The 126,940-nt window shown below is 36.5% G+C and overlaps 20 protein-coding genes and 1 pseudogene across 24 annotated transcripts; 12 read left to right on the top strand and 9 right to left on the bottom strand.

The window, feature by feature from the left end:
• Positions 1-2,395: 2,395 nt before the first annotated feature.
• Positions 2,396-5,712, bottom strand: LOC120003363 (4-hydroxy-tetrahydrodipicolinate synthase, chloroplastic). 2 transcript variants are annotated; one of them, XM_038852322.1, is made up of 3 exons: positions 5,248-5,712; positions 4,078-4,161; positions 2,396-3,646 (listed from the first exon to the last, which is right to left on the bottom strand). In XM_038852322.1, the coding sequence occupies exons 1-3, from the start codon at positions 5,331-5,333 to the stop codon at positions 2,719-2,721; spliced, it is 1,098 nt and encodes a 365-aa protein (XP_038708250.1). In that variant the 5' UTR covers positions 5,334-5,712; the 3' UTR covers positions 2,396-2,718. The 2 variants fall into 2 exon arrangements, with proteins under 2 accessions (XP_038708250.1, XP_038708251.1); XM_038852323.1 differs by lacking the exon at positions 5,248-5,712 and adding an exon at positions 4,260-5,220.
• A 5,196-nt stretch (positions 5,713-10,908) lies between these two features.
• On the bottom strand, positions 10,909-12,569 carry LOC120003365 (AT-hook motif nuclear-localized protein 22). The gene has a single exon (XM_038852324.1). It carries the CDS (start codon positions 12,163-12,165, stop codon positions 11,242-11,244), a length of 924 nt encoding a protein of 307 aa, XP_038708252.1. The 5' UTR covers positions 12,166-12,569; the 3' UTR covers positions 10,909-11,241.
• Positions 12,570-22,280: 9,711 nt separating this feature from the next.
• Positions 22,281-33,719, bottom strand: LOC120004281 (brefeldin A-inhibited guanine nucleotide-exchange protein 2-like). The gene is made up of 11 exons (XM_038853583.1): positions 32,533-33,719; positions 31,298-31,615; positions 30,452-30,797; positions 29,933-30,355; positions 28,779-29,071; positions 28,194-28,467; positions 26,069-26,574; positions 25,593-25,914; positions 25,051-25,432; positions 24,212-24,897; positions 22,281-23,227 (listed from the first exon to the last, which is right to left on the bottom strand). The coding sequence occupies exons 1-11, from the start codon at positions 33,717-33,719 to the stop codon at positions 22,616-22,618; spliced, it is 5,349 nt and encodes a 1,782-aa protein (XP_038709511.1). The 3' UTR covers positions 22,281-22,615.
• A 1,168-nt stretch (positions 33,720-34,887) lies between these two features.
• Positions 34,888-39,123, top strand: LOC120003933 (pentatricopeptide repeat-containing protein At1g01970-like). Its single transcript, XM_038853089.1, has 3 exons — positions 34,888-35,883; positions 37,700-38,539; positions 38,729-39,123. The coding sequence occupies exons 1-2, from the start codon at positions 35,413-35,415 to the stop codon at positions 38,474-38,476; spliced, it is 1,248 nt and encodes a 415-aa protein (XP_038709017.1). The 5' UTR covers positions 34,888-35,412; the 3' UTR covers positions 38,477-38,539; positions 38,729-39,123.
• A 237-nt stretch (positions 39,124-39,360) lies between these two features.
• On the bottom strand, positions 39,361-41,970 carry LOC120003931 (annotated as a pseudogene).
• Positions 41,971-47,696: 5,726 nt separating this feature from the next.
• Positions 47,697-48,383, top strand: LOC120003256. The gene has a single exon (XM_038852159.1). It carries the CDS (start codon positions 47,706-47,708, stop codon positions 48,270-48,272), a length of 567 nt encoding a protein of 188 aa, XP_038708087.1. The 5' UTR covers positions 47,697-47,705; the 3' UTR covers positions 48,273-48,383.
• Positions 48,384-49,164: 781 nt separating this feature from the next.
• LOC120003575 (proteasome subunit beta type-1) lies at positions 49,165-52,412 on the top strand. The gene is made up of 7 exons (XM_038852596.1): positions 49,165-49,308; positions 49,413-49,520; positions 50,446-50,527; positions 51,162-51,291; positions 51,366-51,508; positions 51,591-51,677; positions 52,045-52,412. Exons 1-7 carry the CDS (start codon positions 49,262-49,264, stop codon positions 52,117-52,119), a joined length of 672 nt encoding a protein of 223 aa, XP_038708524.1. The 5' UTR covers positions 49,165-49,261; the 3' UTR covers positions 52,120-52,412.
• A 1,559-nt stretch (positions 52,413-53,971) lies between these two features.
• On the top strand, positions 53,972-60,889 carry LOC120004327 (ATP-dependent DNA helicase 2 subunit KU80). The gene is made up of 12 exons (XM_038853642.1): positions 53,972-54,051; positions 54,718-54,810; positions 55,040-55,091; positions 55,579-55,710; positions 56,425-56,828; positions 58,191-58,477; positions 58,598-58,793; positions 58,915-59,121; positions 59,320-59,487; positions 59,574-59,900; positions 60,455-60,585; positions 60,690-60,889. The coding sequence occupies exons 1-12, from the start codon at positions 54,037-54,039 to the stop codon at positions 60,754-60,756; spliced, it is 2,079 nt and encodes a 692-aa protein (XP_038709570.1). The 5' UTR covers positions 53,972-54,036; the 3' UTR covers positions 60,757-60,889.
• An 83-nt stretch (positions 60,890-60,972) lies between these two features.
• LOC120004328 (vestitone reductase-like) lies at positions 60,973-63,791 on the bottom strand. The gene is made up of 4 exons (XM_038853643.1): positions 63,605-63,791; positions 62,298-62,822; positions 61,401-61,596; positions 60,973-61,303 (listed from the first exon to the last, which is right to left on the bottom strand). Exons 1-4 carry the CDS (start codon positions 63,723-63,725, stop codon positions 61,162-61,164), a joined length of 984 nt encoding a protein of 327 aa, XP_038709571.1. The 5' UTR covers positions 63,726-63,791; the 3' UTR covers positions 60,973-61,161.
• A 3,549-nt stretch (positions 63,792-67,340) lies between these two features.
• On the bottom strand, positions 67,341-70,122 carry LOC120004330 (vestitone reductase-like). The gene is made up of 4 exons (XM_038853644.1): positions 69,876-70,122; positions 68,629-69,153; positions 67,872-68,067; positions 67,341-67,775 (listed from the first exon to the last, which is right to left on the bottom strand). The coding sequence occupies exons 1-4, from the start codon at positions 69,994-69,996 to the stop codon at positions 67,634-67,636; spliced, it is 984 nt and encodes a 327-aa protein (XP_038709572.1). The 5' UTR covers positions 69,997-70,122; the 3' UTR covers positions 67,341-67,633.
• A 3,083-nt stretch (positions 70,123-73,205) lies between these two features.
• LOC120003327 lies at positions 73,206-78,437 on the top strand. Of its 4 annotated transcripts, none has more exons than XM_038852271.1 (7): positions 73,206-73,312; positions 75,903-76,306; positions 76,399-76,577; positions 76,674-76,754; positions 77,192-77,267; positions 77,346-77,432; positions 77,965-78,437. In XM_038852271.1, exons 2-7 carry the CDS (start codon positions 75,922-75,924, stop codon positions 78,108-78,110), a joined length of 954 nt encoding a protein of 317 aa, XP_038708199.1. In that variant the 5' UTR covers positions 73,206-73,312; positions 75,903-75,921; the 3' UTR covers positions 78,111-78,437. The 4 variants fall into 4 exon arrangements, with proteins under 4 accessions (XP_038708199.1, XP_038708197.1, XP_038708200.1 ...); XM_038852269.1 differs by lacking the exon at positions 73,206-73,312 and adding an exon at positions 74,639-74,794; XM_038852272.1 differs by lacking the exon at positions 73,206-73,312 and adding an exon at positions 74,640-74,794 and having other exon boundaries at positions 76,414-76,577.
• A 1,835-nt stretch (positions 78,438-80,272) lies between these two features.
• On the top strand, positions 80,273-81,174 carry LOC120003658. Its single transcript, XM_038852673.1, has 2 exons — positions 80,273-80,332; positions 80,524-81,174. Exons 1-2 carry the CDS (start codon positions 80,273-80,275, stop codon positions 81,172-81,174), a joined length of 711 nt encoding a protein of 236 aa, XP_038708601.1.
• Positions 81,175-81,395: 221 nt separating this feature from the next.
• Positions 81,396-82,618, bottom strand: LOC120004441. Its single transcript, XM_038853792.1, has 2 exons — positions 82,443-82,618; positions 81,396-82,178 (listed from the first exon to the last, which is right to left on the bottom strand). Exons 1-2 carry the CDS (start codon positions 82,506-82,508, stop codon positions 81,597-81,599), a joined length of 648 nt encoding a protein of 215 aa, XP_038709720.1. The 5' UTR covers positions 82,509-82,618; the 3' UTR covers positions 81,396-81,596.
• Positions 82,619-84,757: 2,139 nt separating this feature from the next.
• LOC120003840 (pentatricopeptide repeat-containing protein At2g45350, chloroplastic) lies at positions 84,758-86,991 on the top strand. The gene has a single exon (XM_038852961.1). It carries the CDS (start codon positions 84,825-84,827, stop codon positions 86,691-86,693), a length of 1,869 nt encoding a protein of 622 aa, XP_038708889.1. The 5' UTR covers positions 84,758-84,824; the 3' UTR covers positions 86,694-86,991.
• Positions 86,992-87,870: 879 nt separating this feature from the next.
• LOC120003520 (LRR receptor-like serine/threonine-protein kinase GSO2) lies at positions 87,871-91,242 on the bottom strand. The gene is made up of 4 exons (XM_038852536.1): positions 90,720-91,242; positions 90,364-90,624; positions 89,382-90,251; positions 87,871-89,311 (listed from the first exon to the last, which is right to left on the bottom strand). The coding sequence occupies exons 1-4, from the start codon at positions 91,135-91,137 to the stop codon at positions 88,830-88,832; spliced, it is 2,031 nt and encodes a 676-aa protein (XP_038708464.1). The 5' UTR covers positions 91,138-91,242; the 3' UTR covers positions 87,871-88,829.
• Positions 91,243-94,308: 3,066 nt separating this feature from the next.
• Positions 94,309-98,085, top strand: LOC120003704 (tRNA 2'-phosphotransferase 1-like). The gene is made up of 8 exons (XM_038852750.1): positions 94,309-94,541; positions 94,766-94,870; positions 95,568-95,715; positions 96,341-96,430; positions 97,188-97,242; positions 97,366-97,488; positions 97,640-97,696; positions 97,797-98,085. The coding sequence occupies exons 1-8, from the start codon at positions 94,357-94,359 to the stop codon at positions 97,919-97,921; spliced, it is 888 nt and encodes a 295-aa protein (XP_038708678.1). The 5' UTR covers positions 94,309-94,356; the 3' UTR covers positions 97,922-98,085.
• A 1,795-nt stretch (positions 98,086-99,880) lies between these two features.
• Positions 99,881-102,042, bottom strand: LOC120004334 (UDP-glucuronate 4-epimerase 3-like). Its single transcript, XM_038853663.1, has one exon. The coding sequence runs from the start codon at positions 101,709-101,711 to the stop codon at positions 100,386-100,388; it is 1,326 nt and encodes a 441-aa protein (XP_038709591.1). The 5' UTR covers positions 101,712-102,042; the 3' UTR covers positions 99,881-100,385.
• Positions 102,043-109,213: 7,171 nt separating this feature from the next.
• LOC120004367 (probable glutathione S-transferase) lies at positions 109,214-112,209 on the top strand. Its single transcript, XM_038853702.1, has 2 exons — positions 109,214-109,609; positions 111,608-112,209. Exons 1-2 carry the CDS (start codon positions 109,295-109,297, stop codon positions 111,950-111,952), a joined length of 660 nt encoding a protein of 219 aa, XP_038709630.1. The 5' UTR covers positions 109,214-109,294; the 3' UTR covers positions 111,953-112,209.
• Positions 112,210-113,273: 1,064 nt separating this feature from the next.
• Positions 113,274-115,482, top strand: LOC120004366 (probable glutathione S-transferase). Its single transcript, XM_038853701.1, has 2 exons — positions 113,274-113,650; positions 114,943-115,482. Exons 1-2 carry the CDS (start codon positions 113,336-113,338, stop codon positions 115,285-115,287), a joined length of 660 nt encoding a protein of 219 aa, XP_038709629.1. The 5' UTR covers positions 113,274-113,335; the 3' UTR covers positions 115,288-115,482.
• Positions 115,483-118,074: 2,592 nt separating this feature from the next.
• LOC120004368 (probable glutathione S-transferase) lies at positions 118,075-120,049 on the top strand. Its single transcript, XM_038853703.1, has one exon. It carries the CDS (start codon positions 118,365-118,367, stop codon positions 118,713-118,715), a length of 351 nt encoding a protein of 116 aa, XP_038709631.1. The 5' UTR covers positions 118,075-118,364; the 3' UTR covers positions 118,716-120,049.
• A 713-nt stretch (positions 120,050-120,762) lies between these two features.
• Positions 120,763-122,820, top strand: LOC120004365 (glutathione S-transferase 3-like). The gene is made up of 2 exons (XM_038853700.1): positions 120,763-121,142; positions 122,279-122,820. Exons 1-2 carry the CDS (start codon positions 120,828-120,830, stop codon positions 122,624-122,626), a joined length of 663 nt encoding a protein of 220 aa, XP_038709628.1. The 5' UTR covers positions 120,763-120,827; the 3' UTR covers positions 122,627-122,820.
• Positions 122,821-126,940: the final 4,120 nt, after the last annotated feature.

Below are 126,940 nucleotides of genomic sequence, written 5' to 3'. Positions count from 1 at the left end.
TGTGAAGCCAAAGAAAGTCCAACAAATAGCATAACCTAAAAGGGTCAAAAAACTCACAAGGTCTCATGATGTTTTTTTTTAATGGCTTTTAATATATCTAAGCATACAATATGCATATAGACCTAAAGGAGAGGATGTTTGATAGAAACAGCCACGTTTAGCAAATTAGTAAAAACAAGCTTTGTTTCTTCTTATCAAACCTTGATCCCATCCTCCCAAAGTACACCCTTACCAAATGTAATCCCACCACCTAATCCCATTCAAAGACTTACTCTTAATGATGTTTGTGATATATATATATATATATATATATAAATCCCACCACCAAATCCCATTCAAAGACTTACTCTTAATGATGTTTGTGATATATATATATATGCCTGTTAATTAGCTATTATCAATGTTAAAGAGTCTAAAACATGATTATTAATCAATGTTCTCTTTGGACCATGTATTTGTCAAATCAACAAACACATGGTCCAAAGAGATGATTCACAAAAGGTTTTACAAATAATTGTTTGAAGACTTTGAAAAGTATACGCAAATTGATAACGGTTTTGCTTTTTCTATGAGAATATCTATCCCTTACTTCTTCAACCCTCCAAGTTGAAGGTGTGTAAATCTAAAACTCTTAAATTAAAATTAATGATTTTCTAATTTGACTTCACTGAATTGTTCGTGGTCAAAAGCAAATCTCATCAGAAGACCATACTCGAGACTGGCCTAGAATATATACTGAATTGCACTGTTTTTTTTATAAAAAAAAAAAAAAGTCATAAAACGAATTGTATTAAGTTATCTAGTAAGTTAGATAATGGAGACCCGTAAACACTTGTGTCATCATAAAAATGAAGTACAATAAAAAATGACTAAAAGAACAAGAAAAGACTGAAAAACACGAACACAAAGATGGTCATCCCCAAACACTCTCAGATGATACTGTATTACACTGAACATCGTCGACAACTCCCGAATAATTCCGTACTCAAAAAACATAAAAAAAAAAATTAAACAAATCTAAATTGAGAAAGGGAGTATCAAACCTATGGGAGGGGGAGGAGGAAGAGGTGGGGATGAGGAGAAGAGTAAGATATGTCATCCTCCCCAATCGACTTTTGAAGATAAGATGAGAGTTGAGAGGTTTTTTTCTATGTTGATTGTTATTGAAATGCACTGTTATTCTTGAACTTTTTGCATAAGACAACAAGAGAGATCTTATGGTTTATGGTATTTTGGAACAGTCCTTAATAAATTTTTTTTTTTTAATTACTAATTAGAGCAATCATTATTGGATTATAGTGAAAAACACACAAGAACATGAAGGGACTAGGAGTAATGATATTTATTCATATGGAGAACGTGCGAGTCACGTGTGGATTGGGGGGGGGGGGGTGAGGACATGTGTGTGTGCGCGCTTGTTTTGTCAATTTTGGAAAATGAAACCCCATTTTCGATTCATCTTCTTCTTTCTTCTCCACCCATCATCACCACCTCTCTCTGGACAAATATTCTTGTGATCAAACATTGGATTTTGAGCCACAATTTATCTTATCGGTAGATGAAAAAATTTGTTTACGTATGGATTTAATAGTCAAGTTTAAGTTCATATTATGTCTTCAAAATATAAATTTGTATGATGTCGTTTTCCATTTAAAAAAAAATTTAACTCCTCTCTACCCGACTCTCTCTTCCCTAAGATGATGGTATGTGATGATGATGGAATTTCTTGTCCAATTTAACATTTAGTTTGCCAGCCCATAATGTTCTGGATGGTATTCAATAATTCATTGAAATCAAATCATGTAAAATAGCATAAGATTGAGAATCTATTGACTTTTGTGGGTAAGTCTTGTATTTTACTTTCTTTTTAATAACTTGTGCAACTCAGACTCTATCCTTGTACATCATGATATTTTGAACATATATATATATATATATATATCTGTTGATGTATTTGATGAGGACAAGGACTACAACAGATGGGACTGACTGTATTTCTTCTTGTTTTATCACCACACATTATTGTGAAGTTAGTCAATAACGAAATCATACTCTCTTTCAAGATGATAGTGATATAAATTGCACCATCTCTGAATTCTATGGAGGTTTTTTTTTTCTATGGAGGTTTTTTTTTTTTTTTTTGCAAACTCAGGTTATTGTTCCTTAAAAGCAATATTTTTATGGTCACGCGCCGAATTTTGACTCGACTTAGTCTGTCGTCTGCACGTGCAAGTCTAAAAGCCTGAGTTTAAGCTTAGATGAGATGTCAAGGTTTCAAAAGACAAACTTGTATCGTGTCGTTCTCGATTACTAAAAAAAAACATAATTTGTTATCCCAATTCTCACATATTTGGATTGAGTTGCAATACAACCAAATAAAACGAGAATCCACTACTGTCTCACAACAAAAATTGAAGTGAAAAATCAGAGCCAGTAGTTCTCTAAATATTCAAACCGGCCAATCCAATCAAGATACATTGCTACGAACAGATAATCCTATGATTCCTATTAAAACATCCATGGGCACAACACTCACGGAGTGCCTGCAAGCGGTTAAACAAGCTTTATTTCTCACTTAACTGAAAACAGAAGAGACTTACTCAACGAACATTTTTTGAAACAGAAGTAACAAAGGCAAGTTCAAAACTGGACAGTAGACTTTAGTTCATAAACATGAAGTCTGACTAATATCCACCAATCAAGACGAACTTATCATCATCAATATCGACCGATCAAGACGAACTTATCATCATCGAGGACCTGGACATCTTTTTCTCCAACAAAATGCTCCCGCCCAATTTGCTTCACTAAATTCACAAACTCCACTCTCTTTGCCAAAGGAAGAGGTACATATGGTAATCTGAAAACTGGCCTTACAACACCAAGTTGAGCGAGAGCGGTATTCACCCCAATGGGATTTGGCTCCCGGAAAAGCCATTCAATAAGAGGCAGAAGCTTTGCATTAAGGGAAGGGTTCTTCCCTGCAAACATGAGTTCTCGAATTAAACCTGGAACTATGTTACTAGTGACAGAAATCACACCAGTCGCTCCATAATCCCATCTTGCATCATGGCACTGATCATCATTTCCACTCCACACCGCATACCCCTTGTTTGTGTACTCTTCCACCCTATCATTTCCAACACATTCCTTAATGCCTGCCAAGTTGGGACTTTGTGCTACAGTATGAATCACCCGTGGAGGGATATCTTGGGCAGTTCGTGACGGCACATTGTAAATGATAGTAGGGCCCATCGGCAGCACACTATTAAAGTGAGATATCAAGCCTTCCAAAGAGGTTTTGCCATAGTATGGATTGACGTGAAGGGCAGCATGCATTCCAACAGCAAAACCTTGTTCGGTGGCATGAATGGCTTCTCTTGTGGAGTTGCTTCCTGTGTTCCCAATAACCTTGATTGATCCCCCAAAACAATTAACAGTGTGGCCAATAAGCATTATATGTTCATCCCAACTCATCAGTTGGCCTTCACCAGTTGTGCCACCAACAATAACACCTTCAGCACCATGATCAATCTGTTTATTCACCAGGTCATCATATGCTTCCAAATCAAACCTCCCATCAGGTAAATATGGGGTTTTGATGGCAGTTATCAGCCTGATGGACTTGATATCCTCTGTTGATGTCCTACAAGCACAGGAGGAGACATAATCATAATGAGTATACAAGGCAGTAAAGTGGTCTGCTAAAAAAATGTTAAAAGAGTCCCAAATCTATCATCATTCAAATGGCAAGCATAGGTCTGATTAGCAAGCAATGTAGACACAGAAAAAATAGCAGATGTGCATGATTCACCAAAAAAAAAAAAAAGGTTTCAATTGCTTGTCCATCTGAAGTGTAAGTAACTTACACTATCAAAATCTGTTCTAATCGTTCAAAGGTATCGATATACATAGAACCACACAGGGTTAAAGACTTAAAGTAGTAGTATTTTCATGTGCACTCATGCTTCCCCACAATTGCAAAATAATGGGAACTCAAAATGTTATTGATGTGATGTAAAAATCCATCCAACGAAACAAGCATCTAAAGCAGATCTATATAATACATTAACTTACCTATTTTTTACCTCGAAACTACGCATTGGGAGATGGAAATTAGGTATAACAGCTGCTTGAGGAGATCTCCATTTAACATTTGTCCTGTTTCACACAAAGAGTATTGGCATTAGCAAATACAGCAGTTCAAGCAGAAAAGGACGTTGAGAAAAAAATTTAGCATCCTTTTCTCATATGCTTACCAAAACTTGAAGTCAACTTAGATTGAAGTGCAGGACTTCACAACACAATCCCTCATTCCATGAGAACTTAATATCGATTTTCTTAGAAGAAAATATATGTAAGACTTAATGCTTCAAAGTTCAAACGTAAATAAAGAAACCAAAAAATTCTTCAGAATGTAGCCTCGGTATAAAATGTTCAGGAAAAATGCAATAGTAGGCAAAAATACTAATATGAATACCGCATTTACAGAGATCATCAATCTAGACACATATATCATGACCCATTTCACTTAAATAAATCAAATTCAAAAAGAAGATCTGCATCTTCAGAGAAAATACAAAATACAAAAATTTACATGAATGTAAGAAATCAACTCTCTGATGTCTTGCGAAATCAAGTCCCATTACCTTTGTTGCTAGCAATTAAAAAGCACTGGAATTGTGTAAGAATATTTTACCTTTCAAGTAAAAAAGGTCCAGAGGGATGCATCAGCCTGCCTATACCTTGATGGGGAAAAAACCTCCTATATTGAACAACACTAACAAAGTAAGGTAAAGCATACTTCATCATAACGTCAATTTAGACATTAACTTAGTTTCCATTATCACCTAAGCTAGAAAAAAAATTTATCAAGAACATAAAAATCATTTCTTTCTTTACAAAGTCATTCTCAAACTATCCCAAACAAAAACTATTGGAATAATTAGGCAATAATCAAAAACAAAATGCTTCACAAAAATAAAAAAAAATATGCGCAAACTACTAATTACATCCAGGACATACAAATAACAGATGTAAGATAAAGTAATTGAGTTAAAATCAAAGAAACCCAGGATATAAGTATATGTCACGAACCTATTCTCAACATTCAGCAGCAGATACATAAAGAGAACAAAAGTAAAGAATGATGTAATCAATTGCAACTTCAAATAACATAAAAAAATATATTATTCAGTTTAAAATAATGTTAATCAATAAATTAGTTGAGAAGAGAATCAAAGTAACCTCTTGTTATTGTCTCCGCAATTAGGACGCGGAAAATGGGGAGCGGATTCCCTCAAGCACGCACCATAGCTCCTTAGCGTTACCATCTTTTAGCTTCAATAAATCCGAAATCGCAAACCTAACCAAATTATACTTTCGATACCAGTTGCACTATACTACTATGTCTTCAGAACAGTAGCTCAAAGTTCAAACGTATAAGCAAAATCGAGAATTTTCAGTGAATGGTCCCGGTGATAATCGTCATAATACTGGTAGTAGTAATAATCGTAGTGAAGGCGATTGGGAGAGGGAAGAAGACGACAGAGCTGCAGCGGCTATGGCTGGCCATAACGTCAGACTCCAGCGAAGAAAATCGAAGACTTAAAACGTAAAGGAGTCTCCGGAGCTAGAAGGCTAGATGAGGTGGCTGTAGTGTTTTAGGGTTCCAATATATTCAAATGTAGCCGAGTGTTCATCGCCGTTAGATTTGCGTTTCTCAATAACTCATCCATAAATTTCTACTGAATGTTATTTGCACCCCATTATTTATTGAGTACGACACATTCTAAATAACCTTAGTTAAAAGTATTAGTTCATCCCATTTATTCTTTTTTAACATTTTATAAATTACATCTCATATTCTCAGCCGTTGGATCTCATCAACGACTGAGATTAAAGAAAATTAAAAAATTAAAGGAAGGAAGGGTGAGATGGCGGCATCTGCAAGTGCAGGTGGTGTTGTTGTAGATAGAGAGGCATGGAGAGCGCATGTTGGCATGGCAATGGTGCAGCTGTTCAACGGAGGGTATCACGTTATCACCAAAGTGGCCCTCAACGTTGGTGTCAACCAGATCGGGGTTAATACCTGGAATCAATTTCATCCCCTGCTTGTCTTATTTCGTTATGGAAGGTATGAACAAAACCAAAACAACCATAGTCAGCACTACAACCACAATCGTTTACAAAGTCGTCAAACAACAAAACTTCCCTCTCCAAAAGCTCTCTTTCTGGTTCGCCCCCACCACCCGTCCTCCCGGAGTCCTCTCCACCACGTTGGATCCATTTTCGCACGATTTGGGGGTTTTAACTAGGTTTTGCAAGGTGGGTCGTCGATGGGTTCTCAGTCATTGGTGTATCAGATACGGGTTGGGGAGAGAAGCTCGAGATGCTGTTAGCTAGTAGAAAAGCCATGGTTATGGCTGCAAATAGAGGCTGAGAAATGAAAGGAGGAGATGCTCGGTTAAGAAGGGTTGAGAAGGAGATGATGGCGGTAGGGTCAGGAGAGGGTGTGTATAGATGATGGTTTTTTTTGTGTTTTTTAGGGTGTACTTAGTGAAAACTGTGGTGCAAATAAGGTTCATCTATATTTATCAATAGATTTATTTTCTGCTTCAAAAATTAATTTTCACTTTTCTATAAAAAAATAATTTTCCCATAATTTTATTTTTTTATCAAACAATCAACTTGAAATATGACCTCAAAGTTTATGGGGTGCCAAAATGTGCAAATACAATAAAGGGTTAATTATACTTCATAGCATCAAAAGATAGGACGTATTATGAATTAGTAACATAAGTCTATTTGTTCTAGATATATCACCCAATGTTTTTAATGGGACAAAATAGTCATCCAAACACATTTCATACGACTCTGATCCGGCTTTTCGCTAATGTGGTATTTAGTCAACTGGTGTGTTTGTGTACTTATTATTATTTGTTTATATTAAAATTGAATATATTTTTTAAGGCATTAGTATCTAATGAAATTATGATGATAATAAAATTGTCATGTGTGTTGTAATTTTGACTGGACTATTCAAATTAATTAATAGAAGCGCTTGATGATTAATGGTCAATCTTGATTAAGATGAACGGTCTTGATTCAGATGAACGGTCCAGATGGTCAAGATATTACTGTGGTACAAATAGTCAAAGACATGGGCTTCGAGATGTTGGGCCAATCCAAGCGAGGGCTGGATTAGAAATACTATAAACATATTTAACATATTTAAAAGCAAAGCAAGTCATGCTCGCAAGGCCCCCAGTGGGCCGGGTCAGAATTCGGAAAGGAAAATGTATGCAGCCTTCTCTTTAATCTTTATAATAAATAGGCAGAGAGATTGTTTGCGGTGACTTTTAAATTATACATCTATAACTTAATCATTAGGCTACGTATTCGCTCAAATACTAGCAAATGACAAGGCCCAAATACCCTCTTCTTCATACCAGAGTTACTATAACCTTTTCTTCGTACCATATTTACTACTATTATTCTTCGATCACTTTGGTTTCTCTTTCTTGTTTCTTTTTCATGACCTTCTACATCAAGTCAGAGTGGAGAGTGCGTGGAACCCTATATATTAGACCTCTGGGCTTTGAGTTTAAAATCACTAGTCAGGAATCCAGGCAATGTGTGAAAAGTCTCAATATAATTTAATTGAATTATGATTAAAAAATTTAAAAAAAATATCCTCAATAAAAAACATAAAATAATGTCGATGTAGCTCAACGAATGAGCACTAAATTATTTTGTTTTGAAATAATAGTTTAGATTGGATTGCTGAAAATTTGGTATTTTTACTTATTTTAGTACAAAACGTTTTACTGAGCATATATTAGAAAGTTAGAAATATAATAATAATAAATAGAGTAAAATAGTCTCCTTTAATGGTTTGAAATTGTTCAACTCTCTCCATAAATGAATTACCTTGTTACGATTTCATTCCAATCACTAGCCATGCCTTCAGCACCCCCCCCTTGCGTTAAAGTAACGATAGTCTACTCGAGGTTAATTCCAAACTCAAACATGGCAACTAAGTACAAGGGTTACGCTCGTTGTGGAACTTAACCCAACACCTTACGGCACGAGCTAAAGAAAAGTCATGTACCACCTTTGTTCATGTTCCCAAAGGCACCCCTTCTTTCAAGAGGATTCACAACAACATAGGAAATGACACATTTCATATTTGGAGGGTGTAATTGACTACTATTCATACATTAATTGGTGATGATATAAAAATGCAATGCCACATTTTTAGCAATGTCACCATCATTTCTTTGGCATGGATATGGAGAGAATTAACAACTCGTTTAGAGATTATAAATCCTACAAATCTCGGAACTTATAACATATATAATGTGAGAGAACAAACAATATTATAGAAAGCTTGTAATCCTGTTCTTTATTTTAGTAACTTGTAATTCTCAACCAAAGACTACTACTTTCTTCATCAAGCTTATAACACAATCTGTTTTATTCTTTTAACCAATGTCTATGAGAAATAGCTAATTAATTTGTTGAAAACCATATTTTAAATTTTGTTTGCTAGAATTAACCATAGTATGAAAATTTTCGTAACTTTTGTTGGTTTGTATACATATATCATCATCAAAACCTCTGTCTCTATCCACATCCAGTTATTTTTTTCTGAAAGCAATTCTCCTATATATTGTAGCTAATAAATATAAGCTATTTAACAAAAATGATTTAAGATAGAACACAAGACTTAGTGGCGTACCTTAGTCTTCGGGGGGTCCTGGGCAAATTCTAAGAAATGTGTCATCTTAAAAAATTAATTGTCGTATGCTGCTACTTAAAAGAATTTGGGGCTAGTATAACACTGATATTTTTTTCGAAAATATGGGGCTCTAGGGATTTAGGGACCCTGGGTGGCGGCCCGCGTTACCCGCCCTCAGAAAGCCACACAACAATATATTCATAGGTTTACAGTGCCCACGAGTGTGGACATATATGAAGAAAAATATAGATAGTGATGATAGCTAACAGGGCTACTTTCGAGCCATACCTAACAAGAATCTAAACAATCAAGTACAACCATAAAGGAAGAAAAAGATGATGAAGTCGAGGGAAAAAAAAAGAGTGAAGAGGGTTTTGTTTCCCAGTTATGATATGCAGCACCAAGTGTGAAGGTGGGGTTCCTAAGCTAGAAAGTGACCATTAATTTGATATGAAGCACTAGATATCATAAGATGTGCAAACTACCAACATATCATTGGTCTTACACGGATCCCAATGTCCTACCTAAATGTTGATATGAATGCAAACGATTTCATATGGATCATATGGGGCATATGAGACTCATAATTTCACATAAATCATGTGTGTCCATCTCAATATTTGGAATAACATGCAAGGAAAAAAAACATTGAGACCTTAGCAACTGTACCAAACGAAAGATAGACAAGATGGGCCACACACAATAATAATTGAAGTGAAGTTCAAAGAATGAGGAGAGGTGTTGATCATGAAAGAATCAGAATGGCATATTTCTATCAAAGTACAAAAGATATGGTCCACCTAAAATCACTTCCAAATTTAAAGTTGTGCATAGCCTAGGTGACATGCATGATGTTACTATATAAAAAGCCTATTCACAGGATTAGAAACTTACTTGTAAAGGAAACCGACCAAATGTAAAGTGAAAGCATGATATGATTGTATCACAAGCTCTATATCCAAAAACAAAAAAACACAAAAACTAGGTAATCACAAAATATGGACAAGCAAAACGGCTCTAATGAAATTTAATCAAATAGGCAATTAATTTTCTAATTCACTGTCGCTAGAAGTGCATGTTGATTTTTTTCTCAGTTAGAACCGATAGCAAATAATTTAGGATAAGACTCGAATGATGATGTTAATGGCCATGTCTAGAAGGGATGGATGAATATGAATTGTGTTTCCAACTTTATTGTGTTATACAACTTGAATGAGTAGATCCGATACCAAAAACAATCTATGCAGATACATGCACAAAACTAGTATAAGGCTTGGAAGAAGTATTAAGATCAGGAAGCCATACAATCCAAGAATAATGCATTGAAGTAATAATATTGTGTCTATATATATATATCAGCCCAACAAGAAATGGGAAATTCAATTTTAGTCACAAAATCCTACACAAGCTAGGATTAAAGAAAATTTTCCTACTAGCTAGAATGTTGCTCTTGAAACTCTAGCTGGAGAGAAGAAGGAAAGAAAGGAAGGAAGGTATATTGCACTTGAAAGAAAAGTACATCTAGGGTTTCAACTGTGAGCATCAAAACAAACTGTTTTTATAGTAATAATAACTTGCCTTTGCTTTGCCAGTTGATTTACTGCTTCAACCTCTCTACTTTCTCTGGTAACAGTTTTGAAAGACAACTTTAACGCTTGAGGTCTGTTTGTCTGGCCTGGTTTGGTGCAGTTTGGAGTCACCTTTATATGCAAGTGAAGTTGTTTTTTTTGCCTCGAGAAGGAACTTTCTGCAGGAGGAGCTGGTGCACGTGCATGCAACCCAGTACCACCCAATCTCTCTTCATTCATTCATCTCTGCAGGCAGTGCCAGTGCTTTCCACAATTCACTGGCTGGTGGAGGCATCAGCACACGTTAGGAGCCTCCTGCTTGCGTTGAGTTACCGCAGTCAAGTTCACCCTCTCAGTCAATGACCCGTTGTTGCCCATTACCTCCCCATATCATACACATACTTGTTTTGAGTTTCAATTCATCATCCTTCACACCCTCCCCCACCAACATTAGAAGCAGAAGCAGCTCACTTGAACCAGTACAAAACATAAGACTTAACAATAAAATTTTAAATTCAAAGTTCAAAAGAAAATAAGGAAATAAATGATTGCTGCGCCTCATTCCACACCCACCCACCCCCCCCCCCCCCTCCCCCCAAACTCCTTCAGTAAATCAACAAATATATAATACTGTGAGACATAAGTAGTTTACCGGAACAGCAACAAACAAATAGCTACTCCATCTTTCATTCCTAGCTAAATCAAAGCAAAACAAGAATACCCAACCAATTCAATCAAACTCAATCTGTGATCAACACCGATCTTGGATATGGAATATTGAACATCAAATATTTAAGCTACCTTATAGAAGAAGAAGAATGAAGAGGCCAGTGATTGATAAATAAAGAAGAAGAAGTGATAGTGATGAAGTCGTAACTATTAAGGGAAATTAAAAAAAGAAAAAAAGAAGAAGCATAGTTTACGTTTAAATTAATAAGGAGGGCGACCTGTGCCGCCCCAATAAGCCTCAGACGGCAATTGCACAGAGTTTAGAAGATTTGGTGGCAACCCATGAAGTAAAGAACCGCTATTTGGATCTTGTAATAGTTGTTGCTGTTGCTGCTGATGTTGTCCGGCGATTCCCGGAGACCCTAACGGCCCACTACTCCCAGGAATCTGCACAGCCGACCCCTCATCTTCCTCCAGCGGCAGCCTCTCATAGGCGGCATTAGCAAACGAAGCAGCCATAACAACGACCGGGCCGGATGCCACTAACGGCCCAACCACACTCCCTCCCACAACCTGTCCTTGCCCACCAGCCAAATAAATAGTCAATCCGGAGGCGGCTGGTGGAGCCGGAGGAGGCAAGAAGGATCCAGAAAGTGATAGAATCTCAAATCTACCATGGAGATTCACAACAGCACCGGGTGAAGCTGGTTGTCTTAGAGTGACATTAGTGACAGTTCCATTGCCACTCAAAATACAAACCCCTCTCTGTCTCCGCCTCGCGAAAGTTGAAACACTCTCCATTACATCGCATCCGTTGGTGATCTCCATGACGTGGGATCTTAGAGCGTTGGCGCTGTCTCTTGTGATTATGATTGGTGGTTTTGGTTTGTTCTTGGACCCGGCCGGCCTGCCTCGTGGTCTTCGCGACATTTTTCCTCCTCCTTCTCCTCCTCCTTCGCCGCTCCCTGAAGGGACCAATTCTTTGGCTTGATCAAAGATGCTTGTGTTGCTGGTGGTGGCGGCCATGTCTTCGCGATCTCGTTTCTGGCCACGGTTCAAGCTACCATTGCCAATTTGGTCTTCTTCGGAATTTTGTTGTTGGAATTGATGGTGATGGTGTAGATGGAGATCTCTAGCATGGAAAGGAGGTGGAAGAGGACGACCACGTGCTGTAACTGGATCCATCTTTTACTCTAATGGTTAATATCTCCTCTAGTTAGTGAATTGAACAACTGAGAGAGTGGTAGAGAAGAGAGAGAGAGATTTGGGGTGATTGTTCTATGGGTGGATTATAGTAGCTAGATATCAAGTAAAAAAGGGTGGGCCTTTTAAGCACCAGTCACCAAATTTTCAGCTGAAAGACATGAATCAAGTGATCATCTTTCCTTTCTCCCTACTATTACTACTACTACAAACTCATGTGATGAGTGAAGAAATTAAGTTGGTTTTTGTCTATGGAGATGATAAGTTTGGTTGTTGAGAGTTTGGGAGAGAAGAAGTGCAAGAAGAGAGAGGGAGAGAGGCTAAAACTGGAAGAGGTGATCATGTGGGGTTGGGGTTTGGATTTTGGGTTAGGGTTAGGGTTAGGGTTAGGTCAAAGTGCTTAATGGGTTTAATTTTTGGTAACAACTATAAAACACAGAGTGTGCGCATGACGGCATGAATGGTGAAAAGTGAGCTGGAACAAACTTCAATTATTAGTCACAATTTTCTTTCAAAAATCATGTTAAATCATAAATTTTTAGATGACATATTTATTTTTAGAAGTTGAGATTTAAAATTTAAAGTTTAAGATTTAGATTTTGTCTTTAAATTTATTATATTATAACATTATAAACACCAAATTATTCAATAATACATTTTAATTTACAATTTAACATAATTTTGAAGGTGAATTATAGTTACAATTTTATAGTTAATAATGGAAACCCCTATATATCCATGAAAAGCGAGTCCTACCTTTTCCTTTCTTTTCTTTTTTTGTCTCTCAAACAACACCACCACCACCCCATGTTTTTCCCCTCTTTCTCACTTCTTCGTCTTCCTCACTATAATTCCTACTGCTACTTCTGTTTCTCTTTTTCTCTTCTTCCACTCACTCTGAGCTTAACTTCAAAAGGGACATCACCAAATAAACCATTAAATGGAGAACCTTAAAATTCCTTCCTTTTGTGCTTTGGGTCTTCTCCAATCAATGCTCGTTAATTTACCTAGTATATGGTTAGGGTAGTTGAGTTCGATCAGTGCATATGTAGAGCGTTATTTTGAACTTATGGAGGACAAGGAAAAAAAAAACAAAACTGATGTCTGAGAGAAGACCGTGCGTTACAAACATGGTTGTTTTGCTTTGAAGTTGCTGTGATGTGGGTCGGGTAAACGATTATGGAGGCAAGTGGCATTTCCGTTATTAAGAGAGGAAACATGGACATTTAATGAGGTGGAGTGGGTGCATGTGTAGGTCATGGGAAATACAAGTGGACCCACCCGAACAAATAGGGTCAGGAGAGCCGGGCGTGTCTTAAGGGCGACTCTGGATTCTCGGAAAACGAAAGCGACCTTCCCCCCCTCTCTCTCTCTGTCCCCCATTCTCATCAAGGTTAAAGTATGTGAGTGATGTTGATGTTTACCTTTCCTGGTCCCACTCTTTCCTTATCATAAATTACACGTGTCACTCACCCAGCTCGCTGCTATTTCCTGCTCATCAAAGGTTTTTTTAATTGGGATCATATTCACCGTCTTTTTTACGCCCGATCATACTTTGGAGGATTAGTCATGGACTTGGCTGGGGAAAACCAAAAAAAAGTTGTTTAATTGGGATCGTATTTATGATTTATCATCACAGAAAATTGTAAAATTATTGACAAATATTTAGGTTTGAAACGACAAAAAAAAAGTTTAATTTGTTTTAATAAGCTTATTATATGCAAACCGTTGATTATATATACTGACCAGGAGCGAAGTTAGGACATAATATGAGAGGAGTCACCATGGGCGGAGACATGATTTTATATAACGATAGGCAAGGCTAAGCGGGGTTCGATGGCAGCAATCCATAATTTTTTTAGTTATCTATTAATTATACCTATGAAAATATAAAAAAAAAATAATACTAAAAATAAAAGGTTTACAAAATAGATAAATAATAATTGTAACATGTTTTCTTGTTTTAACTATTTTTCGCAAGATTGAAAATACCCTCGAGCTTGACTCATATTCAGTGGAGGGTCAACTTAGACTCTAGAGAAATCGGGTTCGAAGACGAGAAAACTAAACGCCGACAACAGATTGTATATAATTCGAGACTTGAGAGATGCATATGTGAATGTGAGATTGTGAGTCGAGAGAGTTGTCGTTTCTGTCTCATATATATAATATACACACTTTTTTTTCGTACATAGGAGGGGGAAAGGAATAGAAAGTCTCGAACTCGAGATTTTTATGATATGTCACATATATGAGTATCATCTAAATTACTTGCGATTCTCTACAAGTTATTAATTAATGTCAAAACGAATACTTATTAATTTCTCACAAACAAGTTAATCTTGCAATTAAATCCTACGGTGAGAGAATGAACTGCCTGTTTGGCACAGCAGAAACCGGAGCGGATCCGCTAACGGAGCCGCTTCCGGCTTCCGTTGTGCCAAACGACACAGCGGATCCGTTGGAGTTTTTATAAGCTCCCAATGGGAGCTTATAAAACGGTTTCCACTTTGTATTTTTTTTTTCAAAAAGTAAACGTGGGGCCCACACTGGCCCCACATATCTTTATACTTTATTATTATTTTTTATTAAAAACAATTGGGGTCCACAGTTATATTAATATATTACTCAAATAAATTCTTTATTAATATATTATAACAGTTTATTCATTTTTCTTTAAAATTTAAGTAATAAATCATATTTATTAAATTAAATTTAAGATTAAATTATTAACAACATTATTTTAAAATATAAATTTTAAAAAATTAATTATTTTATTAATAAAATAAATTGTAATAAAATTATATTTATTATATTCATCTAATATTAAATTTAATAACAAATTTTAATATAAAAATCAAAAAATATAATATTATAATACTTTTATTCCACAATTTTTCTGCAAAGGCCAACTTTTAATTCACCAAACACTTCACAGTATATTTCACAGCTTTAAACTTAACTTTTTTTCTACAATATTTCCGCTAGCATTGAAAATTAAATTTTCCGTTCTAGCAAACGGAGCGGAAAATCTATAAACAAAAGAAAATCCATGGAATAAATAGTAGCTAGTGAGACCCTAGATATGAGGCAATAATTATTATTTACTATCAATCAATCATGAATTGATAGAGACGCGACACCACCAAAATGGACACTAATAATATTTCCATAAGTGGTACTGTCCAATTAAAGAAAATGCAGAGAATATATATAACCCACACACGGGATGGGAGGGACTCCAATTTTGACTCCAATTCTCTTCCAAAACTCATATTAAATCATGAATTTTCTTTTTGAAAATGACATATTAGAGTTTAGGAGTTAGGAATTAGTGTTTGGAGTTTAGAATTTAGGGACTTACCAAAAAAAAACTTAGAATTTAGGGTTTAGGGTTTAATTTTTAATTTTTAGGGTTTAGAACCTAGGATTTAGGGTTTATAGTTTAAATTTTAGTTTCTAGAATTTTTTTCAAAATCTATTATATTATAACATTATAAATATCAAAATACTCAATCACACATTTTAATTCATGATTTAACATGATTTTAATAGAGAATTGGAGTTCCCCTTATCCCCACCCACACACGTAGATAGTAAATAAATGATGTGGCATGACTATATTTTGCCTAGCTAGCCAATTTTCTTGAGAATATCGTATGGGCAAAACGAAAACAAAATAAGAAATAAAAAAGAAAAAACCAATATTAATAAGGGAAATGTTATCGATTGCCTTTAAGACATTGAATAAATGATATAAAATATTTAGCAGATTGAAAAAACTCTCTTCGAAAAGATATTTTAAATTTAAAAATTTAGATGAGAGAGTGTTAAGTAATCACACATATATGACAAACCGTGGTGAATCGTTAATTATTGTCTTAAGTGATGAATCTTTAACCATTGCTCTTAGGATATTAGTTAACAAGACTCTATTAATAAAGTAAGGGGTCTTTTTTTTGGGAGAAATAAATCATAATAAAGTGAGGTTTGACTACATAGTGAATGGTGCTGTATGTTGTTGAATGGCAAACCAATGCGTGTGGGCATGCACACGCATGTGTGTGTGTATATATATATATATATATATGACAGAGAAGAAGGAGTAGGAAGCGAAGGAGAAGGAAATGTAAGGAAGGCAGGCGTGGGTAGCGCGCTGACAAAGACAAACTCTGACTAATAAATTGATGAGGCAGAAAAAGAGGCAGCTAGCACCAGCATCAGCACGAGTGCTCTTTCAAAAGCTGGAGAAGCTAATTAGATGTAGTATAAGTGAAGACTGAAGAATAGAGTGAGGCGATGTCTATTATTTATGTATAGTATTGGAGGAGGAAACGTCTGTGTGTGTGTATATATATATATATATGATAATGAGTGTCTTAACACACAAAATAATAATGAAAAATATGCATTACAATCTGAAAAATATATGTATTTCAAGTTTAAAACAAATTAGATGAGCGAGTGTTCATAACACATCTCATACTGTGATATACTGTAGTCAATCTTTAATAAGTGTCCTTAAGACATCTGTTATCGATACCTATATATATGCACACAGGCCTTAGCTTCTGGATCCACTTGTGTGGAGGCGTGTGTGCGCGCTGTGCACTTTCTGTATGCATTCTTCTGCCCTGAATTCCATGAAACCCCCCGCCATTTGCTGCTCTGTCTATGCCCCACACCAGCTATATATGTACACATCTTCTTTTGGTCTCAAAATTTTAAAATACAAAAGCTTTTAAATTTTGCATGAAATTAATAAGGGGTGTTTTTTTCTATAATAAAATACTCATTTTCTTTTATTCTCTTGTCATCCCCCCTCTATATAAATTTGAATTAATCCACTTCCTCCTTTTTCAGAAATAGAATTATCTTACTTACAAGATTCATTGTGATGAGAAATCTCCGCTCACATACCCGAGTTTAAGTTCATATCGGATATCCAAAGAAGAAACTTATACAATGTTGTTCTCGATTAAAAAAAGTTTGTCTTACAAGATTTACCCACCTCATCATTTTAACGTGACGAGTGTCAAACTTATATTCTTTCTTAAGGTGAAAACAATTGCGGCTGCCAAATCTATCACCCATATCATATTTTTAATTCATGGCATAATTAGTTTTAAGACCAAAATGTCTTCTATATATAATCTATATCCCTCCTCTTAGTAAATTAATGTAGTTGAATATTAAGTTGTATTTGAAAAAACAATTAAAGTTGGTGATTGGATGAAGAAGAATCAAAGGAGTAGGGGGGTGGGGCAATCATGTCTCTCTCTCTCTAACAAAGACAACCACCATGATATTTTGCTATAAACTAATATTGATAGTGCAATTGCATATATAAGAAACCAAAATAAGGTAGAAAGTATTGTCTATTGAATAATAACATCAATACAAAAGTCATGGTTATGACTTACATATGAATCCACAAACCACATCATTTTCTATAACGTTGTAAAATGTTGCCCCCACTACTTGTCTTCTAAATTAAATACTAAAGTCGTCTTAATCAGTCATCACCAAATGATTTCCCTATAGTTTTTCCTTGTATATATTTTGTAATATCATTCATATGTATAATACAGGTCCCAATTGGGTATTGACTTCCATAAACTAGTTGCTCATGTTTTATAATTACAAAACAAGATTTATCTAAAGGAGAAAAAACTCTGAAAAACTATCAATATTAAAGCCGTCATGGGCTTTACTCTATGATTTTTCTTGACTCAGTAACAGTAAAACGTGTTTTAAAATCGTGAATCCTAGCTAGAAGCTCCTTGGAGCCTATGATGAGTTGGGCTTAAACTTGAAAAAGCAGACAATATCTTACAATAGTTTGAGAAAGTGAGTTCATTGGTGTTTCCTAACAGTGGTATCAGATGGAGGTTGTTTAGCTGGAATGTGGGTTTTACATGTGTGGCACCTTATTTCACTTGGTGTCTGGTGGGCTTGACCCCAACCCACAAGTGAGGGAGAGATTTGTTGAGAAAATTCTCACACTATTAAAATAAAGATATAATGAAAATGTATAAGAACATGAGTTTTCTTGACACGCGTTTTGAAGTAGTAAGCCCCTGAAGATCTTGAAAAGCCCTGTGATGGGTTGGGCTTAGACTTGGGATATCGGATAGTATCTTACAATGATAGTCAAGTTTGGACGAGAGTCGATTTATGTTTCTTAACATAAAGGAAATAATTGGCCCAATTTTTATTGGATAATTGACATATAGCATTTGTGTTCAAATGAACCAAAATAGGAAAACTCTGAATTAATCATGATATCATGTATTGCAAGGATTTTTTAAAAAAGCATTTGAGCTTCTTGAGGGATTGGCATTATCAATGTTTGATCAATTAAAACATTTTTTTTAAACGTTGAATGTGGTGAAAGCTAATAATTAGTTGGATTTTCAACAGAAGCATAGTCTTCCCTTTAGAGAGAAGAAAACTAGACCAAAAGCTTGCTTTAGGAAACACCCTTGCAGCTTTGGTGCTAATGCTACAACAATTAACTAATATACTAATTAATAGCTTTATCTTACTAATCAACACTCTCCATTTTCAATAAACAAAACAATGAATCAGTCCGATTATACTTTTGAAATTAACAATTTGTTTAAATTACTAAAGTTTTTTCAGTAATCGAGAACGACACCTTACAAGTCGTCATGCTCGTACGTAAAGAAATTTCTCATCTGACGACAGGATAATTAGTTGGATCAAAATCCAATGCATGACCATAAAGATATTATTCCCAATAAGAATCAAACTCAAGACCTCCCGAGTTATTACGATATAAGAAACACTAACATACACTTCAAAGTGGTTTGAGATTGTTGTACCCATTTTCATGTCTTCCATGGCAGGCCAATCCAAAGCTCTACTTCATTAGTAAAAAAAGATCAACGATAATATTTAAATGTAATGAGTAATAATCGATCTGCCGACCAAGATGGGGTTACCATGTGAACGATAGTGATCGATTTGGAATCATTTTAGTCATCACTCCACCTGCTTAGCTAATTAATCAATTAATTAATTCGATTAAGTAAAATTTTTATACCAAAAGCTAGTGTGAATTGGTTAGCACAATGTCAACCATTTCTTTTTCCCATTTGATAAAAAATACTATTCGATAGATGCTTCTCTTCATTGTCTGTAAACCCTTATTTTTTGCCTCGAATGTTGTCGTGAATCCATTAACCATTTGGGTGATAGTTTAGCAATGAATATTTATTTCTAGAGCCAAATCCACATAAGACACGGATTTTGATTCCCATTGAAAGCAAATTATATGATGTCATGATTCTTGCTTACCAAAAAAATGGATTTAAAACCCTTATTTTTTTGCTTTAACTGTTGTCGTGAATCCATTAACCATTTGAATGATAGTTTAGCAGTGAATATCTTAGGGGTCAAATTCACAAAAGACACAGAGTTTTATTCCCACTAAAACAAATTATGTGGTGTAATTCTTGGTTATCAAAAAAAAGTATTAAATCCATTTATGAACACTTTCCGCCTTATTTTCTTGGTCTAATATTCATGGAAGAACCTTTGTCATTAAGGGCAAACAAGTTTCAAACCGACCCATTAGACTGATTTCCCTAAAGTAAATATGCAATTAAGCATCATATGAAATCTATGGGGTTTAATTATTGAAAGACTTGGATTAAATTCTGTTTGACCATATTTTTTGAGATATTAAATTATTTCACATTATCCAACCAAAATAAGGTATTATATGGGGCAAAGTACAGCTGATATTCATGGATAACTTAAATTAGAAATTGTGTTCCTACATATTTGGGAGTGCTCATAAATAATTTATTATTTTCTTTTGGCATCTACAACAATTTTATGAATTTGGTAGCAACATTAAATTTTATAATTAATGAACAGTAGTTAGTATAAAATATTGTGGTTATTAATACTCAGTACTACTTTTATGTCTTGCGCATACCAAGGATTGTTCATTTCCATGGACAATGTCAAGAATCTTGTAAACGTGATAGGCTTTGAAACACTTTTTTTTTTTTTTTTCCCGTGCAACCCACCTAGTTATCCATGATAAACTCTGAGTCACATGAAAGCTCCTCCAACCTCCACAGGTCAAGTGAAACCTGGGATGAGTCCCAATGCAGAAAGATAACGCAATGTGACATTCGCAAACATAGAGAGAGCTAGACAATCCCGACTAACATAACCAATCAACTTAAGCCGGCCATAGTTTAGTGAGACAAATGATCGAACACCTTGTTCCTCTTTTGGAAAATCTACGCACTCAGTCTACGGCCCGTAATGGAGAGGAAGCTCAACCCAAGTTTTGACTGAAGGAGCGAGAGAGGACTCGGAAAGAAATAGTGGTGGAACTGGAAATGGCGGTTGTTTAAAGGGGTAACAAGAGCAGAAATTATTGATGGTATTATTTATGCGCTACTCTTTTTCATGTAATATTACTCTGGTATAGGCTTTGGATTCTCTTCTTTGAACTAGTAAATGTTAGTGCCCGTTTGCTATGGCGTGTGGTTACTCTCCACGCCATGTCGAATTGGGACGGAGAGTATTCTAACCCTTTCCTTCCTCCTAACTTCTACTATTTCCTCCAAACACCTAACCAACGTATTTTGCTGCCTATACTCTAGTATAAATCAACAGCGTATACCATGTACCAAACAGATCCTCATAATACATACATAGCGAGAGAGAGGTCAATAGTTCAATAGACGATAATATAGTATATATTACCATAGAATTTGATCAAGTCATGTTTGTCAAATACCAGATGAATTGATAAACAGTGTAAAAGTGCCGGCATACCATATCTTACTTAGTAAGCCTTGTGTTCTTCAGTTCTTCCGCAACCAGAGAAATGATTGAATGAGTTTCTTCTTCTTGGAAAAACAAGTTGTTGAATTCTCATGCTACAAACCCATTGTGTATGATCATTTCAAACTCAAGTCAGGTAGACAGGTACCCTTGCTTCCCATGTGAAACACAAGGAGACAAATCCAAAATAATATATGTATATTATCATAAACAAAAGAAATAGCCAGGGCCAGAATTTCAACCTCATATCTCCAGTCAAAAAGAAAAGAAAACCCTCATATCAGTCCTACATCAGTTTCATAGCATTTCTGCGGCATTATATAGAGCAGAGACTAGAGTTCACAATGCATGGTTGCAGAAAATCATAAAACTTCAAGGCTTGATAAACTGATAAAAAACAAACCAATAATTCACCAGTAAATATAACTAAGTGATCAAACAGTTAAGTGGTACAACAAAAAGGGAGATCAAGACACATTGCCTTGAAATGGGTCAAACAATGGTATACAGCAATAAAAAAAAACTATGGAAACGCATTTCTACCCATTTGTCATATTTCCTGAGATCCTACCACTTGAACATACAATCTGACCTTATTTATATGTAGAGAATAAATCCTGCGAACATCAAGATGCACTAAATTATAAAGATAGAAAGAAAAAGAAACAGAAAAGATGCAATCAATCATGATTTCCAAGTTCAAAGCACAAATAATTAAAGAACTGAAAGAACATTAAAAGAGTTTGAAATCAAGATGCAAATATGGGGAAATCAGAAAGCAACAATCACAATGAATATTTAACAGAGTTTTAATGTAATCCTTCATACACCAAGACCTACCTTTTCTTGATCTACCAATCCCGAACCATTTGTATGAGACACCAGATAAACAAGAAGTTGTTTGCCTATTGGTAGCTCCTTAGAAGTTCAAACAGCTTGAAGGTTTGAATCTTCCTACACACTAAAAACAACCAATATTAAAATTAAAATTATTCATCAAAAAGAAAAGGAAAGACCACTAGATCAACAAAATTAACCAGAACTCACTGTCATATTTGACTACAAAGAAAAAGACAGACCATGGCGAGGAAGAAACTCTCTATATTGCTGTATCTTCAATTCAATATCTAAAGGATATACAAATACCTGTCAATATGGATATCCCCCAAGTTACCCATTCATCGAATAAAGCATCAGGTGACAACTGCAGAAGAGTCGGTCAAGGGCATAGATTTGGACATTACGAGTGCGAACAAGCAACACCAATTAACAGAAGTACATAACCAGGAAAAGCTTATAGCCCTGCACATGTAGCAGAATCAATTCTTTACAGGAAAGTACTTCTATGAAATTCATTTGTTGAAAAAAAAAAATTCACTCGCATACAACATCAGAAATCCCGCAGAAATCTGTGAACTGTGCTTCTAAACAAACTACACAAGGATCAGAAGCAATATCCAAAACCATCATAACCCTCAATACTATGAAACTAAGCTGCAAAAACAATTACTATAAAGAAGACTGGATAAAATGGTAACTACAGACTTCGACACGAATATCATACATCTCCATATACCAAAGTCTGAGCTCAACAACGTTAACATGAACGAAGCAAAACAGGCCCCACTGTTAAGCTGAGCATATCACTCAGAGCCACCTGGACCTCATTGGAACCATGTTCACAACTTATCAAGCTTGAAAGAAGGGGAAAGAAGCAAGTCAGGTTCTTTTCAAATGAATTCTCTCCTAAACTACAGATGGCCTGGAGAGTTGCCACAATAAGAGGTGCGCGGGCCGCCAATTCTCTTCGTTTTCCAGATCCCAATGGTATCAACCAACGGGGATGCCCACTGACAGATGATTCAGCTGATGTCCCAGAGGAAGCAATTTCAATGTAAAACTGCAACACCTCCCTGCATAGGTCAATAAGGCAGGACTCCACCTCGCCCTCATCATACCTCAGAGGCCTATCAAGCATAAGGTTCTGTAGAAACGTGAGGCAAAACTGATACGACTCATTCTCAAGGCGTAATAGGGGAGGGTCTTGCATTTGAGTCATGGAACCAAACTCCTGTAGCTTTGAACGTAGAAGAGTATCATCATTGATCTTGTTAGCGTGGGATGCAACAACATGTAAAGCATCAAAAAGAACTAAAGCGCTTTTTGAAGAAAGATGATATCGATACATGTTGTATATCTCCATAACCGCCTGCCACATTGAACAAGAAGATATTCAAAACCAGTGCCCTAAGAAACACAAACAAAAACAAAAACAAAAAAAACCACACAAACACAAAGGGCATCATTCATGTTGATTGTGTATACATAAATTAAAGATGGAGGTGTCAAAATCCTTTAATTAAAGCCATGCTTCAGAAGTTAAAATTGTAAATCTCAGTTTCTATTACATGTAAAGGCATATAAAGCATCCGCTGTTCCTACATTTCAACAAAAATATCAATCAATTTCAGAAACTATAACTGAGTGCACTCAATTTCAGCAACTCCTACTATTATTGAAAAAAATGTTCAACTCCTGATGATTTACAAACATCGGTGGTTTTATTTACTTTTTTAATAAGGCTCGCAACTAGGCAGGCAAAAGGGGAATCAAACTTGTGACCTCGTGTATGATGTGATAGGGAAGTTGCCAGTTGAGCCACTGGCTATCCTACCTTATTAGATGCATCACTCTTCCATTGCATAGAGTAATAGGAACCAAGGCCGGGAAAGAACAAAGACATAAACAAATTGAAACCTTACCAAGCTCATGAATTCAACAATTACATTATGCGAACCATGTAACTCACTTGACAAGAACACAATGGTGATGCAGAGCGTGTCATGCATATAGTTGTATATTTTGTATATACAGAAAATTTTGATGAAGGAAATAATGTGAAGAAATGGATATATTCATTTGCAGTAAGTATAACTTCAAGTGAACATGGTATGAGCAAAGATGGCAATGCTATGCTATGAATGAAAGCAAAGAATATGATATAGATGTAAAAGGATAAGCACAGCATGCAAAGTAAGAAAAATTGAGTGGCAAAGACGACACAACATTATGAAGCCTCGAGTAGATATATACAAAACATTTATGCGGTCGATGACAATGTTTTGGTTAAGGCCAACTGTTGTTTTGATAAGGTGTTCGACAGTTTCATGGCACTAAAGCATAAGGAAGATACCTGAATCAATAAAAGTTGAACCGCAGCACGACATTTTGCGTCTGATATAGAAGCATAAAGATGTTTTGTCCTCAGGCTCTCCAAATCATCATTAGGCATGCCTGACTGAGTAGAGTCTCCGTTACTTTGTCCAGTCAAATCATGTTGAGAGCTTTTAACTATAGTCTCTCCATTAACAAGGTAAGAGAAATCAGGAAGTGTTGCATTAGCAGCTTCTTTTAATGACAAAACCACTTCTAGCCACTCATCCTCAGAAAATAGTTCGCCAGCATTGTTCATTAAACGAACAAATGCAGCAATACCAATGCCAGCAAGACTCTGGTGCGGACGCCTGATAAAGCTCACCAAGAGCATCAGCACCTTCCGAAGTAGAGGACTGACAGTACTATAAAATTTGACAAAAAGATCAACTACTAATTGAAGGGCCAATGTGCATGTCTCATATAGCCATGCGTCTTGATCAAGGTCACCCACATCAGTATCAATCCCCTGTCCAGTTGAAACCTCACCAGATGGATCTATAGCATGCCGCACATAGTCAAATATCGGGAACAGAACAGATTCAAACACACGTTCCCATAGTGGAAGTGAGAAAAGATGACCATGGTTACGCAAAGTATCAAACAGCACCTGTAAGGCACTCTTCCTGATTTCTGGTCTAGGGTCAAAGCTCAGTTCTGATAAGCCTGCATATGCAAGAGAGCTAATTTCAATAGTTACAGAAAAAAACTTAGAATTCAAAAACAGAAGGCAAAAAACACACAACCAAGCCTAGAAAGTTGAGCAAACTCAAATGTGTTTTACAACATGAAAAGTACCAACTCAAGTTGTTTCCTTACCAGCCAACAATGGGAACCAGAAATATAAATGATCCTCCTTGTATGTCATCTCTCCATTCTCTAGTTTTCCATCTTCTCCTGTATGAGGCGATGATGGACTGATCTTTCCCAACCCATCTCTGTCCTTATTTTTTGATGAGGAGTCAAGATCTCCTTCCGCTAGTTTTGTGGCACAAAACTTTAGAAAAGCAATGGCGTTGAGGCTAATGTCTTTATTAAATCTATTATTGGTAAATGCAATTAAGCAATTCACACAATCTGTAAAGGTGGTGGTTTCAGTCTCGGTGATGTATGGGAAGTAATCTCGTATAATCTTCTCAATAATTTCAAAAGCAAGGAGTACAATGTTTTTATGGCCATCATAGGCAGCTGTTGTGAAAACCTGGAAAAACATTTCACAGAAATAACTATTATATATAATGTGTCAAAAATGAGTTGCGACAAATAACACAACAAGCAATACAATCTAAAATTAAAACGATGATCACTTGAATAAATCAAGTGTTTTAAATAAAAAGTAGAGTTTTTGAATATTCCAATACCATGAACATACTCTTCCATCCTGATTTTACATTGTTGACACGAGATAAAACCATTTGGGAGACGCATCTGATAATCAATTCTCTGATTTCAACTGCACCACTTTTCCGCATTACAATGACAAAAGGCTTCATAAACTCATTCTGAAAATTATAATTAGCCAACTCTTCTCGCTCTAAGAATTTCATTGACAACTGTCGTAAAGAATCCATTGCAAATATCGCAATTGAAAGGTTTTCAGAACAGCCAATGGACACAAAGAATTCAGAGAGAACATGCCATATGCTTGACCAAACAAGCCTAATTCTGTTCATGTTATAATGCCTGTAAAAAGGACAAAAATGTTTGTTATAGAACTCCAAATGGCTTGGGATAGAAATAAATCAAGAAGACAAAAACAAGATGATGTACAAGAAGGGAAAACAAATACGTAGAATGAAATTTTTCCAATGAAAAATAAAAGTAGAATGATTCTTACGCAATCTCAACAATCTTTGTTAGGCTGAAAATCCGTGGATCAGATGCAGAGCGCAGCTCCTCCATCGAAACCTTACAGAGAGCTTTGACAAAGTCTATAATAGCCTCACTATTCAATTTTTTACTCTGGGTAAATATGCGATTCATTTCAGAGCTTCCAACTTGTTCTAACATGTTTAAATTCGAGACCAAGTTGTTCATTTGTTCAGATGTGACTGTTCCAGCAACATTGCCATTGATACCAGCACTATCGTATGAACCTCTCATCACAGCAGCAGCAGCATATTGCATCCTCCCAGGCCCCTTCTTTTTTAGAACAGGAAGGACGGTTGACTTGGTTTGTTTAGACTTTTCTGACCCATTCTGAGGGAAACCAAAAAATGTGGCATCTGGAGGAGCACCCTCTCCCAAGAGATGCAAATGCTCAAACCGTGAAACACACATCAAAATATGCTCCCAAGCTTCTTGTAAGTAATTCCCATCTTCTTCAGCGATCGTAAGAATAGCCTAGAAAGCATAAATACCAGCTTATTGAGGAAAATGGTTAATCATTTGAAATATCAGATTTTTTGAAAGCATATATATATATAAATTATAAACACCACATAATATTATATGGAACCATTTCAAAATAATTTCTTTACTCTCTTAACAGACACAGTCAATTCAAAAATATCAACAGTTACCCTCTTAAGTCTTACCGGATACAATGAACTCACAGCAGAGTTGATCATGAGATGCTCAAGTAACAAATGCACAAACTATCAACTATGGCACATCATGAGTAAAATATTTGGTAGGAAGAGCAATGAACTCCCTTTCTCTTACTGCTTTCCCTATTCCCTATATAAATACTCTTCTACGAACTAGTATCTAAAGCTCTGCAACAAAGAACAATTTTCAGGTCAGGGAATGGTATAGTCGCTCTCTAGCCATGAATGGAGTAACTGTCAGCACTTTCTTTTCTCAATTACGAATTCTCTGCAAACACAAGCTTCTTCTTTTTTTCTCAAGGTGATCATGATATACAGGTAGCCACGGGATGGGTCCAGGTTGAGAACAGCTTTGAGACCCTGCTTGGATATCACAGCAGTCAAGCTAAACATTCCGAGCAGAAGCCACCAACAGGCAGGGAGGAGAGAATGGAGCAGGTAACTTTTTTACTTATTACCAGGTGAAAGTTTGATCATCCAGGGGAGAAAATGTGCAAGACTTTTTTTAAAGTTTTTTGGTTAAAATAAAAAGATTAAAAATGACAAGCTTCCCATTCTGCATAAAAGCATATCACCTCCTACTTTGCGACAAGCTTTTAACATCTTAAATCTTATTTTTGAAGTACCTCCATAAATTTACCAAACACATCCTCAGTGTTTTATTGCTCTATAAAGCGTTTCATCGTCAGCCCACAGCAGTACCAAAAAAGCACCAAGGTGAAAATTTTGGATGATGGCTAACTGCATGTTTCAAACCATATGGACAGAAAGGAACGGAAAATGCTTGGAAGATTTGAAATTTAGCGTGTGAAATATAAAATAATTGGCAATGGACCCTCCATTTTTTGCTCTAGGAGAAACTAGATAAAAGATGTAGAAACTGCAATAGAAGCCTTAAAAAAGTTCCTGCAGTAGACTTCTTCCTGCTCTGCTTTAACTTTACTACAATTCCCTTTATCTTGTATGCTTCTGGTCTAGCTGGGCTGCGCAGCCTTTTTTTCCCACTACCAAAATTGCTTATGAACCAAAAATTTTTGTTCTTTCTTTTATTCTCATATGCATCACATATTATGTATTGCACTAAAACCAGCTGCAGGAAGAATACGTAGAACCACCCTTCAAAAAATATAGAAGTTCGCAAGAGAAGCAAGAGAGCTATGTTATAATAACAATGACATGACTAAAACCAAATATTCAAATGATTTATGACAATAAATTACTAAAAATAAAAATGACAGTATAATTTTATGACTTTGCACATTGGAAAATGACAGTATACTCCCAACAAAGAAAAGTAGACGTCACCAAAGAAAGAAGGAAGCACATCTTTCCATAAACAGGACATCCCAAAATTATCCTAAAAGTAAAACCAGATGAAATTTCAGGTTCAAAAGACGAAAGAAAAATACAAACCTCAATGGCATAAATGTTTCTCTGCTTGATATCACTAGGAGTGTGGAGAGATGTAAACTTCCCTAGTGAAGTCACAAAAGCATCCCTATGTGTCTTCATGGACATAACAGCAGTGACGTGGATTGCAGAACGAAAACCCTCAAGACACTGGGCTATAACTACTTCATCATCACTCTGGTCAAGGGGCACACTGAAGGCAGCCAGCATTGGAGCCCAGCATACCTCAATCATGAATCTGAGAATAACCACATCTGTTGCGGCATAATAAACTGACCTACAAATTCCCAGGCAAATTTATATCAAAACAAGTATTATAAAATAGGGGTTCCTTCAATAGAAGAAAATACCACAAAAGCTAAAATTAAAACTCCTGTAAGATTAATACAGTGCCATATTACTTTAGTCATTCCCCAATTAAGTTCTATCATGAACCTTTTCCCGTAACCTTCGATAAATTGGAATAACTGGTTTCGATTATACCCATGCAAGTCTTACAAGTATAGGGCAATGAATCAAAGTTTTAAGGCACAGAAGCAACTGTTTATGTATCGGACAGTAAAAACGTAAAAGTTTTGGAGCCCTTACTCAGACTTGCGAGCTTTTTCTTTGAACTGTTCTTGCACGTGTCTAATAAGATCATCACTTGTCCCCATATTATTTTCTTCACCTCGCTTACGAATCACAATATTCAAGATACTGTCCAAGCCTAGCAATCTGTTTGAGTTCACTGACTGCTTCTGCTGGAGTGGTAAATCATCATCTTTCATTTTGATCTCATTTCTTGATATCCTATCAAACAGTGATCTCAAATACTCCTCTGCTAGATCTTTTCCATCATCAATGCCACGATTATTTCTTATAAAAGCATCCACTGACATCTAGATATCAACAGAAAGAGCCAATAAATTTTAAAAAAAATTTAAAAAAATAGCACCTTAAAACTAGGAGTGTCTATTCGGATTTCGGTTATTTTTTAACCGAAACCAAAATGTCCGAATTGATTCGGTTATCATATTTTACAATCCGTAAACGGAAAATATATGTATGATAACCAAACTGAAAAAACCGTATTTTTTCGGATCAAATCGGATCGGATTTCTGTTTTGCAACTAGCAAAATGATCATTTGACGGGGAAGCATCATAAGTTCACAACATATACATTTTTTCCTGACAGTTTTTAAAATAACAGAAATTTATTTAACGGGAAATTGCACTGTTTTATTTCATTTCAAACTGTTCAGTGTGGTAGATTTAAAGACCCCACAGATTCTCCTAGAAGTTGACCCCACTCTGTTCTTACAACGAGAAAGTGCAAATCTTCAAGAAGGTGATACTGCATCAAGGGTGTCAACCACTAGATGTGCTGAATGGGCGCATATGTACATGCACAGAGAATCCAGTGCATCAAAAACACTAACTATGAAAATAGTCACTATGACAATATAACATAGAATTATTTGAATAACTGAACCTTAAGTATTTGGGCCTTAAATTATTTGAATAACTAAAACTATAAAACATAACATCTTATTTGGTATTGGTTTTTTTTTTTTCGGTTATATTTGACATCGAATCTAAAAAAATATCTGAAAAAATCTACATTAATAACCGAATCCGAAACTGTTAACCGAAAAACCAAATAACCACTTCGGATCAGTGTATCGGTTGCGAATCATATTTGGACACCCTTACTTGAAACATTCTTCCCCAATTCAATAAAATGAGAATTTGAGCTCACCTTGTTCTTCACCATAGGATTATGAGCATCAGTGTTGAGCAGTATGACAGAGAAAGCAAGGACATAAGCAGTGTCAGCACTTGTAAAAGCCTTTCGGTTACATTTACAGTAACACTCAGCAAACTTCTCCATTATTCGATCAATTTTTTGAGCCTCACCAGGCAATCTAAATCCCTGTAAGAATGTTCTGATTGCCTCATCAAACTCCATGCCTTGGAAGTCAAAGGAATCCACATAGGCATGCATTACTTTTAGTGATAAATCTTCCCTTTCTCCAAGAAAATCACCTATCAAAGTCTTGTTCAAACCAGTTGCATTTTTCAGAAAAGCTACTATCTCCTCTGGTGTGTTCCCAACCTTATTTGCATTAATAAGAAATTCGATTCCCTTCTTAGGCTTCCTATTAAAAAGAGAGATACCTTCCTGCCACAAATTTTAAATTAGATTCCTCCTGAAACAGCAAGCTACGGATAACAAGGAGATCAAACTGCTTACTTCCCAAACAGTGAAATCACTTACCTGAAGTTCAAGCTTGTAAGCCCGCCGTTGCTCTATTGTTGAGACATCATTAGCTTCACTGGAGGCTTCGGAATGAGAATCTGAACCATCAACATGCTCATCACTATTTCCATTCTCCATGGGAAGAGTTCCAGATTCAGGAATGTTCTCAGATGTGCCTAGTTTCTTGGTAGAATGAGGGTTTGGAATGCGCAACTGTTTGTTCATCCAGTCCCCCATTGACTTCAGAATGGCGACTAAGCACTTCAAAGCTTCAAGTTTCATGGTCGCCTCCTGTGGTGGCAAAAGTGTTGATGCTGCACCAGGTGGAACACCTTGAGCTGTTTTAAAGAGTCCATTCACCATTCTAGAAGAATTCAAATTAAATGTGTGAGGTTAAGGTAATCACGCTCCGACCAATTAAAGATGTATAAACAAACACCAAGTAAGCTGCACGTGAGACAAGCAACTAAGGCAGCTCGGCTCGAGTGTGCACTCCTCTTTTCTTATCTTGTATGCTTAAAACAAATTCAAGCTCAATCAAAAGCTCTTGTTTCACATTTATTCCAAGACAATACATTAAGGAAAACATATGGTTTTTTTTTGTAAAATGTGAGACCGTTAGGTGTGATTTTTCCCACAGTGCTGAAGTAAGCTTGAGAGACTGACAAGCTGTAAGATAAAGCCCAATGACGCTTTTACTTTGCTACATTTTCTGCAGCGAAGCTCTAAGCATCCTCTCAACCTAGAGCCTCGTATTGCATTTATAAAGCTAAACTATATAGGGGCTAATAGCATTTCCAACCAAATTGTTGAGCTGTTGTATGCCGAAGTGCGACATCTAAAGGAAAAAAAAAATTAACATACCTCTCAAATATGTTCGACGAATTGACATAACAATCATAATTTGTAAAGATATCTACCAAGATCTGTGAATCAACACAGAGCTTCTCCAAAAATCGAAGAACAATCATCTTCTGTTGAAAGTTAGGCTGAGCAACATTCTCCAGAACTCTGAGAACAATCATAGGGAAAAATACTCCAATCTCTGCTTTTAATCCAGCTCTGAATCTTGACACAAGACTTATGAAAATGGAGCAAGAAAGCTGGAAAACTATCATAAGAGTTGAAGCACTGTTCTTCAAGAGCGACAGGCACAAATACTGCTTAATAGCACCTATAAACCTGTTTCACCACAAGCAAATTCCATTAACCTAAATTACGAAGAATCCACAAAGCAACATAGAAAAGTAAAGAAAGATGTTGAAAAATTCAACACACACGAAGAGATACTTTATCTTCAGAGTTAATTGACTAAAATGGTCAACATCAAAGTTAAATTATTGGTAGCAAAGTTTGAATTGTCAGCAGCCCCTAAACAGGGATTCCCATAAGAACCCAGTGCTGTCAAATAGGGAGCAATTTAACCCAAAGCCATAAAGACAAGCCAAAATCTTCCTCGCTTTTGATAAGCAATGGGTTCCATATAAAATTGATCCCTATCCAGCGCTGAGAAGAAACAGATTGTAGCTGAAACGAAAACACTTAAAGAGTATCTTAAAAGTTAAAACACTCCCTTCATTATCCTTTCCATGAAATAATATCTAAAGAGACGATAGGTTTATAAAGTACCAAGTCCAGTCAAGTTCTACGAAGTTTCAATAAAAGCAAGGGATCCAAGGAGAGGTGGTAAAAGTGCGAGAATTACCAGGAAAGACATTTGCCTATATCCCAAGTATACCAAAAAAAACTTCACCCAAGTAGAGGAGACTGATAAAACAAAACATTGCTCACACCGCCCAAGAAAATTGTAATCAAACTTCAAGCACGTGATTTAATGATCAAGACTGCACATGCACAGGCACAGGCACAAGAAATTGCTTGCTTCCCCTGTCCTTAATTAATGCATTACCCATATAAAACCATGCAAGGACCATATATCACATAAAAAATAAAGAATTTACTCAACAATTAAAGTAAGTATGGGAGGGAGTAAATTCTAATGAAGAAAAGGGGGCAAAAAAAAAACACAACGTTGAAAACCATAGTCACAGCCCCAGCATTCAATAGTCCCAAACATATTAGCTCACAGATAACAATACCTTTCACTAGTTATAAACACAGCTCCAGCATTCTCTAACAAAATCTTCAACAACTCCAGAGCCACAATCTTCCCCCTCATCAACTGGGGATCCACCAATGCCTCCTTAGGGGGTGTCTTCATAGACAATTTACAAAGCGCTCTAAAAACCAAGAAAGCATCCCTTCTCAACTTATTTCCAATCTGTACCTCCAAATCATCTTCTCCCTCGGGGTCTCCATCCGCCAACTCCCCTTTCCTCCCCTCCAAAGCGGTCTTATACATACTAATCTCCCAATACTTGGCATCCAGCATGTCCTTATCCGTGGAATCTAACAAATCAGCCGGGTTTGTGGTCTCCACGGTGGTAGTCTCAAATGCACCATCATGTCCACCTAAAGAAACCTTACTAGGCGTCCCTGAATTCAAAACCCCATCAATATCCTGCATGATTTTCGTAATAAAACCCTGTACAAACATCGTCATTGACTCGTCTGCGTCTGATTCTTCAATTGGCTCCATTAGTTCAGCAACCACAATAGGCTGAATTGGAACGGTCGAAGAATCCGCCTCCATCCTTCTAAACACAATCACTAACATCTGGATCAGTGACGCTTTTGCTGTTATTTGGTTTACCACATTTTTGCTCCCTAAATAGATATCATAACAAGTCCTCACAATCTGCAACAAGCAATCGCCGTGTATCCTCAACGAAATTGAAGTAACGGCTGATAAAAGCGCCTTCAGAATCGAAGGCTCAATTGCTTCATCACCTAAATCGTGGCATTTACAAACTGATTCAATCAATTTCGACAACAATTTCGCTTCAGCGCCTCCAGTAGGATCAGCCTCACCGCGCAGGTACCCATGGGCGATCAGTTTCTGGATGCAATCCACGGCTGGATCAACGATCTTTACAAATCCAGTGGAGCAAGCATTGATAAGAGGACTGAGAATGGACTCGGATTCAGCAAGTGAGTACTCAACAGGACCGCCGTCACAGAGTGGACCTGGAAGAGAGCTGTCAGGCTCCGAATCTGACGGCGACGTTGGAGACTGCGACTTATTTGGAGAAGCGAGTATCTCAAGGACCGATTTGCATTCGTGAGCTAGTTTCGAGTGCTTGCGCCATGACGCGTTCTTGATGATCTTGTCGAGGGCTGCGGCTACCACTTGTCTCAGGCGGGAATCGGCTTCCGAAGAAGCCATTCCCGATTCAGGACGTGCACTGACTTAGCAAGTGTCAAAGATCTGGAACGACAAAAAAAAATCGATTGAACACGAAATCCAGTGAAACGCTAAGGTTGTTGGCGCGGACGACTTGAACTCGCTTAGTTAATGGCGGCGGGTCTACGCAGTGAGACAACACGCCGATTGGCCTGGTTTCGATCGCATTAAAATCTCAGGCATAGAGGAGGAAGTGTGAGGGGGAAGAGTGCGACTGAGATTTAGATCGCGTTTTGGTTTTGTTTGCTTTCCTGAAAATTGAGTTCTGAAATCAAGATGACTAAACAGCCCTTCAACTCTCTTTGTCAAAACCGCCTCGGAGCGGCGGACGATGAGGGTAGTTTAGGTGTTTCGTAATCATTACTCAATGCTTTTGTGCTAAGCTTTGATCGGCGGAATCGTCGTGGACAATCTTCCCGGCAATTCCTACACCTTGACGTTATTTTTTTGGTTCAGTTTTTAAAAAAATATATATTAAGCTTATCTGGATTAACTGAAGATATACACCAAAATTATGGTTTTTCCCAATCAGTATGAAAATATATAAAATTACACTCTTTTTTTTTAATATCACTAAAAAATATGCTTCACATTAAAATCGAATCACAGGTACACATATGCTTAATTCATTCGATTTCCAACTGAGCTACTTCTCGTCGATAGAATTATACTATTAAGAACCGCATACAAGAGCTCTTATATCACTACCAACTATTCAAATGAAATTATTTGCTTATATTTCAATCATTTGTTTTGTAATCAGGGGTTTCTCAACATCAATAATAAAAAATAATAATTATACTAGGATCATTTTTTCTTTGGGCATACTAGAATTAATTAAATTAAGGGTTTTAGTGTTTTTTTTTCTGAAAAAAAAGATCAAAGACCTGATTATATTAGGTCATCTAATAAATTGAGTAACTAAGACTCGTACTCGGCTATTTAATCCTAATTTTGACAAAAGGTCTTTAATGCTTAAGAAATCTTGGATTACAACTTGGACTTGGCTATTTTTTCTATTTTGTGCCTCAAAATTCAATATGAATTTTCTAATTCAAGTTCTTAATTTTGATAATTTTAAATTTTTTTTTATTATTTAGTCCCTAAGTTTTAAATATTTCTGATAGAGTTCTATGGCCTTCAATTTTCCTTTTTATCTTCTTACGCGATGGAGAAGCTATGTACCAGCTCTCCCCTACATACGCGCCCAAGCACAGCCCTTATCTTCAAAGGCCTCTCACTCCTTCCAAAGTCTCCGCTATTTAACAATCACTGTCCCTCCGAAACTTTGTAATTTAGGGTTTTATACTACGTCTTCAACCTTTCTCTCGCCTGCTGGTAATTTTGTGGTCAATTTTGGTTTGAGATCAATTTTCATCTAAGAAATATCAAATTTTGTTGCCAGTCCTTCGTAATTTTTCGGCGATTGAGTGTAGCGGTTAATAATTTTTTTCTGATTAGTTTAGTTCATATGCATTAATTTAGTTGTATTTTGCTATTTGTGTCAGTGCCCAGTTTGGATGATTTGATCTTTGTTTCTTCATCATATGATATATTTTGTTCGTATTTGATTTTGGTATTGAAAAGTTTATTGATTTTGTTTAATTTTCTAAAGAAAGATGACTCCTGATTCGTTTTTCTAGTGGAAGCCCTTTATGCATTTTGATTTCTGACCATGGTTGTGGCTACCCATGCTTTTAATATTCTCTCTTGTTTACACTCACTATCCCCATCAACCAGTGATAATAGAAGGTTCAGTTGCCATGAGTCTTGGGGGAACTCATTCTTACTTCATGGAAAGTCAAATTTTTTCTCCTGTAAACTCAATTTTGTCCCAGCATTAGCTGTTATGAACAATGTAGAAGATAGAGAGGTGACGGAAATAGAGAAAGATAAACCAAGGTATAGGTGGCTTGAGGTCGGTCCTAGTATTACAGAAGCCCAAAAGCAGACCATATCTCAACTCCCACCAAATATGACCAAGCGATGCCAGGCATTCATGAAACAGATAATTTGTTATGATCCTTGGAAAGGCACTTTTCTGGATTTGTTAGCTGTGTGGGTGAGATATATGAAGCCTAGAAGAGCTGATTGGCTTGTGGTTCTTAAGGAATTAAATAGGTTGGAGCATCCTCGTTATTTTGAGGTATTTCATCTCTTTCCCCATTAGACTATTTGCTGATACTTCTTTCGGTTTATTAGTGGCTTACTTTGATTTCTTGCTCTAGTTTGTGAATTTCATGGACAAAGTTTGGGGGATGGAATTAAGACTGCATGGGAAGAAAATGAGAGGAGATCTCACTTTCTGTAGTTACTTCTTTAATTTAAAGTTATGTTCTTTTCTTTTTTCCTTTTTTTTATTGGTGAGGGTGGGGGGCATATTGTGTATTACTTGAATTCAGTTACTCAGATGCTCAGATACTTTACTCTATTGATGATTCATGATTGGCTTGTTGTCGCTTACCTACTTTGCATCTCAAATATTGTAGGTCTTTTGTCTAAGCACTTCCATAAGAGTTGATTTCCCTAGCTATGGTTATAATTTACAATGTATATCATGTCAACTGTTTTCTTCATTTTCTTTTATTTTGTTTTCTTCTTGTTGAGTTGTACTGAAAATAGGCGAACTTTTTGTTAGTCCTGCACAATACTACGAGAGTTCATAAATATTATTTCCAGAAAATAGCTCCGTAGAGGTATTGAACTATTGAAGATATTCTTAAATTGGATTGTGAAAGTGAAGATGCTAAAAGACTTGGTGAAACAAATTAGCCCAACAGTATTGGACCAGCAACCTCATGTTCCTCATTCATTCCTTTGAGAGGATGAGTTTTGATAAGTTTCGAGGTTGGAGTAACCTGGGTCATGCCACATTCCTTTGGGGATCTTGTAAAATGTTCAATATTGGTGGGTTGTTTCTGATGATTTGCAAGTGATGAAGGGTCGCTTTATAAGCATTCAGTGGCTATCTTCTTCTTTTGTTTTCTGTGCTCACTCAAGCATCTTCCATCTTCTCTTTGGACTTCCGGAAGTTCTAGGTTTTTTCATGAATGTGGGTCTTCATCTTTATTATTTTCTTGATCTTCTGTCAGCCCCATGTGATGAAACTTCACAGTTATCCATTTAGTCAAGTTTTTTTACTTTTTCAAGGGGGGAAAAGTGGTTGAATTTCTCACTGGCGAGTTCCAAGCCAGGATCCAACCACGTTTCCAACTGATCCTCTTTGATGTCCTTGAATATGGGAGCTAAATTAAGCAAGATATCATGCACCCCTTTTCTGTTAGGGATAGCGACTTTAGGTCTTGCCAAATATTGTTTACATGCTACCTTTTCATGATTTTATATGAATATATCGGCAAAGCAACCTCAAAGTGAATTTATATTTTGTGCCTCAACAATAAAGTGACATGTAGGCTCAATAAAGAGATCTTGGTTTGTGCAAACTGGGAAAAGTGTCATGGTTTTAGATCACTTGGCGGAATGTTAAGCATCTATGACTTTACAATACCTCTAGAATGACATTCTCTTCTCCTAAGGATTATCATGTCCGTGTTTTCTGTAGGACTAGGATCTGAGATGCATAGAGTTAGGTTCTATCTGTTTTAAGAAAACATTTTACAGGAAAATGTTTGTGGTTACCAGTGTTACTACTGTCAATCAAAAGTAAATTAATGTAACTTATCTTTGATCTATAAAACCTTCTATTGCCTTTTGCGCTAAAAAAAGGAAAAGAAAATACTTCTGATGCAATAAATGGTCAATTGCTTGTAAAAAAGAATTTGAGTGCTCAGTAACTATTTGGTATCTCAGTAGCCACCATCTGTTGGTTAACTTGGTCATTGACAACATCCACCAACTATCTATTTTGCATGTGTTTCTTTAATCATTGCTAAACACCAAGTTTCAATCGTGTAGATCCTCTTTTTCCAAGTGGAATTCTTAATTATTGCTTCTGATCTTAGGTGGCAGAATGGGCCCTCCAAGAAGAATCTTTTGAAGCTAATATTCGTGACTATACCAAGTTAATCCATGGATATGGGAAGCAAGGTCGAGTTCAGGATGCTGAAAGTGTTCTGTTAACCATGAAGAGGAGAGGCTTCATTTGTGACCAGGTGACACTAACTGCCATGATTGACATATACAGCAAGGCTGGCAATCTTAAGCTAGCAGAAGAAACTTTTGAAGAGATGAAGCTCGTTGGCCAACCATTTGATAAAAGATGTTATGGCTCAATGATCATGGCCTACATCAGAGCTAGAATGCCAGAGCAAGGGGAGGTTTTACTCCGAGAAATGGATGCCCAACAAATTTATGCAGGAAGTGAAGTGTACAAGGCATTGTTGAGAGCATATTCCTTGATTGGCAATGCTGAAGGTGCCCAAAGGGTCTTTGATGCTATTCAGTTTGCGAGTATTCCTCCTGATGTTAAGCTGTGTGGGCTTCTTATAAATGCCTATCAAATGGCGGGTCAAAGTCAAAAGGCATATGCTGCATTTCAAAATATGAGGAGGGCAGGCCTAGAACCTAATGATAAATGCTTAGCTTTAGTATTGAGTGCTTATGAAAAGGAGAACAATCTTGGCAGGGCCTTGGACTTTCTAATGGATTTGGAGAGCAGTAGAATTATTGTAGGAAAAGAATCTTCACAAGTGCTGGCTAGATGGTTTGGCAGACTCGGAGTGGTGAAGGAGGTAGAGTTTGTTTTGAGAGACTATGCCATGGGGAAAAATTTTTGTTGAGCTCCTGATTCTCGTTGCCATCTGCTTACTTTGTCTCGTTGCCTCACGGTAATCACAACCCATGTAAGTGAATACTAATACTCTCATATTCACACCCTTATCTCAATTGCCCTAGAATGCCAATAATGCAGAAGGATGGTCCTATATTGTTTTCAATATGCACTTATTCTAGATCATCTATTTAATCTTGGATGTACACCTATTCTATGTAGTCTACTTATTTGTTATCTTTGGTGTTTGCCATCGATACAGGATACATCTGTTGTCACTCGTAACGGCCAAGATTTCTGGAGGTAAATCTATCCCTTACCTGTCATAGTATTTATGAGCCTCGACGTTTGTAGATAGCGGGATCCATTCTGTCATACACCTGTAAAAGGTGTTCCTTTGTGCTGGAAACTCGTGTGAGAATGGTGCCATGTTGCTGCTTATGAAACATGCAAAGGCCATTGGAGTCGGATTGGTCACTATATTCTGTTGAGTCTCACTTCCCAGATTCAGAGGGGCTTCCGTATTAGCCTTGTGATGGAATTGTGAACAGGCACTTGTATGCTAGATTGAGTTGAATCCAGTTGGACTTTGTTTCTGAAGGCCAGTCATATGTAATACGACGTATCTGTGCTAATAAAATCATTGAATTATTTGTATTTGAGATTGCTTCCTGCAAAACTTTTCAGCCTTACACTAGAGAACCAAAAGAGAATTTGGAGAAGAGATCAACTACAGTCCTGGAGAATATGTCTATCAAGACAATCATGAGTAAATTCGATAAACTGTTTGTTACACAGTAGACAGCCCTGTAAGATGCAAGAAATTCACCGCCAAGACAACATGGGGGAAAAAACTGCAAAATAACTACTGATGCAAAATTGAGGATACAAATATGTTCCCGAGAATAAGTCCCATGCATCTCATTATACATCAATAGGAGCAGAAAAGCAAGATTGCTTTCCTAGTACATACAACAATCCCACAGTACACGGAAATAGCTATGTTCTGCACTGACTGCGTAAGCCCTCTAAGAATTACCAATTATGGAGCACAGAACAATGTCGACAAATAGTCACAAATGAAGTATGTGCAGAGAAGCCAAATAAATTACACTTTACAGAACCAAATGCAGCAAACATAACAAGTAGCATGTGAGAAATTCCAATCTTCAGTATAAATTAATATACAGTGCATTTCTTGTTGTGAGGCATGACAAATGGGCAAAATACAAACTCAATACCAAGTTAGACTGGGTTAACCAGGCTGCTAGGACTCCACACAATTTCCCCGCGTCTGTATCCACTCTCTCCACATTACGCATTGGAATCCAATCCACAAGGAGAGTCATACCATTTAGGGTTATCTTGGTAGAAACTATCAACCTGTATGCCAACAAGACCTACATCATGTCTCAAGGGCTTTGTTAGTTTAGTATCTTCACATTCAAGAATGCTCTTCTCGTCAAAATCACTGCATTTAAACCACTTTTCCGGCTTACATGACTCGCAAATCAGGTGTTTCTGACTTCCACACTCTGCTCTCATCTGCTCCCAAGGAACAACATCCGCAAGTGACTGGCCAAAGCTGTCTTCATCATCTTCGACTAATTCTGCCTCCTTCCCATCCACATATATCTTACCATTATGTTGATCGCTCCAATTCACCAAATCATTTGCTCCCACGAGCACATCATCAGGATGGGGCTTGTCAGAAAGCAATCCAGCACTCTTCGAACCATCTTCCCCTAAACTCCCAACTTTATTTACAACATCAAACAAATCCCGAGATACAGAACCCAACGACTCACGTGGGATTTTACCAATTCTGCCTTCTAACAACCCAATTTCCATCCTCAAGTCCTGCAACTGCTGCAAAATGGAAAATTTCAAATCCCCATCATCTGTCCCCAAATACCCAAACCCATTATTCTCCCCATCCTCACGTACCCCATAGACCATTTCTTGGTCTATCATAAATCCACCTTTGTGCCCCACAACCCGATGCATAATCCTAGCATTACCATCCAACGGCCCTGGCTCATGCCCGGAATGCACTGCATACAACTTAAACACAGCCATCCCCTCCTCTTGATAAACAAAAGTCTTGTCCTTCTCATTATAATTTGCGATGGGTACTATTGCCCTAATCCTAAATCCACATCCACACCTCTTTGATACATAGGGATCCCTCTTCAAAATCCTCGACTTCTTTGCTGCAGGTTCACCTGCCCTGTGACAGGCATAATCCTTAACCTCTGCCATAAATGGCTTATACCTAATGTACTTCTGCCTAATGCAAAGTACTACCTTATGCTTAGCTGCCAATTGTTGCAATCTATTTGGTACCTCTTTAGCTGGTACATCCAAAGACTCAGTGTACTCAAACCTACGTCTCTTACTTCTCGAAGTTGATCCTGAGGAGGCTGAGCAAACAGGACAAGAAGCAACACAAACCCTAATGTAACTCTCTGGTATGCCATAAAATTTTGCTCCTACAGTCCACACTTGTTTAATTCTCTCAATAGTTTCTTTAAGCCCTAAGTGCTTCAAGTCCGCGTCGCCATGAAAACTCATCACAATGTCTTGCCATTGGTTAATGTGAGAAACAAATTGTTGAGAATTGTTCTTGAAGCAGAGAAATTCGTTACCAGATTCAGCGTCCACGTGAGCCGTAAGCTTGTCCTGGATACGCTTCCACGCCGTCAGATACGCGGTGTCCTCAATCCTGTCCTTCCACACGGAGCGCCACGATTTCAGGACAGACCTCGGCGTCGCGGCTCTGATCTCGGCCGGTGTCGCGAGTCTTTGTTCAAGGATGCAGCGAATCATGAGCGAGTGTGACTCGGTGTTGAAAGTATAGAATTGGGAAGATATGTGCGGCTCGGGGCTACTGTACGCCGGAGGGTGAGGGTTAACGTAAGAGTTACTTTTACTGCCGGGATTATAATCCCCCAGGGAATCGGGATGATTGGGGTGACTCTGTGATTCGTCGTTGTCATCGGAGGAGTGACTCGGTGAGTCGGAGGAAGACGAGCGAAAGACGACGATTTCAGGGAGGGAAGAGAAGGGCGGGTCCCGGTCCGAGTCCGCGGGGTTGTTGTCTTGAATGGAAGGCTGTGATTGGGTGACCTGGGGAACCGGTGGTGGCCCCAGACCATGTTGATCGTGATGAATGTAGAGGTTATCTTCAATTTTCTGGGAATTCATGGGAGAAGAGGGGGCTTCGAAGAGGGGAGGTGAAAAGAACGGTGAAAGGGAGAGTAGAAGGGCTTCTAGTTGAACTTGTTTTCTTTCCAAGCGTGGTCAGTTTTCTCTGACATTTTCTCGGAATCCAGGGTTTCTCTTTACCTTCTCTCTTCTGTTTTTTTTTTTTAATTGTTTTTTTCCTAATTCTTGTCTTATTTCTTTTTTTGAGTTTTTTTTTTAACATATTCTTCTTCCGCCATTTGTCCTCCTAAGATAACTTTCAAATATACGGAAACTACCTGATATTTTTCTGTTTTATTGACTCTATTATTTGTGATGAGTGATAAAATTATATTAAATTTGTTTAAATAGAAAAAGGATCAAGAGCCCATATATAGACTATAGTTTCGTAAGTAATTCAATCCATCAAAAAGTTATAAATGTATACATGACATTTATCTTGTTCTAAGGTGAATGTACATTTTATATTTATCTTGATTAATGCGATGCATTAAATACATTAATTTTTATGATATATAAATTTGATTTTTATATATGATTGATCACATGCGGACGTCCCTAACTTTATAATTATAAAGACTCGTTGTTCTATGAATCAACGGGCCCCATCTATATGCATTTTGCATTTTAGATGTATTATGTATGCATTTTATCATTATTGGGTCCAATAGGTAATTGTAGGTTCTTATAAACGCATGAAGACTCATTTTAAAAATTGTCAATCTTAAGTATTGGTTGTAGAAAACACCTCAAACCACAACCCATAACCTATGGAAACTCTCAAGCATAGCTTAAAATATAAAATTTATCTTTATAATACATGAATTTGATTATTGACAATTGGTCACATGCGAACGTCCATAACTTTATATATTATGAATGCTTATTGTTTCTGTGAATCAATGGGATCTGTATGCATTTTACATTTTATAAGATGTATTGTGTATGCATTTTGCCATGACTGAGTCCGTGGGCTTTGTGTGTTGGCACGTGTGTACGGCTCCTGAGGGCAGTACAACGTGTGGCATAGGAGGCATGTCCACTATCCCACATAAGACAATGCTTGAGGGGAAGTGTAAAATATAATAGGTCAAACTCTCAAATTAGTAACAACCGATTTTCCTTGGAGTGATGATACCAAATCATATAAAAACTCCGTAGTTAAACGTGCTTCTGCCAGAGTAATATTGGGATGGGTGACCTCCTGCGAAGACAAAGCCGTGAAGGCCAGTTGGGCCCAAAGCGAACAAAGTGTTACCGGACTTGAGGGGGCAGATTGTTACAGAGCCGAATAGGTTGTTGTAGGTTCTTATAAACACATGCTCATTCTAAAAACTATCATTCTCAAGTATAGATTGTAGAAAACACCTCAAACCACAACCTATAACCCATGAAAATTCTCAAGCATAGCCTAATATAGAAAAAATTATTCTTTCTATTCTTGAACTAATAATACTTGCATCATTTGTGTCCTAAAATCTTAATTTGTTAGTTCAAGTGACGGAATGATCCTACATATCTTGAACCTTCCACCAACTATGACATTATTCTGACATGAACCCTACATATAGTTTTCTAAGTGACTCAATCCATCAAAAAGTCATAAAGGTGTACATGACACTTGTCTTGCTCTAAGGCGAATGTGTTTTGTATGTTCATTTTGATTAATGTGATACATAAATACATTAATCTTTAAGATATGTGAATTTGATCAATGAATTTTATTTTTTATAAGACTAATCATTAGCGGACGTCCATAACTTTACATATTATGAACGTCTATTGTTTCTGCAAATCAGTGGAGCTCCCAACTGTATGCATTTTGCATTTTAGATGTATCACGTATGCATTTTGTTATTATTGGGTCCAATAGGTTGTTATAGGTTCTTATAAATGCATGAAAGCTCATTCTAAAAACTCTCAATCTCAAGTATAGGTTGTAGAAAATAACTCAAACCATAACCCAAAAGTCATGAAAACTCTTAAGCATAGTCTAAAATAGAAAAATAATTATTTTTATCCTTGAACTAATAAGACTAGCACCATTTGTGTCCTAAAACCTAAATTTGATAGCAAGTGACGGAATGATCCTACATATCTTGAACCTTCCACCAACTATAACATTACTGTGACATGAACCTTCCACCATTTGTGTCCTATTGTTTTTAACTAATGCAAATTGTTATTCCACTATTTTTAATAATCAAACAGATTGTTATTTCATTGATTTGGATGTTATTACACTGTTTTTTCATTTGATTTAAAATAATGATTTAGTTATGGGTTGAATAACAACAATACTGAGGTGGTTGAACAAATAAACAATATGATTCAAATAAATCTCAATGAATTTTAAGTAAAAAATAATGATGTAGTTATTTCATTGTTTTAATTCAATGAATAAGCCTTGTTCTGGGACAAAATTGGATGTAATTAGTTATTTAACTATTTTAATATAATGAAATCACCATAGATCTAAAGCGAAATTCAATGGAATTCAGTTATTCCACTGTTTTAACTCATAGAATAAACATATGTTTGTTTGAGACGAATTCATTATTGTTTAAAAGTATAGTCCAAAATCTATTTTTTAAAAAAGTAGCTTCTCAACACAAGAACAATAGCTATGTAAAACCCATTTATTGTGGCAATAACAAGCCTCTTTAAGAGATTATGTGGTCATTTTTTATTTGATTGTTTGGACATGACATGAGTTCCTAAACTTTATTTCCTTGCACATAACTAGAAGTGTGTTCTTGATTGCATTTTAGCTTTGAAATAGATATATACTAGTTGCATGCTCGCGCTTCGCGGGGCACATATTTTGATTGAAAAATAGAGATGTGTGGAAGTTTTTTGATGCTTTGTTAACATGAAGAGCAGTAGAGCTTTAATTGTAGAAAATAGAGATGATTGTGAGATGAAGATAAAATATTTACAATACTTTTTTAATTTGCGAAGAAAAAAATTTTCTAATAGGGTGTAAGAAATTTGATGCATAAGGAATAAGTATGCTAAGAGTTTATCAATTTTTATTTGCGTCGCTAGTATTTACAAAGTGTTATAGGTCACCAAAGACATGTTTATGAGACAATATTGTATGGTTAGTACAACAATCTCTACAAAGTGACATTTAATATCGAGAAGTACAATGTAGCATAAGTAGTATTTTTGAAATGATATTTTTGGAATAAAATTCTTAATATTTTTAGAATAAGATTTTTTAATTTATATTTTTGAAATGTTATGTATGACTGGTAGATTTGTGCCTATAATCACTTTGACCTTCAACAACTCATTGAATTCTACCGTGCTTTCCTATCACCACTTACATATTCCAATACCAAATGGGCTGAATTTACTTACACATTAGAACAATATAGCATGAAAAAAGCCTCTCATGTTGTGTATGTTGCAATCTAAACAGACTACTAAACCTGACCAAACTCTAAACATACACAATACATCAACTAAATACTACAAAAACACACAAAATACATCAAAAACACACAAAAATTCCCACAAAATGATGGTAATCAATGCCAAAAACACACAAAATATTTTCAAACTAAATACTACAAATGAATTTCATTAATTGAGTAATATCAAAAGACTCTCATAATTAGCAATACATGACCTTTGAGAAACCAAAACAACATCAAACCACTCCTATGAAACATTAAATTCCCATACAATTCAATATAATTTTAAAATTATTTGAATACTATTAACTGTATGAGTGTGGTTGTGGGTCCTAAAGTGTATGAATGTAGTTGTGGATATTAAAGTTTTGCAATATATTTATGTGTGTGGTTGTGGTTCTTAAAGTTTTCTAATATATTTTAAAATTTTCTTTTGTCTATGTAGACTTTTTTGTAAAGACGTCCACGTGGCACCTTGAATTAAGGAGAAGCCTTGTGGATCCTTAGTTATATATATATAAATTGATGATTCCACTGATTTGAAACAATAGATTTAGTTGTTCCACTTATTCAAAATAATGAATTTAGTTGTTCCACTTGTTCAAACAAATGGATTTAGTTGGTTCACTAGTTCAAAACAATGAATTTAGCTATCCCAACAACATCACTCTTGATTCAATTAGGATGTTTGTTTATTTTGCCCAACAACACCCACTCCTGATTCTACAAGAACTAAATTTTTTGTTCAATAACTATATATCTTACAATAAAATCAACAGGATGACATACAAATCAGTGGAAAGAGTAAATACATTGGTTTATATCAATTGAATAACCAGATGTCTAAAAAAAATAATGGAATAACATACGAAATCAATGGAATAACTATGTCAGCCGTTGAATGGCTAAAATCTGTAGAGCTCAACAAGTCAAGTCCAATGTTGGTGGTTGTTTGCAGAGAGATGGCCTATGGTGGCCAGATCGGGCTCTAAGAGTTTCATTTGGCAGCAGCTTCAAGCTGAGATTTCGACGAAATAGGCGACTATTGGTGGCAAACGAAGCAGGGGGTGGAGTCATAACTCTCCGGCGCTTCATTCAGTTCAGTAGTGAGGGAGGGGGTGAGAAAAGATAGAGAAATAGATAGAACGTGAGAGTGAGGGGGTGATGAGAGAGTTTTTGTATTTGTTTGAAATTTTCAAAATTTAAAATTTGTCTCATATGCCTAATCAACAGCCCAGTCATCCTACTACCTAGATTTGGGTACTTTTGGACTATCCCATTTTTGGATTACCTAACACTATTACAAATATTTATGTAACAAATATCGTCTAACTGACTATTGGCTAGGGCTAACTCACTATCACTAAACGGGCTAAAGCCTAAGATAAAATAAGAAAATGTAAGTGAGCGTAGGTAATTAGGTAAGACCCATTTTATTTGGATTGAATCTTTTAATTTTAGATTTCTTATGATCCAATTAATGTAAACATTAAGAAACATAAAAGATAAAAGATAAGGGCAAAAAGATATTTTTCGTCCCTCAACTATGGGGCGAATTTCATTTTTGTCCCTAAGATTTTTTTTTATCCCGTTTGTGTCCCTCAACTATTGAAAAATATCATTTTCGTCCTTTTAAGTGAGATTGAGGTTGGGAAAAACCTTATCTGACGAACAATATGATGCCACGTAGGACTTTTCAATGGCCGGATTTAATCGAGGGATAAACATGATACTTTCCCATAGTTGGAGGATGAAAAAAGGAAAAAACAGAGTTAAGGGACGAAAATGAAACCCAAACAATAGTTTAGACATAAAAAGTACTCTTTTGTCGAAAGATAAGTGAGATCAAAATTAAATTTTTATATGTATATTTAAAAAAATTAGTGGGGTCAGTTGACCACGTGTGTTGGTCCACCCCTGCACCATTCATGCTTTTAATTATGATATCGCATTGTCTTATATTATTGCTTGGTGGGGCCATATATTGGGCGAAGCACCTTTCACATCGCGCGCTCGCTCTCGGAGTCGCTGGGCTTCGCTCGGAGGATTGAGCGATTAGTGCGAAAGTAGACAACAATTTTGAAGCACTCTCACATATTCTACACTTCAACACTCGCTTAACTTGGACTCCAAAACTTACGCAGCTCAACTTTCTCTATATCAATATACTAATCATATATTTCATTCTCCAAGTAGAAAAAAACACCCCCTTTTGTCCATTTTTATGTAGAAAATTTGCCAATTAGATTGAAAAAAGAAATTCCCTTTGTACTCTCCACCAAAGCTGCAGACATATTTAAAAGTTAATGCAACTGGGAATGGTAATCATATATTTCATTCTCCAAGTAGAAAAAAAACACCCCCTTTTGTCCATTTTTATGTAGAAAATTTGCCAATTAGATTGAAAAGAGAAATTCCCTTTGCACTTCACACCAAAGCTGTCGACATATTTGGAAGTCAATGAAACTTGGAATAGTGTACATGAGTCATTTCAAAACTTTTCCCTTGTTTAATATAATATTGGGTTCTGATATGTAGGCATTGTGTATAAAGGCCTCTAGAGTACACTTCTCTGCCATAAGAAAAGAAGATTAAGGAAGCTCCGGCAGGATGAAGAAAGCTAGAGTGTCAACACTTGCATATCTCCTCTCCTTCCAACCCACTTGTTTGATGCTATTGCTTTTCTTAATGTTTTCATTCTCTGTTTCAAACCATGACAACCTTCTCATCTCTACTTACGACGCGTTCATCGAAGCGAAATCGAGTAATTTAGCCATGTTTTTCTTTCTCAATGTTGTAATGATCTTGATCCTTCTTGGGAGCGCCAAGCCTCCGGCGGAGGAGTTTGATGGTTTGTTTTCTTTTCTTTCATCGGCGTACGGATTCAGTGGCTCAAAAGAAAAGGAGAATGATCATGATAAAGAGCTAAGCTTCGAGACAGATGGAGATCATTATTCATGTAGCGACGAGGGCGAAGCTGGGGACGACGAGAATCATGGTTGCGATGAAGATAGTGACGATGACAACGGTGCAGAAGAGGAAGATGGTGCAGATGATGATTGCAGCGACAGTGATTTGGAGAGGAGAATTGAAGAGTTTATAGCAAAAGTGAACAACACATGGAGAGAGGAAATACTAAGAGAAAGATCTCTTCTCCGTTTTGATAGTACGTACTAGCTTCTCTGTTTTTGAAAGACAGTACTGCTGTTAGTTCATCTGGTTTTACTACCTGAATATGTATTTTGTATAGAAATGGAGATTTGATATAGTTGCTGTATTACAATATTGAAGAACAAAGACATATACATAGAGTTTTGTGTAATCCAATTTTCTCCATGATTTCAAGTACTTCACAGTCATGAAACTGATGACTGTTTCCGAAAGCTGGCCAACAGAGCTGGACATATATAAAGTCAGAAAAATAAAATAAGACCAACGTGTTTAAACAACATACATTCTATCAAAACTTGTAATCCCACGTTGTATTGGCATGGGGCGCCTTTTGAAAGATAAAGCCACGCGAGTCTTATGCCCAGAGCGCACACAATAAGTTAAGTGAGTTGGGTCCAAATATCTCCACATTTTCTTCTTCTCATCACTATCAAATTCTTTAAATGATAACATGGTATCAGAATAAAGACTCGATCAATTTGGACATGATCTCGACCCGTATCCACTAGTTGGGTCTCGCATAACTGAGACCGTAAGGGCGAGGAAGTATCAAAACTTGTAATCTCATATCGGATTGACAATAACTCAACGAGTGGCATATAAACAAAGATCAAAATCCTCTCACACAAAAAAAAAAAGCGTTTTCTAGGCTTAACGCTTAAGTACTATGGAGCAGTTAAGGAGAACAAATCCGTACGGACCTATTGACCTAGATCATATTTATGGATGTTTTTGAACTTAGATTTTTAACATATTCATTCATATGTTCTCCCTGATTCTCGTACTGTAATGCTGTTAGAATCTCCGGGCCTTAATTTTCAAACCCAATTCTTATGGGCCTGTAATCGTTCCTAAGCCTGGCCCAGGTCTAGTTTTTTTTTTCTTGATGGGGAAGACAACCTCAATACTCGAATTAAAAGGCAAAAACCAGTCTTCCTTTAGCACTTCCTTCTCCGTCTATTACTTGTTCATTCCTCGCTCTTGTTCGATTCGCCATGACGAAGCAGCAAGCTAATTGGTCTCCATACGATAACAATGGAGGGTACTCCTTTCCTTTCACCTCTCTCTATTCTGTGTATTGATGCGCTATTATATTGTTAAAAAGGGTTTCGATATTATATTGACATGTGCTTCCTTGCTTTTCAGATCTGTTGTTGCAATTGCTGGGGCTGATTACTGTGTAATCGCTGCCGACACACGAATGTCAACCGGTTATAGTATTCTTACTCGCGAATACTCTAAAATCTGTCAACTGTACGTACCTTCCTATTGTTTGTGCACTTTGATACCTGGAGTAGTTTGATTGGTGTTTTTCCTGACGTATTTAGAGTGGGTTTTTATAATTAATGAAACTGTTGGATAGCTTTATGTGTGATAAGAAATTCGCCTCTTAGCTTATAGAAGTCTGGTTAAAGCAGCTTGATTTCTTTGTTTTTTTTTTAAAGTTGATTTCCAGGATGATCAAGCTCTTACGATAGCGTGTGATTTGAAGTTAATTTTGGAGAAACACGTACTTCTGGGAGATTTTGGATTTTCCATTTTTTTTAAAGTAAAATGTTGCATTTAAATAAATGTGAAAATGCTTCATTTTAGAGATGTGTTTATCCTGGAATGTTTGGTAGATTCTGATGCTTTGCTGGTTAACTTGAAGGAAAGAACATTTGTTGGTATAATAAGATGCCATGAAACTTGAAATTTGTCGAAAGAGAGAAATAATTGCTGATTTGGTCATCTTTAATTTCAAATTAGTAAATGTGGGAGCTTAATGTTTTAATCGTGTAACAATTTCATTGGTTACATAACTTATATTATATACTCAAACATCTGAAATTTCAATACAAGATCTGTATTGAGCTAAACATTTAAAAAGGATTATCTCAGGTTTCGAGAGAATGTCAGTCTTGTTTGTGGTTCTACCTTTAGTAAAGCCTGCAGCACAGTGACTCTGAACTAATGTGGTTACAGATTACTAGGTACAGTATGTTAAATAGCGGTGATAACAACTTAGAAGTAATAGCATTGTGTTTGAAACCATGGAATTATCATTTTAATATAAAATTTGGCGTGTTCAATTCATAGCTGCTTTTTTAAAATGGCTTTCGCATCTGATAGGATGGTCTGATGGTGAGGAAGACAGAGATTGTTTATGATTAGCTATCATGTTCTTACAATCTTGCAGAGCGGACAAGTCCTTTTTGGCTTCTTCAGGATTTCAAGCTGATGTGAGAGCCCTACAAAAACAGCTAGCTGCCAGGCACTTGGTAGGTTCTAGAAGATTTCAACTTATTATTTGATTAGCATGTCTCTTCCATGTAGATTTTAAAGCCACTCCAATCAGTAGCTGGACGTATAATGGCTAATTTATTTTTCTTGTGATTAAATTGAAAGGCTCGAGTTATTTTATTTGTGTATCTTTTATTGGGAGTTTTAGTGACGATGTACACATCAAGATAAGACTCACTTTTTTCTTGTTTTTGGATTTATATTATGGAGGATGCCTCTCATTGAAACTTTTTGTGGCTTTGTTTGGGCTCTTGAATTTAAACTAAAGGAGCTGTGTGACTGTCCACAGTTATATGGAAAACTAAGGCGTATGAGGTGGAGGAAAGTGTTTATTCAGATACTGTTTTTTAGCTGTTTGATTCATATGAGATTTATTTGGGAACTTGTAATTTAAATAGAGACCAAAATCAGAACGACTTACAAATGATAAAAACGTGAGTCACTTTTGGTTGTTTAACAAGATTTAATCTTATCCTCTCTGTTATGCTGTTAATTGGTCCAATTGATTTGATATTGTTTATATGTACTGTTAGAGAATGGAAATATCCTTGACATAGGGTAATTTTACGTCCGGTATTGATGCCGTATCTTTTTGCCCTTCATTGTATACAGATATATCAACATCAACACAACAAGCAAATGAGCTGCCCCGCAATGGGTCAACTGCTCTCGAACACCCTCTACTACAAACGTTTCTTCCCATACTATGCCTTTAACGTGTTAGGTGGTCTTGATAATGAAGGTAAATTTGCCATCCTTTTCTGTTAACGAGGGCCTTATCTGTCAGTGAATTAATTTTTCATTCTGTTACTGCAGGAAAGGGTTGTGTCTTCACTTATGACGCTGTTGGTTCCTATGAGAGGGTTGGATATAGCTCTCAAGGTTCTGGTTCCACACTCATCATGCCCTTTTTGGACAATCAATTGAAGTCTCCTAGCCCACTCCTGTTACCTGCACAGGTGTGTTATTGATGATGCCTATTTAGTAACTTATTTATGTATGATATGCTAGTATCTGTTATAAACTGATGGTCTTTTGCAGGATGCTGTAACTCCTCTTTCAGAAGCTGAAGCAGTAGATTTAGTCAAAACTGTTTTTGCATCTGCAACCGAGAGGGATATATACACGGTAAGTTTATTTTCCTTTGTTTCCTGTTTGTATTCGACAGTTTTTGGCATACATTGCTTATCAAAAAATTTAGAACCATGGGATATTTTATCATCACTTCTTTATATGATTATGTCCTGTGTTATATCTTTATCACCCCATCCCTTTCACATACTTATATCACTCATCCATAATGAAATCCTCTTTCTATCCTTAAATGTAACAGATTCTATACATGCAGTTGTCACTAAATTGTTTTAAAGTGCTGTGTTTTTTGTCCTTGTTGTTTCTTCTCTATTTTGTTGCTACTAAGACAGTTGCTTCCTGCTTCTGCTTAGTGCTTAGTGTCTGTGGTTTAACTATCATTTTTTAAAATTTTGAAATGCAGGGAGACAAGCTGGAAATTGTTATCCTCAATGCTTCTGGTACTCATCGTGAGTATATGGAGCTCCGGAAGGATTGATCTAAACGAGGAAATGTGCTGTGGGTCGTGTGGCAGAATACATTGAATTGCAGTAATTCTATGACTGGTTATTCTGCTTTTCCCATTGAAAGGAAAATGTAGTAGCAATATATGCTTTTCGTATTTAGGGCATGAAGTTAACTTTAATGGTTCTTTTAAACATTTAAAGAAGAGTTTGCCTCTTTGGCATAAGAATGACATCCATTTGTTAGATTTCCTGAATGATGGAAATCCTTTTGCGTTTTTTTAGTTGCCTTGTGACATTAATGATCCAAAACAAGAGTATTTTTGCATTTCATAGTCGAACAAAATGAACTCACATTGCATCAGAACTTGCAACTAAGGTGGTAGTTTTGGCAGAGACTCCAAAAAACAATTCGAAGCTTTCATAGCTAAGCTAATAGTAACGTTCTCATTAGCAGGGTGTATTTATGGCAACCAATGGAGCCATGTTGGTCTTGTTTATTGTCTGCTCATCCTGTACTTGTATGAAAATGTTCATGAAAATACAACTAGTTAGTGGAGGTTGTTTAGATGCCAACGTTACTCGGTTTGCTCAGAAGCTTCAGCATAGCATAGGGTGTAAACGGTCAATTTATTTTTTATTTTTTCCTCATAGGGGTATAAACGGTAAGTTTTTTTCTCTCGATTTTTTTACATGAATTTAATCTATCAATCAATTATTGGCGGTTTTGATTATTCCGATTATCGATTGGTTATATTAAATAAATATGTAAATATATTTTGAAAATATTCGACTAATCGGTTTAGTCCTCCTTGAGCATTTATAAGACACTTATCTTTATTTATACGACTCTTTTTGACGGAAAAACGCGCTTTGTTATTCTTTAGTGAAATTTTATTTACACACCACTAATCTACTATCTTTACACCACTTTTTGAATATGATAAGTTTACACTAAAAAATTATAAGTTCACACAAAATTATAGTGAAAAGACGACTATACCCTTGATTTGTAAAATATTAGAATTTTTATTGTTAAGTTTACACACACATCATCTCTCTAAACCCCAATTCAAACCCATACTCTCTTACCGATATGCAACATGGGTACACTTTCTGGGTTCTTTATGTACCTGAATATTGTGCATTTTTTGTTCTCATTGGTGAATATATCACATGTTCATGAATCGTATGGGTTCCAGGTGAGCTATCTAGCGACTGATGGCTTCATCAATCGATCGCGTGATTGTGGGTCTGGAGACGACTGGGAGATGTAGGCTGGTGGATTGTGAGAGATGAGGTGGCCGACTAAAGTATGGGATAGGGTTGGTGCAGATCAGATATGCAATGAGGATGGTGATGATGTCATTGATGACATCATCAATTTCTTGATGAATTCACAGCGGGTCTTAGACTGGATGGCCTTGCCAAATCCCATCCGATTGAGGTAATTGGTCATTGGTTATAGTTTGTTTGATGTTTCTTATTGAACAATGTCTCTTTTAAATTATCGTCTAGGTCTTAATCAGATTTTTTCTCCAGGTAGAAATAAAATATGTCAGTGAGATTGGTGTGTAAAGCTATAACTTGTTGATTCAATATTAATTACATATTTAATAATTATTTTCAATAAAGGGTATGTTTGTCATTTTAAGCAGGGATCTAAATGTAAAGATAAAAAATATATAAAATGATGTAAACTTAATAGATTTTGTGGTGTAAATAAAATTTCTCTATTCCTTAATATTTCGTACGGTATTATATTTTGGGCTTCAGCCACCCAGTCTTAACTATTGGGTGCCATGGTCAGTGGCCCATGCTGTTGGGCCTTCTTATTGACCCAACGGCGGGAAGATTAAGAACGAACTCACTAATCACAGCACCAAAATCACGCAATTTCTGCTGGGACTGCAAAGCTTCCACTACAAGCCGATAGCTTCCCTACCTCTTCAATGGCTCGAAACCGGGTATACTATCACTAACGCAACAAGTTTAATAATTATTATCTCCGCTTCCCTATCTCTTTTCGATTCCTGTTTGTTTCTGTTACGAAGATATCGATTTGGCGTCATATGCGACGTTTCTGGACTCTCTGCGGATTACTGATAATATCTTGTATTTTTCTTCGTTAAGCGATGCAAATTACGGTCTATGGTGACTTTTGGTCTTGTTAATTTTATTTTCTCAACCAATTAACAGTAAAAACCCTAAACCCAAAAGCAGCACCGATTGATTATAATATTTGAAGTCAATCGGTGCTCCTTTTGGGTTTAGGGTTTTTGCTGTTAATCAGTTCGGGTAATAAAACCTAAAAGTATAAATGCATGTTACCTAATCTAGTAGTTTCTTTTCATATTGAATTTATTGACATAAACTTCTTTTTTTTGCTCAAAAAGTTCGATTAGATTCGTAGTGTATAAATAGAAGTTATATATTCCTTTTGTGTGCATGTATAAAACTACCTGGAATTTAAAAGGGAATTTCATTGGTATTCCATCTTTGAATGACCGGAAATTGAAGGTGTATAGTTTTGAATAACAGATGTGCGACATTGTTCTTTTCTGTCAGAAATGATAGTTTATCCTGTGTGAGTTAGGCTTGTGTGGCCTATAACTACAAATTGTTGGGAACAGGAAGGAATGGTATTGTTGCTCGATGTTGGTCCAACAATGCACAATTTTCTTCCGGAGGTTGAAAAGGTTTGCTCCATGCTAATAGAGAAGAAGGTATGCCATTGGGTTTTTTATTATCTTGTTGTAAAAATGTTGTGGTTTTCCTTCATTTTTGGCTATATGAGAAATGGAATAATTTTCCTCTGTTTTCTTCGAATTACTTCACAAAACTTTTGTGAGACTTGTGCACTTTATAAGAGACTAAATGCTGCTTCTTTGTAATTTATGTACTTTCGCTTTGGCAATGATTGCTCTAATTTCACTTGCCCTTCTGTGGATGCAGCTGATATATAACAAAAATGATGAAGTTGGGGTTATTGTGTTTGGAACTGAAGGTAAGTTTTAGCTTGTGATTTCCAAAGTGGACACAACATGGATTTGTTGATCCATAATTAATTACTTGTAATGTAGGAGGTGACTATTTATCTCATCTTCTGAAAAACTATTTCCGATTGAAAAGGAATGCACTTTTCTGTATTCCATCTTACGTTTATGTTGGCTTGTAATGTGAAAACAAGAAGGGAGAAAGGATATTTGCCTGTTTTGTTTCTCCCTAGGTGAACCTTTGCCAGCAAATGACAAACTTTGTGTACTTAGCCCCTACACTAAGATACCTATATATAATATTCAGTTTTTTTTTTGTTTTTTTCACTTGCTTTGGGCTATTGTGTATATCTCACAGGTATCGTGTTCTCATAGCATTCTCTTATCATCAACATCATCATCTCAAAGCCTTATTCTGAAAATAAGATGCATTACTTTTTAATTGATGGTTCAACTCGGCAATTAAGCATTGCTGATGACTTAATTTGAAATCTTCAGAGACTAAAAATGAATTGACAGAGGAGGTGGGTGGATATCAGCATGTTGTGGTTTTACGAGATATTAAAGTTGTTGACGGAGATCTTATCAAAGCTTTTCAACCTCTCCCACGTGGAACAGTTTCTGGTGATTGTATCCACAAATGCTTGTTGAATTTTTTCTTTTTTGCTGAAAGTTTATACTCCACAATCCACATAGGCTGCCAAACTTCTACATTTAAAGCTTCTTCTTGGTATGCATCTCTTACTTCCTAATAGTATTTTGATAGTTACCTTCTGCTTCCTATCATTGGCATCACTAAGCATGTTGGCCCAATACTCTTGTCACACTCACCGATCCTAGTGAATTTTGCTAGTATGGTAAACTGTACTCATATGCTTTTAGTACTATTTTTTTGCTTGATTCAATAAATATATGATGGATTTATTCCCTTTTTCTTTGGAGCAATTTGATTCACATTACACTCAGTATATTCTTATTCAACAACATAAACATAAACATGCTCATCATAAATATTTATCAAATTATGTATTCTACCTAGTTGTTCATCCCAAAAAGCATAATGAACTACGATTCTTATTTATGACTTTTATTCTTCAGATTTTTTTGTCTAATACAAGGATGTATTGTTTCCAACTTCACTAGGCCCAATTGTATTTTTGGATTGACTCAACACGTTGTTATCATGGGATTTTAATTAGGCCTCGTGATAACCGCATTAGGACTACTAATGAGGGAATATATTGATAGATTTCAAGTCTTTCACTTTTGAATAGTTGTAAATTGTGGCAAGCAATCAATAACAATCCAGTGGTTGCTTAAATTATGATCCTTGACTCCTGGTAGATCTCGATGCTATTGTTGTTGGGATGGATATGCTGATTAAAAAATATGGAGAGACATTCAAAGGAAAGAAACGGCTTTGTCTTATTACCGATGCCCTTTGTCCAATTAAAGATCCATTTGAAGGAACTAAAGAAGATCAAGTGAGTACCATTGCTATACAAATGACTGCACATGGTATGAGAATGGAGAGCATTATTGTGCGGGGGGGATCAAATGCAGAGGCAGATAAGAGAATAATGGATGAGAATGATATTCTGTTAAATGTATTTCCTATGAAAACAAGTGCAAAGACAGTGTACGTTGAGAGTGCAACTTCATTGTTAGGAGCACTTAGAACCCGCAATATATCTCCGGTCACAATATTCAGGGGTGATCTTGAAATCAGTGCCAAATTGAAAATCAAGGTGAGGGTTTAGCGTCTTGCAAAAGTAGCCATTGAGTGTAGGTTTTGACTTATTTATTTGTTAGTGCATACTGTATTCTTTGCCCGCAATGGAGTCTCTTTTCATTATGTGGTGATATGAGAGGGCATTTGTACTGCTAAACAATTAAAATAAAACCTGACAAAAAAATTTCTGCTTTACTTTTCTCTATATGTTATGATGGAATTTTCTTGTCTCTAGGTCCAGCAATGTATAAAGTACTCTTCTGTGCATGTAATAAGCACCAACTTTCACTTTTATTCAATAACCTTCTTGTCCAATCAATAACATATGCATTTTCCTTTATATTGAAAACAAATTAGGGGCAATATAAGGAGAATTTTTTTTTATCCACTCATCTTATTATTTGTCTAAAATGGTGAGCATAGTACAAGTGTATTTGGCTGATATTAAGGCTTTGCGTATAGTTGGAGTTTTATGCTGTGTTACTGGCAAGCTTGATGACTGATAAATTCAGATCAGCAAGTTACACACTTTTAAAATATATGTGCTATTTGATATGTTAGATCTGACATCTGATTGTTTTGGTATGGCACATGGCATCACTTTTTATTTTTCCAACGGTATGGTTTTAGGAGTGGATTAGTTATCAAGTTTGTGGTGGCATATGTAAGAATTTTCATGAGTTTTATAATATACCAACTAACTATGGTATTGTGATTATAGAAACTTAGCTCAGTGCTAGTTGAGAATTGGCAAAGCTGCTAACAGCTGTGGATGATATTGGATGTGGCATGATTTGAAATCAGACCAATGTTCTAGGAGGTCTCCACTTGGGTATTCCCATGGTAGTCCAACATGAGCAAGGTCCAGTACCTACTCAGCTGCTATCGGACACCCTTGGTTTTACCCATCTTCTACTGTGATGAAGCATGTTAACGATCTCGTGGGTATGCACCTTGCATGAAAAGAAATCTATGAATTGCACTTGGAGTCATTGGACTTGGCATCATGAAATTGTTTGCTTGTCAGTTGTCACTGAGTCAAAATCAGAAATTATAGGAGTTGCTTTGCAGCCTCATATAAAATGTTGCATTGTGATTCCGTGGCCCTTCATGTCAAGGATGTGCTGCAGCATTTAAATTTGAGATTATTGGGAGAGCATATGATATAGATGTCGCATTAGTTCCGTTCTATTCATTTTACATTGTTGATTTGTTTACTAATTACTCTCTTCTTTTTTTCGGGTTTTCCTTTTTCTTCCTTTTGTTTTCTTCTCATGTATCAATTTTTGTGCTATTACTGCCTTTGTTTATGTGTTCATTTTGTGTTTATGTTTTGAAATTTCAGATGCATCTTACTTCTTAGCTCTGTTATAAGCAGGTATGGGTCTATAAGAAAACATCAGAGGAGAAGTTTCCTACCCTGAAGAAATATTCTGATAAAGCACCTCCAACTGATAAATTTTCCACGCATGAAGTTAAAGTAGATTATGAGTATAAAAGTGTTGAAGATCCTAGTAAAGTTGTACCTCCAGAACAAAGAATTAAAGGTTACCGTTATGGGCCCCAAGTAGTTCCTATATCAGCCGAAGAATGGGAGGCTGTTAAGTTCAAACCAGAAAAAGGTGTGAAAGTTCTAGGATTCACTGATGCTTCAAACATAATGCGGTGAGTTCTTTGAAGTACATTTATTAAGGCTCGTCTTCCAGTCTTCAACTTTTAATAGTGAATTTGTGTCTCATGGTCTTTTTTTTTTCATTTGTTTGTTCGGAACTGAACATTTATCAGGCACTATTACATGAAAGATGTTAACTTTTTTATTGCTGAACCGGGAAATGCGAGGGCTACTCTTGCAGTTTCAGCATTAGCGAGAGCAATGAAGGGTATGAATAAGGTTGCAATTCTACGATGTGTGTGGAGACAAAATCAGGGGAATGTTGTTCTGGGCATTTTGACACCTAATGTATCTGACAGAGGCAACATTGTAGGTCTACCACACTTTTATTAGTTTCTCTGAATTTGAAATAATATGCATATTTGCGTCTATTTCTTGATTGGATTTGGTTTCCCTTATGAAAATCATCTGTTTGGTGTTTGCTGCACAGCCTGATTCATTTTACTTCAATGTACTTCCCTTCACCGAGGATTTCCGGGAATATCATTTCCCATCTTTCAGCAATTTCCCCCCATCATTGCAGCCAAGTGAGCAACAACAGGAGGCAGCTGATAACTTAGTACAGATGCTTGACCTTGCACCACCTGAGAGACAGGAAGCTTTGTTGCCTGACTTTACACCAAATCCTGTTTTGGAGGTACCTATGCAATAGCAACTTCATATTTCATTTCAAAAGAGTAATTCTTGTTTGTAATTCCTTGACAAGAATTCCATGACCCTTATCCAGACTTTCTCTGGGTTTTGAGGTTTAACTTTCATTGTTAGTTATATTGGAAAGAAATGCACGTCTCATTGATTTCGGAGTGAAAATAATTGCATATGTAATACCTCACAGCGGTTTTACCGTCATCTTGAGTTAAAGTCAAAGCATCCAGATGCAGCTGTGCCTCCTCTTGATGGAACTCTCAAGAAGATAACAGAACCTGATCCTGTACTTTTTTCTGAGAATAAACCCAAGATTGATTCATTTTGTCGAAGCTTTGAACTCAAGGAAAATCCAAAGGTAATTTCTGTTTGACACATTTTAGCAAAGTAACTTGAAACATGCTGCCAGTTTTATATATTGCTGGTTTTTTATGTGGTTTGCAGCTTAAAAAATCAAATAGGAGAATATTGCGAGAGAGACCATCTTTGTCTGATGAGGGAGATGGCTATGGAAATGTTTCTGATGCTCAAGATGTGACCTCTATTGAAAGCAAACCTGTTATTAAAGTTGAAAAGGTGGGGGATTTGACCCCTGTACAAGATTTTGAGGCCTTGATGTCCCGTAGAGACAGTCCACACTGGGTTGGTAAAGCAATTAAGGAAATGAGAAATAAAATATTTAACCTAGTGGAGGACTCTTACGAAGGGGATAATTACGCTAAAGCACTGGAATATTTAGTTGCTCTTCGCAAGGGTTGCTCCCTTGAGCAGGTGTGTTTGTCTGCTTGAATCATTGCAACTGTATCCTTTATCCATCATAGATAGAAATTACCTAACAATGCCACATATACATATATAGATGCATAATCTGTATGCTTCTTTCTGTGTATGTATCTTATATTTATGACTCGTCCCCTTATTTCCATCTTACTGGGGACATTGACTTGCCATAGTTCTTACTTGAGAGGAATATTCCTTTTTAAAGATGTTAATTTATGGACTGTGGAGATGCCAATACAACTTTCCAAGGCACTTGCAGTTAAGCTAGATCTAGATGTACAATTCATTTTTGCTGATTAAAGCTTGATTTGTAGTCCGTCTAATGCTAAAATTAATAGGCACACCAGGATTAGAAAAAGGCAGTTGATACAATCTACAGCAAAACCTCTTAAACTAGTTTTTCGTCTATTGTCTATGACTATACCCTATAAGTGAATGCCATTATCCTAGGCTAAAACTTAGACCTGTGACTGTTGTCGGCGCCATGAAAATTGGTGATTGTTAGGAAATTTTATATGAAATTAACGAAAGTTCTACTTGTACAGGAACCAAAACAGTTCAATGATTTCATGCTTCATCTGCACAAATTCTGCAAGGAGAAATACCTCAGCAGTTTCTTAGAATTTCTTGCCTCCAAAGAAGTGACATTGATATCCAAGGCAGAAGCCATTGACAGGTTTCATATTCATACACATTACTTTTTAGTTCCATTTCTATGAGCCGTCAGATTAAATATGGTGGCTGTATAGTGTTAATTCTCTTTGTTTTCTCTTTAAGCAGTGATTTTACAGAAGAAGCAGCTAAAAACTTCCTGGTGGAAGCGGAGCCACACAAGAACGAGGGCTGAGGACACGGTAATGAAGTTTGATTTCTTGTAGCTGTTTTGTTAATCGCATGCGTGTATATACATGAATTTTCGATGAATGGATGGAATGAATTTTGGGTTACTGAAAAATGATGAACTTGCACAGATTTATGAATGCCCATTGTTTTATCTGTGATAGCAGGGACTTACTGTCACAATTTGAACACACCCCCGTAATATAGAAATGAAAGAAATGCAAAAACTAATTAGGGTTTGATTCTAAACCCTATACCAATTTCTTAATGGTTATATCATTCATATATGAGTTGATTAATTACTAAAATTTAAACACTCAAGATGTCATTTAGTTCCCTTGAATCATACAACAAGTGGACAGTTTAATGTGTGCACCTCAAACTTTTTCAACCACACAGCTTCTTATATGAACTAGAGATAACCCTTTTCTTTGCAGCATTGGATTGCTCCCTCGAACATTTCATCCAGCCCATACTCGAACGTAAAACCAGAACCCAACAGTTTCTTTGACGACAGACCCGGCGTTTTAAAGCTTTTGAACTTCTTCAGAGATCTGTGAAATGAATTAACATGGCCATGGACATGTTACGTTAGTATGGAGAAAATATTTGACAAAAGAAACGAGTAAAAAGAAGACATTAAACACTCACTCTATTGTTGGTATTGGGAACTCTGGATATTTGGCAGAAAGGAATTCAGCTATCTCCACAATAGTTAACATTTGTGAGGAACAATTGTACCTTCCTTTGGCATCAAGGTTTTCAAAAAGGAAGATGTGTGCCCTAACTGCGTCATCTATGTGAACCATAGATGCGTTGAAAATAATATCATACAGATTCTCATCACCTGAAACAATATATATTTGTCAAAATCTGGTAAAAAAAATGCAGAAAATATCAGAAATCTACACCCTATATAACAAATTATTTTGTCTTATTTGAGTGTAACGATTTTCGTGAATATATCGGGCCTGTACGACTTTATTTATTTCTAGGCTATCTCATTTATTAGTATTTAAGCATAAGGGAAAATGTCTAGTTGAATGTTAAGGGTGAGTTTTACCCATATATGGTTATATACCCATGGGTTGGGATTTGCCCAACTAATATGGGATACATGTAGTCTTAACACTCCCCTGCACTTGTAGGTTGGATTATGCCAGACCCAACAAGTGGAGTAGAGACTACATCTAATAGGACCGAATCACTCGGATAACATATCAGAAATCCACACCTCCATACAATCAACTATATTGCCCACTTAGGGTATATCAGTTTCCATGGATGCATTGGGCATGCACGACTTTGTTTATCCTTGAGTTGTCTCACTTAATAGTGAGTCTAAGGGAAAATGTGGTAAGCTTTACCCATATATATCCATCGATTGGGACTTACTCAACACATGTGGGATATATGGAGTCATAATAGAAAACACTTGGCGCGAAAGCTAGAAACTCGTCCGTGACCCCTCTCTCTGATACCATGTTAATGTTAAACAACTATTCAACCAAAAAGATTAAACTGCTAGCGATTTGAAATGAAACTTACCCGAGACCAAAGCCAGCATCATCCGCACTGAAGCAGGGAATTGAGGACAGATAAAGGGACCGGCGACTAAAGAAAGGGTTACAGTCACAAGATCCAATCCATGTTCTTCAGCAAATTCAATGGCTGCTTTCTCAGTTGATGTCTTAGAAATGGCATAAGAGCTTCCAGTTTGTATATTGGCCTTAATGAAATCTACATCAGACCAATAAGTCTCGTCCATTATGTCTTCTTCCTTGCCGTTGAAAGCCACAGCAGCTTGACTAGAAGTGTACACAACCCGCTTCACTGTTGTTGATTTCAAGCATGCCTTTAAAATCCCTAATGCTCCATTGATAGCTCTTCTGGTCACTACTTCTGCTGGTTCTACACCTTCAAGTTCAAGAGATGCTGCAACATGGAACACTCCAATGCATCCTTCAATGGCAGTATTGAAAGTCTCTGGATGGTCAAGATCTGCTTCGAAGAGATGGAGTTTCTCCAGTGCTCCTGGTAGACTTTTGAGGAAGCTAATGTCTCTCTTGCGTTCTGGTCATATATATGTCATTGACTTGTTGGTTGTCAAACTAAAATAACTCTCAGAATGCTAACTTGTTAAGAATCCTTTACAATTAAACCGCAACAATAACAAAAAAAGCCAATCTCAAAATTACTAAGCTGAGACCCAATTCGAGAAGATAACGTAGGGTAGCATTAGCACATGCGCGCTAGGCTGAGTAAGGGTCCATATCGTAAATTGCGATAAATGGAAACACCCATGGGACTTGAAAGCCAATCTCAAAATTACTAAGCAGAGACTCAGTTCGAGAAGATAACGTAGGGTGACATTAGTACACGCACGCTAGGCTGAGTGAGAGTCCATATCGCAAATTGCGATAAATGGAAACGCCAATGGGACTTGAAAATCAATCTCAAAATTACTAAGCCAAGACCCAGTTCGAGAAGATAACGTAGGATGACATTAACACACGCGCGCTAGGCTGAGTAAGAGTCCATATCACAAATTGTGATAAATGGAAATACCCATGTGATTTGAACTCACAACATCTTGTTTGTGTTAAGAGTTATAGCAATCAAATTCACCATTTCAGCCAACGACCCGTTGTTTGATATGACAGACAAACAAGGCTATGAAAAATGAAATAGAATTCATAGAGGATAAGACCTGAAAATTAATAACAAGCTCAATGAAAAATCTTTAAAGAGTGAAAGAGAAACAAGAAGAAAGCAACTATCAAACTTTCTTTTAATCCCATAAGGCAAGTTAATTAATTCCTAATCATAACCTCTGTAAGTGAGAAAAAGCTGACCTGGGTTGGCTCTAATGGTTGCGTTGACAGAGTAACCATGCTGAAGAAGCCTCATTATCAACCATGAAGCTATGTACCCTGTACCACCTGTTACACAAACTGTGCCTTTGTTTCCTTCCATTACTCTCTCCTCCCCTCCTTGATTCTTAATTCAACTTCTGATGTTTTGATGGTGTGTTGACTGTGTTCGTCTCCACCTATTATTCTCAATCATGACATCTTGATAAGTAGTATCAGGCCAGTTAGTGAATCACACGTGTTTGGTTACAAAACCACAAAAGCCTGTTATAGAAAAACGCACAGCTTAGTCCTGTTGAATCTTTTGATTGTTGGCATTCCCTCCAATTTATCAACAAAGTATTTATTAGGATGTCCAACGTGTGGTCATCTATCAACAAAAATCTTCAAGCTGCGCAGCGGACCCGCTGCATCTAGCGCGGTGATTCCGCTTTTGTGGGCGGTAACGCCTCAATTGAAAAGCTCCCATATGGAGCCTTTTCTAGGTTAAATTTTTTTCTTCACGTAGACTCCATGCACCCACCTGTTTAAAGTTAACACTTTTTTTAAAACATTTTTTTTATTTTTTTAAAAATGGTGGGACCCATATGTTTTAAAGTTAAATTATATTCATATGAAATAAATTAAATTCTTAATAAAGTATAAAATATTAAAATGTACTGTTATTGTATTTAATTCTTGATAAATAATAAAGTTAATTAATAACAATTATAAATTAATTATTATACTTATATATTAATAATTTTTATATTAAATTAATAATTATATTTGTCTATTTATAATTATAATATATTATATTATTCATTTATAATAATTAATTATACAAATAACAAATACAAACAAAAATATATTTTACACAGCTTAACCGTTAACAACAGTAAAAGTTTCACTAAAGATCTCACATAAACACAATTTTTTCAATAATTTAACCATTAGCGTTGAAAATCAACGCAACCATTTTGCCAAACGAACCCTAATGGAGGACTCCTACAAAGGGGATAATTACGCTAAAGCGCTGGAATATTTAGTTGCTCTTCGCAAGGTCTCCCTTGAGCAGGTATGTCTGTTGGCTTGAGTCGTTGCAACTGTATCCTTTATCCATTATATGTAACTGTCTTCTTGCATCCTCTCGTCCGATGTATGTAATTGTTCAAATCTTACACACACGAATAGAAAAAACGAATTCATATATTACATTCTGCCATTGGTAGAAAAATCTGTGTACAATGCAAATGAATATGTGGTCATTAGGTTGTGTGTGAAAGGGTCTGGTGCATAGAACAGTCAACAGTCTGTTTATATCAATTTTTCCATAGCTCTATTATACAGATGGAAGTTCAAGGCTGCAAATATGCTCTGTTAACAAAAGGCTAATTTTCGTTCGAACTTCCGCTATTATATATATTGAAAGGTCGTATGCGTGTATGCACATAAATTTTTCATGAATAGATGGAATGCATTTTGGGTTACTGAAAACTAATGAACTTGCACAGATTTGTTAATGCTCATTCTTTTATCTGTGATAGCAAGGAGTCACTGCCACACAATTTGAACAAACGCCGGTAATATAGACATGAAAGAAATGCAAAAACTAATTAGGGTTTCATTCTAAACCCTAAACTAATGTTACTAAAAGCAAAAGCAAGTGGTTTCTGTCCTGATTTCCCTTTATCGATGAGTGAGGGTCGGAGTTTACTTATGTGGCCACCGGAATGACAGGTGGCTTGACACATGTGATTTTCAGTCAATAATGTCAACTCAGGAAATTGCAATAACTACCAAAACACCAAAAAATATAGTATTATATAAATTATTAAAAAAGCATACTCTGTTGATTTGGCCACCACATTAACACAACTATAAGAGTTGTGGACAAAAAGAGGGGTTTATCTAGAGATTGAAAAATGGAGATGTAAGAGATGGAGGAGTTACAGTCAGATCTGGTGTCAAGTCGAAATGGTGTCACTGGAGGTGTAAGAGATGGAGGATTTACAGTCAGATATGTTGTCGAAAACGGCTCTCCCTCGGATGACACCCTCTCCCTCGAAAATGGCTCTCCCTCGGTTTGTCTTCCCACTGCCTTCCTCCCTCCACCCTGAATCATGAAACACATCCAAGAGAGAAGTTCTGGGTTAGATGGGAGTCGGATATTTGCTTCCTTGAACACATCCGACCTTGATTGTTTGCTTAAATATAAATCAACTGTGGATTACTTATGAAATCATATTTGAAAAGTTGAAAAAACAAAAGATCTACAGACTTTACATCCATATAATTGAAGAGAGGCCATAAGAAAATATCTTCCTGTTCTATGAAGAAGAAGAAGAGAGTTTTTTTTTTTTCCTTGTAAATTAGAGATTGTAAATTAAATGACGTGGATTTTTCTTATAAATAATGACACGTGTATGCTAATTTGTCATTCTGATTGTCATGCAGGCAATTTTCGTCAACTACACAGTCGAAAGGTGGGCATAATTGGAGCAGTTTTAATAACATTATAAATATTTGGGATAAATTTTAAATTTTAAGGATGTAAATTAAAAAAAACGTATAATTTTAAGGATATAAAGTATGGTTTACCTAAATATAATGCTTAGTCTTCTTGAAACTTATGATTGTTGTCTTTACAAGGATGTCCAACGTGGGGTCATCTATTAACAAAAGTCTTCCAGCCCTAAACTCACGTATGCTCTCAATCTATTCAATCACTAAACATATGCTCTAACGTGGGGTTTGACTTCATCTCCAAATTGATCATGATGGAAAGGTTTGTTGACATTCACTCCAATTTGCCAAACAAAGTCTTTATTAGGATGTCTCACGTGGGGTCATCTATCAACAAAAAAGTCTTCCAGCCTTAAACTCACGTATGCTCTCAATCTATTCAATCACTAAACGTATGCTCTAACGGGGGTTTGACTTTATCTCCAAATTGATCATGATGAGAAGATTGGTTGACATTTACTCCAATTTGTCAACAAAGCCTTTATTAGGATGTCCCACGTGGGATCATCTATTAACACAAGTCTATCTATTAACAAAAGTCTTCAAGCATAAAACTCACGCATGCCTCAAAGTATCAATCTATTCAATCTCTAAGGCATGCAAAGTATTCATTTCAATGCATGCTCATGAGTCCATACGCATGTAAGAAATTTAGTGCATTCATGCTTAGCAGAACAAAGGTAAGCAAAGATAGCAGCAGAGTGAGTGAAGTTTTTTAATCTCATTTATATAGTGAAAGTTTTAAGTGGCTTACGAATTCCGTAATTTTTACCCCTTTATGAATTTTCCACTCTAAAAATTATTGGTGTTATTTCTTGTTTTCATCCATTGTGTTATTTTTCCCAATAATGACCACTTAAAAAAATATTAGTATTTTGATCAGTCTTACGAACCCAATAATATATTTTTATTTTAAACAAACAAATTCTTATAGCTTTGTTCGGAACAATAGTACTTATTATATATAGCCAAACATCCATAGGTATCCATAATTATAGTGGCATGACACATGAGTAGAGTGACATTTAAAATGCAACAGGTGTAATTTTTTTTGCATAGAAATACCCTTAGTTATTCAAATAAATAATTCACTTTTCTCTCACATGACATCACAGTTTTTTAAAATTTTCTTTTCTTAAACGCAATTTAAAAATGTTTTATCTCTCAAAATACATGTTAAATTTAACAAAAAAATATATTCAGAATCAACATCTATTACATTGTTACATTGTTTCAGTCTCTTTGCTTTAACTCTTTAAGCAGTGATTTTATAGAAGAAGAAGCTAAAAGCATCCTGGTAGAAGCGGAGCCACACATGAAAGAAATGCAAAAACTAATTAGGGTTTGATTCTAAACCCTAAACAAATTTCTTAATGGTTATATCATATATGAGTTGATTAATTACTAAAATTTAGGCACTCAAGACGTCATTTAGTTCCCTTGAATCAGACAGACAATAAGTGGACAGTTTCATGTGTACACTTCAAACTTATTCGATTATATGAACTAGAGATAACCCTTCTCTTTGCAGCATTGGATTGCTCCCTCGAACATTTCATCCAGCCCGTACTTGAACGTAAAACCAGAATCCAATAGTTTCTTTGACGACAGACCCGGCGTTTTAAAGCTTTTGAACTTCTTCAGAGATCTGTGAAATGAATAACATGGCCATGGACATGTTATGTTAGTATGGAGAAAATATTTGACAAAAGAAACGAGTAAAAAGAAGACATTAAACACTCACTCTATTGTTGGTATTGGGAACTCTGGGTATTTGGCAGAAAGGAATTCAGCTATCTCCACAATAGTCGACATTTGTGAGGAACAATTGTACCTTCCTTTGGCATCAGGGTTTTCAAAAAGGAAGATGTGTGCCCCAACTACATCGTCTACGTGAACCAGAGATGCATTGAAAATAACATGATACAGACTCTCATCACCTGAAACAAGATATTTGTCAAAATCTGGTAAAGAAATTGTGTAGAACTAGTGGCAGCTTAATTACAAGTAAACAGGCTAATAGGATCGAAAAGTCATGTTATCATAATTGAGCAAAACTTGGTCGGGAGACTCATTTCGAGTGGTTGTCAAGACTAGTTTGTTATGATACTAACCCCGCTCTATTTTTGTCAAATTACACTGTTTAGAGCCTCAAATGAGTCTTATAAGGTTTTCGGATATTTTCATAATTTCTTGTTTTTGTATTTTTCTTTTCATTAGGGTTGTAGGCACCTCTAGGGCTCGAAATTAATCAAAACTTTGAAGGTATTTTCTCAATATTTGGTGGATTCCAGTATTTGTTTTCTTGATAAACATCGGTTTAATCGTTATCATAAAATGTCTGCTTGCGACAAGAAAAATTTAGAAAACGCAGTTTCATTGTGACATGTTGTGAAAGTTAGAAACTCGATCGTGACCTCTTTTCTGATACTATGTTAAATTACTATTCAACCAAAAAGATTAAACTGCAAGAGATTTAAAAAAAAAAAAAAGAAACTTACCCGAGACCAAAGCCAGCATCATTCGCACTGAAGCAGGGAATTGAGGACAGATAAAAGGACCGGCGACTAAAGAAGGGATTACAGTCACAAGATCCAATCCATTTTCTTCAGCAAATTCAATGGCTGCTTTCTCAGTTGATGTCTTAGAAATGGCATAAGAGCTTCCAGTTTGCATATTGGCCTTTAATAAATCTACGTCAGTCCAATAAGTCTCGTCCATTATGTCTTCTTCCTTGCCATTGAAAGCCACAGCAGCTTGACTAGAAGTGTACACAACTCGCTTCACTGTGCTTGATTTCAAGCATGCCTTTAAGATTCCTAATGCTCCATTGACAGCTCTTCTGGTCACTACTTCCTCTGGTTCTCCATCTTCAAGCTCAACTGATGCAGCAAGATGGAACACTCCAATGCATCTTTCAATGGCAGCATTGAAACTGTCTGGATCGCCAAGATCAGCTTCGAAGAGATGGAGTTTCTCCAGTGCTCCTGGTAGACTTTTGAGGAAGCTAATGTCTCTCTTGCGTTCTGGTCATATATATGTCATTGACTTGTTGGTTGTCAAACTAAAATAACTCTCAGAATGCTAACTTGTTAAGAAATCTTTACAATTAGAACAGCAACAATAACAAAAAAGCCAATCTCAAAAAGCTATATGAGCTACAACGTCTTTTTGTTGGAAAATTACCCTAGGATCTTTCTTTGACAATATCAAGAACAAAAGAGAAATTAAATTTGAGAAAAGCAACACAATCACAACACAAACAATTTATGAGGAAAATTATTCCAAATCAGAGAAAAAACTACGACCGTTGTCAAAAGAGAACTAGAGAAACTTTCGCTATATGACAAATTTGTACAACTATATTCCCAATGACATTCTCTACCCGAGAGACCCAAGAATACCCAAGAGCCGTTTGACTGTGATAATTCTTAGTACTAGCAGGAGGTTGTGAGTTGAAGTCCAATATGATGTTTTCATTATCGCAATTTACAAGATGAACCCTTGTCCATGGGTCTTCCATGTGGCCCAGGGTTTACCAATCAATTGTCCAATGGGCAACTGAATGGATTTTGCATTACCAAAAGAAAAATCTTTTTTGACTTGACAAATAATAACAAGCTCACTGAAAAACCTTTAAAAAGTGAAAAAGAAACAAGAAGAAAGCAACTATCAAACTTTCTTTCAATCATAGAAGGCAAGTTAATTAATTCATAATCATAACCTTTGTAAGTGAGAAAAAGCTGACCTGGTTTGGCTCTAATGGTTGCGTTGACAGAGTAACCATGCTGAAGAAGCCTCATTATCAACCATGAAGCTATGTACCCTGTACCACCTGTTACACAAACTGTGCCTTTGTTTCCTTCCATTACTCTCCTCTCCTTGATTCTTAATTCAACTTCTGATGTTTTGATGATGTGTTCGTCACCACCTTTTAGTCTCAATAAGGAGTATCAGGCCGGTTAGTGAATCACACGTGTTTGGTTACCAAATACTAACAAAAGTCTCTCATAGAAAAGCACATAGCTTGCCTAAAAATAATTGCTCCCAACCGCAAAATATAATTGCTAAACTATATTTTTTGTCCCTGAAGTTACACGTTTTTCTCGTTTATGTCATAAGTTTAAAATTTACCCCAAATATCCTCAATATTATTATAAACAAGTGGTTTCTATCCCGGTTTCCCTCTATCGACGAGTGAGTTTCGGATTTTACTTATGTGCCCATTGGAATGACAAGTGGCTTGACACATGTGATTTTCAGTCAATAAAGTCAACTCAGGAAATGCAATAATTATCAAAACACCACCAAATACAGTATTATATAAATTATTAAAAAGCATACTCTGTTGATTTGGCTACCAAATTATCACAGCTATACGAGTTGTAAAAAAAAAAAGAGGGGTTTATCCAGAGAGTGAAAATGTGTAAGAGATGGAGGATTTACAGTCAGATATGTTGTCGAAAACGGCTCTCCCTCGGATGACACCCTCTCCCTCGAAAATGGCTCTCCCTCGGTTTGTCTTCCCACTGCCTTCCTCACTCCACCCTGAATCATGAAACACATCAGAGAGAGAAGTTCTGGGTTAGAGGGGAGTCGAATATTTGCTTACTTGAACACATCCGACCATGATTGTTTGCTTAAATATAATCAACTGTGGATTACTTATGAAATCATATTCGAAAAGTTGAGAAAACAAAAGATCTACAGACTTTGCACCCATATAATTGAAGAGAGGCAATAAGAAAATATCTTGTTCTTCTATGAAGAAGAAGAGGAGTTCTTTTTTTTTTTTTTTTCCTTCTTCTTGTAAATTAAATGACGTGGATTTTTTCTTATAAAAAATGACATGTCTATGCTAATTTGTCATTCTGATTGCCACGCAGACAATTTTCGTCAACTACACAGCCGGAAGGTGGGCCTCGAGACATAATTGGAGCAGTTAAGGATATTTGAGATAAATTTTAAATTTTAAGAATGTAAATGAGAAAAATACGTAATTTTAAGGGTATAAAGTATGGTTTATCCAAATACAATGCTTGGTGTTCTTAAAACTTATGATTGTTGTCTTTACCAGGATGTCCAACGTGGAGTCATCTATTAGCAAAAAGTCTTTAGCCTTAAACTCACGTATGCTCTCAATCTATTCAATCACTAAACGTATGCTCCAACGTGGGTTTTGACTTCATCTCCAATTTGTTGACATTCGCTACAATTTGCCAACAAAGCCTTTATTAGGATGTCCTACATGGGGTCATCTATTAACAAAAGTCTTTAAGCATTAAACTCACGCATGTCTCAAAATGTCAACAAACCTTTCCATCATGATCAATTTGGAAGAAGGGAAGAGGAAGGGAAGAAAATTTCCTTTCAATTCTCTTATTTAGATAGTTTATTAAAAACGAGATGGATTTGAGAGGAAGATTTTCATTAAATTTTTGTCAAAACTCTTCCTCCAAAAAATAGAGTCATTAGGAGGGAAATGATGACTAATTAAGTTATTTATAAGTGAAAAATCTATTTTACCTTTGTATATAATACTTAAACATAAAAAATAAAGATAAATTATTAAATTAAAATACTTTTGTTTTCTTTTTTTTCATCTATCCAAATATGGAGAGAAAAATGTATGAAAAATGACATATTAATAATATTTTTAAAACTGTTGGATATCTAAGTCCTCTCCAAAAAACTTTATTCCTCATAAGTTTATTTTATTTTTTATAATATTTAAATCATTTAAATTATATATGATTTATTTTTTGTCCTCAAAGAGGATTAGATCTAATATGGTTTATTTCTTGTTACTTTATTTATCAGGTATGCTCCTATGCGCAGGCCCGTGTTTTGTAAAAGATGCGGGCTTCCACTCACAGCCGTCCGATCTTAAGGAGGGCTGAGATTGAAATTTATTTTTTTAAAAAAATAAAAAATAAAAGACAAAATACAGAGGAAGACGTCTTCTTCCTCAAGATGTTGGTTGTAGCAAGGATAAACAAATTAATCCAAAAGAAACTGCTTCAGAATCTGTCAACGTAACTCCCCAACCTGCAAATTGAAAGAGCATATATTCTTGTTACTTCCAGATGCAAACAATCAAACGATATTTGATTTTAGACCAAGTCAGATGAAGAGAAAAACGAGAACCAGGCGCGAGGAAGATGAAGGCAACCAATTTCAAAAATTGCGAGACCTAGACGCGAGAAGACCCATACACGGAAAACCCATATGCGAGAAAGTCGAAATCGTGAGGAAGACGAAGGAGAGGGGAAGAAGCTTCATTGCAGAGTGTGTCGGAGACGGAAGGAGCTTCATTGCGGAGTCTGTGGGAGGCAGAGGTCACGAAGCAAAGGAGTTTGTGGGATAACGGAAGAGAAGATAGATTTTTTGGGTTTTTATGTTTTTATTAAAACTGGAAATTCCAGCCGTTAGATTGATCCAACGGTTGGTGTTGGAAGCCCGCATTGTTTGCAAAGCACGGGTCTGCGCAAAGCAGGAGCCTGCTTTATTTATATGTTACATATCTCTCTTATTTCACTACATCTTCTCTCTCTAATGCATCTCTCTCTCCTACTACATCTTTCTCTCTCTACTACATCTCTCTCTCTCATCTCTTTTTATGGAAGTCGTTTTGGTCTAAATATGGCTGGGTATTATGCGTCTTTATGAGGGGAGTCCAATGGTGATGGTGGTGTTGCGAATTGTCGTCAAAATCAATCGGATCTGAAGTTTTTTCCAAATAGTAACACTAGCCGACAATGTTACTGTTTTGAAATAATAACACTGACCGACCAATGTTACTGTTTGAAATAGTAACATTGACCAACCAATGTTACTGTTTTAAAACGACCATATCCGGTGGTCGTTTTGGGCCGTCCTTAGCTGGGCATTGTGTGCTTCAATAAGGAGAGTCCAACCGTGATGGTGATAACTAAGTTTGCAATTGAGGGTCTTTTTTCCTGAAATAAAAAACTCTTAGGTGGCTATCACTGTAGAAATTAAGTTCATAAAAAGGTACTCAAATCAGAGGTCAATGAATGAATGGAAACCCAAAGTCAGAGACGCTTTGTTTGGTATAAAATTATTGTGGTTACAGTGTAATGCAGCCATAAGTGAAGGACCTTATCCCATCTCCTCGGTGACAATGTCGACACAATTACCGCCGATGATGCTTGCTTGAATCAGGTCGGTTACAATCTCTCTCCCACCTGGTAGGTATCCTTTATTTCTTCATCAAAGATTGAGTCGAGAAAAGAGTCAAGGTCTAGTTCCATGGGGAGTTTGCTGTGGGAGAGCTTCTTGGTCATTCTTGCAATTGCAACTCGTGTTCGCGATCTCGCGATTCCTACCCATTGAGAGGTGATTGTTAGATAGTTGATTCCGGTTTGGCTCACTCGAAGCTCGCATAGGGAGAGCACAAGGAGAAGAAAGTAATTAGCATACCTTGGAGGGATAAAGTTTTTTAGACTGGAATTAGGTGTCCAAAAGTTTCACAAGTGGTACTGGTCTAGAATTTTCTCTAAAATATATTCTACCTTACATTTTTTTCCCTTCCCCCAAATTCTTCAATCCCAACACACTCTAGAGTTGTGGTTTTTTCTAGAGGTGTCAAATGGACCCCCAGTTCATCAGCCCGGAATGGCCCAGCCAGTTTGGGGTCTGGCCAGTGGCCAGCACCTTGCCGGACTGGGCTGAGATATCCAGCCCAGGGCAAGTTAGGTGGGCCCGTGGGCCAGACCTTTTAAAAAAAATAGAATCCCTAATTCAAAATTTGGTTTGCCACAATCACCCTCTTCCCCATCCAATCATCCCTATCATCCATCATCAGACCTTCATCAGCTCCATCGTCCTCAACTCCACAGTCTCCACCATTCGTAGTCCCCATCATCCTTCATCATGTCCATGTCCTCATCATCATCTTCATCACCTCCATGGACCATTATCCTCATCCAGGAGTTTTTCTTCAACCTGTGCTGCGCAGGAGAGTTTCTTCGGAATCATTCCTCCTTGATTCCTCTTTCTTCGAATAAGAGATGTAAATAAAACTAAATTCAAAAAACAAGAACTTGCTCACTGTCACTGATGATGGCAGCGGCGCAACTCTAGAAGAGGAGCTCTACAATAAGGGTTTTTTTTTTTCAAAAGACAAAAAACTTCAACATAATCAGGAAGGCTCAGCCCTTGGGCCCTGAGCAGGCTGGGTTAAGAGTTTTGAAATTCGCGGATCGGCCCTGCCTACGAACCTCGCAGGCCGTCTGTGGGCCGTTTGGGGCTGGGCCGGGTCAGCCTACCCTTCTAGTTTTTTCAGAGTCATGTCATTCTTGTGTATGCTTGTTGAAAATTTTCTTTCCACTCTTTAAATTTCAAGAATTGTGTGGGCTGGAGAAATACTAGGTATGAAATTAAGAATTTGTTGTTTTCGCTGATTTAGAAATGAAAAAGAAAATAAAAAAACGCCTAAAAGATAAATAATAATAATAATTCAGACCAGTAGTTGCAGAAAATATAAAGAAGAAATTAGACACGAACATTCTAGCTTTCTGCAGAAAATAATCTGGGACACGTGTAACATTCTTAGTGTAAGCTCACTGCCTATTTAAATCAATTTCTTGAAACTCGGAAAAGCAATTTCTGGTTCATTCCCTCAATCGCGAGACGTTTCGCCAGGTATTTTTCTCTCCTCTCCGTTATTTTCCTGCGTATTCTCTGCAGCCAAACGCAACCACGAGGTTCCGATCATAATTTAGGGAAACCAATGTTAGATTAGTGATGGTTATCGCAAGTTTGCTTCATTACGATTTTTCTTTCTATTTTTTTTTTTTTACTTTGAATGATCCGTAGAAGAGTTGTGATTAAAAACATATATGTCTGCGAAAGTTTGTGATTATGGATTCGATCTCATAAACTAATTCGATTAGCGGAGGTCTATTGTTACTCAGTCATGAGAGTTTTTGTTTTCTAGCTTTCGATTGTAGCGGCTCTTCCTTTTTCCCCTTTGAATTGTTTGAATTTGATAGTGTATTCCCTTTCTGTTTTTCAGTTAACTATGTTGTGTGATGTCATTATTAGCTTTAAAATACGGACGATTCTCAATTAATGATTATCAATATCCGAGATGGTCTGAATTTCGTTTCTTAAAAGATTTATGCAAGCAGAAGGGATAAATAAGCTTATTGAGTTCACCTAATTGAAAGGTATTCTTGCTATTTATGATCACAGTCTATATTGAAATTCTTTCTTCTTCTTTTTCCCCCTCCCTTCCCAATTTTTGTTTTAAAGTACTGTCAAATGCCAATCCCATAACAGCATAAACCTGTGAAGACTTCTGTATCTCCATAGCTTCATTGCATATTTCAAGCCAACAAAAGAGTATGTGTTGATAATGATTGCTTGTGTGAGTGTCGATTATTGCAAGCAGGCCTTTGTGTTTCCATTACTACTTTTGAATATATCACCAGTGAATATTTCTGTCAGGGTTTTTTCCTCTTCTAGAATCATTATGCCACGCTTTCTTCCAACATCTTGTTCACTTTGTTCACAATTCTCTCCGTATCCATCGTTTCTTAGTTATTTAAGAAGGATTAAAAATTTTATATGAGATGTAAGAAACATGCTCTTAAGTAGCAAAATTTACATTGTTTTTCCTATTGTATTTATTATTTTGGTTGCGTGATAGACTTGCTATGGTGTTCGATGTTTAATTTCTTCTATTTTCCTTGCTACATGATTGTATAGACACTTATAGACCATCTTATACTTATTTTGCTACTCTTAGAGGAAGTGACGCAAAAACTATGGAAAGAGAGAGAGAAGCCAGGAACAATCTCTTTAATATGGGAGAGCCATTTCCTAAGTTCCAGGGTTTTGGTGGCTTTGGGAGCCTATTTGGAGGACGGGATCCATTCGATGATCCATTCTTCACTTGCCCACAAATGGATCCATTCTTCACTCACCCTTTGGGCAGCATGTTTCAGTCTGGTGTTTTTGGCCCTAGAACTGCATCTGGGGATGTAGTGCAGACTGACGGAGGAAAGGGACTTGTAATTGAAGAATTAGACTCTGATGATGAGGGAGGAATAGATAAGGGTATTGGTGCTCAGGCAGAGCAGTACAATAATCAAAAGCAAGCTGGGTCGAGCAATGAACCTTCTGTCGAGCATCCAGATGATGATGCTGATGGTGAGTGAAGTTCTGTGCTTTTCGTTTTTCAGTGCAGTTGTAGCATATATCTTAATTTTATGTTGTTATTATGTTTTATTGTGTGCTGATAGCAACAGCCGTGTCAGAGAATAGGAGCAAAAATATGAGTCACAGGAACTTCTATAACAAGGTTGAAGGGACACAGCCACAGACACGCAGCTTCAGTGCGAGTAGTTCTAAAGTGACATATGGTGGTGTAGATGGTGCATATTACACTTCGACAAGAACCCGACGGATGGATACCGATGGAGTAAGTTAATTTTATTTTATTGAGACTTTGACATAGGGTACTGATGCTATGAATTTGTTAATATATTTTTATTAATGTTATATATCTACCAATCAGGCGGTGGTTGAAGAGTCAAAAGAAGCAGATAGAACAACTGGTCAGGCAACGCATAGGATCTCCAGAGGAATTGATGACAAGGTGATTTAAAAAGAGCAGTTTAAAAACTATTTCAGGTTTCTGAACTAAATCGAAGTATAGTTGCTATTTTTAAAGTAACTATTTATCAAGAAGTTCTAGCTCCGGAAAAGAAAGATGTGTTGGTTTTTTTGTGATAGTAATGTTAATGAAACATGGTGTTCCTTAAAAAGTGATGCGTTGTGAGTGACTGATATACAATTTCCATAAAAAGCAAGCTCCATTTGCAAGGCTTTTGCAATGCTCCTCAAGCATTCATCATTCGCATATTCACATCATGTTGGGGAAGCTTGAATTTGTAACACAAGAATTTATGGTAGTTTGAGCATTTTTTAGCCAAGACATGGGCATAAGTGCTATAATGCACATGTGTCGCTTTGTATATCTTCTTTAACCTATATTCGTCCAATCAGATTGAGAAGGTTGTGTTGCTTATACAGGGACACTCGGTTACAAGAAAGCTTACCTCAGATGGCAATGTGGATGTAATGCAAACTTTACACAATTTGAATGAAGGTTTTTCACGTCTCCTTTGGTTAATCAATTAACTCATTAATTTGGCAATTTAGTAAAAAAATTTCTATGCTTTTCCAGATGAACTTGCTGGTTTTGAACAAGCATGGAAAGGCAAGGGGCAAATACAAAGCTGGAGTGAAGGATTCGGCAAGAATGGAGGGGCTGGTAATTATTTTCTTTTTACGCTTCATTGGTCTCTTTTGGTCCTTGTGCTTCTTTTTTGTTATTTATGGGAAACTTTTGAGGTTTAATAGCATGAATTTATTAGGGTGTGGATGTATAAATTTGATGCTATGTTTACCTATTCTTTCCATATTTTTCATGGAAAGATTTACTTATTGAATCTTCCTTACGTACAGAGATGACATTTTGTTTTGTGCGTATCACAGATGTAGTCTAGTTAAATCAAAATTTCCAGTATAATTGTTTCCTCTCTTGGGGGGTAACTTGTGGACTACTTTGTAGTCTGGGGGCACATTATACTTTATTTCTCCTTTTTTATCGGCAACATTGACTTCGCTGGTTCTATTTCCTAGCTTAATTCCTAAAAATCACTTTCTTGATTATGAAAATTTCTTTAATATGCAAATTTAGAGGCTTATACTCTGCTAAAGGGATTACCTAGCCCTATGTTGAGATTCAAGAAGCTGGAGATATCCAACTAATTTATTGGCTAAAACATACTTGAAAAATGCAGGTTCTGGAAGCAAACAGGAGGGGAATCCAACAAAGGGAGGTTGGGCACTTCCATCCATAGGGCATGCTGGAAACGCTGGAGGAATCAGATCAGCTAATCCTTCTGCAGGAAGGACCAGAAAAGTTGTAAGGATCAATATTGAATAGAGAAGAATATATGGTAACAAATTTGCTTCTGCATGTTGTGTAGAGTAGAGATAAAGTAGATCTTGGCATTTATGGACACAAGGGGTGGAAATTCACTTGAGATACATTGTCTTGGCATCTGATTTACCCGAATGGGAAGTTTTATTTTATATATGTTGGAATGTAAGTCTCTAAATGTCATCGACTTGCCGATGGACATATTGGACAGAGAAGGAACATCTCCTAAATGTTATTCTCTTGTTTGCATGCAGCATGTTTGTTCTTTTACAGTGGTTTTTAACTGGCTTTTTATTTTTTGATTCGTTGATATAAACAGCTTTCAGTGTACATATGTGAGCAATTTTGCTTTGATCAACCACCACATATTTAGTGTCGCGTTCATGCTACGAAAGTAATTTCTTTGTGAGCTGCTCAGCCACTTAAATAATGGAAACTCATTGTATACATTATCTAATTACATTAAATTGTGTTATAATGTTGTTTAATTACATTGATTTTTGTTATTATGTTGTTTAGTTACATTGACTTTCGTTATTAAATTTTTTAATTACATTGAATTTGTTTGGGATACGTAGCATTGTCGCATAAATAAATTAATTAGACAAGACAAAACAAAAAACTGCTCCCGTAGAGTCCCAAAATGGATAAAGCTTGGTATATGGATCTCATCTATGAGCCTACCACATCTTTCTTGGATCTTCATGTTGGTGGTTGGGGGAATTGGGATTGAAATATATATATATATATATATATATATATATATATATATATATATATATATATATATATATAATTAGTTGCATCTCTAGGATGCTAGTTGAGGTTATTATTCAAAAAATCGATATCATCTCTACGTAACATGAAGTATAAGGGTATTAAATAATATTGTGTCATTACTATATTTAATGTTAAAGCAGTTTAACAAGTCAAAACAATGGCCGTCGGTTGAGATTGTGTACTTGGCTAAGCTATCTCGTAGCGATTTGCGATGGATCCTTGCTCAGCTCAGCGTGTGAATGTCACCACGCATTATCTTCTAGTCAATCTCAATTCGTCTATGGGGGTAGCATGGTCTTTCATATGGTCTAGGTTTATTAGTCATTTGTTCGGCAGACAGTTAAGTGGATTTCATGTTACCAAAAAAATGTTATCAAAAAAATGTCACCAAAAAAGTGTCAAGATTAAAAATTTCAGTCCATAGGAATTGCGTGGTCTTGCATGTGGCTTGGATCTACCAATCAATTATCCAATAGATAGCTGAGTGGATTTCATATTACAAAAAAAGTGTAAAGATTAAAATTTTCATATCGTTTTAGTATAATTCAACCGAGCGGTTTATAAATAAAGTCCAGTTCTTCTCAGATTGAAGACATGTTTTCTAGGCCTAATAATCATTTGCGACTTCTCATGAAGAATAAATTTGTGCGGGTTCGTGGATTAGAATAGATAATATCTTCAATGTATTTGGGTTGTGAAGTACAACACACCTTTAGAGAATATGAAAGAGACACCACCTTTGTACAATGGATTATTTACTCATATAAAAGTACATGATATACTAAGTTATGCATGTTAAAGTACCCCCGTTTTCAGAAGATGAAATGGAGCAATGGCATTTCCAATCACTTTTGTTATTGTCAAGAACGTTTATTTACTAATCATAAAGATTAATTTATTTTGCTAATTTAGGTAAAATAAATAAATATTTAGACTTTTTCCTAAGCAGTTAGATTCTAGTTGATTATGAAACGTTTACTACTTTGGTTTGCCTTGGTATAATTTGATTTATGTCTCAATACAATGAATCTGAGTTTTTCTTTTTTGAATTGCCTTGGCATAACTTTCTTTGTGTCTCAATACAATGAATCTGATTTTTTTTTTCCTTTCTGTTTTTGAATGCTGTAGGTGATTAGGTTTCCTTTTCAGCTTCTTGAGTCATTGAGATTATCAACCATGAATTGAGCCTAGAAATACATTTAAAAGAGCCTTTTCTTTTCTTTTCTTTTCTTTTTGAAGATAGAAATACAGTCGTGTGTGTGTGTGTGTGTGTATATATATATATATATATATGCATGCATACCCTCTATCTCCAGACACTTCATCTAACGTTAGTTTCAGTAGTCATGCAAAGTTTACACTATAAACCCCAAAAACAAACCAAAATGACTAGTAATTGGTCACCTGAGAGTGCAACCAAAGCTTATCTTCGAGCCTTGAAAATGGTATCATCCCCATCTCTCTCAATCATTCAATACTTGTTTGTTTTCTATCAAATATAACTGTGTGTCTTTCACTTTGCATAAGGATCATATGGTATTAGCGGAGATGATTCATCCAATCAACTCATTAATTATTCAGTACTCAACATTTTGTGAATATTTGTATTCTGATTGTAATTTGATCTATTTTGCAGGGCAAGAGAGGAAAAGAGCCAGATGTGGGGGAGTTCATATCAGCACTTGCAGCAGGGAACAACGCACAGCTAATGGTGACTGTATCATCTAACTCAGGCAATGCCAAATCCACCGTGCCAGCTCTCGCGGCCGCCGCTCATCAAACCGGTGGACGAACCATTTGCATTCTACCTGGTATCCACCATATTCATCAAACTAAACAAGCCCTCGGACCATGTGCAAATGGTGTTGAGTTTGTGGTAGGGGATGATGCAAGAACCCTTTTATTGAATGAGTACAAAGGAGCAGACTTTGTGGTTATTGATTGCAACATTGATGGTTACAAGGGTTTATTTGGAGCTGCAAAAGAGGGTCTAATTAAGGATGGGAATATTAAGGGAGTTGTAGTTGGGTACAATGCATTTCACAAGGAGTCATGGTGTGGTGGTGGAGCTGAGGAGGATATCACCCACTTCTTGCCAATCGGAGAGGGGTTGTTTGTGACAAAAACAGGCGGAGCCGGGAAGGTTCATGGTGGCGGGGACGTTGGCTGCCGGAGAAGGAGTAGGTGGGTTGTTAAGATAGATGAGTGCACTGGTGAGGAGCATGTTTTTAGGGCGAGTTTCGAACGAGGAAAAGCTTACGATGGATACTTAAGCACCCAGAGATGAAGAAGAGCGTAGTAAGCGACGAAATTTTATGGTTTTTATAATTGTTTAGAGGCTAATTAATAAAGACCCAGATGTTGGTTCTAGCAACATAAAATTGATCATTATTTCTTAATTTTTCATTTTTGTTAACTCCTGACTAAAAAGGTTGACAAATAGAATATCTGATAGCATTTCATCTCTAAGGTAACACTATCATTGGCAAGAGCTAGTGATTTAAGTTGAAGAAAGTGTAATGTTAATTAATTTATATTTAACATATACATACATACATCGATGATCGCTCAAGGTTATGCTATGTATTATACTTACAAGCTCACTCTTTCATATAAGATATTAAGATGTAATCAAGGGTCGTATCATAATTCATACAGCCTTATCATCTTACATCTAGTGACTACATATATAATCCACACCCTCAAACTTCATCTTCGAAAGATATGTTCCTCACCGGATTCTTGATCAATCTGTTTAATCCAACGGCTGGGATCCTTCTTAGAACCCCTAGTTCCACCCTTACTCCCTACATAAGCAACATCCAACCCCTGCCCAACTGGCATAAATACAGACCTCACAACACGTGTCCCCTTCTCAAGCACTTCGAGCCATCTAAACCCAGAAAAGGTATTACTCCTCTGCAACGCGTTCATACATGCCAAAACTGCACCTTCATGACTCAACCTCGCCACCCTCAAAACCCTGGCGAAGTCCTTCCTCCTACAATCCACCACAACAAAATTAACCCCCTTCAACGCCACCATCACCTCCTCCGCCTCCCCGACTATAACCTCCGTTTCGGCCATGGATTTTACGTACTCTAACCTCGACCGTTCATCTGGAACCACACACACGTGTCTCCCGCACGTATGACGCGCAGCGATCGCGAGTCCGATGCTTGTGCCAATTGGTGCGCCGTGCGACCACGCCTCCACAATCAACTTCGCGTTCCAACCCGCCGCCATCGCCGCGAGAAACTCCGCCGTGCCAGATTCTTTCAACTTCTCATCCTGCAATTGAATTATTGGCTTTAATTGTTAGCATCCTAGCAAAACAAAAATGAGAAAAGATCCCAGCACTTTCGCATCCCAATTATCCTAGTTTCTACTGAGTTAAACATACAGAATTCAAGTGAATTTAGGTTCCACGTGTCTATACATATGAAATCGTAGTTGGGATAACTATGATACCAATTGCTGCTGGGAATGGGATTCTTATCATTACTGTAAGCAAAATTAGAACAAAAGAAAGAGTAGTGAAAGAATTGTGCTTACTGATTTCCATTTGACGGTGTCTATGTAGGCTTTTGAAGCTAATTCCGGCGACCAGACTAGCTTCATTTCTCTGTACGTCTCTCTATTATTTGAGTTTGTTTTTGTTTTGTGGGTGTTGAGTGTTGGCAGTTGAGAGAGAAAGATTGGTGGTGCGAGGCGGAGAAGAGGAGTTGACATTTCAGACATATAACTACAGAGGGAGAGACGAGGGTGTGGTGGAGTGATAAGTACGGATGTGTTGACATTTTTACTTTATGCGTCCAGTACGTGTGTGTGCTTACGTAAGTTTTTTATTTTCTCTTTTTTGGATTAAAATAAAATTCTTAGATATATATTGACTAACTATTTTTAAACTGTTATATATAAAATTCAAATATGTCTAGTGATTGAGGAAATTAATCATCTGGCCTGAATGGTAAGGAGCACTAGTCGTAGATTGAATAGATCAAGTTGTACCATACTTCAACTCTATTGCTTACGATGATTCCATAATTTATTTATGATTTAAGCTTCAACCAATATAAAAAGAGAATCTAAAGTCAAACCTCTTCTACTTGAAGTAGAAAAATCGTTGCATATATATTCTCGTATGCGCACCAACTTTACTCACTTTAAATTTAATGGTTGTAATAAAGCACAACAAAAGTGAAAACCACACATTTGTTGTGTGACCCGTTACATCTATGATTGAAAAAATAAGTACGCATAGTTGGTGCTAGAGTTTGAGTTTATATTACATGTATTTCACAAAGTTCATATATTACAATTAGCGCTAGAGTTTGAGTTTCATTTGATATACGCATATATACCATCTTTGTATTTTAAGAAATTAAGTAATACAAGAATGATTGTTTTGGTGTTTTAGGACTCTGTTATATTTAGTTGTATTGTTTTTGTGTCATGCTTACCAATAAAATCAATCATTCTATAAAAAAAGAAATATTAAATATAAAAACATATATGCATATTAAAATAATAATAAAAAATTAATACAACCAACTAATTAGATGTGGACCATGTGGTTGAATAAGTTGAGATAACCTAAATCGCAATTTATCAAAGTGTAGGGAAAAAAATAAGGTGATCCAAATGCAGGAAAATTTACATGAAGCAAATATTTTGAGAATTACAATAATTATTAATTATTTATTTTAATAACCGAAAACGACACCATACAAGTTTACATTTTGAGTCTAAACCCTAGTTATCATATCCGTATGTATAGAAGTTTTTCATCGACGACATGGTAAATTGGATGAAAACTCAACGGTCACCACATGGGATTAGAACTTAGGATTTTTCGAATCCATACGGTTTGGCCTGTTTACCATTAGGTAATGGTAATCACCCAAGTCCTTATTTTTTACATCTCACCTTCTCTGTCTTTGTATATGTATGTGTATATATACAGTGATCAGTAATTTAATCTAGAGAAGTACTTGAGTATTAAAGGAACCGAAAAACAAAATGACAACAGCAAATCTAGGGCCATATCTAAATCATTGTCTCTTTGACAACCTCAAGGATTCCATTATGTTAGTGGAAAGCCAAGAAAGTATACATGCAGCCCCCTGTGATGGGTCTTTTGTTATATAGAATATGAAAATATACTTTCTCATGATGGTGTCACCACATACATAATGCTTGAGAGGAATCATAATTAATAAATTCATAATTGGCAATCCCTTTCGGTATTTGGTCTACTGTTCTTAATATTTACAAATAAATACCATAAAATTATGTCAACTAGGGAAAAGCATCAAAGTTTTCCAACCTCATTTATTTTAGATCGATCATTTTCTTTCATTATTTAGGATTTAAGCATTTTTCCATTGTGTGCTTGTTCAACCACTTTGGTCGGTGATAAATTAAATTGACGAATCTCTTTGAAGCCAAACCGTATGAATTCAGAAGGTTTTAAATTTCATTCTCATTAGGAAAATACATTTGTGACAACGAGTTGGGTTTTGATCAATTTTATATTGTTGTCAAGTGAGAAACTTCTTTACGCATGGGCCTTACTGCTCGAATTAAGGCCATATCGAATGTTCGAAGGACACGGTTGTAGAATATTATTCTCGATTATCAAAAGAAATTTAGTACTTCCTCTGTGTATGAAACATTTCATGGGCCTTTACAATTGTCCAGGTAGATTAATTTTCTGAGTTTCATGGGCTTAGGACCATGAGGTTGAGTTTAACAAGGCCCACCGAGAAGCAACGTAACGCACCGTTGCAACAGTGGACATTAAACGCTGGGTTTTATTCACCAGTAACATGGGTGACGCATACACATCGATTGACCGTTGAGAACCGTTAGCCACTCAAGATTATCCGAAACTGCTGAGAGTATTGTTTCAGTGTTCAAATCTTTGATATTTTGATGCTTCTTTCTGTGAATTCAATCCAGCCATGGAACTCACCACTTCCAACTCTTCTTCTCGAGAAATGCAAAACATTAAACGATGTGAATCAAATCCACGGGAGACTGATAACAACTGGGTCCATCAGGAACGCCTCTCTCACCGCCAAAATCATCCTCGCATTCTCCTCTTCAGCGAGCGAACCACGAGTCGAATTCGCTCGTCACCTCTTCTTTACGCGTCATGCTTCTCGAATTCAACGAAAACACGGAGACCCGTTTCTTTGGAACGCCATACTCAAATCGTTTTCTCACGGGCGGGACCCGGAAGGAGCATTGCTTGTTTTCTGCTTCATGATTGAGAATGGGGCTTTCGTGGATGGGTTCTCATTGTCGTTGGTGTTGAAAGCATGTTCTCAATTGGGTTTTCTCAAGGAAGGGATGCAAATTCATGGATTTTTGAGGAAGACTGAAATTTGGTCAGATTTGTTTTTGCAGAATTCTTTGGTGTCTCTGTATATGCATTGTGGGTGTATTGGATTTGCGCGTCAGGTGTTTGATAAAATGGAAAAGAGGGACTCGGTTTCGTATAATTTGATGATTCATGGTTATGTTGAGCGTGGGATGGTTCATTTGGCATATAAGTTGTTTGATTGTATGCCAGAGGAGCAGAAGAATTTGGTATCTTGGAATACAATGATCAGCGGATACGTGGGATTGGAAGGTGGCCTGAAGGTAGCCTTTGATTTGTTCGAGAAAATGCCTGAAAGGGATTTGATTTCATGGAACACAATGATTGACGGTTGTGTGAAGTGTGGTGAGATGGAGTATGCTCAACAATTGTTTGATAAGATGACACTGAGGGATGTGGTAAGTTGGTCTAATATGGTACATGGTTATGCTAAAGTAGGACGGATTAAAGCCGCTAGGACTTTGTTTGATAAAATACCCGAGAAAGATGTCGTTGCTTGTAATGCCATGATGGCTGGCTATCTTCAAAATGGTAACTGTGCAGAAGCTTTACAAATCTTTCATAATATGCAGCATGAAACTAATTTGTCTCCAGATAATGCCACACTATTAAGTGTTCTTTCAGCAGTTGCCCAGATTGGACATCTTGACGAAGGGGTAGCCGTGCATTCCTACATTCAGAAAAACAAGCTCTCTTTGAGTGGGAATCTTGGCACAGCTCTCATTGACATGTATTCCAAATGTGGCAGTATAAAGAAGGCTACATATGTCTTTGAGAATATAGAAGAAAAGAGTGTGGATCATTGGAATGCTATGATCGGTGGGTTGGCCATTCATGGACTAGGTGAATTAGCGTTTGATTTGCTCATGGAGATGGAAAGGCTTTCTGTGAAACCAGATGATATCACATTCATTGGTGTGCTAAATGCTTGTGGGCATGCTGGCTTAGTAAAGGAAGGTATGATGTGTTTTGAGATTATGAGAAATGTTCACAAGTTAGAACCAAAACTACAACATTATGGATGCATGGTTGACATCCTTAGCCGAGCAGGGCGCATAAAGGAAGCCACAAATTTTATTGTGGAAATGCCCATTGAGCCTAATGATGTGATTTGGAATACTCTTCTTTGTGCTTGCTCAAATTATAAAAGTTTAAACATTGGAGAGACTGTAGCTGAGCTTCTAAGTAGGATGGATTCTCATAATTCAAGCTCTTACGTTCTTCTGTCGAATATGTATGCTGGTTTCGGTATGTGGGATGATGTGCGTAGGCTTCGGATGCTGATGAAGAAAAGAAATTTAAAGAAAATTCCTGGTTGCAGTTGGATACAACTTGAAGGAATTGTTCATGAGTTTTATGTTCAAGATAAGTCCCACCCTCAAGTTATGGAGATCTATTCCTTGTTAGATAGCTTTTAGGAGCCAAATTTGAAGCTTCACATTCAAATGTAAATAACAAGAAAAGACTTGCTTATTGCAGGTATGCATGTTATGTACAAAGATTATCCTCTTCCAGCATTACCGACTGGCCGAATTTCTGGAATTTGATTGTATTAGATACAGTACATGTACAATATGAGGAGAGCTCGATAATTCACAGCCTTTCCTGTTTATCAAGGTTTAATAGTTTGGTTACATAAACAACTACAGTTTTAAAATCCGTATTATACCTGCGATTCAACCAGTTGAACTGCGAACTATGAGATTCGACGGTATGATACATTCAAAAATTATGTTTAAGCATTCATAATCTTTAAACCGCAGGTATACCGTCCAACCGTGGAATCGTTGTTATACCGCGCGAACCTCGCATCCCGTAAAAAACCGGCAGGTTTTAGTAATTTTAATTTCAAAACAAAGCCATTTTCATTTCAGTTCTTTCATCACCATTTAGCAATTAGGGGCTTTTACATTCAGTTTCGATTTTGCCTTCCAAGGTTGTTCAATCTTCAACAAGAAAATCGTCTCATCAGAGTCGGAATCGCCTTCCCAGTTCCCTGATTTGGTCTGGACTACTGGTGGCTCCAACTGAAAACAATACTTCTCTTATGTGAGACTCTAAGTGGACTCAATGAGAGGTAGTTTTTTTTTTTTTTTTTGAGACTTCTACTGATAACTGCATTGACATTTGGCAGTGAAGAATTTTGGGAATGCAGGATTGTGCTGCATTATGTTACTTCATTAGAGTATTAGACCCAACATGTCCTATTTTTGCTGCTGGATTTCTTTTTTTATTTATTGTGCTACTCCCTGCTTCCTGCTTCAATTCGCGACACCAGATTTCAATTGCGTTGAACTTAAAAGCAGCATGTATCAAGTTGAGTTATTAAATCTGTTAAGTGATGTGCAGATGAGTGGTGGTCATGTTATGGAAATTCTACACCTAATCTTCAAAATTTGGATATTCGCATGCTAAGCCAAACTTATAGTTCCTCAGGTTACAAGAGTAATTGGAGTATTTTTGAACACATTCACTCAAAAAAAAGGAACAGATTGGAGCATAAGAGGTTACTCATATTCTAGTCATTTATCAAAGAATTTTCGTAGTTTAAAAGTTTGAATACATGAATACCCAGTGGAGATTCACTCTCTAGTGGATTGAGAATTCATCCGGGGAGTACAATTTTTTATTGATGAAAATGATCTCACTAAAAAAAATGAGTGCCAAAATCCATCAATGGAAAAGAAGATAGTAAGGAAACCAAAATACATCAACTCTTGCTCTCAAATGTGAAGCACAAACCTTTTGTCTAAATCAGTTTTCTTCTTGGAAAGGTTGGACGTGAATGTATCCAAACTAGAACCATAACCAAGTCCTTGCCCAAACCCGAACCCGACACCAAGCCCACAACCGACGCCCAACCCAAAAGCTAGCTTGAGATGGTTCCATGGAGAGCCACCAAGCCCGACTCCTCCGACCAGTGCAAGGCCCATCCCAACCCCGCACCCGAGTCCGACTCCAAATCCAGGCTCCAAAACCAATTCCTCTGTTACCTGGAACCGGGTTCTATTGTTCCGTTTCTTGTCGTCCTCGTCTGGTCTCCAATTCCAGAAGGAATTGAACTCATCATTGAGCTTGGATTTGGCCTTCATTTTCTGGCGAGAGTGTGAAAGGAAAATTTGGAGAGAATAAGTGGTGGTTGTGTAACCTTATCATATGTATTCATGTCCTTATACAAACTTTTCCTCACCTACTTTGTTTCTTGTTGGGGGTCCACTAAATTAACACCCACACATGGGGACAACTAGTCAAACATCTTAGATGGGTTAATATCACATTTAATCACCGAAATAGTAATATAGTCTATCTTTCAATTAGTACACTGACGACCAAAATGTTCCAATAAATCAATTTAGTTTCTTAAAATTCAAAATTGTGCCAAATAAGCAACTTAGACAGAATTTCAATGTTTAGGACAATCAACCCGCTTATGTGGCAGATCCAACGACTATCAGTCCTCGATCAAGGAGTTAGTCATGAACTTGTGTCATGAACTTGTCTGATCACTTGTCATTTGAAAATTGAGGGAAGACTCAAAAGATTCCATATGAAAGTTATGAATTGCCCGAAAGTCCACTCAGTTCTTGCATCACAATTGCCAAGGAAGGCCTGGAGTTTGGAGAGTCATGGGTGCAGATGATAGCAACTCTTCCAAGTCCTGCTGCCTCAGATTCTGGGAACTTTCCTCCAAGATTTTGATCAATGAAATCTTCAAACTTGCTCGACTCGGTTGCATGGCGAGTCAGCTGGGTGATCTGTCGTTTGCCCCCGAGGATCTGAAATATGAGCATTCCAAAGGCATATACATCGCTCTTTTCGGTGAATCGGCCAGTGGTTGTGTACTCAGGAGCCAGGTATCCCATTGCAGCACTGGTTTTGAGATTGGAGAAGACAATGTCATCTGCAAGGAGTTTGTGCAGGCCTGATTCTGAAAGCAATGGATTATATTGTCCATCCATGAACACCTTCTCAGCTGATATATTCTGGTGAACTACAGAAGATTTGCTTCCTTTATTCCCATGTAAATACCCAATACCTGGTCGGGAAAGAAGATTAGTTCATCATAAAGCTCGCAATACGAAAGAAAATCAAGACGAAAGACTTACCTCTGGCAATGCCATTTATGATAGATTTTCTAGTTGACCAATCAAGAACTTTGCCACTGCCCTCCTTCACATCAAGATACTGCAGAAGGTTCCCATTTGGAGCAAAATCATAGATTAGGAAACACTCCCCCCTGCCTTTGGAGCAGCAAATCCCTCTCAACCTCACCAGATTTTCATGTTTGAGCGAGATCAATATCTTCAAACCCTTCAAGAACTCAGCTTCATCAGACTTGCAACTTGTCTTTGCAATGCATTTTATAGCAACTACAGAACCATCCCTAAGGATTCCCTTGTAAGTAGCAGAGAAATTACTCTTCCCCAACAGATTCACCTCCGAGAAGCACTGAGTTGCACGCTCTACCTCTTCTAAATTGAACATAAACCCCTCGAGAACTTCTTGAGAAAACCCATTTCCGCACTGACCTTTGGCCAATGGGTCCCAACCATTGGAGTACTCCAGGCTGATAAGTGGTGAGGCACTCTTTCTACAAACCTCCTTCGCCTGGTTAGTACTAAGCCGGCGGGCTTCAGAAGAGTCGAAAGCACTTCCGATTTTCTGTTTCTGGCGACGGTGCCATGAGAATGCAAAAATGCCGGTGACAGTCAATATAATGAAAATTCCAACTACACCAGATATGACACAAACCCTAGGGTATTTGGAGGGATTCGAGCATTGGGCTTCAGTACAATTTGATGGTAAATTCACCGGCTCTGGAATATCCCTTGTCAAATTACCATTAGGTTTTAAAGGTTCAGGTTTGTATGGATCATGTGAACTAGAAGCTGTGCAAACATTCAAGTGCGGAAACCCAGCACCGCATAAGCCTGTGTTATTTCCATATTGGAATCCACTATTTAGTCTCTTCAGTGCTGCATTATGAACGGTAGAGAGGAATAAACATACATGAATTTTTCTCGATGTCAATAAATGGAAACAGAAATTATGTATAAGAATACACTATTGCAGACAAGAAGATGTTACCTAGAGGCACATTGCCGGAAAGGGTGTTGTTACGGATGTCTAAAACTTCCAGCAGAGGTGTAGCAGCTAATTTTAGAGGAACTGAACCAAACAGGTTATTAAAGCTCAAATCAAGCCTTGTTAGTGTCTCAAGATTCCCCAAACTAGCAGGAATTGCACCAGTTAGTTGATTGGACTGAAGAGTAAGAACACTAAGCGTATTGAGAGACCCCAACTGCGTAGGTATGCTCCCAGTCAACTTATTGTAACACAGCTGCAGAACTGTAAGAACAATATGAAATAAAAAATCAAAATCCCAGCTTGAAGCATCTCTTTAAATGATAAAAAAAAGAAGCACAAAATCCAAAGTAACCAACCTTGAAGATTGGGCATGTTGCCAATCTGGGGAGGGATTTTTCCGGAGAGATTATTCATATTCAGGTACAAGTCGCTAAGCTGGCTTAGCTGGGCAAGCTCCGCCGGTATCTCTCCATTCAAAGTGTTGAAATGCAGGTACAATCCAGTCAAGTTCCGGAGCCCACCGAGAGCAGCCGGCAACCTCCCGGAGAGACCTTTCCCTTGAAGCGAAATGTTAGCCACATTTCCGAACTCGTTGCATGCTACGCCATCAAAGGACCCGCTGCACGGGTCCGAGTCGAAACTCCATGAGGTCAGGAACCGGTCACGAGGGTCCAGAGAGACCTTTATTTGCATCAGGAGGTCGAGTTCGGTGGTGGGTGTGGCCAGAGAAGGAGAGAAGAAGCGGAATGCAAGGAGGCAGAGGAGGATGAGCATGTTTGGTTCGAGAGAAAGTAACGGAAAAGGTGGCAAACTGAGGGGGAAAAGTGGATTGTTGGTGGTGGCTATGAAGGTTGAAAAGTTGTGAATCTCTGTTTTTACTTGAGGGGAAGCAGACGCACACGCACTCCAATCCAGGCGGACTATCGAAATCAAGATTTTGAAAGAGTGGGCCCCTGGCATGGAGGATTCAAACAACATTTTTATTATTGTTTATTGAAATCATTAAATTTAGTGTTCACACATTTTTTTTCCCTTTTTCAAATACCCATTAAAAATATGTCTTTAATTGAAATCAAATTTTATACATATATATGTCTAATTTAATTAATTGTCAACCGAATCATCTCTCATTGGTTCACCCTTTTGAGTCACATGTGAGAAAAATCTTATATATGTATATATATAATTAACAATTGTAACAATATTTTTGTTCTGAAAAATTAGATCGAAATTGAAATATGACTTTTCAAACAAAACAAAATAATATTGTTTTAATATCAACCCACCTCATTATCAATTCCTGACTCCACCCTGAATTTACGTCGGTACCATAAAGCGAAGTTGATTGATAAGTGATATATTAATTTTAGTCAAATATTTATATTAGTGATGCTCATTTGATCATTGTGGTTGGTTTAGTAATAAAATTGGTCACATGATGATAGATTCATCAATCATTTTTGTAGGGAATAATGACATTTTGACAATTCTTTTGCAGACCATAATGAATTGCTTTGTGGAACAAAAACTATAAGAGAAATATTTTTGTCCATATATAGTTCTTTTCATGCATGTAATCAACTGTAACTTCATGAGAAAGCATGCTTTTACTAATTTTAATTTCTTATTTGTGTGAAAAACAGTTACATTACATAATAATGTAAGATTGAATCATTTTCCGTGGTTGCTTAAATTACAAATAAGACATAATAATAATAATAATAACTGATAATACCAAATTCACCCTCCATTCAAAACGAACACGTGGTATCCCAAAATACATTCAACACATACTCCGGCTCATTACTACAGGAACATTAATATCACAAAATGAACAAACACCAAAATTTTGGTCATCTCAGACTGTCTACCTCAACACCGAGATACCTATCTCAGTTTAAGTTCAGAAGGAAAATAAGAAAATCTAAAGTCCGAAACACAATAAGACTCTCTCAGAAGAATCCTAATTAACTCAATCAATTCGAAGAACAAAAATAGGTATCTCCTAACAGAAGTAAAACTTCCTCAAAACAAGGACCATACTCTATAATGAAGTAGGACTTGTTCTATAAAAAAGCATCTCCGCCAGGTAAAAGATTCATATCACAACTTTCCATACTTAATTTTCTTCCTAAGAACTCCAACTTATGAAGTTCTTAACTCCTCTCTTCCTCACTTTCTGACTTAAGTATCAAATTGTCTTTCTCGAGGAACACACTCTAGGGAGACTTCTTAATTTACGTTTGTTCATCTTTCGCAGTCAAGTAATTCTCATCATCAGCAGCCGAAGACACCTAACTTGAACCGACTTGGTACGTTTGTAAATCTAGCTAGATTTGCACGTCATCAGTAATTATACAAAGAGCAAGGGAAAAAAATAATAGAAAGTTAGGAGAGATGTGGGTGATTTTCAGAAAAGGAAGATATGATGGTGTCTTTTGAAAGTTTAGTAACTTGTGATGTTGCTTTTCTCTGCATCTACTTTAATGGAAAAAAAGTTGTAGAAATGAAGGCATGCCCATACAGCAATTTGTAATACTAATGCATGCACCCACAAAAGTTCATAAAATTTGAATTTCAAAAAAAATATGAGTACAATAAGTGTGCTTGCTCTAGGCATTATGTGTTTCAGATCATGCTGGACAAACTACTTGAATTTGTTTTTCTTCAATCTTGAAGAATCACTAGTCAACAGTTAATATCAGACTAATCATTCGGCGATATATAGTCTAGTTGATTATGTCTCTGGACTTAAGGTGTACGACTCTCGAGATGAAGAGTTCGAACAAACCAGCTAGGATATCAAACTATAAATTCCCATTCATGCATGATTACATTTGTGACTCAAAATAGAGAAAATCATGAGTCCATTACCAACTATTCCAGCTGACACCTCCACTATCTTTTCTTTTCCAATCAAATATGTTTGGAGCATTTATTTGCCTGAAGAAATATGTCATCACCTACCTTTCAAAATCCTTTATTTGCTCCTCGATCTCTCTGTCTCAGACTCTCAGTAGTAGTAGTGTCCGCATACATAAATAATCTCCATCTTTTCAGATTATACAGGCATAAGAGCTCCAAAGAGAATGGCATGTTTGAAAGGAACTCCTCAAAAGGGGTTTGATTCTCTTTTACAAACTTAACTTTAATAATAATGTTGGAGTCAGATTAGTACACTATTAAAATTTTCAGTACAATACACATCAACAATATCGGTCTGGTCGGTTCCCATCGATATATTGAGCCCGCACAGCTTTGCCTTCCAGGGAGGTAACCCATCCCTATAACACTCATGCAGAAGCAAGCTTAACTGTAGAGTTACTATGATATATTTTCCTTCAAGAAAACGCGTTATTAATGGTTAAGAACTAAAATTGTTTATATACTATATGTTAACATGCACCAATAATTCTATCTACCCTTTTCATCACCCAACACATAAAGATCGATCAAAGCCCGAATGGACCAAGCCTACCTCATTGTGTAGGCATGAGGACCAACATTTCTTCACATTGTAAACAGTGTGGTACATAAACATTGACACATGCTGTGAATCGATATGATGACCAGGCCAACTATTGCATTGCGATGCTAGATTTCCAATTCTCTTCCGAAGAAAGAGCAAAGCCGACTCAATAATTTATTAATAGAATCGGATCAGGTAACTCTTTAACAAGGTTATTGATCGGGTCAGTGATCTCTTAAAAATTATCAAGTCAGGCCCAACTCGGACAGATAACTCGGATGCGGCCGATGTACACCTCTAGTGACACAATTCAGGCCCGGCCAATTTGGGCCTAAAAACTTCAAACATAGACTATATAGGCCCGCTTCTCGGGTCGAGTCTTGATCGTTCTAAGCCCACTTCCACACAAGGCCCATGCCTTCAATTGATATTTTTTTTATTCTTATTTCTTCCACACAATGGTTCGTCGATTCGTTTTATTGGACATCACAGGTCGGTTCACCGTCCACCAACGGTCGGGATATATGTGGGCTGCCGTGACGAGGTGCGACATTCGAATTCTGCGCTGCTACAGTGTTTATCTGCCATCTGCCTTTGGCCCAAATCTCTCCCATCTAACAAGGTCGCGTTCCTTCGCTTCAATCTTCAACACAAACCAGAAGAACAACATGAGCTCGTCTTTCGGCTCTTTCGCTCAGTCCAGTAGAAGGTACTGTCTATTTGTTTCTGACATACTGTTTGGGTACTAAGAAAACTGTACGAAGATGAGAGACGATTTGGAGTTTTGTTGTTATTCTGTGTTTGTTTCCATTTGTTAAGTTTTCGATTAAAAATCTCATCTTTGTTCTTTATTTTCACGGCATCAAAATTTTGTGCTTTAGACTAAAATCGGAAATTTAATCGGTTTCTGTTCGTGTGATTGTGTGGTGCCAGTGTTGGTAGAGGAGGAGGGTTGGAGATGAAGAATGATCGAGAGAGATCAAGAGGTCGTGGTGGTGGTTCTGGCAAAGATAAAATCGATTCTCTTGGTAGACTATTGTAAGCAAAACCCTAATTCTCTTTCACATATATATTTGCACCCTGTATAACTGATTATGTTAAGTCAGTTAATTATGAACGTAAAACAAGAGATTGTTATGCTTTCTTTGAGGTTCAATGGATGGAGTCTTCATGTTGAAGTTATTTGGAAGAAAAACAAACAAACATTTAATTTATTATTAGTTATCACAACCATTTTATCTACTTTGGGAATTTCTCTTGTTGATCATTGATTGCGGAGAAAACTTAGGAAATAAATTAGAATTTTGGGCCCCCAGTTTTGTTTAAGTTAGCAGACTCTGCCGACATTAGTGAAGTGATTAGACCTCGGGATGGTTGAATGAACAACTCAACTTTCTATCTCGTTTCTTCAGTTTCGAGTGACTTGTTCATCACAGGTGGTACTAATTTTATGAAACCTAGAGCCCTTGACATACTATGTAAATTTTTCTGTAATTATTTTGTAAAACTAGAATTACATCCTAGATATGAAAATTCATGTCAAAGATTCAGCTACATGGTGGTTTATTTTTCCTCAAGTCTAAAATAAACAAGATAACTTTATTCCATATTAAAATCGTGTTCTCTATTTTACTTCAGTTTAGTTTTTGGCTGCAAAATATTTTGTGTTCATCATTTAATATTGTTTGTTGCTTTGTGATTTTACTAAGTTTATGCTTACTTTAATGATCTCCAGAACGCGCATCCTGCGCCATCAGGCTTCTGAGTTAAACTTGAATATGCGAAGTGATGGGTTTGTCAAAGTTCAAGATTTGCTAAAGCTCAATTTAAAAACATTTGCAAATATTCCTCTAAAATCGCACACAGTTGAGGACGTCAAAGAGGTTGCAAATATTCCTTTGAAACATTTTCTTCCCTAATTTGTTGTTGTCTATATGATCCTTTTATATTGTAAATTAATTGTTGTTGTGGTCAAAGCACAGAGATTCAGGCATTCAATCTCACTTCAAACTGACTTCCGTTTTAATTTTTTGAGGACATTATCTACCAGGTACTCTAGGAAAGCCTGTGAGCACACCAATTTGGGATTTGTGTTTTACTGTTGCATAGGTCATTACCTTGCTTTACCAAGTCAATGCTTTAAGTTTTAGGGGTTTTTTTAATGCTTTTCTATAGAAGCTTATCAATTACATATTAAGGGACCTTGTTCAGTTGTTCATTAAATTGGTAAAGTATGTCACCGAGGGTTCACCGATTTACCTCAATCTGCTTCCTTACCAGCAGACATGTTCATAGTTTTTTATGGCTTACAATGCATGCTTGTTAACTTTTATATTATAGCTTCTTTAACCAGCTATTTGCTGGACGTTAAATACACATATGTTCTACTTCTATTACATAGTCAGGTTCTCTTTTTGCTACACGGCATGGATCGAACTTGAAGTTCTATTGTGCTAAGTTTTTCTTTGCTTAAACAGCCTTCATAGAACAATATCTTTGCTTAAACAGGCTGTCAGAAAAGATAATAAGCAACGTTTCAGTCTCCTGGAGGAAAATGGGGAGCTGTTGATACGAGCAAACCAGGGGCACACATTAGCGGTATTTTCTATGAATAGTTTATTTGCTGATACATTTGATGAAATTGGGGCCTGCCCTGTATATTGAAGTATGCATTGCTAATATGCTGTGAAAAAATTGCCTTTCTTGGGTCCATAGATTTTTTTCTCCCTGATCTCAAAAATAGATCTAAAGAAGCACCAAGGAGTGCAACCCTGAGTACACTAGAGAATTTTTACATGTGTGGTTCTATGGAAATTTTCAGTGTTGTATCAATTGGTTTTTTCGATTGGTGGAAAGAAGCAATGTTTTATTGTACTTGATACATTTGATACCACAGGTCAATGTGACGAGATTAGTTACTTAACTTTTATGATAAAATAAAACTCTGTAGAACTATAACTTGTGTTTAAAGACTTGATTGCATGGGGATAATTTAGGCTTCTTTCTTAAGATTGTGCATAGACTTGAGACTCCAGTAGCAGTGCTCAGCTGATGTTTGGCAAGCTTTCTTGATATACATATGTTATGTGGTGGTGACTCGAAGATGCATAACCTCGAGTGGTTGAAGTGTATGTTTTCAAAGAACTAAAATATTTATAACTCTCCCAGTTTTCTTCCAGCATTGCATTGATTTTAGTTATTGTATAAGGAATGCCTATATAATGGGTGTCATAGTTACCCATTTTGATTTTAAATTTTTGGAAGTTATAGATTATCAATCTAGTTTTATGCTGTTTGGCACATCATGCATGTTGTTGGGTGTAATTGTGACATGTTTCTTACACATGCTTGCCAGACAGTTGAATCAGAAAGTTTATTGAAACCCATCCTTTCAGCTGAGGAAGTTCCTGGTAAGCATCGTGTTAGTGCAATATTTCTATCCAATAGAATCACACTTTTCTTCTTATTCTTTTTATATCCTATATTACTCACCTTTTTATCCACTTCACGGCTTCTATTTCACGTGACGACAGTTTGTGTACACGGAACATATAAGAAGAATCTGGATTCTATATTGGACTCGGGCTTAAAACGTATGGAAAGACTGCATGTTCACTTCTCTTGTGGCTTGCCTACAGATGGGGAAGTAATTAGTGGTAAATATATCATGATATCTCTCTCTGCATACATTTATTTTTTTGGATTGACATGGTGATTTTATTAAGAAGCATCAAACAGGCTTGATGAGAAATAAGCCTATCCTGGGTCTCTGTGTAGCAACCCTGATAATCGAAAAATATGTTTCAGGTATGAGAAGGAATGTTAATGTCTTGGTCTTTCTTGATGTCAGAAAAGCTCTGGAAGGTACGCAATACTGATCCACTTATTTATATGTTTTCCATGCTTCCGACTTTGAGTAGGAGGAAATTTAGATGAAAATGATGTTTCTTTTTGGGTGTATCAGAGGGAATGAAGCTCTACATTTCAGACAACAAGGTGGTATTGACTGAAGGTTTTGATGGTGTGGTTCCTGTCAAGTACTTCGAAAAGATAGAATCCTGGCCAGACAGGAGACCTATAATTTTTTGAACCTATAATTCTTGATACCATGACATTTTTTATTTATAGTGAGGAGGGTCTTCTTTCAAAATTTCTCTCGTTTTTGTGCAATCTATATGATGTTCTGGAAAGGATCTCCTTGCTGGTTGAAGATTGGATTTTCGTGCTAAACACATGGTGTCTTTTTCAGCCTACACCCAGTTTTCATGGCTGGAACTATTTTAATCACCAAGCCTTTGTCAATTTGCATGCGTAAAATTTGGTCGAGAGGCTCTTTTTGACGTGGTTGTCAAGACTAATAAGATTTACGATAAGAAGATAAACAAGGAAACTGGTTTTAGCAATATTTGAGGGAAAAAAACACAGAAAAATGCTCGAAAGCAAGTCATTAGTGATTAAATGCAAAGTCTAAGGCATTCGAGCTAACTACTATACAATCCAACACAGGTGTGTTTTAAGCAAGAACGTGGCCTTCCTATTAAGCGAAAGCAATGAAACTTTGTTGGGGAATCTAACCTCGATTGAGATGGTTTATTTCATGTGACATCGTCAAATATAGCTGGCAGATATTGCTTACAGTTTAAGGAGGTCGTGGCAATGTCAGCCAGCCATCAAGTTTGACCAAAAAGAAGCCTGAAAACCCTACTTTACAAGGATCCTATTTTCCAATCAACACGTCTTCAACTTCTAAGGTTGGAATCAATTTCAGTTCCAATGCAAGAGAAAGGAGATGCAATGAGACCTTATTGAATCTGCTCATGGAATGAAAACGACTCCGGAAAACAGATTACTTACCAAAACTAGCAAGAATATCTAAATTCAAGAATGGTAAAGGTGAAGAAGGGAATTTTCTTGTCTGAAACCTGTAAAAATTTAAAACAGATTCCTCTAAAAGCACAATAAGATTGAGGCAAATTTTGAAGCTGTGCGTATTTTGTCCCAAGAAATTCAACAAAAGGATCATTCTTGTCATCTCTCTATACTCTAACCATAGTAGCACAACCAGAAAGTGGTCAACAAGGACAAACAAGTGTTATTTTTAAGTCCTTTGATAATCAAGGCTAATCTTGAACAGTCCTATAAAGAACTAAGCAGCATGAAAACCGACAACAAGGTGTAGCTGAAGAGAAAATGCCGTGGTTGTAATGAAGGTCTTCCTACAAACAAGACAAAGGGTAAAACAAAATGGAACAATACCAACATCAAGCCCTTCTGACTAGATGACTCTGTGCCAACACTAATTGCTAACTTCTATTTTTCTCACCACTCTGCAATGAATCAGTACGACCTTGGATTTAGTAAGATATGCAGTATATAGAGTCGACAACATGGATATCTTACAGAAACAAGGGTAGGAAGACCAACTAAAATCTGGACAGACAAATGATATTAAGAGGCATGGAAGCTTGAACTAAGCATCTCTACTTGTCTAGTATTTATCTCTCAAGACTGAACTATGCAACTCCCCTCTCAAATAGACAAAATTTTCACAAAAATCGTACCTATTCGCATCAATATCAAACTAGTTCTTACCATGGAAAACATCAGTTCCATGCTAGTTATATTTCCCAAGCCACTGTTCTGCACAGGGATAATCTAAGACAGAAAACCACCATAAAACCTATAAATAGATTTATCCTCATTTGGAGGTTAACTGGAGGCTCAATCTACAAGGACTTGGGCTACCGGAAAACAAACACTAGTGTAGAAGCAAGATCTATTATCACCCAAAAGAGCAAAACATAAAAAAGAAGTGGATCTAAATTGCGCAAAAGAAAGTCAGTCCAACCATGCATCTACATGCATAATAAAAAGATAAAGCTGTAAGCCAAGAAAAGAGAACAAAATCAAACTTACTGGAGAAGCAAGATTGTTTATCAGCCAAAAGAGCAAAACATTAAAGAGAGCAACTGGAGCTTTTGCAATTAAGAGAAGATGCCATTGGTAAGAAGATTCTAAAAGGCAATTGGAACCCAAAAAACCGATCCCTTACAAATCAAAGCAGCAAACCATATCATAGACATTACTAATAACAATTAGATAACACAGAGAAGTCAAAGGTAACTCAATCTAGTAAGTAAACACAAAACTGACATTTTTCGTGTTCTATCTTATTGAAATTGGAGTGCAAAGGATCCAGGTACACCAATCAGCATATGTTCTATCAGCCATTATTTCTACAATTCCGTAACTACTACAATTACATTCCTCAAAAGAGGGGCGAAGTGGAAAAATATAGGCAAAAAAGATTGCTGTGGTTTTCTCTTGATACAGCTTGTGAGTGACCAGCAAACAATCTCCACCAACCAACCAACACAACATAATAAAGAAGTTTTCCTTCTTATGTGTGTCATCAAAGACATGCCAAGGCAATACTCAGGCAATGAGGGAACAGAGAAATGTTAAACGAACCAATCAATTATAAGAATCATAATGAACAAGAATTTAAACGGATCATCCTACCATGCGATCCAATACCACCAAAAGAATCCAATCATCGTTCCGCAGCCTTCTTCCCATCCTTATAGTAACTCACGTACCACCTCACAAACTTCTTCAACCCTGACTGAAGATCCGTGGTGGGCTTATACCCAAGCTCCCTCTGTGCTGAACTAATATTAGCATGTGTGAACGGCACATCCCCATTCCTTGGCAATTTCATAAAGTTCCTCTTTACTTTCACCTTCAAAAGCCTCTCCAAAATGCTAACCAGATCTGATACAGGCACTGGTGATGTATTCCCTAAATTGAAAACTCTCAATTGCGCTGGACCCTTTTTCTTCCCTCCGCTGCCTGTACTCTTCTCTGCAGTATCCAATGCTGCCAAACAACCCTTCACAATATCATCAATGTAGGTGAAATCCCTGGCAACCGTGCCATGATTAGCCGACTCAAAAATGGGTATTGTTTTCCCCTTCAAAATATCCTTAGTAAAGAAGAAATACGCCATATCTGGCCGTCCCCAGGGGCCATAAACGGTGAAAAATCGCAACCCAGTTAGGGAAAGCCCATAGATATGATTGTAAGTGTGTGCAATCTCCTCCCCAGCTTTCTTAGTAGCTGCATAGAGACTCGCTGGCTGATCAGTTCTGTCTTTCTCTGAAAAAGGCACCTTTGTATTGAGTCCATAAACAGAGCTGGAAGATGCCCACACTATCGCCGGTTGTGGATTCGCAGATTTGCATACCTCCAGGAGATTAACAAGCCCGGCAATGTTGCTATGCACATAGGAGCTAGGATTCTCCATGGCATATCTGACACCAGCCTGAGCAGCTAAATGCATCACGTGCGTAAATGCGACAACCTCGAAAAGCTTCCTCAACAAAGCTGCATCATTGATATCACCTTCAACAATGAAGACTCCGGACCTTTCAAGAAGAGCCTGACGATCGCGTTTCAAGGAAGGATCGTAGTAATCATTGAAATTGTCGAGCCCCAAAACACCATCGCCGCGTCTTTTAAGCGCCGCGGAGACATGGGTGCCCACGAATCCAGCAGCTCCTGTAACCAGAACAGAGATCCCATTTCGCGACCGGATCCGGGCGGAGGTCCGGACACGCTTCTCCCACGCGGCTCCGCCCCAATTGTAGGTCCGCAAAGAGCGGCGAGATGGGTCCGCCGGAAGTGGATTAGAGGATGATGAACGATAGAAGAAGAGAAAAATCAGGGTCAGGAAAATGAAGGACCAAAATGTGAGCTTGACCAGAGAAGAATGCAATCGAAGCCTGTTGTGAACAAAAGGAGATTTGTCGATCTTGAACTTGCCTGGTGTGGATGGGGCACTATCATTATGCGACATTGGCTTCATCTGTGACGTCATACAATCAAAATCTCAAATGGGTTTCTAGGGCACGAATTCCCGGCGGCGGTGGTGGAGGCTTCTCTATCTGTTTCTTTAGCTGTTTTTCATGGCTGTTTCTGGGTGTGTCGGTCTATTTGTGGGAACAAAGGAATCTTCTGGTTTCTTGGAGAGATGGGAATTCTTCCTTGTAAGTGGGTTTGCAGGTTTAATGGTGAAAACTTAAAAGAAGAAGATTTGATCGTTCTTTGAAATGGTGGGATACAAGAAGAGTCAAAGAACTGTAAATTGTAATGATTGAACGGAGTTTAAGAGACGATGATCTTTGACTAGTGTAAAAATAGTGTCTTTGGTTTTCTTTTGAACTTTTTGATCGTTAGCAATATATATATATAGACATTACTGTGTATGTATATATCATTTTAAAGTATAATAAAAATATAAAATAACAGGAGTTTTGTCAATATATAATTAGTCCTTTTTTTTTTAATTCCTATAAGAGTTTAGGTTAATTGAATGGGAGGCCTTGAATTTTGGGACTAATTCCTTTTTTCAGGGAAAATTCATAATTGTGGGAGTCTTTAATAGACTTTTGGGGTTTGAGGTAGAATTTGGGAATGGTGTGGATTTGATTTTTGGGGGCCTTAATTCCTAATTATGAGGGAGATTTGTCATTGGACGGTGAGTGTGGTTTGTGGGTATTTGTCAATGGTTATTTAAATCTATGAAAGAAATGACTTTTATTAAGGTCACATCCACCTTCAAATTATTTTCTAGAAAGAAAGAAAAAGGGGTTTGGTTACTTGTACCTAATCACCTAGATTTTAACAAAATATAACATTTGGTATCTCAACTATATCTTTAATTTTGTTTTCGTCCTTAAATTTTTTTATGTTAACTTCGTCTTTCAACTATTAAAAGGTATTTATTTCATCCTTCAAGTGTGAGAATAGCTGTAAAAATTTAATGTGACATCTATTTGACATATCGAAGTCATCCTAGCTACTTTAACAAATATGAACGATATTATCCTTAAATTATTAATGTCTAGCACTTTTATAACTTAAACTATACAACAAAATAGTTTGGCGATTTTGAAGAGTTAGGTATTTTAGAGATTTTGTGAGATGACAATTGTAAAATTTAAGCCAAGTGGAACGACGAGTGTAAAAATTATGTCAACTGGGATGCCACATATGATTTTTTTGATGTCGGAATCATTTGAGGGATGAACGGAGTATCTTTGAATAGTTGAGGAACGATTTTAAGCGCAAAAGAAAATTTAAGGATAAAAAAGAAATTAATGGTATAATTGAGGGACGAAATGTATATTTTTACCCCTAGACTTTACATCTTCCCGTTTTTCTCTCTTTTCTAAGCATTATGATGTAACCCCCTTTATTTTCAAGAATACCATTCTTGTGTGTAAGAAAACAATTGTATGTTTGTGGTTATCCACTTATCAATACCGTTTTGTGTGCATGGCTACAACCATGATTATGTTGAACACTATTTAAGTGATAATTTCTATTAGGCTGGCAATAAGAATTTTCAAAACATTTCTTCACTTTAAAAAAAAGTGATGGTGACATAAAGTTTATGATAAGTGCATTCCATCTATCAAATTGTAAGGAGTGAGAAAGTCATGAGTTTGATTTCCATCGAAAACAATAGGTTTGTGACCACGTATTGAGTTTTAAGCTAAACTTGTCCTATCATCAAGTGAGAAGTGGATATGATGACCTGAGTTTAGGTTCATATTAATCGGACGTCCAAATAACAAACTTATGTGGTGTCGTTCTTTGGTTGTTAAAAAATCTATCAAGTATGCCCCAATATCAAACCCTTTGTGTATTTTGAATTTTTTTTTTGTTGTATTTAATAGTTTGGACAATATCATTACATGTTTTTTTCTTTGGTGGTAACTAATAATGAGGCTAATATTTGCAATACAGGCTTGAAAAAGAAGGCAAAAAGCATCTTCGCAAAGAATCCTTTGATGATATTAAAAAAAAAAAAACCCAACTAAGTTAACTTCCTTTGAAAGCTCAGAATGAAGAATAAGAGTGTTGTTAAAGAAAACTATTCCTTAACACTTGATGATATTAAAATATTTTAGTTATTGAGTATTAAAAATAAGATGATACTTTTACTATGTAATCTACATGTTAAATTAAGTAGTTTTGCTATTATTTTTTACACACTCGAAAAATACACTTATCAAAATTTTAAAAAATCTCTACTTGACAGAAGGTAATATTTTACCAAATTTGTGACCATAACCCACTTTCTTTCCAGTAACTTATTGTCAAGCTCCTCACTAAGCAGTTCTGTCATAAATTCTTCTCGTGTATTCTTAAAGAGTTGGGTTTAAGCGTTGGGTTTTTGGTCGAATTTATCCTATTATCAGTTGGAAACTTCTGAACCTAACGAATCCATTTCAGATGTTCAAAGGATAGATCTTTATGATGTCGTTTTCAGTTAAAAATAAATAAAAGAAGAGGGTACCAGACCGACTCGATCGGTCGGACTGAAAAACCAGTGACATGGCCCCTAAGCCAATACGGTTCTATCAATATTACCGTTTGAGCGTGTGACCCAATGAAAACAAGCGGTCGGACCGGAAACCCAATGACCCGGTCGGTTTTACATGAATCGAAGAGATTATTCTTTAGAGTTAAATGACTACAAAACATTGAATTCTTTTGTAATTCATTATATGTATTTCATTTTTTTCTTATAATATGATGATATCAATATATGTATATTAATTATCACTTTATCACTTATTAAAATATAACAATATAATCAATATGTCAATATTACATACATATTTTTTTGGATTATTAAATTTCATTATTTTGTTTTTTATTTTTATTTTTTAGCATTAAGTTTAATTATAATATATATTTTTTATTTATTAATTGAACTTGCAGTTAAACCGTTAACCCACTGATTGAATCAGTGACCTAATCGCTTGCCTGGATCGATGTCTGGGTTGGTTTTAATAACATTGGTATGCATCTTTTTAAGGGAGTGCAAGGGGAAAGAAAAAAAGACAGCCACCGCCTACCATGTGACAACATGATAAATAAGATAAAAAAGGGAAATGTTCAAGTAGTCCTTCATTTATAAACCGGCATCATCTTCCATGCGTGACAGTTTGTTTTTATCAACTAGACATTTTTTTGTTAATTAAAAGGACACTTTCCTAATATCAATATGAATAAAATCCCATGACACTTACTGTGCCACTAGCTTTTATAAATATGTGGTGAGCATCCATACAACACCTTATATTGGATGGAACCAAAATCATACAAATTTATTTCCGGCACAGGGTGACATGGGTGTTTGCTTTCCAATATTTTTAAAGAGGACTAAAATAGTAAAATTTACACCTCAATGAGTAAGTCGCCTAACTCCATCAAACTTGACACTACAAATATTTGTGACCCTGCCTACGAGAGCCAGGGGTTACAGTTGATAATTGGAGCTGAAGATCAAGGGTTTGAAGTGTTGGGCTCACGAGGACATGAGCCCTTTGAGAGGAGACTATAGCACCCAGCTAGAGTGCAGTGCCGTCTCTAGCATTTTGGAGGCCCTAGACAAGTTAAGAAAATGAGGCCTCCATCCCCTAAAATAATTTTTTTTTATAAATCTCAAATCTAGCATATCTAATAAATCCAAAATGCAATATAATTAGTTTTTGAATACACATAAATTATCATCAATATCCAATAAATTAAGCAACTCAAACTTATAAATTTATTACATCAAATGAAACCAAATAACTCATGGGGTAGGGATCTCATTTGTACGGTTCGGATTTAATTTGTTACACGGCAATCAAAGTTCTAGGTCAATGAATTACACTTTTTAATTTTTATATATGTGATAGCGTGTCATTTTATGTATAGTTTCTTAAATCAATTGGCAAGTACACTGTACTGTCTGTACACACCTAAAAAACTATACAACTTAATAAAAAGTGAGGTCACTCCCGCATGAGAGGCCATAGGCAACTGCCTGTCCGGCCTCCCCAAGGAGCCGGCTATGCTAGAGTGAGTGGGGTCAAAAGCTTCTGCAATGTCAAATTTTGTGGTGATGGATAAACTACCGAGTACTGGGTGACTAAAGGATTCGATACTCTAAATTTTCTTTGTCCCAAGCCATCTCCCTTGATACCCTGTAACAAAAAACGAGGGGGGAAGATATGTAGATGCACAAATGCAATCCAAGAGAATTTTGCTTCCACTGATTAAAGCAGGGAATGACAAGTCATTTGGATCCAAACTGGCTTCAACTACACTCACTCTTCAATAGTCTTCTCAGTTTTTCATTTTGGTTTGGTCAAAGTTGCAATACAATTTATCAACTTGCCAAATACTTAATCGGTCAACGATAGAAGAGGATGTTAAAAAATAAGAAGGCATTTGCTATTGTTAGTAGCGCATTATGTTATATTGGTAAAAAAATAAAATTAAACGAGTTATTCTCGTAGTTAAAATATTAAAATAAAATAGTATGGAAAAAACTCAACAAATCCAGAACTAGGAACTTGAGGCACGCAATTGAATGTGGAGTTTCATGACGTATACAACGACTAGCTGCTAATTTGCGCTGTTGTGAAGAATGGAAAATTATAGGCCGGTGGTCGAAAAGTGAATTTTGTGCATCTAGGTCCATCAAAAATGTTTTTTAGATTTTTAAATATCCATAGAATGATGAATTATATTTTCACCATTAACTTTGTGAATATATATATATAATCCGATCTAATAAGTTACATGCAACTAAAAGACCGATCTATTAATCAGAATTATCCACCAATTTTATAAGATCACTTACTGTAATTATCATGCCCGATATGATAACGCAATAACAATTTTAGATAGTAGTTGTGACCTTTTACAATCATGGATTTGGGCTTGGGCCTTAATTTGTTTCCCTATTTCTATGTGTCCTCGAAAAAGAAAGAAGTACATTTTTTTTATAAAAAAACTAGGAAGAATTTCATTGATCCAAACAAATTACACAACCCGTACTACAATATTGACACAAAAAGAAAAATCTTCCAACCAAACGTAAAAACCTTCCAATTCCTAGCAAAGATGTCATTAAAGATATAAAATTTTAGATATTTCATAATCTCATGCATGAATGCTTTGGTTGAATTTTGATAATTAGTATCCCTACCAACGAGAGGTCGCTCAGTTGATAATCAACTGGATTAGACATTAGTGTGGCGCCTAAGATTTGATTCCAATCGCAAACATATTTCTCTACAATATTTCAAAAAAGAAAAGGTATCTCTCGATATCTTTCCATATAAACATAAACCATTATTTGGATATTGTTAGGTTTGGCATAATCTCACAAGTCAATAAATATTATATATTGACTTCCTTATACCTAAAAAGAGAATAAAATCCAAATATGATATTTTCCTAAATACCTTGTAGCACTCGACTCGAGTTGGCACGCAGGATCACAAGTCTTTGTAATGCAAATTTGGTGGTGCTGAGCGAGTTATGGAATGACGAAAGGGCTAAATCTCTTATCTCACTTCGCTCAGGGAAAGATGTGAAGTATAGTATATAATAGGTAAAATTTACTAAGTAGTAAACGGTCGCTTTTCCTGAACTCAAACTATATAGTTGATATTAGGCTTAGGAAGACAAAATCTTGCGAGTCACTAGTCGGAAGCGAACAAAGTGTTATTAGTACGAGGGACGAGTTGTTACATACCTAATATAAAATTAGTATTATTGGATATTTACTTTTTTTGAATTTTCCATAAAATCATAGGCACAAATAGAAAATATTGTAATTTTATTTCTTCCTTTTTTATTACTCAAAAACTAAATCTGATCTTTTGCCTTACTCAACCCATGTGCAACAATGAATTTTGTTCTTTTTCAACTATATATATATATTAGAGTTCAACATCGTTTCTCTTCATGTATTTTTGGTTTCCTCTCTACACAAAATGCCATCACTGGGTCTTAGTCATGCTTTCATGTTAAATTCCATCATGGTCTCAAACTTTTCATATATGGATGGATGCAATCCTTACTGCAAGATATATAGCAAGAAAGCCGTATATTGGATGAGTGATTTACCAAAATTTGACGCTTCTACGGGTAACTTCCTCTCTATTATTTTTTTTTGTAATATTACTGAGAAATATGTTTTTCATTGAAATTAAACTTTGGGAACACATATGCCTAATCCATTCGATTATCAACCGAGTCAACTCTCGTTGATAGTTCCTCTCAATTATTGATCTTCAATATCCAGTAAAAACATTTATTTCGACCTCTCTATATTCTGTTTAATTTTGAATAGAAATTTTCAAAAGTTGTTCTTAGTTTCAACTTTCAAACGCATGCACTTATGCTCTATAGTTTTAAACATGCTGCTGATGTGATGATATACAAATATTAAAGTTTGTTTGGTAAAGCGTATATACTAATTTATTGGTTAGCGTAGACCTCTTTACCAAACCTCGGTATTACATCCAAATATTTGTTCTCATAATTTCGATATCGCGACTACTTAAAATTCCGGTCCACCCCTTGTGGAGATTTTTAACAAAGTGTAATTTAAATGTATTTTCTTTTTAAATTTTTTATGTTGTCATTATAAATGATTTTATTGAAAACATTGAGATTTGTATGTTGTTGCAGCAACTCCTGTGGCATGATTGATGAAGTAGTATTTGAGAAAACCACACGAGAGCTTGCTTTTTGGTCTAAAGAAGTTGTTCTTCACCAAAGAGATGATGCAAGCATGCATGCATGGAGGGCGTTTAAGGATCCTCAATATAAGACTTATATATATATGAGTTTGGTTTTCTTTTCTAATTATTTAGTTAGTCAACCTTATGTTACGAATTCATAATCACTTGACGAGTTAAATCAACTTTCGGTTATTGAAAGATTTGATCCGTTTCAGCTAAGTCACTCAAAGTTTAAAAGTGTCAATCTACGTACTGAATGTTTGAAATTGTTCCAATAAAGTCATTCCGACATATTTTCAGTCCTGAAGACAGTCAATTCACTTATGTGACTTATAAAGCCAAGTTCATCGCAAACGAGGTATAAAATGTTTCGGGTTTATATTCGACGATCCATAATTTTTATATCTTTTTCTTCTTCAATCGAATTTTTGTTTGAAACACAACAAAAAATATGGGTGGACTCGTAAACCTAATCAAAACATATCCACCATTTTTAACATTTTTTGTGATTGTAAGTCACCACTACAGTAGATTGGGCTTAAGCCCGATGTCTCAATCCAGGTAGGCCCAAAAATTCAATCGGGCCATTTCTCAGCCCAAGCCTTTATTATCACTCCAAATGAAAGGACATTATCGTGAACTAACACCTGTTTTAGAAATTCCACATAAAACGGCGCCGTTGGTCACGGCCCACATGGGCCCAAACCGACATCATGACGAACGCAATGACACGTAGTAGAAGAACCTTTAGGCATTCACACCATAGTTGATAGTACCACACTGGAGCTGTTCACTCCTCAACTCCCAAGTAACAGTGGTTTCATCTTCCTCTCGCTCTGCATTTGCAAGTTCTGAAACAATGGCGGACCAGGTGATTCTGCTAGACAAAAATATAAGTATGTTCGGGATGAGGGTTAGGATAGCCTTAGCGGAGAAGGAGATCAAGTACGAGTACAAGGAGCAGGACTTGGTCAACAAAGGTCCTTTGCTTCTTCGGATGAACCCGGTTCACAAGAAGATCCCTGTTCTCGTCCACAATGGCAAGCCAATCTGCGAGTCTCTCGTCATTGTTCAGTATATCGATGAGGTCTGGAAGGATAAATCTCCTCTGCTTCCCTCCGATCCTTACCAGAGAGCTCAGGCTAGGTTTTGGGCCGATTATGTCGACAATAAGGTAATTATTTCGATTCCCTTTGACTGGAAACTTCACTTGCTACAAGCTTAAGAACTTTTGTGGTTAGTAATCTTCGGAACCACAAATTAGTGCCCACTTCAATCTTTTTGGTGTTGTGCGCTGCATACTACCACTGTACTACATTTTCTTCCTTCATAATCCCGTGTTTGTTGTAACCTTTTCCATTTCATACTCCCCTTTCTAGGCTCTCCGGACTCCACTTGTGAAACTGTAATTTATTTTTTGAGTTCATGCTTGTTGCTCGGGCTTCAATTTTATATTCGTGTTTGGATTTGAATCTCAGTGTGGCTGTAACAATTTTCTAGGGAGTAAAGAGGTTAGGTATGTGTGTATTGCAACAGAGAGAGGAAAGAGATTCCATGGAGGATTGGGTGGTTTTGATCTGTTTTGAGCGGGGTATGAATTTCAAGGGATATAAGGTGATACTTGCTGGTGGTCAGGCAGGAGGAGATTAATTGTAAAGACAGGAAATTCTGGGATGAGTGGTTATATTTGGTTAGTACTAGAGGCCAAAGGGTTTACTTATATAATCTGAAAAAAGAAAAAGGAACAGAAAAGAAAAAAACTTGTGGTGTTTGGGAGGTCAGAAAATGATAAAAGAAGGAAATGATAGCTGAAAGTTTTCATGTGCCTACGTTTTACTTATGCATCATGCATGTGTGGGCATTATATGCAAATTTTTGTGTCTATTTGAGGCGATACACTTGGCATTTGATTGTTAGACTGTTCATCTAAGCATATCAAGTTAAACTTGACCAAAGATATGGTGTGTGGCAATTTTTTCCCCTTATGGGTTAGTAGTAGTAGTGTGTTTAGATGACTGTTCTTCTATAATGCAGTCCCACAAGAAAGAAGTTAGCTTTAAGAGTGTGTTTAGATTAGGGATTTGGGGAGAAGGGAAGGGAATGGAAATGAGTTTCCTCCCAATTCCCTTGTTTGGATTGCTTAGAAAAAATAAATGGGGAATTTGAAGAGAATCGGGGAAGATTTCAGCAAATTTTTGGCTAAAATACTTCTTCCCAATATGGGGTTATTTTAAAGGAAGCGGGAACTTAGGTTATATATAAGTGAAAAAAAACATTTTTCCCTTGTACATAATATTTCAACATAAAAACAAACAAAAATTAGTAAATTAAACCAATTTCATTTCCTTTATTTTTTTATCTATCCAAACATAAGAGACGAAAAAGTATTCCATCTTCTCTTCCCTTCTCTTCTCTTAATAAGTTTTCCTCTCCTGCCCTCGATTCAAACACACCCAAAGTCTCAACTATGATGCTTTAGCTTGTATTTCTTTTTCCCTCTCTTTATAGGATATAGAAAATATACAAAAAATTTCTTGTGGATGCTTGATAAAGTGGTCCACTATATTTGATTTTTTTCTCACAAGTTGACAACTGCATTTGACTTCATCCATCTCTGTAAAATTTTTGACTAGGGGCCACTTGAATGGAAAAAAAGCAAGAATATAGAAGATAACACAGAGCCCTCTTTTGGTACCATTTAATGGAGTATCATCAGCAAATGCTTTAATTCCAGATGGTTGCTCATTCCTAATATCTTTTAAATGGTTACATGATTCCATTATCAAACTTTTTGGCATCTACTGTGGTTGATTTCAATCTACCCTTGTCAACATGATTGCCATAAATGCTCAATACCCAACTAGGCTGACAAAATAGATCATGATCAAGTGCTTCTTGGGTCGTCTTAGACCTTGTAATTGGCCTTTATCTACAAAAAATATAGGTACTTTTTACATACAAAGGGTTTACTTGTTACTAAAAGAGCCCAGCCGCTGTCATTCTTTAGATCTCCCGGTTCACTCCGATAATATCATAAATCATAAAAGAAGGGGTCAATGCATAGGAAATGAGTGCATTTCCATACTATTAATTATTAAGAGATTATTAATCAAATTATATCTTGTAGTGACTAAACTTCTAAAAATTTATGGTATGGATTTATGAAATGCAGATGTTTGATGCTGGGAGGAAGATATGGACTACAAAAGAAGAAGAGGTGGAGGCAGCCAAGGAGGAGTTCATAGGAATCCTGAAGGTCTTGGAGGATGAGCTTGGTGGTAAGCCCTACTTTGGAGGCGACACATTTGGCTCTCTTGATATTACTTTGGTCTCCTTCTATAGCTGGTTTTACACCTATGAGACCTTTGGGAATTTCAGTATAGGGAGTAGGTTGCCAAAGATTGGTTCATGGGCCAAGAGGTGCATGCAGAAGGAGACTGTGTCCAAGTCCCTTTGCGATGAGAAGGTTGTCTACGACTTTGCTGTTATGTTTAGGAAGAAGATGGGCATTGAGTAGGGTGTTCCATGCACTATTGCTTGGGATTTGTTGAAACTTGAAAGTTTATCAGGCTAGGCAGAGTAGACTGGGCTTAAGCCAGACGTCTCAACTCAGGCTGGCCCAAAATTTCAAGTGGGCCATTTCTAAGCCCAAGCCTAGCCTGCAAGCTTAATACAAGTTCCCACACTCGCAAGGAATCAAATGCCTCATTTGTAAAACATTTTTCGAACATTTCTACTTGTTTCTAGTATAAATGCTTTGTGCCTTGCAAACAATAATTTTGCTGTAGCAACTCCAAGACAATTTCCCTAGCATTTTATTGTCATTTGCAAATACTACCTTGAGGGATTATTTACTAGCATTTTTCAAAATAGTCCCATATTGTCTTTATCTAAATATTGAACTACCCATAATACCCCTACTCTCTCCTCTTTCTCTTTCACTTATCTCTTCTTGACTTGATCGAACCAGTCTCTTATCAACAACGATTCAAAAGTGAATCTAGGAGATCTTGTTGTGCCGTCTTGGTACAACCCTCAGCGAGGCCAGTGGAGCTGAAGGTGTTAATCAAGAGGGAGACGAACTCAAATGATGATTACTCTTTCCTTATTCGATATCGTACCCAAGAGTGTGAGATGAGCATCAGAGTAGGGATATTTGTGGAACAGATGGAAACAAATGGAAGCAACCAAAACCTTGGTGAATATTTGTGGAAGGGAGTGGGTAGGGTTGGTGCTTGAATCTTGATTTGATAGAGATAAACAAATGAATGCTAATTTTTTTATACAAAATTACAAGCTTAAAAAATTATTTTTTGTCAATGGTGTGGTGGAACCGTGGAAGGATATTTTAAAATACTTATAGTTATTTATGTCTATTTTATAAATCCTTTTCATTTATTTCACTATTGTTTTGTATATGATACAACTAAAATACATAATATCGTTGTACATAATTTATCACATAATATTACATAACATATATGTTACAGATAAAAATTGAACCAAACACTATAAACCATTTAAATAATATATCTGTTATTAAAATTGTACAACATTTATATTACCACCATTAGTACTAATATATCTGTTACTTTCAATATCTCTTATCTAACTGACCTAGACCACATCCGTCTGAGTTATTCTATGTGGTTTTTGACTAACACCTGTCTGTTTTAGAAGCGAATCATCCAGAAAAGTATATTTCCACATAAAACGGCACCGTCGGGTACGGCCCACATGGGCCCAAACAATAAAGGAGCAACTAATGACGAAAGCAATGACACATTTTGTAGGACCTTTTTAGGGTTTAAGTAGGCACCACTGGACCTGTTCATTCCCCAACTCCCAAGTAGAAGACGTTTCATCTTCCTCTTCCTCTGCATTTGCAAGTTCTGAAACAATGGCGGACCAGGTGATTCTGCTAGACAAAAATATCAGTATGTTCGGGATGAGGGCTAGGATAGCCTTGGCCGAGAAGGAGATCAAGTACGAGTACAAGGAGCAGGATTTGGTCAACAAAAGTCCTCTTCTTCTTCAGATGAACCCGGTTCACAAGAAGATCCCTGTTCTTGTCCACAATGGCAAGCCAATCTGCGAGTCTCTTGTCATTGTTCAGTACATCGATGAGGTCTGGAACGACAAGTCTCCTCTGCTTCCCTCCGATCCTTACGAGAGAGCTCAAGCTAGGTTTTGGGCCGATTATATCGACAAGAAGGTAATTATTTCGATTTCCTCTGACTGGACAGTTCACTTGCTAGTTGCCACAAGCTTAAGAGCTTTTGTGTTTGTTTTGCTGTAGATCTGTGGGTTATGAGTTAAGTTAATATAGAGCACATACATACACATACATATATTGTAGATTGCCGGAGCATATTTTTCATGTGTAGTTTGTGGTTAGTAATCTTCGGAACCACATATTTTTCCTACTTCAATCTCTTTGGTCGTATGAGATGCATACTGCTACATCTTCTTCCTCCACAACCTCGCGTTTGTTGTCAGTTTTTCCATTTCATACCTTCCTTTCTAGGCTCTGCGGACTCCAATTGTGAAACTGGAATTTATTTTTTTGAGGACATCCTTGTTGCTCTGGCTTCAATTCGTGTTTGGATTTGAATTTCTGTGCGGCTATGGAATTTTTCTAGTGAGAGAATAGGTTAAGTATGTGCGTATTGCAACAGAGAGAGGAGAGAGAGTCCATGGAGGATTGGGTGGTTTTGATCTGTTTTGAGTGGTGTTTGGTAGTACCAGAGGCCAGGGGGCTTACTTATATATTCTGAAAAGGAAAGAAAAGAGAAAAACTTGTGGTGTTTGGGAGGTCAAAAAATAAAGAAGGAAATGATAGCTGAAAGTTTTCATATGCCCACGTTTACTGATGCATGTGTGGACATTATATGCAAATTTTCATTTCTATTTTAGGTGATACACCTTGCGTTTGATTGATAGATGAAGCATATCAAGTTAAACTTTACCAAAGATATGGTGTGGGACAATTTTCTCCCCACAAAGAAAGAAGTTAGTTTCAAGTCTCGACCAATCATGATACTTTGGCTTCCCCTCTCTTTATATCTATATTGGACATAGACAAAAAAAAATTCTCGTCAATGCTTGATGAAAGTATTAAAGTGGTTCACTATATTTGATTTTTTTTTTCCCGCAAGTTGGCAGGTGCATTTGACTTCGTACATCTCTGTAAAATCTTTTGACTAGGGCCGCTTGATTGGGAAAAAAACAAGAATATAGAAGATAACATAAAGTTCTTTTTTGGTACCATTAAATGGAGTATCATCAGTAAATGCTTTAATTTCAGATAGTTGCTTATTCCTAATCTCTTTAAATGGGTACATGAATCTATAATCAAACTTTCGGGCATCTACTGTGGTAACTAGTAACCACTCATTTATTTGAAATTACCGTGTCTGCATGATTGCCATATTCCTAGAGTGAATGTAATATCTTGTGGTGACGACTAAACATCTAAAAATTTACGCATGGATTTATTTGATGCAGATTTATGATGCTTCGAGGAAGATATGGACCACAAAAGGAGAAGAGCTGGAGGCAGCCAAGGAGGAGTTCATAGGAATCCTGAAGGTCTTGGAGGATGAGCTTGGTGATAAGCCCTACTTTGGAGGCGACAAATTTGGGTTTGTTGATATTGCTTTGGTTTCCTTCCATAGCTGGTTTTACACCTATGAGACCTATGGCAATTTCAGTATAGAGAGTAGGTTGCCCAAGATTGGTTCATGGGCCAAGAGGTGCATGGAGAAGGAGACTGTGTCGAAGTCCCTTTGCGATGAGAAGGTTGTCTACGAGTTTGCTGTTATGTTGAGGAAGAAGTTCGGAATTGAGTAGGGTGTTCGATGTACTCTTGCTTTGGTAGTTTGGTTGTATTGTCCGTGCTCTTGGTGTTTGCCTTCGTTTGTGTTTCTTTCTTATGTAAGAATAAATGACACTTGGGTGTGTCTCTATGTAGAAGATGTTTCTCGTAGACTCTATGTTTCCCTTATTTAAGAAAAATGTCATGATGTCGGGTTTATTGGGTTGATTGTTCTTTGCTAGCGAGCAGATAGTTCATTTTTCCTTTTAAGTAATTGCATCTCAGTGATTTTGGTTTTGAAGGATGGGAAATCGAATCTCGTAATTAGCTTGTAACAAATGATGGAAAGCAGGAAACTACCTACTCAGCAGGGCTGGGATTATGTTGGGTCGATTGATTATCGACCGATTTTTATCGGCATTTTGTTTTGTAACTTTTGTTTTAATTTTTTCAGTAAATAAAATCAGTAAATGACAATTAATATTTAACAAATTTATACTTAATAGTTAATTTATCCTCTGCCTCTCTTCTTCCTCCTCTGCCCAAAGCTTCTTCTTGCCATATGAACTCCACAAGAGCAGCAACACCAAAATTGGAATTCCAACAACAAAGCTCAAAAATCCGTAATATCAATCATTCTTCAATTCACTCCCTAGCAGGCTAGCATTAGCACTACAAACCCAACGAAAATCAAAAACCCAATGAGGCTCTCTACACTCTCATTATCAACAAGTTTACAATGGCCAAACAATTCTAAACAACATATGCCTAGCAAGAAACAAGCTTGGGTGGAGAAAGAACAAAAACACCAGAAGCACACACTTTTTAATGAAAAAGACGAAAACCCGAAAGGAAATAACATCATATCCTTAAGAAAAGCAATTCTCCGCTGGAATCAACGGTGGTGGAGATTTCATTTTGGAAGAGAAGAAGAGGGATGAGGAGTTGAGGTTTTTGCCTTGGGAGAGGAAAGAGAGTGAGGTGGACGGCCACGACTTTGACGGAGTTTACTCAAGCATGAGGAGATAAGGCAACTGAGGCAGGTGGTGATATTCATCAGGTGAACGGAGAAGTCAAAGATTGATAAGATTTGTGGCTGTTGTGGTAGGGACAATGAGGTATGTTAAGATTGAGCATTTTGGCAAGATTTTAGAGTGCGTTAAACATGGAGTTCAAATAATATGTTGTGAGGTGTTTGACGAACTAAAAACTGACGTTAGTGCAAAAGTTGTTGAATTAAATTATTATCTTAAACTTTATAATACTATATTTTATGTTTTATAATTTTCATAATATATTTTGTTATTAAATTTAATTAATATATTATTACCGTACTTATTTTGTTCTTATAAATTTATTATAAAAATTTTATTTATTTTACTATAAATATTTTCAAATATTATTGTCAAAAAAAATTATTATATATATATATATATCTAAAACAATGGGCCCACTTTAGTTTTTTATAAAATAAATTTTTTATTGAATATATAATTTTAAAATAGTAGGCCCACTTTAGTTTTTTTAAAAAACATAAAGGACATAATCATTCACGTCAGCCCTCAATTTAAAATAATAAGATCGTAAAGTGAATCATTATAGAAATTCAAAATTGATACAAGATTCATATTAGAAAATCAATTTCACGAAGAAAATTGGGAAGAAAAATATTCATCGTAGCTATAATCGTGAAAGAGGAGCTTTCGTAAGTGAATAAGGAATTTCCTTAAACTTTATGATTAATTTTTAAAATTTAAATAATTAAACTGAGGTTATTTTAGTCATTTAAAAAAATTAGGATAAGAGTTTGTTCTTTTTAGAATATTAGTTTAAATTACATGGACTTTATGGAATAAGACTTTTAAGAATGTCGTTATTGGAACAAAACCCTCCCATGAACGACTTATATTTAATTTTTCCTAATATCAAAAAGTAAGAAAGCGTATAATTCTAAAAATGAATGAATTAGCATAAGTTATCATTCTAATAAGTAATACTAGTGATAAATTTTCTTTTGAATCGCCAAACACTCCTATTTAACTTTATATTATTTTAATCAAAAAAAATTAAAGATTCAAAAATCAACAAATGAAAAAGTAAATGAACCTAACTCATTGAATTATTATTATATCCACGATCCTGATATTACAATTTGATTTTAGATGAAATCGGAACAGTGAGTCTCTCTTTTCATTTTCACATTTTTATGGGCTCTGCGGAAATCCGTCGATATTTTCGATTAAATCTTTCTTACTCCTTAATGCCCTATAGGAATGAATAAGTATTCATTTCTTTCCCATAAAAATGTTTCATAACATAAGAGACATGGAAAAGAACGTTTCGACATTCTTCTTTCATTCCAAAACACATGATAATTTTTTTTTCATATCTCTATTTCTCCTTATTTCTTTATCTTTTTTTTAGATTATATGTTTCGAATTTAGATATTATAAAGAATCGATATAGAATATTAGGTATAGAATTAGATAGAATAACAAAAAAACCATGTGTTTTCCTATCCAAACATAAGAAGACAAAAAAATAAGAGACAAAAAAATATTCTTTCTTCTCTTCCCTTCTCTTGTCTTAATAAGTTTTCCTCTCCTGCCCTCAATTCAAACACACCCAAAGTCTCAACTATGATGCTTTAGCTTGTATTTCTTTTTCCCTGTCTTTATAGGATATAGAAAATAGACAAAAATTTTCTTGTGGATGCTTGATAAAGTGGTCCACTATATTTTATTTTTTTCTCACAAGTTGACAACTGCATTTGACTTCATCTACACAAGTTGACAACTGCATTTGACTTCATCCATCTCTGTAAAATTTTTGACTAGGGCCACTTGAATGGGAAAAAAGCAAGAATATAGAGGATAACACAGAGCCCTCTTTTGGTACCATTTAATGGAGTATCATCAGCAAATGCTTTAATTCCAGATGGTTGCTCATTCCTAATATCTTTTAAATGGTTACATGATTCCATTATCAAACTTTTTGGCATCTACCGTGGTTGATTTAAAACTACCCTTGTCAACATGATTGCCATTCCTAGAGCGAATGTAATATCTTGTAGTGACTAAACTTCTAAAAATTTACGGTATGGATTTATGAAATGCAGATGTTTGATGCTGGGAGGAAGATATGGACCACAAAAGAAGAAGAGGTGGAGGCAGCAATAGAGGAGTTCATAGGAATCCTGAAGGTATTGGAGGATGAGCTTGGTGATAAGCCATACTTTGGAGGTGACACATTTGGCTCTCTTGATATTACTTTGGTCTCCTTCTATAGCTGGTTTTACACCTTTGAGACCTTTGGGGATTTCAGTATAGAGAGTAGGTTGCCAAAGATTGGTTCATGGGCCAAGAGGTGCATGCAGAAGGAGACTGTGTCCAAGTCCCTTTGCGATGAGAAGGTTGTCTACGACTTTGCTCTTATGTTTAGGAAGAAGATGGGCATTGAGTAGGGTGTTCCTTGTAGTATTGCTCGCCTGCTTGGGATTTGTTGTAAGTTTATCAGGCTAGGCACTAGGCAGAGTAGACTGGGCTTAAGCTAGACGTCTCAACCCAGGCTGGCCCAAAAATTCAAGTGGGCCATTTCCAAGCCCAAGCCTAGCCTGCAAGCTTGATACAAGTTCCCACACTCGCAAGGAATCTAAAGCACATTCGTCAAAGTTATTCTATATTTCTACAAGAAAAAGTTTTAAGACATCTTAAACTTCTATAGCCCAGGCCAAGACTCTGTGGCGAATCTATCATGTTATGAATATGACTAACTACAGCATAAGCAGATTCATAATGCTATTTTGTATCTCTTGGAGCTTTTTCTAGTGACAACAAATCTGGTGTAAATGAGTGAGAAATGATAAAAATTTTCACTCATCACAATCTCAATGTCCGTAAATGACAGATTGATCATTAAAAGAAAAGTTCTATTACAAATTATTAAGGAACACATAGATAATATTGTGGTATGTTATCACAGTAGTAAGAATCTTGTAAAATTGGGATTTAAAAAAAGAAAGTCACCAAGGAAACAAAAGTAATGATATGATGCGCATAAGAACACCAAGGAAATTAACGACGAAAAAGGGCAGCGTAATTCGAAGATGTGATGCGGCATGCAAAGAAACAAAAGAAAGACGAAGAAGAGCAATAAACGAACCCAGACATACAATAAACAGGAAAAATAGCAAAGCACAGTGACAGCGAACTGAGAGATTGAATCGTCAGACGGAACAGTAAACTAAAAGCCGATAAATACAAACGACAAAAAAGTATAGTGACCCAAAACCCAGAAATTGAAGCGCAAGACAGAGTAGCAATGCTAAATCCACGAAGAGATGAAAACAACAAACGTACACAACGGGTGAGAAACCCCAATCACCCGTGGGAAAAACAACCTCGAACAACACAAACAACCATCAAATAGAATGGAATTTGGGAGCGATGGGAGTTTAGAGAGAAGAGAAGAGATACTATGAAATAACCACAGGTGTGGAGAAAAGAGATCATCAATCTACTCTAAACACTCGTGGGATGTAGAGAACTTACTTGTAAGAGGAAATATGCGAGACGACGGGTGGTTGGAAAGATTGAGAGATCGTTTTGGCGAGTGTAACCGTATTTATACTACAACTTCTACAGCAACGGAAAATTGGGGAAAAAAAATCCTCCGCAGCTTCTACTGAAGCTTTCGTCGTTTTGGGTATTTCGTCGTTAATGGGAAGGAAGAGGCGTGCAGAGATGAAGTGAAAGTAAATTGATGTCAGAGATGCATGTATTATTTTGACGGTCATGATGAAAAGAAATTGATAGGAATCCAACGGTCTGTATGATGATATATACAACCAGTGACGGGATAAACATCTACCCATTTAACCTTTTATTTTTTTAGATCATTAGATGCATGCATCATGTACAGGCAGCCCAATCTCGATAACGTACGCTTGATATTAACAGAGCATTAAACTGACACACGTCTACTGCACTTGTAGTCTTCTATTACTATTGCTCTAGGGAGAGTAGGGACAAAAAAAAGCCCAGTAAGTCTTCTTTTGTGGGGAGAAAAAAAGCCCACTAACTCCTGTTTTTTGACTGACACACGCAAGTGCAGTTCTACTGCAGTTGTAGTCTTCTATTACTATTGCTCTAGGGAGAGTAGGGACAAAAAAACCCCAATAAGTCTTCTTTTTTGGGGAGAAAAAAAAACCCATTAACTCTTGTTTTTTGTGAGGTCAACAGTTGTGAGAGTATGAATAACAAAGGGGACTCGCCCGTACAGGGCCCCAAAAAACTGAACAATAGAATAAAGTAATGATGATGTGGTTTTTGATTAACACCTGTCTGTTTTAGAAGCGAATCATCCACAAAAATAGAATTCCACATAAAACGACACCGTCGTGTACGGCCCACATGGGCCCAAACAATAAGGGGCACAACTAATGACGAAAGCAATGACACATTTTGTAGGATTTTTTTGGGGTTTAAGTAGACATCACTTGACCTGTTCATTCCCGAACTCCCAAGTAAAAGGCGTTTCATCTTCCTCAACCTCTGCATTTGCAAGTTGTGAAACAATGGCGGACCAGGTGATTCTGCTAGACAAAGATATCAGTACGTTCGGAACGAGGGCTAGGATAGCGTTGGCCGAGAAGGGGATCAAGTACGAGTACAAGGAGCAGGATTTGGTCAACAAAAGTCCTCTTCTTCTTCAGATGAACCCGGTTCACAAGAAGATCCCTGTTCTTGTCCACAATGACAAGCCAATCTGCGAGTCTCTCGTCATTGTTCAGTACATCGATGAGGTCTGGAACGACAAGTCTCCTCTGCTTCCCTCCGATCCTTACGAGAGAGCTCAAGCTAGGTTTTGGGCCGATTATATCGACAAGAAGGTAATTATTTCGATTTCCTCTGACTGGACAGTTCACTTGCTAGTTGCCACAAGCTTAAGAGGTTTTGTGTTTGTTTTGCTGTAGATCTGTGGGTTATGAGTTAAGTTAATATAGAGCACATACATACACACGCATATATTGTAGATTGCCTGAGCATATTTTCATGTGTAGTTTGTGGTTAGTAATCTTCGGAACCACATATTTTTCCTACTTCAATCTCTTTGGTCGTATGAGATGCATACTGCTACATCTTCTTCCTCCACAACCTCGCGTTTGTTGTCACTTTTTCCATTTCATACTTTCCTTTCTAGGCTCTGCGGACTCCAATTGTGAAACTGGAATTTATTTTTTGAGGACATCCTTGTTGCTCTGGCTTCAATTTTATATTCGTGTTTGGATTTGAATTTCTGTGCGGTTATGGAATTTTTCTAGTGAGAGAATAGGTTAAGTATGTGCGTATTGCAACAGAAAGAGGAGAGAGAGTCCATGGAGGATTGGGTGGTTTTGATCTGTTTTGAGTGGGTTTGAATTTCAAGGGATATAAGGTGATACTTGTTTGTGGTCAGGGAGGAGGAGATTAATCGTAAAGACTAAAGATAAGAAATTCTAGGATGAGTGGTATTTGGTAGTACCAGAGGCCAGAGGGCTTACTCATATATTCTGAAAAGGAAAGGAAAGAAAGAAAAACTTGTGGTGTTTGGAAGGTCAAAAAATAAAGAAGGAAATGATAGCTGAAAGTTTTCATATGCCCACGTTTACTGATGCATGTGTGGACATTATTTGCAAGTTGGCAGGTGCATTTGACTTCATACATCTCTGTAAAATCTTTTGACTAGGGCCGCTTGATTGGGAAAAAAACAAGAATATAGAAGATAACATAAAGTTCTTTCTTGGTACCGTTAAATGGAGTATCATCAGTAAATGCTTTAATTTCAGATGGTTGCTTATTCCTAATCTCTTTAAATGGGTACATGATTCTATAATCAAACTTTCGGGCATCTACTGTGGTAACTGGTAACCACTCATTGATTTCAAATTACCGTGTCTGCATGATTGCCATATTCCTAGTGCGAATGTAATATCTTGTGGTGACGACTAAACATCTAAAAATTTACGCATGGATTTATTTGATGCAGATTTATGATGCTTGGAGCAAGATATGGATCCCAAAAGGAGAAGAGCTGGAGGCAGCCAAGGAGGAGTTCATAGGAATCCTGAAGGTCTTGGAGGATGAGCTTGGTGATAAGCCCTACTTTGGAGGCGACAAATTTGGGTTTGTTGATATTGTTTTGGTTTCCTTCCATAGCTGGTTTTACACCTATGAGACCCATGGCAATTTCAGTATAGAGAGTAGGTTGCCCAAGATTGGTTCATGGGCCAAGAGGTGCATGGAGAAGGAGACTGTGTCGAAGTCCCTTTGCGATGAGAAGGTTGTCTACGACTTTTTTGCTGTTACGTTGAGGAAGAAGTTAGGAATTGAGTAGGGTGTTCGATGTACTCTTGCTTTGGTAGTTTGGTTGTATTATCCGTGCTCTTGGTGTTTGCCTTCGTTTGTGTTTCTTTCTTATGTAAGAATAAATGACACTTGGGTGTGTGTCTCTATGTAGAAGATGTTTCTCGGAGACTCTATGTTTCCCTTATTAAGAAAAATGTCATGATGTTGGGTTTATTGCCTTATTGGGTTGATTGTTCTTGCTAGCGAGCAGGTGGTTCCATTTTCCTTTTAAGTAATTGCATCTCAGTAATTTTTGTTTTGAAGGATGGGAAATCGAATCTCGTAATTAGCTTGTAACAATGATGGAAAGCAGGCAATTACCTACTCAGCAGGGTTGGGATTATGTTGGGTCGATTGATTATCAACCGATATTTATCGGCATTTTGTTTTGTAACTGTTGTTTTAATTTTTTCAGTAAATAAAATCAGTGAATGACAATTAATATTTAACAAATTTATACTTAATAGTTAATTTATCCTATGCACCTCTTCCCTTCCTTTTCTTCCTAGAGTTTCTTCTTCTTTCCATATCAACTCTGCAAGAGTAGCAACACCAAAATTGGAATTCCAACAACAAAGCCTAAAAATCCGTAATACCAATCATTCTTCAATTCACTCCCTCACACTAGCACTACAATCTCACCCACAAAGACTACAAACCCAACGAAAACCAAAAACCCAATGAAGCTCTCTACACTCTCATTATCAACAAGTTTGCAATGGCCAAGTAATTCTAAACAACATATCCCTAACAAGAAACAAGCTTGGGTGGAGAAAGAACAAAAACACAAAAAGAGCACATTTTTTTAATGAAAATGACGAAGACCCAAAAGGAAATAACATCATATCCCTAAGAAAAGCAACTCTCCGCTGGAATCAACAGTGGTGGAGATTTCATTTTGGAAGATGGGGAGTTGAGGTTGTTGCCTTGGGAGAGGAAAGAGAGTGAGGTGGAGGGCCACGACTTTGGCGGAGTTTACTCGAGCATGAGGAGATAAGGCAGCTGAGGCGGGTGATGTTCGTCAGGTGAACGGAGAAGCCGAAGATTGATAGGATTTGCGGTTGTTGCGGTAGGGACGATGGGGTGTGTTAAGATTGAGTATTTTGATGAGATTTTGGAGTGCGCTAAACATGGGGTTCAAATAATGTTCATCATGTATAATATGATGTGAGGTGTTTAACGAATTAAAAACTAACGCTAGTGGTAAAGTTGTTGAATTAAATTATTATCTTAAACTTTATAATTCTATATTTTATGTTTTACAATTTTTATAATATATTTTGTAATTAAATTTAATTAATATATTATTACCGTACTTATTTTGTACTTATAAATTTATTATAAATATTTTATTTATTTTACTATAAATATTTTCAAAAGAAATTATTATTATTTATATATATATTACTAAAACAATGGGCCCACTTTAGTTTTTTATAAAATAAATATTTTATTGAATATATAATATTAAAATAGTAGGCCCACTTTAGTTTTTTTAAAAAACATAAAAGACATAATCATTCACGTAAGCCCCACATTAATGATTAAGAAAAAGGAAAGCGGAACTGCTTTCAGAAGCTTCGTTTTTGAAATGCAGCGGATTCGCTGGCGGCTCCGCACCGTTTGGTGCAAGTGGCTCCCCCACACCGAACACACCAGTAATATCAAGGGGAAATTAGGGAAAATAACAACATGGTAGTTATATATTCAAGGAATCACAAAGCAAAAAAAAATATTAGAAAAAGATATATTTGTATTTGATGTGGGATTTAAGACCCGCTAAAAGTATAGCGATTCTAAACCCAAATTATACTCGCAAGTGCACGAATAAATTGTAGTATAGAAGTGGCAAATACGAGTGTCGTACCCACAAGGACTAAATATTAAATATCTGCAATTCCAACTCTTTGTAATTATCAATGGAAACAAAATGAATAAGGATTTACACAAATAAACAAACACTAGGGATCCGATTTCACCAACTCTATTGTATTTAAATTATTTAGTCGACAATTATCATTTCATTCATTCATGTCAAAGATCAAGTCCCCTAATTTATGTAATAGTCATGAGTATCTGACTTACCACGTCTATTCTTAATTGCAACCAACCATGGGCATTTGGATTGGCTAGGACAATCAAGAATGCATTAGGATTTATGGTAACTTATGTAGCGATCACAAAGATCCTAGCATATGGCATTTATGTCTAGGCAACTCCGATGTTAATTGTAAGAAGTTGGTCTCAAATTGGACATGGGCATTTGCCTCAATTTGCATCATAGTAATCAAACCTAGATGGTAGCTAAGTATCAAGATTTAATTATCAATAAAGAATAGCTAATTAACACTTGACATAACATAAATAAACTAATAATTAATCAAACCAAATTTATTTAGATAGAATAGAGTGGATCCATCATCACCCTAGTAAGAAGATTACCTCATACTAGGTTTACACAACCAACAATTAATCTCACAAAATTCTAGAAAGAATATGTGAGAGAATTGTTGTAAAAGAGAAAATAAAAACTCAAGAACTCACTCTCTAATTCTTCTTCTCCTCTTGCCTCTTTCTCCCCTCTTTCAATGTTTTCTTCTCTTGTGTTTTTTTCTTTCCTCTCCCCTAGCTCTCTATTTATAGGAAATTAGGAGCTATCCATCCATTGAATGACCAACCATGACAAAATAAGTGGAGCCACCACCATTGAATGATCAATTTGCACTAAGTAAGTGGAGTCACCACCATTGAATGTAAATGGAGTCACCACCATTGCATTTAAGTGGAGTCACCACCATTGAATGTCCAATTTGCACTATAATGATGGTGATGCATGGAATGATGTCAAATGATTTTGACAAATCATGTGGTGGGCTTTCAAATGATAATCAAGAAATTGATGAAGATGGTAGTGGACACAAGCATATGGGCTCTTCATGAAATGAGTTAGCAAATGTTGAACATTGGTTGGTATGAATTGGGCCTGGAAATATAAAAATAAATACAAAGTGAGTGAAAATGATATTTGCATTTTAATGGTGTAATAATCATTTTAAGCCCTAATTATGTGACAAATGCCTTAATAATTCATTATTAAAAGTGTACATTTTTGGCACTTATCAGTATTGTGTTGACAAAAGTACCTCTAAAATCCGTTTAGAGTCACACACTTGATGTCATTCTTCTTCCTCCTTTTTTTCTCTCTCTTCTTCTTCCTTCATGTTGAACAAACTACTGAAATAAAGCTCTAGGTTAGTTCGATCAAAGCCCAGTCATCACTGGCCATCGATTATCACTTGATTCGTCAAAAAAGCTTCTTGAAATCATGGCTACCATTTGAAAAAGAGCTAGATCATGCCAATATGACCAACTCCGATGACCATCAACATCACCAATCAACTCCACGGACCAAGGTGCATCACCTTTGAGGTTTTATTGCTTTTTCGAACTCTTTTTTTTTCTTCTGAAATTGGATATGAATTTGCAGATAATATATCTGTTTCATATATGTTCTTAAATGTTATCTGTTTTGGAACTTCAAACAAATAATATTTCTGTAAAAACAAATAACATTTCATTAAAGATATATAGCATTTCAGTAAGACAAATAACATTTAGCAAGACAGATAACATTATGACAAATATCAAATTAATCGAAACATATAACATATTACCTGCAATATGCAACCGGAATCAGAACAAAAAAAAACAAGAAAAATCACCACAAAAACTTTCAAAAATAATGATGTGTGACAGATCGAAGAAAACTATAAGTCCTTTGGTGAGTATGATCAGATCTAGAAATTCAAACACCGATAATATCCAAAATCAATAGGATCGCAAGGTGAATCATTATAGAAATTCAAAATTGAAGCAAGATTCATATTAGAAAATCAATTTCACGAAGAAAATTGGGAAGAAAAATATTCACTGTAGCTATAATCGTGAAAGAGGAGCTTTCGTAAGTGAATAAGGAATTTCCGTAAACTTTATGATTAATTTTTAAAATTTAAATAATTAAACTGAGGTTATTTTAGTCATTTAAAAAAATTAGGATAAAAGTTGGTCCTTTTTGGAATATTAGTTTAAAGTACATGGATTTTATGGAATAAGACTTTTAAGAATGTCTCTATTGGAATAAAGCTCTCCCATGAAGAACTATATTTAATTTTTCCTAATATCAAAAAGTAAGAAAGCGTATAATTCTAAAAATGAATGAATTAGCATAAGTTAGCATTCTAATAAGTTATAGTATAGTAATACTAGTGATAAATTTTCTTTTGAATCGCCAAACATTCCTATT

This window comes from Tripterygium wilfordii, chromosome 8 (assembly GCF_013401445.1).
Source record: "Tripterygium wilfordii isolate XIE 37 chromosome 8, ASM1340144v1, whole genome shotgun sequence".
NCBI classification, from domain to species: domain Eukaryota; kingdom Viridiplantae; phylum Streptophyta; class Magnoliopsida; order Celastrales; family Celastraceae; genus Tripterygium; species Tripterygium wilfordii.
This window is presented reverse-complemented; position numbering and strand designations above follow the sequence as displayed.

Bases quoted from the DNA above. Each gene is read 5' to 3' on its own strand.
- LOC120003363 (XM_038852322.1), bottom strand. From the start codon at position 5,333: ATGGTAACGCTAAGGAGCTATGGTGCGTGCTTGAGGGAATCCGCTCCC. The intron at 4,162-5,247 runs GTTACTTTGATT...TGTGTGAAACAG, and splicing joins TGCGGAGACAATAACAAGAG to GACAAATGTTAAATGGAGAT. The intron at 3,647-4,077 runs GTAAGTTAATGT...CTGTGCTTGTAG, and splicing joins AGTTTCGAGGTAAAAAATAG to GACATCAACAGAGGATATCA.
- LOC120003365 (XM_038852324.1), bottom strand. From the start codon at position 12,165: ATGGATCCAGTTACAGCACGTGGTCGTCCTCTTCCACCTCCTTTCCAT.
- LOC120004281 (XM_038853583.1), bottom strand. From the start codon at position 33,719: ATGGCTTCTTCGGAAGCCGATTCCCGCCTGAGACAAGTGGTAGCCGCA. The intron at 30,356-30,451 runs GTAAGTGATTTC...AATTTGTGGCAG, and splicing joins CTTACAAGCTTGAACTTCAG to GAAGGTATCTCTCTTTTTAA. The intron at 25,433-25,592 runs GTATTGGAATAT...ATGTTTTTCCAG, and splicing joins GATGGAAGAGTATGTTCATG to GTTTTCACAACAGCTGCCTA.
- LOC120003933 (XM_038853089.1), top strand. From the start codon at position 35,413: ATGGTTGTGGCTACCCATGCTTTTAATATTCTCTCTTGTTTACACTCA. The intron at 35,884-37,699 runs GTATTTCATCTC...TTCTGATCTTAG, and splicing joins AGCATCCTCGTTATTTTGAG to GTGGCAGAATGGGCCCTCCA.
- LOC120003256 (XM_038852159.1), top strand. From the start codon at position 47,706: ATGAAGAAAGCTAGAGTGTCAACACTTGCATATCTCCTCTCCTTCCAA.
- LOC120003575 (XM_038852596.1), top strand. From the start codon at position 49,262: ATGACGAAGCAGCAAGCTAATTGGTCTCCATACGATAACAATGGAGG. The intron at 49,521-50,445 runs GTACGTACCTTC...ACAATCTTGCAG, and splicing joins TACTCTAAAATCTGTCAACT to AGCGGACAAGTCCTTTTTGG. The intron at 51,509-51,590 runs GTGTGTTATTGA...GGTCTTTTGCAG, and splicing joins CACTCCTGTTACCTGCACAG to GATGCTGTAACTCCTCTTTC.
- LOC120004327 (XM_038853642.1), top strand. The intron at 54,811-55,039 runs GTATGCCATTGG...CTGTGGATGCAG, and splicing joins CCATGCTAATAGAGAAGAAG to CTGATATATAACAAAAATGA. The intron at 58,794-58,914 runs GTAGGTCTACCA...TTTGCTGCACAG, and splicing joins TATCTGACAGAGGCAACATT to CCTGATTCATTTTACTTCAA.
- LOC120004328 (XM_038853643.1), bottom strand. From the start codon at position 63,725: ATGGAAGGAAACAAAGGCACAGTTTGTGTAACAGGTGGTACAGGGTAC. The intron at 62,823-63,604 runs GTCAGCTTTTTC...ATATATGACCAG, and splicing joins AACCATTAGAGCCAACCCAG to AACGCAAGAGAGACATTAGC. The intron at 61,304-61,400 runs GTGAGTGTTTAA...TTCATTTCACAG, and splicing joins TTCCCAATACCAACAATAGA to ATCTCTGAAGAAGTTCAAAA.
- LOC120004330 (XM_038853644.1), bottom strand. From the start codon at position 69,996: ATGGAAGGAAACAAAGGCACAGTTTGTGTAACAGGTGGTACAGGGTAC. The intron at 69,154-69,875 runs GTCAGCTTTTTC...ATATATGACCAG, and splicing joins AACCATTAGAGCCAAACCAG to AACGCAAGAGAGACATTAGC. The intron at 68,068-68,628 runs GTAAGTTTCTTT...ATCTTGTTTCAG, and splicing joins GATGCTGGCTTTGGTCTCGG to GTGATGAGAGTCTGTATCAT.
- LOC120003327 (XM_038852271.1), top strand. From the start codon at position 75,922: ATGGAAAGAGAGAGAGAAGCCAGGAACAATCTCTTTAATATGGGAGAG. The intron at 76,307-76,398 runs GTGAGTGAAGTT...GTGTGCTGATAG, and splicing joins TCCAGATGATGATGCTGATG to CAACAGCCGTGTCAGAGAAT. The intron at 77,433-77,964 runs GTAATTATTTTC...TGAAAAATGCAG, and splicing joins CGGCAAGAATGGAGGGGCTG to GTTCTGGAAGCAAACAGGAG.
- LOC120003658 (XM_038852673.1), top strand. From the start codon at position 80,273: ATGACTAGTAATTGGTCACCTGAGAGTGCAACCAAAGCTTATCTTCGA. The intron at 80,333-80,523 runs GTATCATCCCCA...TCTATTTTGCAG, and splicing joins ATCTTCGAGCCTTGAAAATG to GGCAAGAGAGGAAAAGAGCC.
- LOC120004441 (XM_038853792.1), bottom strand. From the start codon at position 82,508: ATGAAGCTAGTCTGGTCGCCGGAATTAGCTTCAAAAGCCTACATAGAC. The intron at 82,179-82,442 runs GTAAGCACAATT...ATTCAATTGCAG, and splicing joins ACACCGTCAAATGGAAATCA to GATGAGAAGTTGAAAGAATC.
- LOC120003840 (XM_038852961.1), top strand. From the start codon at position 84,825: ATGCTTCTTTCTGTGAATTCAATCCAGCCATGGAACTCACCACTTCCA.
- LOC120003520 (XM_038852536.1), bottom strand. From the start codon at position 91,137: ATGCTCATCCTCCTCTGCCTCCTTGCATTCCGCTTCTTCTCTCCTTCT. The intron at 90,252-90,363 runs GTAACATCTTCT...TTCATAATGCAG, and splicing joins TTCCGGCAATGTGCCTCTAG to CACTGAAGAGACTAAATAGT. The intron at 89,312-89,381 runs GTAAGTCTTTCG...TTTCCCGACCAG, and splicing joins CATAAATGGCATTGCCAGAG to GTATTGGGTATTTACATGGG.
- LOC120003704 (XM_038852750.1), top strand. From the start codon at position 94,357: ATGTGGGCTGCCGTGACGAGGTGCGACATTCGAATTCTGCGCTGCTAC. The intron at 94,542-94,765 runs GTACTGTCTATT...GTGTGGTGCCAG, and splicing joins TTCGCTCAGTCCAGTAGAAG to TGTTGGTAGAGGAGGAGGGT. The intron at 97,697-97,796 runs GTACGCAATACT...TGGGTGTATCAG, and splicing joins TGTCAGAAAAGCTCTGGAAG to AGGGAATGAAGCTCTACATT.
- LOC120004334 (XM_038853663.1), bottom strand. From the start codon at position 101,711: ATGACGTCACAGATGAAGCCAATGTCGCATAATGATAGTGCCCCATCC.
- LOC120004367 (XM_038853702.1), top strand. From the start codon at position 109,295: ATGGCGGACCAGGTGATTCTGCTAGACAAAAATATAAGTATGTTCGGG. The intron at 109,610-111,607 runs GTAATTATTTCG...TATGAAATGCAG, and splicing joins CCGATTATGTCGACAATAAG to ATGTTTGATGCTGGGAGGAA.
- LOC120004366 (XM_038853701.1), top strand. From the start codon at position 113,336: ATGGCGGACCAGGTGATTCTGCTAGACAAAAATATCAGTATGTTCGGG. The intron at 113,651-114,942 runs GTAATTATTTCG...TATTTGATGCAG, and splicing joins CCGATTATATCGACAAGAAG to ATTTATGATGCTTCGAGGAA.
- LOC120004368 (XM_038853703.1), top strand. From the start codon at position 118,365: ATGCAGATGTTTGATGCTGGGAGGAAGATATGGACCACAAAAGAAGAA.
- LOC120004365 (XM_038853700.1), top strand. From the start codon at position 120,828: ATGGCGGACCAGGTGATTCTGCTAGACAAAGATATCAGTACGTTCGGA. The intron at 121,143-122,278 runs GTAATTATTTCG...TATTTGATGCAG, and splicing joins CCGATTATATCGACAAGAAG to ATTTATGATGCTTGGAGCAA.